Here is a 144,179-nt window from a genome sequence, read left to right on the forward strand (position 1 = left end):
AATCAGAGATGATCCCCACCCACCCTTTCCCCTAGCGCTCCAAATGTAGCATTAACACCATCCATTGGACTTCAGCACAGTGTTTATATCAGAGTCGCAAGTCACAGCATATCAACATTCATGATTAGCCTGTTTTAACCCAGTAATGGTTAAAACATAATTTACTCTGGCTCAATTTGCTTTTCAATCACTTCATGCTGACAAGGAAACCACTCTAAGTAATTCCATTTCTTTGCAAAGGAAGGAGTCTCACCATCCCCAAATTACCAGCAATAAACACTTTTTCTCCTAGTTCCCCTGGAATCAGAAACTGCTTCATTTTTATTGCAATGAAGTCAGGACTTGAACTAGTACCAGCTCTTTAAGTATTGCTTTACATAGCTACTGGAATTATGATAATAATTTTTGGCGGCCTCTGCCAATTTGGAATGACTTTGATTAAGCCTATGTTTATAGTCAAAATGTTTTGGACCAGAATGCCACTTAAAATATGCACTAGATATTGGCCTATTATGTAATTATGGGGTTGCCACCCATCCTTTTATTTTTGGCAAGATCACTTGTTTATTCGAATGGACTGCTTGTGTGTTTTTTTAATTTAAATTTGGTAATATAAAACCCTTTTTTTTCAGAAAAGAGGATTCAGCTTTCTGCTGAGTCTAACACAAACCCAGAGGCACTAACAGAGTGTAGAAGCTCCCAACTTTTACAGTTGTATAAAATAGTGATAGGCAAATTCTTACTCATTCTCACAGGCAGGCAAGAGAAGTTACAACTGTGTGGATTTAGTTAGAATCAGTTCATCCATATTCATAATTAGATCTGAATAGGGAGAAGATACAGGTTACAAGGCAACGAGGGAAAAACGGAGCTCAAAGTTTAAAGATCAAAGTAAATTTATTGTCAAAGTACAGATATGCCACCATATACAAACTTGAGATTCATTTTCTTGAGGGAGTACTCATTAAATCCATAACAGAATTAATGTAAGATTCCACCAACTGGGTGCTCAACCAGTGTGCAAAAACCAGCAAACCATGCAGATCTAAAAAGAAAGAAATAATAATAATAGAAGTATACATAATAAATATTGTGAACATGAGATCAGGAGTCCTTAAAAGTGAGCCCATACGTTGTGGGAACATTTCAGTGATGGGACAAGTGAAGTTGAGTGAAGTTATCTCCTTTGCTGTAAGAGCCTCATGACTGAGGGGTAATAATTGTTCCTAAACCTGGTGGTGACAGTCCTGAGGCTCCTGTAGATTCTTCCTGATAGCAGCAGCGAGAAGAGAACATGACCTGGGAGATGGGAGTACCCGATGTTGGATGCTGCTTTCCTGCAACAATGTTCCATGTTAATATGCTCAATAGTGATAGACTGTGCCATATCCACTATTTTTTTGTAGGATTTCCATTCAAGGGATTGGTGTTTCCATACCAGGCTGTGATACAGCCAGTCAATATACCCTCCACTACACATCTACAGATGTTTGTCAAAGTTTTAGATGTCATGCTGAATCTTCATAAACCCCTGATGAAGTAGAGGCGCTGTCGTGCTTTCTTCATAATTGCACTTAAGTGCTATGCCCAGGACAGTTTCTTCTGAGATGATAACACTAAGGAATTTAAAGTTGCTGATCCTCTAATTGGACAGTTCTTTCAGAAAGCCTGCCTTGGTATATCAGACCATATTTTCTGTGATTCATGTTTCCTGTTTATTTTGTTGCATTAATGAGCCAAGGTGGATTGTTTTGCAATCTTGTGAACCAAAAACACATTAGAAGTTAATGCAAATATGTGCAGCATTATAAGAAACATTAGATTATAGGAAACATCCCCAGTATTTGACCTACATCCTCTGGAGCCCCTGACAACATTCCTAACTGTCCACAATACCACAATTTTCCCTGTCACTGCAAACTTACTAATCATACTTCCTACTTTCACACATGTCATTAATATACAGTATTGTGCAGAAATCATAGACACATATACAGGATATAGCTGGGATGCCTAAGACTTTTGCAGAGTACTGTAGTTGTCAATGTGGAGCAGAGAGGAATTTATAAGTCTGGTGGGAGCAAATGCTGTTGAGATTGGCAAGGGTGGGGCACAGCGGAAAAGGTGACAAAGGAGTGTCATGGTTGGGGTGGCACAGGTGCAGACATACCCAACCCTGAGGTACCAGGCAAGGACATTTGATTTCAAACAATTGGTTTATTAATTATTACAGAATTACTCTCTGGTGCTTCCCACTCACTCCCCTCTCCCTTCCCTTTATCCCAACCATGATTTCCCTCTCCCGGTCCCCTTCCCATTCTCAGTCCATAAGAGAGACTCATATCAGAATCAAGTGAATCAAGTTTATCATCACCCACGTGGGTCATGAAATTGTCTTTTTTTTCTTGTCACAGTACAGTGAAATATTTGAAACTACTACAATACTGTGCAAAAGTCTTAGGCACACACACACACATATATATATATATATTGCTAGGATGCTTAAGATTTTTCTTCAATACCGTAGACCACAGACAAGTAAGGTTTGCATCACTGATCATGTAGCACCTTGCTGGTCAAAAACTTCCAATCAGAAAAGTTTCCTTCCTCTACTATCCTCTACCTCTTAGAGTCACGATAATTTTGGATCCAATTAACCAGTTCACTTTGGATCCATGTGCCTCTACCTTCTGGACCAGCCTACCATGCAGGTCCTAGTCAAATGCCTTATCAAAGTCCAAATAGACAAAGTCCATTATTCCACCTTTTTTGGTTTTCATAGATATCTTCTGAATCAAACTAGTGAGCCATTACTTCCCTTGCACAAATGCCATGCTGACTTTTTCACATCAAAACCTATCTTTATAAATATAACTTCCATCCCTTGGAAACTTCTTCAAAATCTTCTCTTTGACTCACTGTTTGGTAATTGCCTATCTTATACCTGTCACCCTTTCTTAAAGAAAGGAATGGTATTAACTATCCTCCAGTCTCTATCAGGGCCCCATCTCCTCACTTGATAGCAACCTACCAAGGTGACCAATCAAAATCTTGGATAGCGAGGGATGTTGTCAAAGATTAGAGGATATTGATCAGATGGAGACAGTTAGACAGCCACACTATAGGGAGCATATGGTGGTGCTGAAGAGGGTGTAGAGGAGATTCACTAGGATGGTGCCTTGGCTGGAGGAATTTAGTAGTTTAGAGAAACTGGACAGAGTGGGGTTTGTTTCCCTGAAGTGAAAGAGGCTATGGGGTGACATGAGAGAGTCCAGAGACCTAGGCCTAATGTTCAGTGATCGGTGTGTGCTGGGATTGATGCCATAGGAAACATGCCATTAAGCTGGAAAGAATGCAAAGTAGATTTACAAGGATATTGGCAGACTTGAGAGACTGAGTTCCGCAGGGACAAGAGTAGACTGGACCTTTTTCACTGGATCATAGAATGAGGGATGACCTTACAGTAGTGCATAAAATCATGAGGAGCATAGATAAGGTCAATGTGTACAGTATTTTCCTGTGTTTCGAGAATCAAGAACTAGAGGGTACAGCTTTAGAAGAGAGGGGTGAGATTTATCAGAAAGCTGAAGAGCAAATGTTTGGAAAGTCAGACAAGAGTAGATCATTTACAGTAAATGGTAGGGTACTAATAATCAGAGTTACCTTGGGTTTTAATTCCACAATTCCCTGAAAGCAACAACAGCATGGTGAAGCTTGCTTTTATAGGTCAGGCATGGATTATAAAATTTGGACTCTATGTTGCCTCTTTACAAGTTATGTGAAGCTCTACGGGAAGCATGTAGTTGTGCTGGAGAGGGTGCGGAGGAGATTCACCCAGATGATGGAACTGTTGAAAACTTTAGTTATGTAGTGAGACTGTATAGGGTGGGCTTCATTTCCCTCGAGTGAAGGAGGCTGAGGGGAGACCTGAGAGCAGTTTATAAAATTATGAAAGGCATAGAACACAGAACATAGAACAGTACAGCACAGAGCAGGACCATCTGCCACAATGTTGTGCCAACCTTTTAACTTACTCCAAGATCAATCTAACCCTCCTCTCCCACAAATAAAACATTTAACAGACACTTTAATAAGCAAGGCATTGAAGGATATAGTCCTAATTCAGGCAGATCGATTCAGCATATGTGAGCAAAAAGGTATACATAGACAAGGTTAGCCAAAGGATCTGTTATGTGCTGTACAATGCTGTGACTTGAATTTCCATATTAACAAAACAGGATTTCCATTCAGGCAAATCCTTATCTGGCTTTTGAAGTGGCCACCTACTAATGAAAGCACTGACAGTAAGGGCAGGAATTTGCAGATTCTCTTTCAGGAAATGGCCTTTTTTTCAAGCAGTCTTGGAGACAAAATGCCGCTGGCCCAACTCTAGAGTGAACCAGAAACATTTTTTTTGTCTGTAGTGTTAAAGTCGAACCCTGTCATGGAAGGTCCCAAGCCCATGCTGCAAAAGGAGAAGAGTTGGGAATAGGGCTAACAACCCTATCCTGTGAAAAACTAGTGCAAAAGAAACAGTAACAGAGCTCTGGAGGCTTTATCCATGGGAAAGGAGGGATCTTTGAGGATAGGCTACACCTGGGGATTATGTGAAAAACTGGACCAGGACAGAGGGCTTTGGTGAGCTGCTGTCAGCTGCCTACGCCACAGTAGGGGTGATGGACGAAGAAGAAGAAGAAGAAGAAGCATTGAGGTCAGTTACACAACCTTTGTCTGGCCTGATATACAGTATAGTAAAGTGGTAAAGATAGCTCTTTCCTACTTCTTAGTCATTAAGACAGATCAAGGGCAATGTGATGCAACTAGTCATCGATTACTATTGTAGAAGATGCAGCAAGAACCTCTATGACAAAAATAATTCAACTCTTGTCTAACGAAAGAGATTGATTTCCAAACAGGGGATATTTTGCATTCATTCAAAGAATATACAGTAGGCTTTGCAAGCTGTGTGAGCAGTTAATTGTGTGTGAGACTGCCTTCTTGAATCGCAGCAATGCTTACGGTGCTTACGGTGTGGGTATATCCACGTGCTGCTTGGGAGAGAGTTCCAGCGTTTTATGGGGAAGTACACACAGTGTCCACTTGATTAGGAACAGGAGTGGAAACCACTGTGATTTTCTGCTGCTGTAGTCCATCCACTTCAAAGTTTGTCATTTTGTGCATTCAGAGATGCTCTTTAGCACATTACTGTTGTAACATCTGGTTATTTGAGTTACTGTTGCCTTCCTGTCAGTTTGAACCAGTCTGGTCATTTTCCTCTGACCTCTCTCATCAACAAGGCATTTTTGCCCAAAGAACTGCTGCTCTCTGGATCTTTCTTGATTTTTGTATCATTCTCTGTAAACTCCAGAGACTGTTGTTCATGAAGATCCCAGGTGTCACAAGGGGGGTTGGCAGCGGACCCAAATGCAAGGCACAGACACTGAAGTAATATGGACAGGACTATGTTTATTAAGAGTACTAGGGAAGCCAAGGATCGAGCACAAAATAACAAAACGGACATAGATGTAGAATAACAAATCGGAAAACCTGGACTTGGACTTTGGACTTGAGCTTGACAGGGTACTCGGGTCATGACTCGGAACCTGGGTCTTGGCAGGGACTTGGTCCCTGGGTCTTGTCTTGGCTTGACTTAGAACTCAGGCTTAGCTTGACCAGGAACTCGGGCTTAGCTTGACCAGGAACTTGGGCTTAGTTTGACCAGGAACTCGGGCTTGACTATACCAGGAACTCCAGCTCAAGCTCAGACTCCGACTAGACTAGACTTGGACTCTTCTTGGACACGGGGCTGGGACCCTTCTTGGACACAGGGCCAGGGCCCTTCTTGGACACAGGGCTGGGACCCTTCTTGGACACGGGGCTGGGACCCTTCTTGGACACAGGGCCAGGGCCCTTCTTGGACACGGGGCTGGGACCCTTCTTGGACACGGGGCTGGGACCCTTCTTGGACACAGGGCCAGGGCCCTTCTTGGACACGGGGCTGGGACCCTTCTTGGACACAGGGCTGGGACCCTTCTTGGACACAGGGCCAGGACTCTTCTTGGACACGGGGCTGGGACCCTTCTTGGACACGGGACACAGAGCTGGGACCCTTCTTGGACACAGGGCCAGGACCCTTCTTGGACACGGGGCTGGGACCCTTCTTGGACACAGGGCCAGGACTCTTCTTGGACACGGGGCTGGGACCCTTCTTGGACACGGGACACAGGGCCAGGGCCCTTCTTGGACACAAGGCCAAGGCCCTTCTTGGACACGGGACACAGAGCTGGGACCCTTCTTGAACACAGGATACAGGGCCAGGACTCTTCTTGAACACAGGATACAGGGCCCTTCTTGGACACAGGGCCAGGGCCCTTCTTGGACACGGGACACAGAGCTGGGACCCTTCTTGAACACAGGACGCGGAGCCAGGGCCCTTCTTGGTATGGGTTTCGGATGCCGAGCTTCTCGGTGTGGGTTCTGACGGAGATTCTAACGGGAACAGTCCAGCAAAGGAATAGCTGGACCCCTGAGCTATTTATGTTGTAAGCCCGAAATGAGGATCAGCTGCCTCAACCAAGACGCCCAATGGAACAAGGGTAAAAAGGAATAAATGGAATAGGGAATTCACAGACCAGACTGTGAACTGGAATACAGACTTCACGGACCGGACCATGACACCAGGAGATCAGCAGCTTCTGAGATACTTAAACCACCCCATCTGATGCCAACAATTATTCCACAATCAGTCACTTAGATCACCATTTCTTCCCCATTCTGTTGTTTGGTCTGAACAACAGCTGAATCTCTTGACCATGCCTGCATGCTTTTACCCATTGAGTTGCTGCCACATGGTTGATTGATTAGATATTTTGCATTAACGAGCAGTTATACAGGTGCACCCGATAAAGTGGCCAGTGAGTGTATTTCCAAATTATGGTGGTGTGTAGCTTGGAGGGCAACTTCCAAGTGCCAGTTTTCCCATGCCTTTGTTGTCTTTGTCCCTCCAGCTCGTATCATGCATGGATTTGGAAGTTGCTTTCTAATCAGTCTTGGTGAATCACTACAGATGGTACAAACTGTAGCTACAGTTCATCAGCGGCAGATTGAGTGAATGGTGGGTGAGGTGCCACCTTGAGCCTCTTGTGTGTTGTTGATGCTAAACTCAACAAAGCACATGCAGAATAATCCACCACACCACTGACCTGCGTCTTGGACTGACCAGGCTGGTTACTCACTGCAGGATTTCTCACCTCTGACCTGTTCTTGTCACTATGTTATGTAAATGGATACTGTACTTCAGTTTCTTATCAATGGTTTCACTGCTACCTTGTGAATCTTATTAAATGGCAGTGCATGATCAAGAAGTAGCTTAGCACACTTATATCTTCTTTAGAACAACTTATTCAAGTGCATCTAGACCCTTTTGTTCATCGGTGCATTGGGAACGTTCGGTCCGCAATGTCCTTCGATCAAGCCTTCTCCAAAGTCTCAGGTATGGCAATGAGTAGGTCCTTCTGGTCAGCTTGGCTTCCTTGCACATAGAAGGCAAATTTGTAACATTCCCTAAAAGTGTGCAATAGAACAAAGGGACACACATAAAATGCTAGAGGTACTCAGCAGGCCAGGCAGCATCTGTGGAAAAGAGTACATTTGATGTTTCTGGTCGAGACCCTTCAGCAGGACTAGAGAGAAAAAGGGAACAAAGGGATCTGGGGAAACAGGTCCATAGTTCATTGATGGCGGTGTCACAGGTAGATTGGGTAGATAGGGTCATAAAGAAAGCTTTTGGCATATTGGCCTTCATAGCTTAAAGAACTGAGTACAGGAGTTGGGATATTACATTGAAGTTGACCAAGATGTTGGTGAGACCTAATTTGAAGTATCGTCTGCAGTTTTGGTCACATATCTACAGGAAAGGTGTAAATAAGATTGAAAGAGTAGAGAGAAAATTTACAAGGATGTTGCCGACTCTGGAGGACCAGAATTACAAGGAAAATTTGAATAGGTTCGAACTTTATTTCCTAGAATGTAGAAGATTGAGGGGAGATTTGATAGAGGTATATAAAATTATGCAAGCAGGCTTTTCCACTGAGGCTGGTGAGGCTGCAACTAGAGGTCAGGGGTTTAAGGGGGAAAAGTGAAACGTTTAGGAGAACAAAAGGGGAAATTCTTCACTCAGAGGGTGGAATGAGCTGCCAGCACAAATGGGGGATGCAGGTTTGATTTCAACAACTGTGAGAAATTTGGATAGATACATCGATGGGAGGGGTATGGAGGGCTATAGTCAGGGTGCTGGTTAAATGGGACTAGGCAGTTTAAATGGTTCAGCATGGATTTGATGGGCTGAAGAACCTGTTGCTGTGCTGTAGTTTTCTATGACTCTAAATCAAAACCTTTTTATATGGAATTTGACAATCCTTTACAACATGTATATTGCATATTTTATTATTAACTGAATGTGCCAATCACCAGCTTATTTATATCATATTGCCACTGCTGATTGGATAAACTAACACCACTGTGCTTCATACAAACTTGGCAACTTTCAAACATTCAGAGTTTAAATAATGTTCATAGCTAGTTCCTTGTGATCACTTGAAATTTGAAGCAAAAAAATGAATAGAAATTTATCTTCTTTCAGGCAGTGATAAATCTACTTGCTCCAGCAAAGGATAAAATTTTATAGGTTGTCAGGCAACACTTTGTCAGAGCAAAAAGGGGATTGGGAGAAGATTGCCAGCCAATTGGTGTTTATGAAACAGTGGAAACAGTGAATAGGTCAGGGATTGGAAAATAGAAAGTGTGAAGAGTGTTAAGCAAAGAGAAGTTAAGATTGACAAACTGTTTTATCTCCTATTTTATCCTGTATTCCCAAACTAGGACCATTTATGAAGCCCATTTATCTAGCAGTTTCTTTTGGTTAGGACGGAGGAGTTGTGACTAATGTGGGAGCTCTGTTTACACTGTGCGCCCAAGAAGTAATCTTACAGACATTTCTGACCTGTTCTATGAAAGGCTGCTGCTAGTTGACTAGTGTTCTGGTCAGGTAAGATATTTGATTTAGTTTCATAGTCCCAAAACAATATGTTCAGATTTATGAGTTCCTAAGTCCTCTGTCAAATTAACTATAAATTGTCAAATCAAGTCTAGCAATCTCTCATTCTAAGTTCTCAAAACCAAAATGTTGTGGTAAGGTGTTCCATCTGGGCAGGAGTGTTGGTTAGGGCGATGATATGTACCAGATCAACTAAAATGATGAACGTTCAGTCTTTTCATCTATTTGATTTGAAATATTTGAAAACAATTCTTAATTTAATAGTCAAACAGGCATTTTAGTTGAGCTGATGAAGTCTGGATGGGAGGAATTAATTTGCATGGCTTTAATAAATGAAGTTTAATCTGCAGAACATGGGAACCATATTGGCTACTTCATGTCTGGTGATAATGTGAACCAAAACTGGGTTGTTATAAACTCTATCCATCTTCATTTTTATTTTAGACATCTTTAGTCACCCAGTGATTCATGTGAGTGTCCCCCTGAATTGATTTGGATTGCACACATGGTCCTTATTTGTAATAGGTGCTGGGATAGAGGTCCTGCTGTATTGTTTGGGCATAATGGTAAGCCAATGCCAGACCATGTTCAAAGTGGAGGAAATGGTGGGAACTAGTCTTCTGTAGGTAATTGACCACAACCCAGAGAAGGTGCCTATTGGTTCATATCTTTAATCATAGTCATACATCTGGTGGGAGAGAACATTAACCCCAAAAAATGCCTCATATTGCAGTGTTCTAAGGATTAATTCTGTTTGTACATGATTAGAGTCACATTCAGATATGTATTCCTGGCTTACAGTACATTACAATGTGGATGCCTTGGCTCCAAAGGAGATGAGAAGATGCAACTAAAGTTATTAGACCCACTTCCCAAGGCTAGCAAGAGCTTCTAAGGTGGGGAGGAGATGAGTAGATCCAAAATCAAGGAACTGGGGATCTTTGAATATGATTTGAAATCCAGTCCCAGAGAAGATTAGGTTGGTGACCACGTGTGGAATGTTCCACATCCTCTTGACTCACCATTAGTGCTGTAAAGGCACCTTTTCAACAAAGCAAACTTAAGATTCCTTTAGCAGTCATGGAAACTTAACTGGACCAGATTAAACCATAAGATGAGTCAATTATACTGATGCCATTACATTATAATATAATAATATATATTATAATATATACTCTATTATAATACTTAAGCAGCTAATTCACCCTCCTAGGAACACCCATTTTATGTTCCATCCCCACCACCCAGCACAGCCCACATTCTTACCCCTTTTCATTGAAAGAGGATGAGTTTTGTGGGTCAGGCTTGAAATGCCTAAAACTTTAACAGTCCACCTGATGATAGCCTATCCAATTTACTGTGGACAAATTTATCTACTGTACATTAACCCATTACTCTTTCTATAAATGCTGCTGGCCCTGCTGAGTCTTTTCAGCATTTTCAGTTTTCATGACAAAAACAGGGATGTTTGCTACTGAAAAGATTCCACACTAGATCTGTCATCATGACCTCACATGCTCGAACAGCACCAGTTCCTCCAAGCTACAGTAACGACGCCATCTGGCGTCTTTGTGGAAGCAGTGGGAAATATCCTAAGTGAAGGATTCAGCCTTCAGTAAACATTTTTTCAGATTCTATATTTTTTTCTTTTGCTTCTGTCTTTTCATGCACTTGAATGAGTCCCAATAGTTTGCAATGAATGACAATATCTGTCAGATTCATTATGTATATGCCAAATAAACTTTATGGAACATTGGTTCTATAAGCAAGACATGGTCACCATGAAGACATTCTTAGCATACAAAAATGTTTAAAATTGATTTACCCATTCCCAATAAAAGCAAGGTATCAAATTTTTGACTGGATTTATGAGCCATAAAATTTGAGGATTTATTCACATATTATATTCTGCTGCACATTTTTGAATATATGCCACAGCACATGAACAAATATGACTGCCAATGCACCAGTCAGGGTGATGTCCACAGTGCTTGTAATAAATTAAATGCTAAGTTGTGATACAGGCTCCTTCATGCAAATTTTCCTTTGAGTGCTTTAGTTTTATGATTCTTAATGACACAGGACTGACTTAAAGAGCCATTTGGGGTGAGCACTCGATCTGGAGGTCAATATTATCCAATCGCATTCTATTCTTTTTGGATTGTTTAATAAAAATCCTTGGCTGTCAGACTCTGGCCGAGTTCTAGTCTGGACTACTTTTAAGCATCAAATAAAATAATGATTCACATCCACATGGGGACAGATTGTGCATGTGGCACCTATCACTCCTTCCATCTTTCCACATCATGTGTGTATCAAGAGCATGCTAAGAAATTACTTCATGGCTCAGATCACAGGGTTATTTGATTCCAGAAGATTTTCATTAGCTTTTTTTTCTCGCTTTAACTTTAGAAACTGTCACAACCTTGAGTACCATCCTCTGACGTTAACTTGATGCAGTGATTTATTTGTGTCTGCTGGTTTTCTGGCTCATTGACATTCATTTTGCTGAACTGCTGTCATTCATTTGGAACTGCGTTCATTTAATTGTATTATTAATTAGTGTTGTATATTCATTATAAATTATATTCTCGTTGCAATGAAATATATAACTGTAAAGCAGTGTGTTGGTAACAGAAAATCTCAGGTTAACAAATCTCTTTACCGAAAGTCAGAAAATATATAGTCATACTTAGTATTTGAATGTTGGAAGTCATCTAGCTATCTTTAAGGATTAAAAATTAAAGACTAGTTTTTTGGTGGTGAGGTCCAGGCCCAGAGCGCATTGAAGCTATGGGGTTCGGGTTCTAGAGTGAGGTACAACGTTTTAAATGCCAAATCAGATTGAAAAGGCAGGGTGATTTAAACACCAGGCCAGATAGAAAATGCAGGGTGACGTACCAGAGGCGAGTGTAGGAGGGGTTCAGCTCCCTCTTCCATGACGTTGTCTCGTCTCTGCACTGAACTGAGGCTGTGGCCTGATTTGGCTGCAGTGATGCCGGCACCACGTCTGTAGACCCACTTTCATTCTGCATGCGATTTGCTTATTTTTATTGTTTGCTCGATTTGCTTTTATTTTCTCTTTGCACATTGGGTGTTTGCTGGTCTTTTTATTCAATGGGTTCTTTCAGGTGTTTTTGTTTAGTGTCTGCCTGTAAGGAGATGAATCTCAAGGTTGTATAATGTATACATACTTTGATAATACATGAACTTTGAACTTTTATTGTCACATTACCTTGAAACACACAGAGAAATGCCTTATGTGTGTCAAATCCAATCAGTGAGAATTACACTGGGGACAGCCTAGAGCTGTCTCCATGTTTCTGACTCTAACATAGCATACCCACAATTTACTCACCCTCACCCCACCGCTTTAAAACGTGGGTGGAAACTGAAGTGCTTAGAGGAATCCGCAGGGAAAATGTACAAACTCCTTACAGGCCAAGGTGGGAATCGAATCCCAATTGATCACAGGCCCTATGCTACCATGCCACCCCTTTTCTTACTATCTTGCAAAGCCAAGATGCCCACAGACAGTCTTCCATCCAGGAATTGTGTTTCTGTGTCTTCTGATTTCAACCCCAGTGAGTCACTGAAAGGCATGTTGAATGCCAACAGTCAGTCTTCATCCTTTATTTCTCTCCTCTTGGTGTGATATTAACATATACAACAGCCAGAACATACAAATGCTGGGAAGTACCAGAGTCAAGGATAGCTTCTATTCCACTGTTATAAGATGGCTCCCTCATATCGGAGGTGGAGCAAAGTGATGATGGTGCTAAACAGTGACTCCTTTGCTTAAATCTTCGGAAACAGCTCTATTTCCATCTTTAATATCTTTATTTTTCCCTTTCAGGGTTCTTTTGAAGACCCTGACCTGGAGTTACTCGCTGACCTCGGTTCTTTGCAGGAATGGGACCTGCTCTCAGTGTTTCATAACTGACCGTTGTTCAGCACACCAAGGGCTCGGCCTAAGAGTTTGGCTTGGCTTTGGAGGCCTAGGATCTAGGGGCTCTGGAGATAGGCAGATCGAAGATCAGTGTCACAGCGGGAGACCCTGGTGTCGTCGGAATATCTATGGCTGTGTGCCCAGAGATTCGAGACCTTTGAGCACAGAGCTTTAAAAAAGCAACGTAACAGACTTTTAACATCGTAAACCAGCAAGTTGTTTGTCATGCCTCCCCGTTTGCTGTGAAATGGAGACGCCACTTTCTCCCTTATTAGGGAGAGAGAGAGCCCGTGGTATAGTCAAATACCGGGTGGACAAGTAGTCTTTGGGGTAACTGCAAGTCTGTGTCTTTGCTGTTGCTTGGCTCTTGCTTGAGTGCTCGGTGGTGGGTGCCAAAGCTTTCTTTCTTGCTGGTGGGGGGAGGGGGATTGTTGCTTGCTGCCGCTTACACGCAGAGGGAGGGGAGCTTGGGGGGGGGGACTTTGGGGTTCTAACAGTTAACTGTCATACATTTTTGGGCTATTCCTCTGTGTTTGTGGATGTTTGCGAAGAAAAAGCATTTCAGGATGTATATTGTATACGTTTCTCTGACACTAAATGTACCTTTGAAACCTTTAACATGATAAAATGGACTCGACCTCACAGTCTACTCCATTATGGCTTTGCACCTTATTTACGCAGTTTCGGTGTAGTTCTTGTATTGTTTCATGTAGCACCATGGTCCTGAAAAACGTTGTCTCCTTTTTACTATGTACTGGACCAGCAGTTATGGTCGAAATGACAATAAAAAGCTGGACTTTCTGTGTATCTGCAACACCTTATTTCTGCTTACTTCTGTTATTGGCTTATCTGTTACTGCCTCAACGTGCTGTTGTAATGAATTGATCTGCATGAACGGTATGCAAGACAAGCTTTTCATTGCACCGTGGTACATAGGATAATCATAAATCAATGTAGTAATTTATTACATCCAGACCCAGCTAGAACCCAAGGCCGACTAATCATGTGGTAAAACCTTCTACAAGTGAAAGGTTCTTATAGAATCAAAGGAAATTCACAAAAATGATTCCAGGATTGAAAGGCTCCTCATATGAGGAGCATTGCATGCCTCTCAGTGTGTACTCTCTGGAATTCAGATGAATGAGGGGGTGGTACCTCATTGAAACCTCTTGAATGTTGTAAGGCCTTGGAAGAATGGATATGGAGAGGATGTTTTCAAGTCAAGTCAAGTCACTTTTTATTGTCATTTCGACCATAACTGCTGGTCCAGTACACAGTCAAAATGAGACAACGTTTTTCAGGACCATGGTGCTACATGAAACAATACAAAAAGTACACTGAACTACGTAAAAACAACACAAAAACTACACTAGACTACAGACCTACCCAGGACTGCATAAAGTGCACAAAACAGTGCAGGTGTCACAATGAATAATAAACAAGACAATAGGCACAGTAAGTTGCAGTACGATGGTGTCGGTCCAGACTCTGGGTATTGCTGAACTGCTATCATTCATTTGGAACCGCATTCATTTAATTGTATTATTAAATAGTGTTGTGTATTCATTGTAAATTATATTCTTGTTACAATGAAATATCAAGTCAAGTCACTTTTTATTGTCATTTCGACCATAACTGCTGGTACAATACACAGTAAAAGGAGACAACGTTTTTCAAGACCATGGTGCTACATGAAACAATACAAGAACTACACTGAAACTACGTAAAACAACACAAAAACTACACTAGACTATAGACCTACACAGGACTGCACCAAACAGTGCAGGCAGTATAATAAATAATAGGCAGTACAATAAAGACAATAGGCACAGTAGAGGGCAGTAAGTTGGTGTCAGTCCAGACTCTGGGTATTGAATAGTCTGATGGCTTGGGGGAAGAAACTGTTACATAGTCTGGTTGTGAGACCCCAAATGCTTTGGTGCCTTTTCTCAGACAGCAGGAGGAAGAAGAGTTTGTATGAAGGGTGTGTGGGGTCCTTCATAATGCTGTTTCCTTTGTGGGTGCAGTGTGTAGTGTAAATGTCTGTGATGGCAGGAAGAAAGACCCAGATGATCTTCTCAGCTGACCTCTTTATCTGCTGCAGGGTCTTGCAATCCGAGATGGTGCAATTTCCAAACCAGGCAGAGATGCAACTGCTCAGGATGCTCTCAATACAACCCCTGTAGAATGTGATGAGGATGGGGGGTGGGAGATGGACTTTGCTCAGCCTTCACAGAAAGTAGAGACACTGCTGGGCTTCCTTTGCTATGGAGCTGGTGTTGAGGGACCAGGTGAGATTCTCCGCCAGGTGAACACCAAGAAATTTGGTGCTCTTTACGATCTCTACCAAGGAGCCGTCGATGTTCAGCGGGGAGTGGTCCGTGCCCTCCTGAAGTCAACAACCATCTCTTTTGTTTTGTTCACATTCAGAGACAGGTTCTAAGATGGAGGAGACTAAGACCGGGGATGCAGTCTCTGAATAGAGAGACATCCATTTAGAATGAAGATGAAGAGGAATATTTTTTAACCAGAGAGTGAAGAATCTGGAATTCATTGCCACAGGGAGCTGTGAAGGCTAAGTCACTGGATATATTTAAGGCAGAGGTTAATAAATTCTTATAGTCAGGACATGAAGGGATACAGGGAAAAGACAGGAGATTGGGGCTGAGAAGGAAATGGATCAGCCATGATGAGATGGTGGGGCAGACTCAAAAGGCCAAACAGCCTAATTCTACTCCTATATCTTACAGTCTTATGGGCTTATCACTCTGACAGGGAGTATGGTAGCATACTAATTATGTTATCGAACAGACAATCAATAGCAATAATTCATGGGTCATCAAAACTTAAAATACTAGTGAATTCTTGTTAATAACCTATCTAGCACACCTACCCAGATTGGCCAATATCTAAAGGTCCCTGGGAACTATAGGATTGGATTAAAAAAAACAGGGAAAAAATGCCAGTAACAAAAAATAGTAAAGTACAGCATAGAAACAGGTCCTTTGACCAGTCTAGTCCATGCTGACTCCCATCAACCTGCACTGGGGGCATGACCCTCAAAACCCTACTATCCATATACCTAGCCAAACAACTTTGAAATCTACCCTTTCAGAACCCTCTGAGTGAAGGTGCTTCCCCTCATATTTCCCTTAAACTTTTCACCTTTTGTCCTTAACCGATGGCCTCTAATTGCAGTCCCACCCAGTCTCAGTGGAAGAAGCCTGCATTTACCCTGCCTATACCCCTCATAATTTTGTATACCTCAATCAAATCTTCTCTCAATCTTCTACATGTCAAAGAAAAATATCCTGACCTATTTAATCTTTCCATATAACTCAGGTCCTCTGGACCCAGCAAAAGTTCTTGGTAGTCTTTCAACCATATTTACATCCTTCCAAAACTGCACACAATACTCTAAATTAGGTCACACCAATGTCTTTTACAACTTCAACATAACACCCCATCTCCTGTACTCAGTACTTTTATTTATGAAGGACAATATGCTGAAAGTTTTCTTTACAACCCTATCTGCCTATGATGCCACTTTCAACAAATTATGTTTCAACAAACTTTCAACAAACTATGGACCTGTCCTGATGAAGGGTCTCGGCCCGAAATGTCAACAGTGCTTCTCCCTATGGATGCTGCCTGGCCTGCTGTGTTCCACCAGCATTTTGTGTGTGTTGTTGTTTGAATTTCCAGCATCTGCAGATTTCCTCCTGTTTGACCTGTATTCCCAGATCCCTTTGCTCTACCACGCTTATCTGTGCCCTACTGTTCGCTGTGTAAGGCCTACCCTGGTGGATCCTGCCGATGTGCAACACCTCAAACTTGTCTGTATTAAATTCTATCTGCTATTTTTACCCCTATTTTTCCAGCTGGTCCATATCCAACTGCAAGCTCTGTTAAGCTTCCTTGCTGTCCACTCTACCCTAACCTTGGTGTCATCAGCAAATTTGCTGATGCAGTTAGCCACATTATCACCCAGATCATTGATATAGATGACAAACAACAATAGTCCCAGCACCAGTCCCTACGGCACGCTACTAGTCACAGGCCTCCAGTCAGAGAGGCAACCATCTACTACCACTCTCTGGCTTCTCCCACAAAGCCAAGGTCTAATATAATTTATCATCTCCTCTTGAATGCCAAGTGACTGAGCCATCTTGACTAACCTCCTATGCGGGACCTTGCTAAAGTCCATGTAGACAACATTCACTGCCTTGCCTTCATCATCTTTCCTGATAACCTCCTAGAAAACCTCTAGAAGATGGTTAGACACAACCCACCATGCACAAAATCACCTACTGTAACAACCTTATGTTTCTTGCAACAGTCTGTGATCTCTCTACGAATTAGCTCCTGTAAATCCCTCAGACTGTGTGATGGTCTGTAGTATAGCCCCATTAACGTGGTCATAACTTTCGTATTACTCCCTTCCACCCCTTTTGCCTCACTAGATGAGTTCTCCAGACTATCCTGACCAAGCACTGCCATGATATTTTCCTTGACAAGTAATGCCACCCTCCCTCCTCCATTAATCCCTCCCACTCTGTTGCATTTAAAACAAAGGATCCCTAGAATATTGGGCTGCCAGTCCTACCCCTCCTGCAACCAAAAAACTGACGCCCTCTCTCCTACACCAACTCCTTAGCACATGTTAAACTGTATAATCTTCCTAGTTCCTGCCTTACTAGCACATAGCATGGGTTGCAATCCTGAGATCACAACCCTGGAGGCCCTGCTCTTTAATTTAGCACCTAACACCCTGAAATTTCTATGCATAACCTTGTCACTCATCCTACCAATGTCATTAGTACCTACATGGATCATGACCTCTGGCTGTTCACCCTCCCACTTAAGATTGCTGAGGACTCGATCTGAGATATTCTGGATCCTGGCTCCCGGGGGGTAACATACCATCCGGGAATCCTGTTCTCATCCACAGAGCCTCCTTTCTGTCCCCTTGACTAATGGATCCCCTATCACCATTGCTCGCCTCTTCTCCGCCCTTCCATTCTGAGTACAGAGCCAGACTCAGTACTGGAAACCTGACCAGTGTGACTTTCCTCTGCTAAGTCAACGCCTCCCAACAGTATCCAAAGAGGTATACCTGTCATTGAGGGAGATGGCCACAGGGGTACTCTGAACTGGCTCCTTAACCCCTTTCTCCTTCCTGACTGTCACCCAGTGTCCTGCATCATGGGTGTAACTACCTCCCTATATGTCCTGTCTATCACCCTCCCAGCTTCCTGAATGATCCAGAGTTCATCTAGTTCCAGCTCCAACTCCTTAACTAGATTGTTAGAAGCTGCAGCCAGATTCATTTCTCACAGGTGCAGTTATTAGAGACACTGGAGGTCTCCCTGCCTTCCCACATTCCACAGGAGGAGCATTCCACTACTCTTGCCTAATGAGTTCCATGTTCAAAGTAAATTTATTTTACGTCTAAGTATAAATTAAATATGTCACCATAAACATCCATAAAATTCTTTTTCTTGTGGGGCATACTCAGTAAATCAATGAAAGTCCATACCCCACAGGACAGACAAGCAACCAGTGTGCAAAAGACAACAAACTGTGCAAATATAAAAGAAAAAAAAGAAATAATAATAATAAATACATATTGAGATGAAGACTAAGTCCATAGATTGCGGGAGTAGTTCAGTGATGGGGTAGATAAAGGATTGTTACTTTTCCTTCCCAAGTGCCCAACTCAGTAAACATGGCCGTTGAGTACTTAGCACTGAGAAATCAAGTTGTAAAATTAATTTTTAGAGGTAAAAATGAAATTGAATAGTCATAATAAAAGGATTATTAATACAGAACCACAATCACATTTTTAATAGAATCTAAAAAGAGGAATAGACCAAAAGCAATTCAATGCTTGCTGAGAAACTTAGGCTATGATCATGCCTAAGCCCAATATGTTGTGTGTGTAATTCTGTAAACTGAGACATATACAGGGCCAGATGTGAACAACAACCCTGTCTGGCTGTGGGACACTGTAACTGCAACACATAAAGCAGCTGGGATCCCGGGGTGGAGGTGCTTTAATGCATTTCATGTGGTACGATCCTGCCTGCTTGTTCAGGTGGACACCAAGGAACTCAGATATTTCAAGCTTAGGGCCTTCTCCCATGCCCTCTCCGCCAGTACTAAAACTACGCACTTCACTGCTTCATATGAAATGATTCTGGGGTTGCTATCAAACCCATAGAGTTATAAACCACTACAGAAGAGAAACAGGACCTGCAGCCCATCTAGTCTGTGCCAAACCAATAATCTACCTTGTCCCATCGACCTGCACCCAGACCAAGGCCCTCCATACCCTACCTCCATGTACCTATCCAACCTTCTGCCAAAAGTTGAAATCAAACCCGCATCCACGTCTGCTAACAGCTCGCTCCTCAATCTCTTACTGTCTGAGTGAAGAATTCCCCCTTGTGTCCCCTTAAACTTTTCACTTTTCACTCTTAACCCATAACCTCTAGTTGCAGTCTTATCCAACCCCAGTGGAAAAAGCCTGCATGCATTTACCCTATCTACACCCCCCATAATTTTGTATACCACTGTCAAATTTTTCCTCGTTGTCCTTTGTTCAAGGAAATAAGTCCTAACCTATTCAACCTTTCCCTGTAGCTCAGATCCTGGCAAAATACTTGTAAATGTATACTCACCCCTTCACTACACTGCAAGCATAAAATATATTTTCCTTAATGATTCAGAACTGACTTATAGAACCAGTTACTTGAGCAGTTCAAGTCATTTACACAGCGTTCTTCTCCCACTACTTGACTGAGCTGTTTTCAATGAAATACCTCCCATTACCAATATTATATAACGTAACTTGGCTTTTGATTTCATCCTTCTTTAAAGTTATGAAGAGAAATATTGCCGCTTCTGTGTCCCTGTGCTGGTAGATCAGCAATGCAGTAGAGTTGTGAGTTATTTGGTGCTGCCTGTTGGGTGTGCTGTAACACAACCATAGCTACTTTAGCCAGCAGAACTCGTGTATCTATTAATGAATTATAATCTGCTGAGTAAAATAGAACAAAGAAAGGCCTGGCAATAATTATTTCATTCCCATTTTGTCAGTAATCATCTTATAATATTCACGATCAGCTATGATTTATGAAGGTATCAGGCAGCAAGTTCACAAGGAAGAATTAAATATGTTTTTCATTCTTTACTTGTTTTATTTTTTTTATTGACATACTGTGTGGAAAAGGCCCTTCCGGTCCTTCGAGCCACGCCGCCAAGCAATCCCCTAATCATGGGTCAATTTACAATGACCAATTAACCTATTAGCTGGTGTGTCTTTGGACTGTGGGAGGATGGGAGGGAGAACATACAAACTCCTTACTGGCAGTGGCAAGAATTGAGCCCGTGTCGCCTGTACTGTAAAGTGTTAAGCTAACCACTGTGCTACTGTGCCACCCCAACACAGCTCATACCCAGTATTTCTTAAAGAAAAAGATTAAAGATTAGCCTTACTCATCACATATACATCAAAACATCAAATCACGTAGTAAAGTGCATCTTTTCCATCATGGAAGTACTGGAGGCAGCCCACAAGTGTTGTCATACTTCTGGCACTGACAAAGTACACCCATGACTTACAGTAAGACTAACCCACATGCCTTTGGGATATGGAGGGAAACCAGAGCATGTGGAGGAAACCCATGCGGTCACACGGAGAATGTACAAACTCCTCACAGACAACGGGCAGGAATTGAACCCCGAATACTGTTTCTATCGCTGCACACGTTATGCTATCATGTTGCCCCGGTTGTTGTTTATAACATGGATGAGAAGCATGGAATGGCTGTCTGCAGTAAATTCACTAGGCAACAGTGATTTCAAATTTTATAATTTCTGAAAGGCATCTCTCCAATTATTCTATATTAGCAATAATTTTCTGGCATTACCTAGAATTACACAGAAATTACAACGTGGAAATGGGTCATTCAGCTCAACCTGTCTAAGTCAATATTTGTATTCTGTGGATTTAACAGTACCGAAAAAATACTCAGACCTACATATTCTTAACCTTATCATGTTCTTAAATGTTAGCATGGTCCATACTTTAATCATGATGCACTTTGAAGCTCACGTTCCTGCATATGTATGGAAGCTCATCATGTTCTACATCTCTAATTTATAATCAAAAAGTGTTCATGCCCCCTACTAGAGATGAAAGCAATTTAAATCTTTTACTCAAAGTCAAGCAAATTTATAACAAAAGTACATATCTGCCTTGAGATTCATTTTCTTGCAGGTCCCTACAAAAAACATAAAGAAATGTAATAGAATTGACAAAAAAACTATTCATAAACAAAGGCTGACAAATAACCAAAGTGCATAGGGCAAACGGCAAACAAGAAATAAATTATACTGAGAAAATATATTGTAGAGTACTTGGCAGTGAGCCCGAAGGTTGTAGAATCAGTTCAGAGTTGAGGTGAGTGAAGTTAACCACAGCAGTTCAGGAGCCTGATGGTTGTAGGGTAATAACTGTTCCGGAATCTGCTGCTCTTAGATCTAAGGCTCATGTACCTCCTGCCCGGTGGAAGGGAAAAGAGCACAGCCTAGATGGTGGGGTCCTTTTGATGGCTTGTGCTTTCTTGTGGCAATGCTCCACGTAAATGTGCTCAATGGTGGGGAGGGTTTTGACTGTGAAGTCTTTTCCATTCCTGGGTACTGGTGTTTCTATACCCGGCTGTGATTCAATTCTTCATTTGCACGGAGTGTTTTCCTCACATTATGCGGTCCTGACCAACACCATCTGATCTTCGCCTCTAGCTTCCACATTCTTGAACATCACACCGAACGTAAGCAGTCTAGCAATCTGCCTTTAGCCACCCCTTCATAGTTTTCTTCCACAAAAGGTAGTTAGTGCAGGGACAAGTGGACCGTGACACATTAAAGGTTTTTATTCATCATAAATAAATATGGAGAAAGAGTCAAAAATGAAACTAAATGATATCATTAGAGCAAAAATGATATCATCTATGCTCTAATTAAATGGTGAATAAAATTCAAAAGACCAAATGCCTTCTCTTATTCCTTTGAGGATTCATGACATCAGTAGAGAATGCAAATACTTTCAGAAATGCAGGCCTACTCCACACCCTCTTCCTAATTGTAGGTGTACAATGAGCAAGTGTAGCTAAGCAAAAGCTACGTGCATTGAACAGTGCAACAGTGCACTTCAAATATTGTTCTCAAACATGAACCCAGACAGTGCATTCTCACCTCCGTATATGCTGAGTTCCCCCAGGATTTTTGAGTTGAATTTTGGTTTATTGTCATTTAGAAACCACAACTGCAGTGCAGTTAAAAAATGATTTTGTGTGTGTTACTCTGGATTTCCAACAGCTGCAGAATCTCTTGTGTTTATAGTGTGTTCTCATGTTTGGAATGGCTAGGATGGGAGAGAATGGTACCACTGAGCCTCTCTTGTGGTCTCGCTGGATCCTCATACGCTCAGTGCCTATTTTATTAGGTAGCTTCTAAAGCTAATAAAATGCCCACTGACCACGTTCATGGTCTTCGGCTGTTGTAGCCCATCTAATTCATTGTTCAATGCGTTGTACATTTAGAGATACTCTTCTGCACACCGCTGTTGTAACACAGCGTTGTCTGAGTTACCGTTGCTTTCCTGTCAGCTTGAACCAGTCTGGCCATACTCATCTGACTTCTCTCATTTTTGCCCACAGAACTGCTGCTCGCTGGAAGCTTTTTGGGTTTTTTTTTGCACCATTCTCTGTAAACTCTAGAGACCATCATGCATGAAAATCTCAGGAGATCAGCAGTTTCTGAGATACTCAAACCATCCCGTCTGACACCACCAATCATTCCACAGTCAAAATCACCTAGATCACATTTCTTCCCCATCCTGATGTTTGGTCTAAACAACAGCTGAACCTCTAGACCATGTCTGTATTGTTTCATGCATTGCATGGCTGCCTCATGATTGGCTGATTAGCTATTTGCATAAACAACCACATATACAGGTGTATCCAGTCAAATAGCCTCTGAATGTATATTCATTCAGTGTCTATGAATGAATTTCTATGCTCCGCTGGGACATCGCCTTAATTCTGTGGTACTAGAGCCAGGAGGAAATGATGTATTGGAAAATTGATTGGAGCTCAGATATCTGGATCAGTCTTTAGGAGCCAGTTATAGAATGGGCATCGAAACCAACATTTACGTCACAAGTTTGACAGCAGGGATAGAAAATCAGATATAGATATGAATCTACTTATCATGTCTGTGTAAACTTCTAAAAAAGAAAAGATATTGCTATGCCTTCTTTGTAATGCCACGTACATGCTGATATATCCACTGATACGACTATCTCCACCTCCAATCTCCTAATGGGGACGGGCCATTGGACCTCCGATTTCTTTCTCCAGTAGTCAATAGTCAGCTCTTTGGCTTTGCTTATGTTTTTTTTTGAAAACTGTTTTTTATTGTGTTTTTAAATGATTACAGAGTAAAGTATGGAAAAACAATGTATATAACCCTTCCCCCTCCCCTTAACCCCTCCCCCCTAACTTCCCTATATATAAAAAAAGAGAAAGAAAGAAAGAAAGAAAGAAAGAAAGAAAGAAAGAAAGAAAGAAAGAAAGAAAGAAAGAAAGAAAGAAAGAAAGAAAGAAAGAAAGAAAGAAAGAAAGAAAGAAAGAAAGAAAGAAAGAAAGAAAAAAAAGAAAGGAAGAGTGCCTGGTTGTTGGAAGATCTCCACATGCTCCATGGAGTTCATAATAACTTTAGTATATATATTTATTTCTTTCCCCAAGTAACCAATTGTTTCATTTTCAGAGCACCTATATATTTAGTCCTGTCTTTTGTAAATAAGGGCACCAAATTTTCAGAAATGTTTCATATTTATCTCTTAAATTATAAGTAGTTTTTTCTAATGGAATACTGCCATAAATTTCTTTCTTCCAACAATCTATACTTAAATATGTATCCGATTTCCAAGTAACTGCAATAGCCTTTTTGGCTGCTGCCAATGCAATTTTTATGAATTCTTTCTGATATTTATTTAGTTTGAGTTTCGGTTTTATCCCTTCAATATCACCTAGTAAGAGTAATATTGGATTATGAGGAAGTTGTGTTCCTATAACTTGTTCCAGTAAAAGTCTTAAATTTGTCCAAAAAGGTTGAATTTTAGAACAAAACCATGTAGAATGTAAACAAGTACCAGTTTCTTGGTTACATCGGAAACACTTATCAGATAAATTTGGATTTAATTTATTTATTTTTTGTGGTGTAATATATAATTGATGTAGAAAATTATATTGCACTAATCTTAACCGAACATTTATTGTACTTGTCATACTATCTAGACATAATCTTGACCAATTTGTTTCTTCAATTTTAATATTCAAATCACTTTCCCATTTTTGTCTTGACTTATGGACTCCTTGTTTAATTGGCTTTGCTTATGTTGAGTGAATGTGGTCGCACAGTTCTAACAGATTTTTAATGTCTCTTCTATACGCCAATCCATCACCACCTTTGATTTGGCTAATGACAGTGGTGTTGTCAGCAAACTTAAATATTAAAGTAGAGAAAGCTATAAATTGATGTGCCAAGTATTAGGAAGGATTTTGATAGTGTATAGAATGATACAGACAGACAGACAGACATACTTTATTGATCCTGAGGGAAATTGGGTTTCATCACAGCAGCACCAAGAATGATTTGTCACAAGCAAGTATCTCCTATCCTTTCCTCTCTACCCAGTCTTTCACACTGAACTCTGCAAATTTCACAATGTAGAGAAAGATGAACTGGCAGACTTCAGAATGAGAAGTGCCTACATGTAGCCAATTCACTGCTAAACCTTTCAGTCACACAGAGATAAAAAAAAATCAGATTTGTTGCCTATGTTTTGGAAGTGTTCTGAAGAAATGTTGGTAAGTGGAAACAGTTATTTCTTTACAACAGCTTAAAACAACTATCAACCTCAACCACCAAGCTCTTGAATCAAACAGGATAACTTCACTCAACTTCATTTGCCCCATCATTGAAATGTTCCCACAACCAATGGACACACTTTCAAAGACTCGTCATTTCATATTCTCGATATTTGTTGCTATTTATTTATATTTGTATTTGCAGTTTGTTGTCTTCTGCACTCTGGTTGAACATCCAAGTAGGGTGGTCTTTCATTTCTTCTGTTACAGTTACTATTCTATAGATTTGTTGACTATGTCCACAAGAAAATGAACCTCAGGGTTGTATATATTGAGATATATGTACTTTGATAATAAAATTTACTTCGAACTTTGAAGAATAATTAATTTGGTGTGATTATGACTTACTAAATATCCTTGAAAGATTTTAATGACATCTTTCCTCTAAATTTCTATATTTTTTAATCAAATTTAGGACTGAAATGAGAAGAAATGTCTTCATTCAGCAGCGAATCTTTGTCATTCCCTACCCTGTTGAGTCCCTGTGGACCCTGTTAGTTGTTCACTTCAACCAGAGATTGACAGAAGAAATTAAGGGATAAGCGAAGGAACAGGAAAACAGTGTTGAGGCAAAAACTCAGACGTGATCTTGGTGAATGACAGAGCAGGCTCCAAACACCAAGTGGTCTCCCCTTGCTCCTATTTCACATGCTCTTATGTAAACACATCTCTATAGCTCATAGAGGGCAAATGTTCCATTGGAATGGGCAGAATCATGGCCCTTCAGTCAAACAGCCTTTCTGTCTTTGTAAACCAAAACTTCTACCTTTTCCTAAAGGAATAGACTGCTCAGTGGGGAATCTATGAGGTTAGGATTCCCATCAAATTTCCTCAAGTGGCCATGGTTCATGTTCGAAGCTTGATGAATATTGTCAAAAGCTATTAGAGCAGAGGAGGAAGACAAATCAAATTCTATTTGTTTAGCATTCCAGTGAGATGCCAGACCTTCCCTTCCTAATGCTGGGATGTCAAAGGCAATTATAATGCCCCAATACTCTCTGACGTGAGACAAGTAGCTTTTCATAGACAAAGGCCCGGCTCAACTTTAGTGTTTCCTTGGACCAAAACTAAAATACATAACAAAACATTCAGTATATTACAAATACTTTTGAATGTTTATTTTATTTATCTTTATTTAGAGACAGTGGAATAGACCCTTCTGGCCCTTTGAGCTGCCCCACTGATTCAACCCTAGACTAAACATAGGACAATTTACAATGACCAATTAACCTATTAACCGGGTCTTCTTTGGACTGTGGGAAACAACCAGAATGCCTGGAGGAAACCCCTACATTCCATGGGGGGAATGTACAAACCCCTTACATAGGATGCCGGGATTGAACTCTAAACTCTGATGCCCCAAACTGTTATAGTGTCATATTAACCACTATGCTACCTTGACACCCATGGGAGATGCAAGGAGGCATTGTACAATTGCAAATCTTTCTCTCTTCTCTCCCCCATTCCCCTTTATCTCTTTCTTCTTTCCCCTTTCTGACCCTCTTACCCCTTATCTTCTCCTCACCTATCACCTGCCAGATGGTGTTCCTTCCCCACCCTCTCACCTTCTTATTCTGCCTTCTTCCCCCATCCATTCCAGTCCTAATGAAAGGTCTCAGCCCAAAATGTCACCTGCTTATTCTCTCAATGGATGCTGCCTGATTTGCTGAGTTCCTCTAGCATTTTGCGTATTTCCAGCATCTGAAGAGACTTTTGGTGTTTTATCTTTCTGTCTTCATGCTTTAACTAGCTGAACCAACAGAGCAATTTGATGAGCTGTTTGATGCCTCAAGATTTTGCCCTGATTAATACACGTCATTCCATTCCTCTTTATATGCTGACTTCATTCACAGAAACAAAGTATTTCACTAAATCCATGTCTCATCCGGTAGAGAAGTAGTTAATTCTAATTTTAAACATTTTTTGTTAGTTTACAGCAACTTTCTTTCAAGAGCTAAAAGGACAAGTCAAGGGTGAAAGTTCCATGAGCAATTTGTAAACAATATTTTGCCACACACAGCTTAGATATTTATTCTGACAGAAATGTGCTGCACTGTCTAATTTAACTGTTTTACTGTTGTTCAAAGTGCAAGCTTTAATAAGGCTTTCTTTGCCAAAGCTTAGGTTTTAGCTGAGAAGAAGACTTAACAATATGCCCAAACTGCATTAAGTCAATAAAAGGCTGGACTCGTGGGACCCTTCCTCCACGTTAGCAGCAGGGATGATGGGTTCACATCAGACAGCTTACAGCTGTGTGGAACCATGGTTGACTTTTCTTATAGAGTAAATAACTGGAGTTGTGCAGCTACATTTGACCCAGCAGCCTGAAGGCTAAATGTAGCTTGGAAAATTTAGATGCACATGAAATGGGATTATACATACTGAAAATGTTAAATAAGTGAATATAAAGGGATAAATGAAGGCTGAAAATCCACTAAATCTAGAAAATTAAAATTAAAATATGCTAGTATACATGCTACAATTATCATTACATTATAAAGGCTAAGTGGTGTCATAGATCATAGAACATAGAAGAGTACAGCACAGGAACAGGCCATTCGGCCCACAGAGATGTGCTGAACCAGGTAAAAAGCAAATCAAAACCACCCAACCACAAATCCCTCCTACCCCCATAGTGTCCATATCCCTCCATCTTCCTTACATTTATGTGCCTATCCAAACTTCTCTTAAAAGCCTCTAATGTATTTGCCTCTGCCACCATACCAGGCAGAGTATTCCAGATATCTACCACTTTCTAAGTAAAAAACTTACCCCTCACATCCCCCTTTAGCCTTCCTCCTCTCTTCTTCAATCCATTAGACATTTCAACCCTGGGAAACAGATACCCTCTGTCCGCTCTATTTATGTCTTCCATGGCCTTGTGAACCTCTATCAGATCTCCCCTCAGCCTCTGCCACTCCTGAGAAAACAACCCAAGTTATGACAACAACCACCCACCCAGTGTCAGTGAGACCAAGGAGATGATTATTGAATTCATGAGGTGGAAACTGAAAGTTCAAGTCCATGAGCTAGTCTTCATCGGAGGATCAGAAGTGGAGATGGTTAACAACTTTACATTTCACAGTGTTATTATTTCAAAGGACCTGTCCTAGTACCGGCACATCAGTGCAATTGTGAAGAAAGCACAGAAGCGCCTCTCCTTCCTTCGGCATGGTATCTAAAACTGTGACAAACTTCTGTAGATGTGTGGTGGAGAGTATATTAACTGGCTACATCACACACAGCCTGGTATGAAAAAACCAATACTCTTGAGCAAAGAATCCTACATGGTGTAGCGGATTCAGCCCTGTACATTACAGGTAAAGCCCCCTCCTAACCATTGAGCATATCTACATGAAACACTGTCGTAGGAAAGCAACATCCATCACCCCTGATCCCCACCACCCAGATCATGCTTTCTTCTCGCTGCTGCCATCAAGTAAAAGGTACAAGAGCCTCAGGGCTCTCATAAACCAGGTTCAGGAGCAATTACTACCCCTCAATCATCAGGCTCTTGAATAGAAGGGGATCAATTGTTGAAATGTTCCTATAACCAATCATCTCAGTTTAAGGACTGTTAATCCCTCTGCAACTCGATCCTAGACTTCCTGACTGGGAGCAGCATCTCCAACACAATCACACTGAGCACAGGGGCTCCCAGTGCTACGTGCTCAGCCCACTGCTGTTCACTCTGCTGACCCACGACTGTGCTGCAACACACAGCTCGAACCACATCATCAAGTTTGCTGATGACACGACCGTGGTGGGTCTCATCAGCAAGAACGACGAGTCAGCTTACAGAGAGGAGGTGCAGCGGCTAACGGACTGGTGCAGAGCCAACAACCTGTCTCTGAATGTGAACAAAACAAAATAAATTGTTGTTGACTTCAGGAGGGCACGGAGCAACCACTTTCCGCTGAACAGTGATGGCTTCTCCGTTGAGTTAGTTAAGAGCACCAAATTTCTCAGTATTCACCTGGCAGAGAATCTCACCTAGTCCCTCATCACCAGCTCCATAGCAAAGAAAGCCTAGCAGCGTCTCTACTTTCTGCGAAGGCTGAGGAAAGTCCATCTCCCACCCCCCCCACCATCCTCACCACATTCTACAGAGGATGTATCGAGAGCATCCTGAACAGCTGCATCACTGCCTGGTTCGGGAATTGCACTGTCTCGGATTGCAAGACCCTGCAGCAGATAGTGAGGTCAGCTGAGAAGATCATTGGGGTCTCTCTTGCCGCTATTACAGACATTTACATCACACTCTGCAACCGCAAAGCAAACAGTATTGTGAAGGACCCCACGTACCCCTCACACAAACTCCTCCCTCCTGCCATCTGGCAAAAGGTACCGAAGCATTCCGGCTCTCACGACCAGGCTGTGCAACAGTTTCTTCCCCCAAGCCATCAGACTCCTCAATACTCGAGAATCTAGACTGACATCTGCATCATTTATTATTATATTGTAATTTGTCCTCTACTGTGCCTATTGTCTTGTTTATTAATTATTGTACTGCCCTGCACTGTTTTATGCACTTTATGTAGTCCTGTACAGGTCTGTAGTCTAGTGCAGTTTTTATGTTGTTTTACATAGTCTAGTGTAGCCTTGAGTTGTCTCACATAGTCTAGTGTAGTTTTGTGTTTCATGTAGCACCAGGGTCCTGGAGGAACATTGTTTTGTTTTTACTGTGTACTGTACCAGCATAACATAAGAACATAAGAGATAGGAGCAGGAGTAGGCCAAACGGCCCCTCAAGCCTGCTCCGCCATTCAACAAGATCATGGCTGATCCAATCTTAACTCTAGTTATCACCGAATCCCACAAGGCAACAGTGCCAACCAACAGGGCACCATGCCGCCCATTTTATTTTATTATTCATCCCGCCCAAACCCATGTGATCACCCAGGGAAAAAAAAACGATTTGCCAATTGAGGAGAAAAGATCTGGAAAATTCCTCTCCAACCCATCCAGGCTATCGAAAACTGGCCCAGGAGATCACATGATCTAAACCTAGCCTCATGTCCACTTACCTGCTCGCTCACCGTATCCCCTAATGCCATTTTTATCCAGGAAAATGTCTATCTCCATTTTGAATTTATTGAGTGTAGTAGCTTCCACAGCTCTCTGGGGCAGTAAATTCCACAGCCCCACTACCCTCTGAGTGAAGAAATTTCTCCTCATCTCAGTCCTGGAACGGCATTCCCTTTTTTTAAGATTATGCCCCCTAGTCCTGGTTTCACCCATCATTGGGAACATTCTCCCCGCATCCACCCGATCAAGCCCCTTCACAATCTTATATGTTTCAATAAGATCACCTCTCATTCTTCGGAACTCCAATGAGTAGAGTCCCAATCTACTCAACCTCTCATCATACATCAACCCACCCATCCCCGGATTTAACCTAGTGAACCTTCTCTGCACTGCCTCGAGAGCCAGTATGTCCTTTCTTAAATATGGACACCAGAACTGCACGCAGTACTTCAGGTGTGGTCTCACCAATACCCGGTACAACTGCAGTAAGACCTCCCTGTTCTTATACTCCATCCCCCTAGCAATAAAAGCCAGCATTCCATTGGCCTTCTTGACCACCTGCTGCACTTGCATACTAACTTTTTGTGTTTCCTGCACCAGGACCCCCAGATCCCTTTGCACAGAAGCACTTCCCAGTTTCTCTCCATTTAGATAATAACTTGCTCTATTATTTTTCCTGCCAAAGTGCAAGACCTCACACTTGTCAGTATTATATTTCATCTGCCAAATGTCTGCCCAATCACTCAGCCTATCTATGTCCCTCTGCAGAGTTTCAATGTCCTCCGCACTCATTACACTCCCTCCCATCTTTGTGTCATCAGCAAACTTCGATACGTTGCACTTAGTCCCTTTCTCCAAATCATTAATATAGATTGTAAGGAGTTGGGGTCCCAACACTGACCCCTGCGGAACACCACTAGTCACCAACTGCCAGTCTGAGAATAAACCATTTATCCCAACTCTCTGTTTTCTGTTAGAAAACCAATCCTCCACCCATGCCAGAATATTATCCCCAATCCCATGACTTTTTACTTTAAGTAATAATCTTTGGTGTGGCACCTTGTCAAGTGCCTTTTGGAAGTCCAAATACACCACATCCACTGGTTCCCCTTTATCTACCCTATATGTTATGTCCTCAAAGAACTCCAACAAATTTGTCAAACATGACTTCCCTTTTGTAAAGCCATGCTGGCTTTGTCCTATTAAGCTATGTTTATCCAAATGCCCTGTTACTGTTTCCTTAATTATCGATTCCAACATTTTGCCAACCACAGATGTTAGGCTAACTGGCCTATAATTCCCAGCCTTCTGTCTATTGCCCTTTTTAAATAAAGGAGTTACATTAGCATTTTTCCAATCTGCCGGGACCATTGCCGAGTCCAGCAAGTTTTGAAAAATTATCACTAATGCATCCACAATCCCAACCGCCACTTCCCTTAAGACCCTAGGATGCAAGCCATCCGGTCCAGGGGATATATCCACCTTCAGTCCCATTAATTTATCAAGTACCATTTCCTTGGTGATTTGAATCATAGTTAGCTTCTCTCCCCCTGGAGCCCCCTGTTTATCCAGTGTTGGGATATTTTGAGTGTCCTCTACTGTAAAAACTGATACAAAATATTTGTTCAGCGTTTCCGCCATCTCCATGTCCCCTACCATTAATTTCCCAGTCTCATCTTCTAGGGGACCAACATTTACTTTAGCCACCCTTTTTCTTTTTATGTAACTATAAAAACTCTTACTATCTGCTTTTATGTTTTTCGCCAATTTACTTTCATAATCTATCTTCCCCTTCCTAATCAATCTTTTTGTTATTTGCTGCTGATCTTTAAAAGCTTCTCGATCTTCAATCTTCCCACTAGATTTAGCTACCTTATATAACTTTCTTTTTAGTCATATACTTTGCTTTATTTCTTTACTTAGCCACGGATAACTATTTTTTCTTTTACACGCTTTTTTCTTCAGTGTAATATATTTTTCTTGATAGTTGTAAAATAACTCCTTAAATATACACCACTGATCAAGTACCGATCTACCCTTTAATCTATTTTCCCAATCCATCTTAAGCAATTCCGCTCTCATACCATCATAGTCTCCTTTATTTAAGCTCAGTATGCTTGTTTGAGATCCAACCCTCTCATCCTCTAATTGAATATGGAATTCGACCATGTTATGGTCACTCATTCCAAGGGGATCCTTTACTAGGACATCTTTTATTAGTCCTGTCTCATTACACAGGACCAGATCTAAGACTGCTTGCCCCCTTGTCAGCTCAGTAATGTATTGTTCAAGGAACCCATCCCGAATACACTCAATAAACTCTTCTTCAAGGCTGCCATGTCCGACTTGATTAGTCCAGTCAATATGAAAGTTAAAACCCCCCATAATTATATCTGTTCCCTTATTACAAGCCCCAACTATTTCCTGATTTATGCTCCGACCAACTGAGTTACAGCTGTTTGGAGGCCTATAGACTACTCCCACCACTGCTTTTTTTCCCTTTACTATTTCTTATTTCTACCCAAATTGCTTCGTTATCCTGATCCTTTGAGCCAATATCATTTCGCTTTATTGCAGTGATTTCTTGCTTTATTAACATAGCCACCCCACCTCCTTTTCCTTCTTGCCTGTCTCTCCTAATTGTCGAATACCCTTGTATGTTTAATTCCCAGTCCTGGTCACCCTGCAGCCATGTTTCCGTAATTGCCACAATATCATAACCATACGTAATTATTTGTACCGTCAACTCATCAATTTTATTCCTAATACTACGTGAATTCAAATAAAGTACTTTCAAATATGTTTGACACTTATTTCCTACCTTTTCCTTTTGTACAACTTTACGCTTATCTCCGTACATTCTTTCCCCTCCTGACACACTCTGTCTTTTTATTCCTCCGCTTTTACCTACATCCATTACCTTCTCCATTGTCTTTTTAATTATTTGCTCTCTAGAATCCTCCCCCCCCCCCCAACTAGTTAGTTTAAAGACCTCTCTGCAGCCCTAGTTATATGATTCGCCAGGACACTAACCCCAGCCCGGTTCAGGTGAAGCCCGTCCCTCCGGAACAGTTCTCTCCTGTCCCAGTACTGGTGCCAGTGTCCCAACAAGCAAAACCCACTTCTCCCACACCAGTCTTTGAGCCACGCGTTTAACTCCCTAATTTTATTTAACCTAGCCAAATTTGCTCATGGCTCAGGTAATAATCCAGAGATTATTACCCTTGAGGTTCTGTTTTTTAATTTGACCCCTAGCTGCTCATATTCCTGTAACAGAACTTTCTTCCTTGTCCTATCTATGTCATTAGTACCGACGTGTACTAAGACAACTGGATCCTTGCCCTCCCACTGCAAGTTTCTCTCCAGCCCAGAAGAGATGTCCTTAACCCTGGCACCAGGCAGGCAACATTTCCTTTGGGACTCTCGCTCTCGGTTGCAGAGAACCCTATCTATCCCCCTGACGATACTGTCCCCTATTACTACAACACTTCTATTGACTCCCCCCTCTGGAATCGCCCCCCACTCCAGCAGTTTATGGTCAAAATGAAAATAAACGTCACTTGACTTGACTTGATCTCAAGTTCTCATTATTTGTTGTTGTTTATTTATATTTGCATTTGCACAATTTGTTATCTTCTGCACTCTAGTTGATCTTTCATTGATCCTGTTATAGTTACAATTCTATAGATTTGCTGAGTAGGCCCACAGGAGAATAAATCGCAGGGTTCATTTAATATCAGAGAGAGAAACAGTACGCAACCTGAAATTCTTACTCTTCACAGACATCCACGAAACAAAAGAAAACCTAAAAGAATGAATGACAGGAAAATGTTATAACCTCAAAGCCCCCTGTCCACCTTCCATGCATAAGCACCAGGGAAGCATCAACCCTCTCCTGACCTGCACCAGTGCCCAGCACCCACCAAGCAGGCAACAGGAGGCCACCAGAGATCTGCAGTCCAACAAAAAAAAAACTGGTCCATAACTCTCCCTCACTCTCTCTCTCTGTCGACAGAGAGGTGTTACCCTTTCCAGGAGAGGGGTTGTACATGGTGACATCTCAATAGTCTATTCTGTGCTGTGTCTCATAAAATAATTTTTTTTAAATATATGTACTCTGATCATAGATTTACTTTGAACTTTAATCATTAAAACATACTTAAAGGAGTTCAAACCTTTATTATGCCATGGACCAATATAAGTATGTTAATCATGCAGTGTAATTATCGTTATAGGAAGGCATATGAAAGTATTAAATAAAGTAGAAAATAATCAGCATAAAACTCAACAACAAAGAGGAAATTAAAATATAAGTACTGTATGTTAATGCACGTAGAACAAGATTCATTACTAATTATAATGGGAAACATGATCTAGTAGCATCAATACATTATGATCAGGACTGACAAGGAAGAACAACAGAAAGTGCTAGAAAAACTGCAGGTCGGGCAGCATCCGTGAAAGAAACAGTCAACGTTTCATCAGAACTTTGAAAGAAAGAGAACAAGTTAGTCTGGGTAGCAGAGAAGGTGGGGGAGGGTAGCTAGCTGCTGCAAGGGGAATTCCTGTTTTAGAATACAGAACACAGAACAGTACCGCTCAGGGAAAGGCCCTGCAGCCTGTGACATCTGTGCCTAACACAATGCTTAATTAAACTAATTCTCTTCTGTCTGCACGTAATCCATTTCTCTCTGTTTCCTGCAGGAAAAACCTCTTAAACGTACCTGGTTCCACCCTCCAATCCTGGCAACATGCTCGAGAGACATACCACTCTCTGTGATTACATATTTGTCCTACACATCACCTTTAACCTTTCCCTGCTCACCTTAAATGCATGTCCTCCAGCATTTGATATTTTCACCATGGGAAAATTATTCTGACTGTCTACTGTGTCTCTGCTGCTCACAATGTTATAATATTCTATCAAGTTGCCCTCAGCCTCTGACACTCCAGGGAAAACAACCCAATCTTGGCCAGTCTCCTCTTAAGGCTCATGCCTTCTGATCCAGACAACTTTTAGTAAACCTCCTCTGTATCCAGAGCCTTCAATATCCTTCCTATTATGCAGCAAACAGAAGTGCCCGCAATACTTCGAGTAAGGCTTAACTTCAATTTTATCCCACCACTGTCTTCAAGGAGTTTATACATTCTCACCATTACTATGCCTGTTTCCTCTGGGTGCTCTGGTTTCCTCCTACATTCTAAAGACACACAGTTTAGTAAGTTATAGGTTCGCTATGTTGGCACTGGAAACATGCTGACAATTGCAGGCTGTTCCCAACACATCCTCCGACTGTGTTGGTCATTGACGCTAAGGATGCAATTCACTGTAGGTTTCAGTGTAAATGTGACAAATAAAGCTAATCTTAAGACACAGCAGAAGAATTAGACCATTCAGCCGACTGAGTCTGCTCCACCATTATTATTATCTTCAACATTATTATCCCCTCCACCCAAATGGCCTCCCTCTTTTTGTAAGCTTTAACACCCTTACCAATCAAAAACCTATCAACTTCCTCTTTAAATGCAAAGCGGCCTCCACAGACAGCTGTGACCATGAGCTGCACAGATTCACCAGCATCTGGCTATATAAATTACTCTTTATCTCTGTTCTTAAGGACGTCCTTGTATTCTGAGGCTGTGCCCTCTGGTCCTAGACTCCTTCACTAGAGGAAACATCCTCTCCATTCTCCACTCTTTCTAAGCCTTTCAATATTTGAGAGGTTTTAATGAGCACCCACCACAGTACATACATCTATGCTTCCTCCACATGTAGCTGATGTTCTACTTGAAACAGCCCCACAAAGAATCACATTAACTGTAATTTCGGCTCCAAGTTGTTATTAGGAGCAGCACCGGGTGGAGCCCAGCTAAAGGATTGGAAATTTTCCTCTAAACACTGGGTGTGACTAAAATGCTGCAACCACTTATGATGACGACATTAACTCCTACTAATGCCCTGAAGAGAGCTTTCACCTTTGTGATCATTACTCTGTTGTGTGCTGCCAATCATATTCCCATTTTTTATCTGAATTTAATGTGCTAAGTATCATGGGAAATTAGCAATAATTGAACGTCACTGTCCCAGCAGTACAGACAAATAGGTGAACCTATAGAAATGAGGTGCAGAGGTTTTGTTGTCTGTGCACTGCGCAGAACCTATTCTCTCCTTGGCATTACGGGGGTTGCAAAGAAAAGAGCCATCAGGACCGTCACAGACACCGCTGAGCGAGCCTCCAAATGGCTATGGGTCAAGAGGTGTGACCTGTGGACCAATGTCGCCGGGACTCAAGCCAGGGCCTGATCAGTCTTGGCTGGGACACCTGGGTGAGAGTGTCTGATTTTGAAGGACCCAAAACATCAAGTGACCCCAGGGTACATCACTGACGGTGTGTCCCAGGATGTATCTCAGCATCAGGTTAGGTTTGGAGATCTGCTGCAGCAGTCATAATGAAAGTGTCCATGTTGAATTATGCATTACTTTATTCCTTTAATTAAATTCTCCATTCACATTATGAATTACTTCATGGGAGTTAGGAACATGGGAGTATAAGAAATAGGAACCAGAGTTGGACCTCTGGTCTTTAAAACTCAACTGTGAGGACCTCCAAGAGAATATTATAATGAATGACAAGAGATTCTGCAGATGCTGGAAATCCACAGTAACACAGATATAAGTATTAAATTAATTTCCTGACTCTTACCTCAATTTCCCAACAATTCAAGGCAAACATACTATGTACCTTCTTTACCTCCCTGTCCACTTGCCACTTCCAGGAAGCTAAGCACTTGGAATCCCAAGATCCCTCTGTACATCAATGCTGTTAAATGTCCTGCCATTAAGTATGTATTTTTCCCTTCCATTTTGAGTGAGATAATGTAGGCATTAAGGAGCAGTTGGGTTCCTTTGCATTGTGTTTAGCTATTAATTTTACTTTCATGGGAATGGCCATATCTTCAGTAAAGATTAAAAAAATCAAACATCTGGTACTTGTAACAGAGAAATCTATTACAAGTAATCTCCAGTGAGGCTGCTGAAATGCATAAGTTCTGAACGCGTTAAAATATCATAGTATTTTCCAATACTAAATTGAATTGAAGACCAAAGTTCAAAGTACATTTATTATCAAAGTATGTATACATTATACAACCTTGAGATTTGTCTCCTTACAGTCACAAAACAAGAAATCCAAAAGAACCCATTAAAAAAGACCAACAGACACCCAATGCACAGAGAGAGAGACAGACAGACAGACAGACAGACAGACAGACAGAGAAAGAGAGGGAGAGAGACAGACAGACAGACAGACAAAAGAAAAATGCACCAACCATGCAAACAATAAAAGCAAGCAACAACAGCAGCATTCAGAATGAAAGTGAGTACACAGGTGAAGCCCAGAGTCGCCGGAGCAGGCCCAAAGCCTCAGCCTCAGTTCAGGATATAATGGAGTAAATGTTGCAGAGCTCGCAGACACAAAGTTTCCAGGTTGGAGACTCAAGTTGATTTATCACGTGTACATCGTAAAAGACAGTGAAATGCACCATTTGCATTAACAACCAACACAACCAAGGGCCTGCAAGGTTTGCTACACATTCCGGTGTAGAGCGATGATGGAGGAAGACTGAGAAACACAATAAGGAAAGCATAGGTAAATTAGTAGGCTGAGGTGAATCACAAAAAGCATTAAAATTGAGATCATATTCCTAGATTTTTCTAGAAAGTGGTTAAAATGGGTATTAATCTTATTGGTGGAATGGTTTTAAAAGCAATTTAAGATTGCATTTCTCTAATGACTATCAGGCAGCCCCTTCCCAGGTAGAGCGAGGCCTCTGGTATCCCATCAGCATACCACAAAACACATTTCTCACAACTTCCACATGTAACCCAGAAAACAAATTTTAAGTTTCTCATATTGCACCATTTAATAATTCTCTACAAAGAATCTTAGAGTTTCCTACGATAAAGTTACCATGAAAATATAAGTTGTTCTAGTTGAACAGGCTGTGACCTCAATAAGGCTGTAGGGTGATCACATATTGAGACAGAATCAGATATTGGTTTCTGCAAAGCTGTGATGCTTTGCAGACCTCCTATATATTTTTCTTCCTGTGGTTTCCAGATATTCTTGCTGGTGCTCTAGTCAGAACTTTCCACTTCTTAATTGAAAACACAGTAATACTATTCTAAGAATAGAAACAACTCAGAATGAACTTGAGCTATAATTCTGCCACAATTTCATGATAAAAAGCATTTTTGAGACGGCTGTGGTAAAATTTTATCTGTTGGTAGCTTAGTACCGGAAGACTGGAGAGTGGCTAATGTGCCTTTATCTAAGAAGGTAAGCAACGACAAGCCAGGGAACTATAGGCTGGAGGGCCTAACCTCAGTGGTGGGGAAGTTAGTAGAGGGGATTCTGAGACACAGATCTTTTGCATTTGGAAAAGCAAAGACTATTTAGGAGTAGTCAGCATGCTTTTGTGATTGGGAATTTTGCTATTGCTTGGTGAGGGTCAGTGCTATTGCTGGAGCAAGTGGTGGGAAGGGGAGAGGGCTTTGGGGTTCTGTTGTTTCTGTCACTTATTCTTTGGGGTTTTTTTCTGTTTCACGGATGTCTGCAAAGAGGAAGAATTTCAGGTTGTATATTCTATGTATTCTCTGATATTAAATTGGAATCATTGAACTATTGCAATAACATCTCCTAAAACTAATTGAATCTCTGAAGTAGAATTGATGAGGGGGTAGTCTGTGTGGACTTCAGCAAGACCTTTGACAAAATTCCATATGGTAAACCTATCTGGGTGTGGAGGTCACTGAGAGACAGAGTGAACTAGCCAATTGCATAGAGGATTGGCTTGGTGGAAGGAGACAGAATGTGGTAGGAGTGGATTGCTTTTTAACTTGGAGACCTGTGACAAGTAATGCACCACAATGATCAGTACTAGATCTTCTATTGTTTGTCATACATATTAACAATTTGAATGAGAATGTAGGTGGCATAATTAGTAAGTTTGCAGAAGATATAAAAACTGGTGGCATAATGGACACTGAAGAAGGTTGTCTAAGGTTACAGCAGATCCAGATCAACTAGGAAAGTAAGCAAAGCGATGACAGATGGAATTTATCTCAGACAAGGGCAAGGTGATGTGCTTTGGGAAGTTAAACCAAGGAAGGGCTTACACAGACCCCTGGAGAGTGTTGTAGAACAGAGAGACCCAAGGATACAAGTACATAGTTCACTGAGAGTAGTGACACATATAGACAGGATAGTGAAAAAAAAATTGTTTAGCATGCATTGCCAGGATGATGAGTACAAAAGCTATGACATAATTTTAGAGTGTATAGGACATTCTTGACATCTAGAATATCGTTGGCACTTCTGGTCGCATACTGTAGGAGAAATATGATCAAGCTAGCAAGAGTGCAGAAACATTTTAACAAGAATGTTACCAGGACTGGACAATTTGAATTATGAGGAGAGATAGAGTAGGCTGGGACTGTTTTCTCTTGACCGATAGAGGTGCATAAAATCATGAGGGATATAGAAAAGGATGTTTTTTTCACAGTCTTTTCCCCAGGGCAAACAAATCTAAGACTTAATGGCATGGGTTCAAGATGAAAGGGGAATGATTTAAAAAGAACCTGAGAGTCAGCTGTTCACACAGAAAATGGCATGTATATGGGACAAGCTGCCAGAGGAAGACATAGAGGAGAATACAATTACAAGAAATTGGGATTTTCAGAGATAGAAAATGTTTAAAGATATATGTGTCAAATGCAGGCAAATGGAATAGAGGGACCCTAAGTTAGCATGGATGATTTGGACATAAAGGCCTATTCCAATGCTGAGTAGTTCTTTGATTCTATACATACCAATATGGCAGATAATTTAATGTGAACTGAACTATTAAAATGGCAAATATCTTAAAAGAAGTATTGTGGCATTCAAGTGTTAATGATAATTCACTCTTGGAATGTCAACATGACCAGAAGGGCAAATATTAATTTCCCACACAGCTTGTTCTGAGAAATAATGGTGGTCAGCTGTGGTTCATACAACTGAATAGTTGGCTGGGCAATCACAGGGGCAGAAATGTTAGTCATGTATAGCAGAAGAATATAAGCTAAACTGGTTAAGAACGATGGTTTGCTACTTTGGAGAATATTGCTGAATCCTTTGGATCTTCACGGTCATTTTTATTGATAACCAGCTTTAAACTTTCAATATTTTTATAAGAATATAAAAATAGAAAATCCTAGAAATGCACGGAAGACAAGTTGTAAACCATGGAAAGATATAATCATAATTGGTATTTTAGTAGGCAAACTGAAATAATTTCATAGATTTGCAAGGTTGTTTTAATGGATGCATTAGGCTTTTTATGGAGTGTTGGAGAGTCTTTGATGTGTAAGATATTAACGATCAGGAACAGCAAATTGATAGGCATTAAATGGGAAAGTTGTCAGAAGCTTCAGACAGAGAAGACAAAACAGAATGGCTCCTCTTAAAGAAAGGAGCCAACAGATATCATGCTCTGACCCACACAGCAAGAATATATTAAAATGCAGAGGAAAACATTGGCAAAAGGCCAGAAAAAAGAGAGATAAGACATCTGACTATGAAGTTCAGAGGGATGGTAGTTATAGTATGTTTATCTCTCAGAAATGAAGATAAAACCCACAAGAAAACAAGTTGCTTATCTTTAACTAGAATTGTGCACATTGAAGAGTGTAAGGATGATAAAGAAGAACAGAATTTTGGACATTACTTCTGCAGGGCAAATATAAATTTTTCAGTTTTGTTGGTGACCCTATAACTCTCCGACCTTTATTACATTGTTGTCACCAAGAGAGTCATAGATGTCTTTGAGCAATCTATCAATAGGCTGACTGTGCTTTTTCTCTGAGTGTGGAGGTGCCCCTCAGTACCTGCCTCCAGAACACTATTGCCTGGCGAATTCCAAAAATGCTACACTGTGACAAGGATGGGAGAAGTTAACTTGCCCATTATGTTCTGTTGAACAGATCATTCAAAAAAAAAGGAAAGACAATGATGAAGATGATGTGGGATGTGAGTGAACCAACAATGTACAGGATTATAGGGTCACTTCAGATGTTGAAAGTTTGAGTCACACAGGATGCAGTTATATAAAAAAAATTCTCCTGCCATTCTACACAAAACAAACCATTAGTCCCGAATGTGCCCGTTTCACATTCACCAGTAGTGTCTGTCATGTATTCACGTTCTTTGTGAAACAACTGCCGCTGTCTGAAAGGAGCTTGTACATTCTCCCTGGGACCGCTTGGGGTTCCCCCAGGTGCTCCAGTCTCCTCCTATAGTCCAAAGACATACCAATTGGTAGGGTAATCAGTCATTGTAAATTGTCCCATGAGTAAGCGAGGGTTAATTCAGGGGTGGCTGAGCAACGTGGCTCCAAGGTCAGGAAAGGCCTATTCTGCACGACATCTCAATAAATAAAAATATATAAACTGAAAGAGCCCTTCTTGTATTAACAGGAAGGCCTTATTGGATTCATATTCATTCATAGGATGTGCACATTGCAGGCGTTATTCATCCATGCCCAGTTGCCCCTGAACCAGCCCAGACAGACTGGAAAGCCCCAGTGTGGAGGTGGGTGTCCGGCTGATTTCACTCACTCACCCACAATGTTCATTCCACTCTCCGATGGCTGTTGTCTCTGCGAGTTTCACGGCGTTTTTGCCCCCACTAGTATGATTTTGCACCCCCCTTTCTCTGCGCAGTGGTTATGGTCTTTCTTTTTTAAAATTTGGTTCTTCGATCTTCTTGTCTTATGACTGCCTGTAAGCAGACAAATCTCAGGTTGTTTAATTTATACATACTTTGATATTGCTGTTGATGTTTGATGTTAAACTGAGGGCAGAATACACTCAACCACACTGGTGAGCTTAGGGTCACCTACAGGCAAGACCAGGGGAAGATAATGCATTTCCTTCCCAAGGATATCAGTGAACAAGATGGGATTTTACAAATGGGCATTACATTTTCAATAGTTAAGCTTAGAGCAGATGTCTTTATATAGGCCTATACATACCTCATACTTGCCGCCTTTAAAAGCATTGACCCGAAATCTGCCTTTCTCTTTATCATTCTTCCGTTCTTCAGTGTGTGCAGTTCCAAATAAAGATAGACAACTTGTTTTCTTGTGTGTTCTGTAACATGTCAGCATTAAAAAAAAGGAGGATGTACTAAATGGCCTAATAGCCTTAAAGTTGGATGTATTCCCAGGGCCTGATGAGATGGATCCCAGGAGAGATTACTAGGGCCCTGACAGAGATTTTTAAATCTCTTCAAGCCACGGGCAAGGTAGCAGATTAATAGAAAGTAGCGAACAGCAAACGTCTTTATTCAAGAAGTGTGGCAACTATAAGATGGGTAATTTTAGGCCTTTGAGACTAATGTCAGTGTAGGGAAGTTATTAGGAAAAAATTCTGAGGGACAAGATTAATCTATATTTAGAAAAGTAGAGATTAATCAAAGATATATCGTGGGTTTTTAGGTCTTGTCAGGCCAGTTTGATTGAATTTTTTCAAAGAGTTAACAAAGTGATTCGATGCAGGCAGGGCAGTTAATGAGAAGGAACTAGATAGAAATTGGTCAGAAAATTAGAGCCCTTGGGATCCAGAGCAAGTTGTCAAATTAGATCCAAAACAGGCCTGGTAATGGGAGGCAGATGGAGATGGTGGAGGGCTGTTATTGTAATTGGAAACCTGTAATCAGAGCGTTATCACAGGGATCAGCGCTGGAAGCTTTACCGTTTGTTATGAATATTAATGATCTGGATATGAATGTATGATTAGTAAGTTTGTAGATGACACAAAAATTACTTACTTATGCCCATCATCCCCTCTGGAGCAGAGACTGCCGACGGCAGCTTCCCAGAGTCCTCTGTCCTGGGACAGTCTTTCAAGTTTTCCCCAGGTGTAGCCTATCACCAAAGACCCTTCCTCTCCCAGGGGTGAGGTCTTTGGAGCTCCTTCTGGTGTTTCTGTAGCTCTGAGCTTTCACAAGATAGGGTTCCTAGCCCTATGACCAACCCTTCCCTTTTTACAGCTGGGCTTGGGGCGACGCATGGCAGAGCTGACACAAAAATTGCTTATGTTAAGACTTAAGTTACAGGATGATATTAATCAATATTGTGTTCCATTCTGGTCTCCTCATTATAGGAAGGATGTGGAAGCTTTAGAGAGGGTGCAGAGGAGATTGATCAGGTTCCTGTCTCGACTAGAGAGCATGTCTTATGAAGATGGGTTGAGCGAGCTGGGGGTTTTCATTTGGAGCAAGGGAGGATGAGAGGTGATTTGATAGAGGCATACAGGATGATAAGAAGCATTGATCGAGTGGACTGCCAGAAACTTTTTCCCATGGTGGAAATTGCAACACAAGGGGACATAATCTTAATTTTGTGGAAAGTATAGGGGATGTCAGAGGCAAGCTCTTTACACAGAGAGTAGTGGGTGCGTAGAATACCCTGCCAGGGGTGGTGGTGGAGGCATTTAAGAGATTCTTAGACAGGAACACAGATGATAGAAAAATGCAGGACGATGTAGGAGGGAAGGGTTAAGTCGATCTTGGAGTAGGTTAAAAGGTCACCACATCAACGAGGGGCTTGTACTGTGCCGTAGTGTTTTATGCTCTGTGTTCTAATTTATGAGATGGCAGATAGAATTTAAACAGGATAAGTGAAAGCTGATGCAGTTTGGGGGCAGGGGTGGTATTATTAAGGGTAGGACATACTCAATAAATGGTAGGGCCTTAGGGAGTATCAAGGAATAGAGAGATTTTAATCTACATGTCCATTGATGCTTTGACGGTGCTGGCACGGGTAGATAAGACGGGGAATAAAGCGTACAAGATACTTGCCTTTGTTAGCCAGGGCACTTCATACAAAAACATGGTGATTATGATTCAACTTTACTTAACTATTAGTGAGGCTACAGCTGTGTTCACACCTGGACACCAAACTATAAGAACAATGTGATTATATTGGAGAGGACGCAGAGAAGATTTACAGGGAAGGACTGGATAGGCTCTACCTTCCTTGAGGCAGAGAAGGCTGAAGGGAAGCATGATCAAGGTACACAGGACTATGAAGGGCATAGCTAGTGTAAGTAATAGGGAAACTTCTCCACATAGGAGTTGTCAAATACAGAGTAACATAGACTCAGAGTAAGGGGAACGGAAGATTGGAGGAGATCTGAAGCGATTGTTTACCCACAGGGCTCATCAAATCTAGAACACACTCTCTGAAGGAACGCTGAGGGTGATTATCTCACAACATTTAAGAAATATCTAAATAAGGACTTAAATTGTAGTCATTGAAGACTGTGGGCCAAGTGCTGCTAAATAAGATTAGTATATCAAGAACTCAGGGAGTGTGCACATCAACTCACTGCTGTCTTCACGGGTGTCTTCAATGCTTCATTTATCCAGGACGCTGGTCCCACATGCTTCAAATCAGCCACCAACATCCCTGTACCAGGGATCTCGACACCTTCAGAACTGAACGCCCAGTGACACTGACAGCAATCACCTTGTGCTTTGAAGGGCTGGTAATGGCACATACCAAAACTTCCATTCCTGCCACACTGGACACTTACCAATATGCTTACCTACAGAACCAGTGTATATCTGATGCCATATAATCTGTCATTCACCCAGCCCTGACACACCTAGAAAACAAGAAGATGTATGTTAGAATAGTTTTTCTGGATTCAGTTCAACTATGAGAATAGGTTGAGCGAACTTGGCCTTTTCTCCTTGGAGCGACGGAGGATGAGAGGTGACCTGATAGAGGCGTATAAGATAATGAGAGGCATTGGTCGTGTGGATAGTCAGAGGCTTTTTCCCAGGGCTGAAATGGCTAACGTGAGGGTGTGTAGTTTTAAGGTGCTTGGAAGTAGGTGCAGAGGGGATGTCAGAGGCAAGTTTTTCACATGAGAATGGTGTGTGTGTGGAATGCACTGCCAGTGACGTTGGTAGAGGCGGATACAATAGGGTTTTTAAGAGACTCTTGGATAGGTACATAGAGCTTAGAAAAATTGAGAGCTATGCAGTAGGGTAATTCTAGGCAGCTTCTAGAGTAGGTTACACGGTTAGCACAACATTGTGGGCCAAAGGGCCTGTGATGTGCTGTAGATCTTCTACATTCTATATTCTAGATAGATACTTCATGGTTGTACTGGATACATTGAACCAAATGGCCTATTTCTGTGCTGTTTGACTCTATGACATCATGACAATCCCGAAGTCTAGACATGACCACTGAAAAGAGGCAGGAATAGCAGGGATACCACCACTTGCTATTCCCTCTCAAAGTCACATATGGTCCTCATTAAGAAGCAGGTCACTAATACTTCATCATCACCAGAGCAAAATGCTAGAATTCCCTTCATCTTACTAACAGCATTGTGAATGGCAACACCAGTTCCCAGCCAATGCTGGTTAAAGACAGCAGTGCACCAGTATCATCTCAATTTCAACTGAGGATGGGAAATAAATGTTGGCCTTTCCAGCAAACCATGTACAAATCAAAAATCAGAAACAGAATCAGGTGTATTGTCAATGATATATGTTGTGAAATTTGCTGTGGAATCTTTCCATTGGTGGAAGTCCTACTTGGGCTTGCTGTTGAAGAGAAGCTTGCTGCCTACATGAGAAGTATTATTACCTCTCAGATAATGTCGTACAACTTTTGTGAAAAGCTGGTATTTCTGGCACAACCATGATCACAACACTGGACTCCTTTGACAGTTGACAAGAAGCACCTGCAGCTACCTTGCACTCCCCTGTAATGCTGCACATTATATTTTGAATCTGCTCAACAGGAAAATTTACATTACAGATCCATCAGCACCTGACTAGCATTCTCCTCAGGGCTTAAGCAATATTGGTGAACTGAACACTTCTTAGATATTATTCTCCCCTTTGATGTTGCAAGCTTGACAATTAGCTTGCAGACATTTCATCACTAGTCAAGGTGGCATACTCAGTGCACAGTTGTTGGTTTTCTATCTGGGAGTGCTCGCATTTATGTAGCCCCCCCCCCCACCCGCCCATTCTGCTTGCCTCAGTCCTGATTGGCTTCCTCTTCTGTTGACCTTTGAATTCTATTGGCAATTTCTTCTCAAAGTCACATATGGTCCTCATTAAGATGCAGATCACGAATAATTCATCATCACCAAATCAAAATGCTAGAATTCCCTTCATCTTACTAACAGTATTGTGAATGCTACATCAGTTCCCAGCCTGTGGTGGTTAAAGGTGGTCAAAGGTCAACTGAAGGAGCAGACAATCAGTCAATAGAGTTCATTGTAAGGGAAGGAATGCTTAACACCTCCTTTGGTAGAGACATACCTCCATCCTGCCACCCCTTGAAGACAGTATAAACAGAAAAATCAGTTTGTTGTAACAAACTTGATGATCAGCATACTCACTGAGGGAATAAATGCATTAAAGATACTTTTAATTTTGTCATTGGACATCTGTGCATCCTCAATTGCAGCATTTCCAATTATCAGGGATGCAGAGGTGCCATTTATCTCCATGGATGTTCTCTGCATCTGTCAGCTGTGGGGTTTGTGATGGGCAAAGTCCATCATTCACTTCCTATAATGAATAGATCCATCAATATACTATTAAGTGTAGTCATAATGATTGACACCAAACTTTTCACAATGGAAACAGGGCATTTGGTAAGTGCATTTGGAAAGTGCATTTGGAGAGGGACTCTGATTTCTCTAACTTCCAGTTATTTCTACCACCTCCTCACTCTTTTGTTATTCCCCATCATGATTCTTTCAGTACTTTTTTCTCCAACGCCTTCTATCTTCTTCAATTCCCCACTCTGGATCCCACTTACCTCTTTTCCTCATCTGCCCATCACCTTATTCTCTAACCCTCCTCCTTTCCTATCTCCCATGATCCACTCTCCTCTCCTATCAGATTCCTTCTTCTTCAGCTCTTTACCTCTTCAACCAATTGCCTCCTAACTTCTTACTTCATTTGCACCCCCCCCCCATCGCCACTCACCCACCTTCCCCCTCACCTGGTTTCACCTATCAGTTGCCAGCTTGAACTCCTTCCACTCCCCTCACCTTCTTTTTCTGGCTTCTTCCCCCTTCCTTTCCTGTTTCAATGAAGGGTCTCAGCCTGAAACATCAACTGTTTACTCCCCTCCATTGATGCTGCCCGCCTTCCTGAGTTCCTTCAGCATTTTGAGTGTATTGTTCCAATGTCTGCAGGATCTCTTGTCTTTATAATGAAGATAAGTATTCGATACACTTTCTTTACCATTTCCTTTACCATTTTCACATCCATCATTAATAACCCCCATTACACTGTTCTCACTGTTACCATCAGGAAGGAGGTACAAAAGCCTGAAGGCACAAACTCAGCGATTCAGGAACAGCTCTTCCCTCTGCCATCTGATTTTGGAATGGACATTGAACCCAAGAACACCACCTCACTATTCTTTTGTTTCTATTTTTACACTACTTTTTTTAATTTAACATTTTACTGTAATTCAGTTTTTTTCTATTATTATGTATTGCATTGTACTGCTGCTGTAAAGACAACATATGCCGGTGATCGTAAACCTGATTCTGATTCTAATTCTCTTCCTGTGCTACACATTCAAGAAACTTTGAACTTGAACAACAACGTTTCTCTGTTCTCCACTACTCCATAAGACCATAAGACATAGGAGCAGAATTAGGCCATCTGGCCCATTGAGTCCGCTCTGCTACTCAATCATGGCTGATCCTTTTTTTCTCTTCTTCAACTCCAGTTCCCGGCCTTCTCCCCATAACCTTTGATGCCATGTCCAATCAAGAACCTATCAATCGCTGCCTTAAATACGCCCAATGACCTGGACTTCACAGCTACATGCGGCAACAAATTCCACAAATTCACCACCCTCTGGCTAAAGAAATTTCTTCGCATCTCTGTTTTGAAAGGACGCCCCAGGATACTGAGGCTGTGCCCTCTTGTCCTAGACTCTCCCTTTCCAAATCTGTTCTGTCTAGGCATTTCAACATTCAAAAGGTTTCAATGAGGTCCCCCCTCATTCTTCTGAATTCCAGTGAGTACAGACCCAGAGCCATCATATGATAACCATTTCATTTCTGGACTCATCCTCGTGAATCTCCTTTGGACCCTCTCCCTGAGATCTTGTCACTTATTGTGTATGTCCTATCTTTATTATTCCTCTCAAAGTCCATCAGCTTGCAGTCATCTGCCATTTCCCTATCTGCCATTTCTCTGTCCATTTTCCCAAACAATCAATATTATTCAGTAGCCTGTGACTATCCTCCTCATTGTTACAACACTGCTGAATTCTGTTTCACCTGCAAACTTACAAATCATACCTCCTCCTTTTGAAACATTAGCAGGCTTTGAGGAATTATATAAAATAGAACTCTAGGGAGTGAAAGAACTGAGATGTGTTGTGCATTGTAGGATTTATCTGAAGCAGTAACTATAAACTGCAGACACAAGAGATTCTGCAGATGCTGAAAATGCAGAGCAACACACACAAAATACTGGTGGAACTCATCGTAGGATATATCTGAAGAAGAAACAGATATGAAGACATAATGACCGATCCTAATACACTAATATACATGTATAATATACACTAATACACTAATAATATACATGTATATGAACATGCTGAACATTGCTATATTATTATACAGGATACTTTTGTTCATATGCAGCACTGACAGCAGTAACAGACATCAAATCAGTTTTCAAAATATGAAAATATGTATATATGCAAAAATGTGGTTGAAGCGTGGCAAGGTGAAATCAGGGCGTCATAGAGGTATGTGCAAGGAGAGGTTGGGGCGAAGTCTAGGCATATTCGAGGTGATGTCAGAGTGAGCAGAGCAAAGTCAGACAGGAGGAGAGTCGGATTCAGCGCCCGTGCACCTAAACGGAGAGCGAAGTTTGATCAGTTTAAGTGACAGGCCAATTTGGAAAGGTCAGGCAAGGACTGAAACGTTGCAACAGGGTCCGGGTCCAGGCCCAGAGTGCACCAATGCAACGGGGCCTGGGTCTTGGAGCAAGGAATGACCCAATGATTGGACAATTTAAACGTCGGGTTAGATGGATTGAAATGGCAGGGTGTCAGGACCGGAGGCAAGGGTCCATTAGACCATAAGACTTAGGAGCAGAATTAGGCCATTCAGCCCATCGAGTCTGCTCCATCATTCCATTATGACTGATCTTGCATCCCACACTTGCCTTCTCACCATATCCTTCAATGCCCTAAACAATCAGTAAACTATCAACTTCTGCCTTAAATATACCCACGGACTTGGCCTCCACCACAGTCTATGGCAGAGCATTCCACAGATTCACTACCCTCCAGTTAAAAAACATCCTCCTTACCTCTGTTCTGAAATGTCGTCCCTCAATTTTGAGGCTGTGCCCTCTAGTTCTGGTTCAGGCTGGTTCTGCTCACTGCTCAGCAGCTTTTACTTCGCTCTGTTTGGCACTGAGGCTGAGGTTGTGCGCCTGTTCCAGCTACTTCGTGTCTGCCAGCTCTGCGATGTGTACTCCCACTGTGTGCTGAACTGAGGCCCAGGCTGAGGCCTGCTCCGGCTGCTTTTGGCTCCATGTCTGAGGACTCACTTGCGTCCCAAATGCTATGTGCTTACTTTTGTTGTCTGCACGATTAGTTTTTCTTCTGCACATTGGGTGCTTGTCGGTCTTCTCTTTTTTTAGTGAGTTATTTTGTGTTAATTGTTATGTGGCGAATCTCAAGGTTGTATAATGTACACGTACTTTGATAATAAATGTACTTGGAATTTTGAATTTACGTTATCTGCATAAATAACATTTCTAATCTAGTAACAATTCTAATAATAAATCTAGTCTAGTCAGATCATTAAAAACTTCCTCATATTATCTCAGTGAATAGGAAATCAAACTTCTGTTGCTGACTCCCCAGTCAACCATGGGTTTGTAGTGAGAATATTATGGGAGAAAACAATCTCCACCATGATCCTGTCCAGTTACTCAGTGTTTGTTAAATCCTTGTCCAATCCTTGCCAGTTCTAACAAATTTTATTTGCTTTTAAATAAAGGAATTTGGATTGTCACATGATTATGTCCATTGTGTTAATGTGAAGTCATAAAAGCAGAAAGTGAATGATAACTAGACAGCCTTCTGAAGTTGTACCCGACAGTTTTATTGGGCATCCTTTGGGGTAGATGCCAAAGGTGCAGAGTGCAATAAAGTGAAATCATCTCAGGGACTAAAGAGAAAACAGAAGTTGAAACTGCTCTCCTTCAAAAGGTAGGAATTTTGGGCAATTTAATGGATTAATTCAAAACTTGAGGTGTTTTGGGCCACACACCTGAGAAGCAAGCCTCGGCTCTGGACACCAACAGTGAACCACATCGAGTATTGTGGGCATTTTTTGAGCCCTATGTCTCGGAAGGGATGTGCTGGCATTGGAGAGGGCCCAGAGGAGGTTTATGAGAATGATCCCAGAAAGGGTTCATGTATGACATCTTAAGCCCATACACATGGAGCAGAATTATGCCATTCAGCCCATCAAGTCTGCTCCACAATTCTATCATGGCTGATCCCAGATCCCACTCAACCCCATACACGTGCCTTCTCACTATATCCTTTGATGCCCTGATCGATCAGGAAACTATCAACTTCCATTTTAAATATAACCATGGACTTGGCCTCCACTATAGTCCGTGGCAGAGTATTCCACAGATTTACTACTCCCTGGCTAAAAAAATTCATCCTTTCCTCTGTTCTAAAGGGTCACCCCTCAATTTTGAGGCTGTGCCCTCTAGTTCTGGATACACCCACCATAGAAAACATCCTCTCTACTTCTACCCTATCTAGTCCTTTCAACATTCAGTAGTTTTTCAATGAGATTCCCCCTTATTGTTCTAAATTTCAGTGAGTACAGGCCCCCAAAGCTGCCAAACGCTACTTATATGTTAACCCCTTCATTCCTGGAATCATCCTTGTGAACCTCTTCTGGACTCTCTCCAATGACAACACATCCTTTCTGAGGCATGGTGCCCAAAACTGTTGGCAATATTCTAAGTGCAACCTGACTAGTGTCTTATAGAGGCTCAGCATTATCTCCTTGCTTATATAATCTATTCCCTTCTTTACCACAGACTCAACCTGTAAATTAAACTTCTGGGAGACTTGCAAGAGGGCTTCTAAATCCCTTTGCACTCCTGATGTTTGAAACTTCTCCCCATTTAGATAATACTCTGCACTGCTGATCCTTTTACCAAAATGTACTATCATATATTTCCCAACACTATATTCCATCAGCCAAGTTTTTGCCCATTCTTCCAATTTGTCTAAGTCCTGCTGCAATCACGTTGCTTCTTCAGCAGTACCTCCCCCTCCACCTATCTTTGTACCATCCACAAACTTTGCCACAAAGCCATCAATTCCAATATCTAAGTCATTGACAAACAATGTGAAAAGCAGCAGTCCCAATACTGACCCCTGAGGAACACCACTAGTCACTGGTAGCCAACCAGAAAGGGCCCTGTATATTCCTACTTACTGCCTCTGCCTGTCAGTCATTCCTGTATCCATGCCAGGATCTTTCCTGTAGCACCATAGGATTTATCTTGTTATGCAGCCTCATGTGTGGCTTCCTTGAAGAACTCTTAAATGATTTGTCAGGCAAGATTTCCCTTTACAAAAATCATGCTGACTTTGACTTATTTTATCATTAGTCTCCAGGTACCTCAAAACCTTATCCTTTATAATAGACTCCAAGGGACATTTGATAGCTCTTGGCCTGTACTCTCTGGAGTTTAGATCAATGAAGGGGATTCTCATTGAAACTTACTGAATATTAAGGCCTAGACAGAGAAAGGATGAGAGTCTAGGACCAGTGGGCACAGCCTCAGAATACAAGGACATCGCTTTAGAAAAGAGATTATGAGGAATGTCTTTAGCCAAAGGATGGTGAATCTGTGGAATTTATTGCCACAGACAGCTGTGGAGGCTAAGTCATTGGGTTTATTTAAAGCAGAGATTGGTAGGTTCTTGATTAGTAAGGACATCAAAAGTTTTGGGGATAAAGCAAGAGAATTAAGTTGAAAGGAAAATAAATCTGTCATGATCACATGACAGAGTAGACTCAATGGGCAGAATGGCCTAATTCTACTCCTGCCTCTTATGGTGTAAAATATTTGCACTATTGTGTGTATTGATAAATAACAAATGAGTAAGAGATGTTTATTTTTATAAAGTTCGCTGCTATCACCTGGAAGTAAATTTAATTCAAACCTTCAAAGGGATATCAGATAAGTTTTCAAAGTGAAAAAAATCACAGCAGTAGGATTAATATATTGTTTTTCTAAAGACAGAATGGAATATGGTCCAAAATTTCTTGTTTTTCTTAGGGTATCTTGAAAAAATATTGTAGCGCCTCTATTTCCTTAGGACTTTGAAGAGATTTGACATGACATCTAAAATTTTGACAAACTTCTATAGATGTGTAGTGGAGAGTATATTTACCGGCTGCATCAGTGCCCGGGATGGAAACACCAATAGCCTTGAACAGAAAATCCTACAGAAAGTAATGGATATGGCCTAGTCCATCACGGGTAAAACCATCCCCACAATCGAGCTCATCTACCTGAAACGCTGTCACAGGAAAGGAGCATCCATCATCCGAGCAACCAAACCCTCAACCCCACCCACCACCCAGGACATGCTCTCGTCTCACTGCTGCCATCAGGAAGAAGGTACAGGAGCCTTAGGACTCACAGCACCAGGTTCAGGAACAGTAATTATCCCTCAGCCATCAGGCTGCTGAACCAATGGTGATAACTTCATTCAGCTTCATTTGCCCCATCACCAAAATTTTCACACAACCTATAGACTCACTTTCAAGGACTCTTCACCTTACATTTTTGATATCTATTGCTTATTTATTTATAAGTATGATTTCTTTCTTTCTTGTATTTTGTATAGTTTGTTGTCCCTGTACACCAGTGGTTCCTAACGTGGGGCGTACACCCCACAGGAGGGCAATTTGATTTTTAAGGGGGGGGCAATTCAAGAATGAGTTATTAACAGTTAATTTTTTCTAGTAAGCCTGTGTGAGTATGAGTGTGTGTGCGAGTTAATACATATGTGTATATACAGTATGCATACATAAAAATACTTGTGTGTATGTACATGTGTAATTGCGTATGTACTGTATATATAGCGTATCACCATCATTACAACCATCAAATGGCTTTCATAATTAAATTAATGAATTGACTGATGTAGGAAGGAACGAATGAACAAGTCCAAACGTGTAAGAAACTCATACGAGGTCACACCAATGCTGCTTTTTGCAGTAGCTTTCGATTCTTGGTGGTGTGAAGGTGTTCATCTATCTGTCTTTGTATGCTGTAGAAATGAATCGGCATTGTTTTATTTATTTTTTATTATTATTATTTTAATATCACTTAATGTTCTTTTTTTTACAATTTCTTAGTAATTTCTTCCTCAGAACTTTAACAGTCCTTTGGTTCTTTTATTTTTCTCTTTCATGAATTCCATGTTCTTTGGAAGCTTGTTTAAACCAAGTTAATGGTCTTTTAGGCTTCCTCCATGTGAATAGGAGTTCACTTTTTGAATAATAAGAATTATATATCACCACAGGGGGCATCAGGATTTTAGAGGTGATTAGGTGGGGCATGGCCAAAAAAAGGTTGGGAACCACTGCTGTACACTGTTTGAATGCCCAAATTGGCTGGTCTTTCATTAATTCTGTTATGGTTATTATCCTATATATTTATTGAGTATCCTGACAAGAAAATGAATCTTTATATGTACTTTAATAATAAATTTATTTAGAACTTTTTAAAACACAATGAATTTTAAATATGGATTCAATTTTTCATATTTTGATAAAAACAATATTAATTAAACATTGACTATAAAACAATATGATTAATATCAATATCAAAGCTCAAAATCGATTAATTTTAATTTTCATAGGCAATTTTTTTTTCCCAATAACACACTTGAAAGGTGTTTTTACTGTACAAATGCAGTGCAAAAAGTACAGTTACTGCACTCTAATTCAGAATCAGGTCTAATATCACTGGCAGATGATGTGAACTTTGTTTTACGCCAGCAGAATGTCGCAATAATAACACAATAAACTATAAATTACAATAATTATATATATATTAAATAAGAAGTGCAAAAAGATAGAAAAAGTAATAGCGAGGCAGTATTAACGGCTTCGTTGTCCATTTAAAAATCTGATGGCGGAGGGGAAGAAGCTGTTCGTGAAATGTTGAGTGTGTATCTTCAGGCTCCTGTCCCTCCTCCTTGACGGTAGCAACGAGAAGAGAGAACGTCTTGAGTGACGAGAGTCCTCATTGATGAGTGTCGCCTTTAGACGGTGATCTCGGTATACAAATACTTGAACATAATTTTATACAAATCAGAAAAAAAAACTCATCTTTCATGATGAAACGGAGCATAGGATCCTGTGTAATCCTTAACACAGTCGATAACGCCCTGAGTCAGGAGGTGGTGGCTACAGCGACCCGAAGACGATTCCTGAGAAAGTGTATTTTCGTAAAGGTGTTCTTTCAGAGGGCTTGCTTGGGTTCTTAATTGTAAAATTTTCCGAAATATTTCTAAAGATCAGGGGAGCACAAGTCTCTCAGATTCGTAGTTAATGAAACATTGACCGCATGTGTGCTTTCGATGTCAAGATAGAAAAGTTTTCGTGGATATCATTCATAAAGAAAAACACTGCATCGTCACGTGACTCGCTTGCGGTTGCTATAACATCAGGAAATAAACCACTTGGCAAGTTAACCTTGTTTGGTGATGTTTTTTTTTTAACTCCGCCTACTTCCGACGTTGTCCAATGAAGAGAAACTTACGAATAAGCGAAGTTGTGGGAATTGATGTAAAAGGCGAGGCTCCGATAGCGCTTCTATAGATTGCTTAAGAGTGTGACCTCAGTAACTGTACTGGTGATTCAGAGTGAATTTCCACGGGAGAATTTATACTCGCCTGCGATTGGCACGCTTCTTTCACCCTCGGATCTATTAAACACACCGGGTTTTGAGTTTTAAGCAACGGCTCGTGGACTGTGAGATATAACAATTAAGACCCAAAAGTTACAGTAAGTACCGCATTATGCATTTAGATGGCGACCTTCTGGATTGGCCGGAGTGTCCCAATGAGATATGTGGTCTGATTGATCTCTTTTGTTTGGGAATCGCCTCGGCTTTACAATACAACAGAATTGTTTGCGATTCGCATGTCACTTATTGGTGCCCACGTTCGCATTTCAATATCCCTACTTGACACAAACTCGATATCTTCGAATTGGGGTGGTGGGGGGGGGGGATGTCGCTGTGTTTATCATACAGCGAGTGATTAAGTGATATCTTAAAGCTTTTTGAGAAAGAGGGATTTCAATCAACCGACAGGAAAACTCCGAAACGCGCCGCATGGGTTTGATACAGTGGCTTTTTCAGCTGTGTGATTGAAGTCGCTGTGGTTTAAACGCTCATCTCCGTTCAGCAGAGGTGGTTTTCAGAATGCAACTATATTAAAAATGCAAACTTGCAAAGACTATTCTCCTCCGGAGTGCGCCCGAAGCATCATCTCTTTTTGCGGCCGTCTCGCTCAGTTGGAGTTAACGTCTCCTTCCATTGTGAACTCGATTTGTTAAATTTGCATCTGGTTTCACCTTAATGAAGATTAATTATCAGTACTTGGTGCACAAAACGTAATGTATATATGGACCACTGTATTTCACATGGACTTGGTGTCAGTTTTATATGGGTGTTTAATGTTACTTACAGTTTCCTAGAAAATATTACTAAATGGTTGCTGCAAATCCTTTGCAGTAGATCCTACCTGACGTGAATATAATAGCACTTAAAACACAAAGGTGAAACAAATGCTGTATAATGAAAACAAGAACTAGTGTGGGGGGGGGGGGGAAGAGATGGTTCGGTATTCACTAAGATTATGGCTGATCTGACTGTTGGCCTCATCTCCAACTTCCTGGCTGATCACCTGTAATCTTTCTACAAAAGTTTGTGCCAGTCATGAATATATGTAATGGAATTGCATCCATAACTCTCTGGAGTCGAACATCGAAAAGATTCCCAACCCTCTTTGTTGTATAGTTACAAAGAAAAGAAAATCTGCAGATGCTGGAAATTGAAGTATGTGTGTGTAGGTACACACACACACACACACACACACACCATTTTGTGTGTGTTGCTTGTTATATAGCTGATGTTCTATCCTGAAATGATGTCTCCCTGTTTGCAGGAGAGAGATCCTCATGGTATCCACTTTGTCAAGCCACTTGCAAATTATGCATGCTTTAATAATATTGCCTTTCATTCTTAATTACAAAGAGCATAGTCCTGATTTATTACTTTTTTCTCATCAAATATTCCCTTGAATCTACAAATCTATTTATTAGGAAGTAGGTACTTGGGACTCACACCATCAGGGACAAGAACAGTTACTACCCCTCAACCTTCAGGCTCTTGAACCAAAGTGGATAACTTCATTCAGCTTCACTTGCACCACCACTGAGATGTTCCCACAATCTATGGAATCACTTTCAAGGACTCTTCATCTCATATTCTTGATATCGATCTCTTTTTTTATATCTTTGTATTTGCACAGTTTGTTGTCTTCTGCACACTGATACTATGCCCATTTGGTGTGGTCTTGCATTGATTCTGTTATGGTTATTTGATTTATTTGGTATGCATGCAAAAGATGATTCTCAGGGTTGTATATGATGACATGTATGTACTTTGATAATACATTGGCTTTGAACACTCACTCCAAGCATATCTCAAAGGCAAGCTCATCCATCTTTGAGTGTGCAGTAAAGGCAGGGTTGTACCCAAAGTTTAGCTGCTTTTTGCTTTTTTTTTATTACACATCATTCAACAGTACATAAGTCGTGCAAGGAAAGTATGCATTAGTCACCTTGAATTACTTGATCCATAGTTGCATTTTGAAGCAAAGAATTTGGATTTATGGTGCCCATTTTATGATCTTAACGTTGTCACATGCTTTCAGGCCTCTGAATTGCTGTCATTGTTGGAAATATAATAAAGGCTCGCAGCCAAATTGTGCACAGCAAGGTTCCCTAGACTGTCATAAGGTCATTGGCTAGGTAACATTTCACCATTTTTGTTTGCCATTGGTCAGATCACAAAATGCAACTACCTCCCTCCTTTTTCAGAGTTAACATGAATCTCTTCCCACAGATCATCCATATTCGCAGTTTAACATCTCAGTTGGTCTGGACACTGTAGCACTTACACAATAGTGGGATATTCAGGTCTTGACATGAGCAAAATTTAAAATGCAATAATCTGAAAAAGCAAAGATGGCTACCACTGAGTCAAGATTGGCAGAGAAGTGTAGTGTTGTCATTGCTTCCCTGATCGTTTCCAAATCAAGCAGGCTCTCTAATCAGATTCCTCATTTTTTTTATCATCTTGTTTCCAGATTCTCTTTTGGCCATTAAGACTAAACAAGTAAGTGGACTCTTGATGTACAATTGAGGAACAAAGTTGTTGATATGTGGTCTGTCTGGAGAGGTTATTTCCCATGTTATCATAAAACATTAGAGCAAACAATACTAAACACTCCCTCCAGCATCACTGATAGACTACCCAGGGAACAGCTAACCTCATTTAGCTTTCCTCTGAAGGTTTACTTACGATTTCCAGATAAAGTCTTCAAAGGAAACAGGGTGGAGTCTCTTAAAGAATAATCTTTACAGAACCTACTTACAGTAACAATCTTAAAGTAGACTTCATTCATCTAAAATGTTCCTGCCTTTTGTAATAGTCTGGTAGATTAAATATTAATCAGAGTACTATTTTGATAAAGGTTACCTTGACCAGGTGCTTGAGATGTGGGCGTATTTAATTACACTGAAATTAACTTGTGATCATCTGACGAATGATGTATGAGCCACACAAAGCTAATCTCTAATATGATTTAACTTCAGTGATGTATTTGCCCTGAGCAATGTGTGCAAAGTAGAAGTTTAAACTGAATATATTGTCTGAGAGCCGCAGGATTAGGAAGATGAGCTGGCTTGAGAAATGATGGCATACACTCTCTGCAATTATTGCATTTAAAGTTGAAAATATTCATGTAACCTACTTCATTGAGTTTACAAACTACTGACTTGACACATAAATAGAATATGCTAAATACATTCTCTTCCCCGAAATGTGCACTCTCATGTGAGACACCAGCTTGCATTTGAAAAGCCTATGCATTTCCACCCACACAGAACACGGTAATCAGTAAAATCTGCCCCATGTATGTGACTGAAGCTGATCTCTCGTTTGCCTCTGTTTATGCATTTGCCTGTATGGAGCCATTATTCATTACTGCTGTTTTACAAAATAGTCACTTTGCCAGAGTAAGCGTGTATTCAAAGGGAATTGGGGATGCATTTAAAAGGAAGGTTTTAAAGTGCTGTCGTGGAAGACGTGAAGTGGGCCAGTTGAAAATCTCTTTCTGACAGGGTCCATTGTGAGACAATTCTGTTATGGGAGTTTATGAAATTCAACAAACAAATTCCTTTTGGCTCCAGAAAGTTATATCTGATTAAAATCTGTCCAAGTCAAATTAAAATGAACTAGCTCAAGATATTCCATCTGAATAATCTTATCCACAATGAAAATGTAAGTTCAGTCATCTTTTTTAAAAGTTTTATTGAGGTTATTTGAATATTGGTTATGTAAAATATTGTTTTGACCCCAGACAGGACAAACTTACCTAGTACATGATCTAACCTGGAGCAGACCTTAGGGTTGTGGCTTCTGAGTTCCAGCCAACATACACAGGCATATCTGCAATCCGGAGCCATCTCTGACTCATAACTGCCTTGTGTGCTCATCAGGTGTAAATGGAATAAAGTGTTATATTGTCTGGTACTGTCCACGCTTGTCAGGATCAAGGCCAAATCAAAAAAAACACATTTGACAGATTTGATTCTGATGAAATATTGACTTTGGCAGACATGAAAAGAGTCAGTTGACAAAAATGCTTTACATTGAACAAGCTTTCACTAAACTTGACCTGACTTTATGTATTCTAAACTAAAGTGATCTCATTTCAGTTTTGGCTGTCAAGAAACTGGAGTCAACAGGCAAAGCTGCTTTACTCTACACGAAGTAATTTTAAATTCAAACTGCCAGCAAAAATGTAGCTCATTCCCAGAAATGGAATTGTTTATGCTAATTTAATCGTTTCCCTTTTGACCTCCACAGATCAAAATGTGTGACTTCATGAGAGATCAGGAAGCCCCTGTAGTTTTGGAATCCCGAGGCATACTTAAGGTAAGGTTTAATTAGACAATACTGAACTTGTACTACATCACACTTTAAGAGTGTAAGCCTTTCACACTTTAGAGAATGTCTTGCAGCCTGTGTAGCTTATGTTATTGAGCCAGGTATGTCTAATTGAAAACAATTATAAAAAGTGGGGCTATGGTATGTATGTAATCTATAATGCAGAGGGGAATATATTGAGACCAAGCTTACTTTTGCAGAAAATCATGCAGATTTCTGATATGTGTTTATTTTGTAAGCTAATAGATCACCCTTAAGCTATTTGAGCTGATTTCATACCAGGCCTTTTTTTGGAGGTGCTGTAAGGATCTGAAAAAATGTTGACTTAAGTGCTAACGTTACCTGCAAAGTGAGTGTATTGCTTAGGCTTTCATCTTAGTTTTAGGGGAATCCATTCTGCCCTTCTGCATGAGTAAAATTATTCCATTTCTGTATACTACCAGTGGTGAAAAATTCCCTTTTTCTCATATCATTAATGTTATATTTTCTAATATTGTCACCCTGGTTAATCAAAGCAACATGAATGAATATTTTTCTCATTTTAGATTGGTATTTCTTTGGGTAGGTTCCTGTTAAAACAATGATTTGGACAAATTTTCAGTTTGTAATCTTAGACAAGTAAACTACCTAGAGGTTTGCTAAACTATACATAGGAAAGCACGCGATCCAATTAGTCACATGCCCTAATTTTTTCCGGCATACAATTTGTGTAACTTGCGCCTAAGAGTTAAAACTGAATCTACTTCCACTGACTTCTCAGATAGAACTTTCTAAATCAGCATAATTTCTGGCATGTAGTGTGTAATATTTTGTGATGTCTAGGTGTGGAGGCTAATGCATTAGTGTAATCAGAAACAGGGGTACAAAATGTTCCTTGGTTATAATCAATACGCTACTGGATGAGTAATTCTATGAATGTTTAACTCATACCATACATGACTTTCTAGTTTACTCAATGTGTGGGTGTGCTCTTGATTAAATAGTCTGGTGAACCTGTAGGTAATTCAAATAGCGAGATAATCGCTGGGAAAAATAAGCTCCTATTCAGCTTATCATAAATACGAGATTTTATAGATGTGGAAATCAAGTGAAGCTCTGCCAGAACTCAGCAGCTCGGGCACCTTCTATGGAAATGAATCAACAGTCAATATTTCAGGCTGAGACAGAGTCCAGTCCTATTCACTCTAACAGTACAAAGTGTAGATTCCTGTGCAGTTGTTTACTTGTTTTATTACTGTTTAGTCCTGGTCAAAGTTTATAGACCAAGGATAACATTTGAAAAACTGTTCTTTTCCCTTGGTACTTCCAATTTAAATTATTTCTCTTATTAAATTTTTCCAGAACAAGATTATATTTGCTATTCATTTCTAAATGCCTGGAGTTATACCTTGTTAGATATTTTTCCCATTACAGCAACTGCTAAACCTTTGATCCAGAAACATTAAAGATAGAGTGAGCCCCTATATGAGGATGACTTAGAAAACAGCTTGCATAGCATCGTGCTCTTGCTGTTTAAATAGTGTCTGATGTTCAGAATCAGAATCAGGTTTATTATCACCAGCATGTGTCGTGAAGTTTGTTAACTTAGCAGCAGCAGCTCAATGCCATACACAATATAGAAGAAGGGAAACAAATAATAATAAATAAGGAAATCAATTACAATATACATATATTGAATAGTTTAAAAATCATGCAAAAAACCCAGAAATAATATATATTAAAAAAGTGAGGTGGTGTTCACGGGTTCAATGTCCATTTAGGAATTGGATGGCAGAGGGGAAGAAGCTGTTCCTGAATCGCTGAGTCTGTGCCTTCAGGCTTCTGTATCTCCTACCTGATGGTAACAGTGAGAAAAGGGCATGCCCTGGGTGCTGGAGGTCCTTAATAATGAACGCTGCCTTTCTGAGACACCGCTCCTTGAAGATATCCTGTGTGCTTTGCAGGCTAGTGCCCAAGATGGAGCCTCTGCAGCTTCTTTGTCCTGTGCAGTGTAGCTGCAACATCCCCCCCCCCCCACCCTACTAACATACCAGACAGTGATACAGCCTGTCAGAATGCTCTCCATGGTGCATCTTTAGAAGTTTTTGAGTGTACTTGTTGACATACCAAATCTCTTCAAGCTCCACAATCAGCTCTTTCATCTTATTGACCTTGAGTGCCAGGTTGTTGCTGCAACACCATTCCTGTAGTTGGCACATCTCATTTCTGTATGCCTTCTCATCTCTATTTGAGATTCTACCAACAATGGTTCTATCATCAGCAAATTTACAGATGTCATTTTGAGCTATGCATCGCCACACAATCATGGGTTTAGAGAGAGTAGAGCAGTGGGCTAAGCACACACCCCTGAGGTGCACCAGTGTTAATCATCAGCAAGGAGGAGATGTTATCACCAATTCGCATGTGGTTCCCCTTACTACTGAAAATTCACTACAGATTCTGATCTAGAAACCGTCTCCACCAGGCCTCTTCACATGTATAGAACAGTTGCTGATATTAGTGCCAAAATTATGAATGAGTCAATTTTCCCTCTAGCATGAGGAGGCTATGCCCACCTATTTGCATGGATTCCACTTCTACATTTAAGTGAATCTTGGATAGGTACATGGATGGGGAGGGGTTTGGTCCAGGTGCAGATAGATGGGGCTTGTTTGGCACAGACTAGATGGGCTGAAGGGCCTGTTTCTGAGCTGAAGTGCTTTATGCTTCTAATTAGTAGCTATGTTAACAACACATCAAACAGTAAAGCCCCATTCCTTACTCAGAAACTGTTAATCTCAAATGTAATACCAGATCTGAATTAATTTTACTTATGAATCTCATCTGGTAACAAGGATAAATTGTTTGTAAAGAAAATTAATGTAGTTACTGCTTCCTTTTCAGCGTCAATCAGCATTTGACATGCACGAACCATTTGATGGGTTCTTATCACATTTCGATGAAGAGCAAAGTGTGCAGGAGGTTCCAACTGGCATGTCTGCCTTACTAAATGGTAAAATATGTCAATAACTTGGAAACATTAGTTACTGTTAATAGAACAATGCATGTATCTGCAGTTTTTGTGTCCATGTTGATGTTGTTAGTGCAGATTTTAATAAATAAACACATCAGCAGGGCTGGCATTGGTCACTTTGTCCCACAATCCCTTGTCTCTATGTCCGATTTGATATTCTTCCAGCTCAGGAGCTAGAATATTATTTGACTTTGGCCCTCTGTTCAATAGAAGATGTGGGATGGTGAAATGAATTCTGCTATTGATCATTCTTTGATGACCCTTGTGAGAAGAATGGGTTTTTATTAACTGGAACTTTAGTTTGAGCATAGTTAGTTTTTTTTGGCATCTTCACCATCAACCCATGACAACTTGGGTAAGGAATCAAAGAGCAAGATTGGAACTGTATCCCAGTCTGGGGCATTGCTTCATGAAAGCAAGGACAAGGCAGTTTTGTTTCTAACAGTGTCTTTGATTTCTATTTTAGGGAACAATCTGATGGTTTAAAATACAAATGTTTTCTAAACTAAACTTTCATTTCCCCTATGGCTCCGCACTGTATGTGCCCATTGATGCACTAAAATATCAGATTCACCATCCATCAGTACCCTAGAGAAACAAAACTGGAATCTGAAACAAAAATGAAATGCTGACAAAACATGGCTAGTCATACAGCTTCTGCATCTGCGGAAGGAGAAACCAGTCAGTGGTTTGGGCTTTTCCTTGGTTCAAGGAAATAGATTAACAAAATTCCCACTGCTATTTCAAAAGGAAGTGCCTCTGACCCGAAGCATTGTTTGGCTTCTCCTTCCACAGATGCTGTTTGACCACTGAGTTCTACCAGCAATTATTTTTGGTCTATCATTGTTCCCTACTGTTAGCCAGAATAAATAAATGCAAGGTATTGGCAAATTTAATAATCCAGCACTTGAGAAACGATAGGGCCCCATTTTGGCTTTGAACTTCCTACTCCATTATGCTTGTGACATCGCCCACATTCAAATCTAAGATTTCCATTTTTTCAAAGACAAAACCAATGCACTAATCTCAACCAAGTAGCTTAAACCACTAATTAGAGGATTAAGTAAGTTATCCCTGGTGTCCAGATCTAGTCATGGTGCCAAACACTGGTCATTACAACTTCGTAGCTGCTTTCTGTGTTACAAGTGGGATACATTACAACAGAGACTACACTTCCAAGGTACGTCATTGGCTTGAAGGGCTTTAAGACATTGTAAAAGACATATCTATATAATTCGGGTCTCCATTTGAAAGTAATTAAAGTATCATGCCTTTACAATAAAAGGCTTATGAGTCCCAATTCTCACTCAGTGGCCACTTTATTAGGCAGCTCCTGTACCTAATAATGTGGCCATTGAGTATATGTTCATGGTCTTCTGCTGCTGTAGCCCATTAACTTCAAACTCTGATCTGTTGTGCTTTCAGAGATCCTCTTCTGAACACTACTATTGTAACAACTAGTTATTTGAGTTACTGTCGCCTTCCTGTCAGCTTGGACCAATCTGGCCACTCTCCTCTGACTTCTCTCATTAACAAGGCGTTTTCACTCACAGATTTTATTTGTTTTTCACACCATTCTCTCTCAGCTTCTGAAACTGTTCCTGAAAATCCCAGGAGATCAGCAGTTTCTGTGATACACAAACCACCCCATCTGATACCAGCAATCATTCCATGGTCAAAGTCACTCAGGTCACATTTCTTCCCCATTCTGATGTTTGGTCTGGACAACAACTGAACCTCTTGACCATGACAACATGCTCTATGCATTGAGTTGCTGCCACATGATTGGCTGATTTAGATATTTGCCTTATTGAGCAGGTGTACCTAATAAAGTGGCCACTGAGTGCAAGTTTCCTGGGACAATAAATTAGCAATACTTCATACCATTCCAAAATCTGTTGATACTGATATCATTAAAGTACAGCTTGGATTTTTAAATTCAAGTGGAATGGTCAAACATCCTGCTACTTTGTCTTATCTTAAAACTTGATGTACTTAGTGGGTCAGAACGTGTTCAGCACATCAACAAAACATTGAAGGGGAATGCTTTTTTTATGAAATGCCGCTTTCGGGATGAAGGTGTTATTTCTTGGCTTTTTGTCTCTCATTGCAGATGTTGGAACCAATGAAGTTCCACTCCTAACACCTGTCAGCAAGGCGGTCATGAGCCAGGCTCTCAAAGAGAGCTTCAGTGGTTTCGTCAAAGAGAGCCAGCGCCTCGGCATTCCTAAAGGTGACCATTTGGATAGGAGATGCTGTATTTAACTCGTAGTTGAGTGAAGTTCTTGCAAGTGACCACAGACTTTTAGAATGATATGTGAGCACAGTTTGTCGCTGGGTCAAAATACTGGAACTGGTTGCCCTATAGCATAGCATCACCACAGTGTCTGGACTGGCATCAAAAGGAGGCTTACTAGCACGCACCTGAAGTTGACTAGGAATGGAAAATAAGTATTGGTTGACCAGTATCGCATCCCGTGTGTACATAAATGTTTATTGGTTAGAAAGGGAGCTCCACAGAATAGCAAATCCAAATACAATTGCATCAAACCACCAAAGACACCCATTGGAATATGATCTTTAAAACTGATAGATTCATAGCAACTCAGCTAGTAGAGCCACTGTCTCACAGTGTCAGGGACCTAATTTAATCCACATCTCGGGTCCTGATGGTCTGAAATGCGTACATTCTTCCTGTGACCCCATGGGTGTCCTCTAGGTAATCTGGTTTTTCCCTAAACTCGAAGTCATTTGGTCTGTAGGGCTATTGGCCAGTTTGAATTGTCCCAAGTGTGTAGGAGAGTGGAAATCTAAGGAAATTGATGATCATATGGGAAGAATAAAAATAAGGACTCAATGTGGAATGTGGTTGATGGGTCAGCAGAGGCAAAGTGTGCTGAAGGGTCTGATTCTGTACTATATCTGTGACTAAGATGTGACTCAGCTAATTGCAATTCCTGCCAATCAAAGGCTGGTTAAACAGAAAGAGGATAAGTTTGATTCATAAGTGTAAAATGATTTTGTTTTCCAAGCTGAAGACTGGGTGCATTTAGGGAAGTGGAGATGTACTGTGGGTGCTTGGTTTGAATTGTTGCTTAGTAACACTTTCTGAGAAGTGTGCGAGTATGTGGTTATGAATGGTGCACACTACCTGAGGGGATCTCCAGCCTTTGACCATACAGCAGGATCAGTCACAGCCTTCAGCAGAATAAACTTGAATGAAGTTGATGACATTTTACTTTTAGAGATGACACAGTCACTTCCCGTTTTTAAAATGCATTCAGATTAATGCAGTATACACGTCTTAATCCTGTCAGTGCCACCATATGGAAAAACTTGAACGAATCTAAACAAAAGAATTCAGCTTTGGAGAAACTGCATGGTTAGTTTGTCTTACACACACAGTAGATTTTTTTTTCCCATAACACAAGAAATTCTGCAGATGCCGGAAATCCAGAGTAACACCCACACAATACTGGAGGCACCCAACAGGTCAGGCAATGATCTCAGCCAGAAACGTCAATTTTTTAATTCTTTTCCATAAATGTTGCCTGACCTGCTGAGCTCCTCCAGCATTTTATGATTTTTTCCTTCTTTTCCAAGCTTTACAATAACTTGACACTTTCCTCTTCTTCCCAGACCCTCATGTTTGGACTGAGCAGCAAGTTAGTCAGTGGCTGCACTGGGCTGTCAATGAGTTCAGTCTGCAGAACGTCAACTTCCAAAAATTCTACAAGACTGGTCGAGTTCTCTGTGACCTTGGGAAAGAACATTTTCTGGAGCTGGCTCCTGACTTCATTGGAGATATTCTCTGGGAACACTTGGAACAGCTAATGAAAGGTAGAGCAGTGTCCTGATACACTTCCCATTTTAAAAAGTGTGGAAAAAATGACTCAATTATAAGCATTTCTAAATCAGGAGAAACTGTTCTGCATTATTTTCAAATGTTTACTGATGGATATAAAGTCTTTTAACTTTTATCTTCCCCCTTATCTTTTACTTCTCTCTAATAGTCTTGTCTGTTCTCCCATATTTTGGTAGCCTGTGCATGAAACCTGATTGTAAATAATGTGACCATTCAATTACAAACAGCATCACATTTCCTACCCACAAGAATGCAAGTACTTTGTTCCTCAAGCAATGATAACAGCCTAAGTTTCCCTTCTTTGATAAGAGACAAACTGAATCTTTTCCCGGGTTGGAAATGGCCAATACAAGGGGACATACTTTTTTTTTCCAATCACCTTAAAATTATAAGGATGAATTTTTTTATATATATACACACACACACACAGAGTGGGTGTGTGGAATGCACTACCAGGGTGGTGGTAGAGCCAGATACATTAGGGACATTTAAGGAACTCTTAGGTAAGCACATGGATGATAGAAAAATGGATAGCTAGGTAGGAGGGAAGGACTCAATTAATCTTGGAGTAGTTTAAAAGGTCAGCACAACATTATGGGCTGAAGGGAATGTACTGTGCTGTAATGTTCTATGTTTTAACCCAGAGACCAATTCTAGAACTGCTTGGAGAGCAGCAAACACCAATGCTCTAACTTTTCAGATTTCTATGTTTCAGTTATTCACTGGATAAGATAACTTGTCCTAGAGCACTACAGCATAGAAACAGGCTCTTCAACACATTTAATTGATGCTGAACTATTAATCTGCCTACTCCCGTCGACATGCACCTGGACCATAGCCCTCCATGCCCCTCCCATCCATATACCTTTCCAAGTTTATCTTGAATGTTGAAATTGAACCTGACTCCACCACTTCTGCTGGCAGCTCATTCCAGACTCTTAAGTGAAGGCGTCCTCCCTTAAACATCTCACCTTCCACCTTTTTAAATAATGACTACTAGTTCTAGTCTCACCCAACCTCAGTGGAAAAAGCCTGCTTGCATTTACCCTTCATTTACCCTCTATTAAATCTATACCCTTCATATACCCCTATCAAGTCTCCCCTCAATCTCTTACGTTGTAGGGAAGAAAAGTTCAAAATCAATCAACTTCATCATATAACAGTAAGCTTTAAGCCCAAGTTGTATATTAACACATTTTGTTTTGTTATAATGGTTAGGTGTGTTACATTCCTAATTCAGTTTGGCATATGTCAGATGTAAAGCTCCTCTCTCAAAGTTGCTCCAACAAAATCCTTTCGCAGTTGGTTAGTGTGTCCTGCTCTCTATTTGACCACAAAGCCACTGTTGAGATCAAATATGGGATGAGATTGCAGAAATCTGTTTCATTACAGACTGAATCACTCTCTGTATTGAAGATGCCATGAGGCTTCACCAGCTGGTTTGATTGGGAAAATGATTTGGTGAATAAGATTGGATTTAATCCCTTCAGACTCTCCCAGATTTTAACTACATATTAAGGGACATGATGAGCTATTTTAGAATATGATCCAAGGCATTGAATTGACATTTTGGAGTCCAGTCAGTCCTCATGTAATATCATAAGTATTCTTTGTAATTTTTGCAATCTTATTTTTGCCACCTTTAGTAATTTGTTTCTTTCATATTATTCTAGATTGCCAGGAAGCATTGCAGCAGAACCATCTGGAGAACTCTGCTCTTACCAGTGGAAGTTCAAGCTGGGTGGAAAATGATTCGATAGGTACGTCCTTTTCAAATCCACTAGAAAGTATATCCTGAAAATGACCTGCTAGCCCAGGGGTGGCAAACCTGTGAAATGCGTGCCTAAGATGGCACGTGCAAAATTGTTGTTGGCACAAGGCATGCAGTGCTGCTCCTCGGTTCTTTAAACACCCCACCCATAATAAAGGGGTGCCTCATGATTATCTCTACTGCCAAGTGAAACAGCAAATTATTTTTTACAACTCAAGAGCAGTGGAATGTTTTTCATGGGAAATGTCTCGTGCCTGCTGGGTGCCATTTGCAAGAACTAGTGACGTTGGGTGATGCATTTTGAAATCCTTACAGACCTAGTGTACACATCAGTATTTTGATAGTAACTGGTTAAAATATAATTTTTAAAAGAAAATGTCAACTATTGACTCTTTTCCATAGATGCTGCCTGGACCAGAGTGTGTGTGTGTGTGTGTGTGTGGCCAATTTGAGCACAAGATCTTAAGGCATAGCCTTAAAGAAACCCACAAAATTGCAGGCTTTCAATTCTATAAGTGATTCTATTTATAGCACTGTGGTGTAAAACATGCCAGATACTATTAAAACATTTTTTAACATGGACAGATTGGATTTGTTGATCTTGGTTCAGAGAAAACTCAGAGATGAATACCAATGTAACCAATTTGACCTAAAGTTTGTTTCCTTGATTTTTTTTTTTCTCTCTGAAGCAATATAATTTGACCTCTTTAAAAATAAAGCAGGCAAGTTTTATTTTCACTTTGAGAAAATTGTGGACTTTTGGCTCAGTCTTTGACTGCAAGTTTAAGCATGAATTCAGAGCATGAGAGTTGATCCAACTTTCCATGCGGTGGTCAGTTCAATTAGCTCAACTGTGTCATGGTTTGGAGAAAGAAAGAAACTGGGGGAGTATACTTGTTGGATGAAACGTGAGTTACCGCATAGGAGCCAAGTGGTGGTAGCCACCAAAGAAGATCAAATAGCTCCAGACAATATTGGAAGTAATAACTGGTAACAATTTTTTTGCAGTGAAGTTTGTTGGCTGTATCCCAGTCAAAGGAAACTGTAAAGGTAGTTTGTATATCATTCTTAACGAAGTGCTTTTTTACATTTTTAGAATTCAATTCGAATCCGCTTCAGTGTGGGAACCTGTTTTCTGACTTTACTGGAAGCTTCCTCTCTGAGTTGCATCAGATTTCATCGCGTTCAAACAACCAGGATTTTCTTGGCTTGAACCACAGTTTTGGAATCCTTGCTAATCCTCAAATGGATAAAGTTGAGATGGACTACTACTCCATGCGGCAAAAGAAAATAACTGACAGCAACTTGCACGTGGGAGTCATTGGCCCTGGTGAGTATGTGTGGTGAAGCTACGTACGGAGATGGAGTGTAAAATGTCTGACCTAGTGGTAGCAACGAGCTCAGAAGAGGAAACTTTTGGTGGTTATGAAATGTTGGTTGCTGGTGGTAGCCACTGCCTCAAGTAGAAAATTTTATACAGTGGAACAGGGTGGCCTCAAAGGAAATTGAATAATATCTGGGCTTCGAGGCGTGCGTGCCTTAATGTCCCCGAGAGCTGTGTTGGCTGGAGTCAACACATTACGCTTTGGCTCTTGGTAGGGTCTCACATGCCAAATAGGTCAAAGGGTAGAGCTCAGACTAACAGTGGTCCACCATTCCTCCAGATTCATGGACTCAGCACAGGGCTAACAAAATTGTTACAGAAACAGCAATGAAGAACCCTTCTACATCAGAGTACAATGGTATTCCTGAGTCTCCGCCTGGGACTTGCGTTACTGACGGCAGTAAAAACCAAGAGGAAGCTCTGACATGATCGAAGTCCTGTACACCACCAGAGGTGGAAGACCTTGATTACTGCCCTAACTGCCAGTGGCATAACAGGCAGTAAGTAAGGTCATGATAGGATATTTGTTCACAATGATGAGAGTGTCTCGGAGTATATAGACACAAGATGAAGGGAGGGTCACTTAAAACTAAGGTAAGTATATAAATAAATTTTTGCAGAGAACGTTGATTATATGGAAGTCCCATTACAAAGGATTGTGGAGGTTTGAGCCCTTGGTGCTTGGAGAATACAGGCAATATTTGTTTGGAAAGAACCTGAAATTGGGGGTTAAATGGAACAGGTAGAAATGGGTTGAGGCCTGGGGCAGATTATAGGGTAGGTCTGATCTTGTCTGTGGTTGAAGAATGAATTTTACTTGTCCTCTTTTACAGTTGAGAGCAGAACCCAGAGTTCCTTTGAAAGTGCAGACAGTTTTGATGGCACAGACCCCCTGTTGAAATCTTGGAACAGCCAGTCATCTTTATGTGATGTGCAGCGTGTCCCTTCACAGGACAGTTTTGAAGATGATTGTACCCACTCCCTGTGTCCAAACAAACCCAATATCTCATTCAAAGACTACATCGAAGAGAGGAAAGAGTCACTGGAACAAGGGAAACCAGTCATCCCTGCTGCAGTCCTTGCTGGACTCACAGGTAAGAGATCTTTGTTCCAATGCTTTTCTGTAGACCATAAGATAAAGAAGCAGAATTAGGCCATTTGGCTCATCGAGTATGTTGTGCCATTTCATCTTGGCTGATTCAATTCCCCTCTTCCCTCCCTCCCCAACCCCAAACTGCTGCCTTCTCCCCGTATCCCTTCATGACCTGACTAATCAAGAATCTATCAACCTCTGCTCTAAATATACCCAATGAATTGGCCTCCATAGCCACCTGTGGCAAAGAATTCCACAGATTCACCACTCTGTTGCTAAAGAAATCCCTCATCTCTATTCTAAAAGGAGATCCCTCTATTCTGAGGCTGTTCTCTGGTCTTTGTCTCCCCCACCTTTGGAAACCTCCTGTCCGCATTCTCTCTATTGTGGCTTTTTTACATTCGATGGGCTTCAATGATGTCACCCGTCATTCTTCTGAATTACAGTGAGTAGTGGCCCAAAGCCATCAGATGTTCCTTCTATGACAAGCCTTTCAAGCCCGGAATCATTTTCTAAATCGCAAACAAAAGAAAGCGGTGTCCCACTGCTATTCTGCTGGAAACCAACAAATTCAAAAGGGGGGGAAAAAAAGTTTAGTTTTGGAAAGAGATTGCTATCCACGAAGAGTAGAGAGGAGATAAATGTTCAGCCCTTTGTAGATCTATCACTTCTCTCTAGCCTAGTGATGAGTCACTTTACTTCTATTTTACACTGCGCTATGATGAGGAGGCAAGTGACTGTAACGGTGCAAGCTAAGTAATTTTTCCTAAATGAGAGACCACTCACTTCCTGTTCACACACAAATCATTTGAGTACCAGAATTTTTGTTTTCTGCCACACATGGTGTAAATTGAAAACCTTTTTGTCAAGTTTGTTTCCAAAATACTGATTCAAGTATTTAAAAATAACATTTTAAAACTTGTTTCCTCTTTTAATTCCGCAGGAAGTGGGCCCATTCAACTATGGCAATTTCTCTTGGAATTACTGACAGATAAATCCTGCCAGACATTTATCAGCTGGACGGGGGATGGATGGGAGTTTAAACTGACTGACCCTGATGAAGTAAGAATCTCTCTCACATTTGTGCATGTGAAAACTGTACTGTGCTGTAGTCATACCAGTAGCATTTAACAGAGTAAAATAGATCATTAGTTCATTATTATCACGTGTACTGAGGTGCTGTGGCAAAACATTTTGAATGCCATCGATACTGATCGTTTCATCACATTGGTATGTCCATCGAGGTAGAACAAGTTAAAGACAACCAACAGAATGCCTGATTATTATGTTACAGTTAGTGAAAGTAGCATGCAGTCAAGGGTCAAGGCTGTGACGAGGTAGATTTTGAGGTGAAGAATCTGTCTTGTATAAGATGATGGTCCAAAAGTGTTAAAACAGAGCAGCTCAGGCTTTTGTAACTTCTGACCAATTGGGCTGGTGGCAGAAAGAAGAGGGAATCGGGGTCTCTCATGGTGGCTGCTTTGCTGGGGCAGTGAGAATTATAGACATAGTCCAGAAAGAGGATGGTTTCCAAGGTGTGCCAAGCTGTATTCACAACCCTCTGCAGGTTGTGGTTTTGGGCAGAACAATTTCCTTACCAAGCCATGATACAAGCAGATAAGATGCTTTCCTTGAAGCACCAAAAAATTTACTGAGGGTCAGCAGGGACATGCCTCAGATTCTGAAAGCTTGTTTCAGTCTCCAACTAAGTTTGATGTTCATTCATTTGTGTACTGATTTTAGTATAAGAACTAGAGGTGAAATTGTTCGGTTGTGCATGTAATAGTTATTCATATTTAGCATGTCTAGATACAATTTTACACAGTTACACAAACTAATTTGAAGAATAAATACCACAACTTGAAAAGCTGTAATATTGTCAAATGCTGAATTCTTAGGAGAGAGCATTTGAATAAGAGGCATCAAGTGTCTTCTGATTTAAACAGGGCGTTTCAGGGTTTTGCTGTTTGACTCTTAGTTTTTCTTTCAAACTTCAATTGTAATGTAACTAAAAGGAAGGTGATGTTTAGTGAATAGATTTCATGTTGTCCTTGCTCAAGAGTTGGGAGATGGAACTTTCCATTCCGTCATCTGAGGTGACAGCCTACTCTTTAGTGAAAATGATGGATACAGCTCAGACCATCATGGTCCCACCAGAGAGCATTGCCTCAGGAAAGCAACATCTATCATCAAGGTTCCCACCATCCAGGCCGAGCTCTCTTCTCGCTACTACCATCGGGCAGGAGGTACAGGAGCCTTGGGTCCCACATCACTTGGATTAGGGATAGTTATTACCCTGCAGACATCCGGTTCCTGAACCAGCAAGGATAACTGAACAGGCCCTCTTTTGGGATTTGTGTTCCCAATAGTTTCATTTGCACCATTTGTCTTCTGCATGTTGGTTATTTGCCAGTCTTTTGTATAGTTTTTCATTGATTCTGCTGTTTTTATTTATTTTCAAGAAAATTAATCACAGGGTTGTAGTAGATAGTGACATGTGTACTTTGATAATAAACTCACCTTCAAGTTTGATACCCAGTGCCAAGGGGACCTCGAGGAGGGCTAGGTTGAAGTTAAGGCACTCCTCTAGAAAAGAGGCAGGGCTTGGATCAAAGCAACACTCATAAGTCTGATTACAAAAAAAAATTACAAACTGTTCAGTTGCTTGTACAGGATGAAGCAAAAATTGAGTAGAGATGTGAGAGGTGTATAGGATGTGAGAAAACAATTGTAGTCACACTCCAATGACAATTTACACGTGTTGGCTGACCATTACTGACCTCTGCCACACACTGATCTATTTTCTTCAATTTCTAAATTGACTAAATGCTCATTTCTGGTTGCCACACAGGTTGCTCGTCGATGGGGCAAGCGCAAGAACAAACCCAAGATGAATTATGAAAAGCTGAGCCGTGGGCTGCGTTATTACTATGATAAGAACATCATTCATAAGACGTCGGGCAAGAGATACGTCTACCGCTTTGTCTGTGACCTGCACAACTGGCTGGGTTACACAGCGGAGGAGCTTCATGCACAGCTGGGCGTGCAGCCAGACACAGAGGATTGAAGTGTTTAGTGCGTCTGTGTGGCTGAAGTTGCTAGCAGTGTGAATGTGACGGGCGCTAGTCAAATTTCACTCTGAACTGGTCTGATGTGGTGAGCGATGCAGCCAGTGGTTGCATAATGAGGAGTGGTACCACAGAGGCGTCTTGCTTTGCCAAAGATAGAACTGGTGACAAACATTTTCCTGTACTCTTATCTAGTAGAGTTGTGCGGTATTAACAAGTTGTATCATCAGTTTAGTTTAGCAATGTGGTTTTATCCTTCTGATTGTGAATTGCCAAATTCTAAAACAAGCTTTATTCTTAATTGGATGAGCTCTATTACAAGCCATCCAGTGTCAATGAGAACTGGTTTAACGTGGCATGGGTAAGGCTGATTTTTCTAAAGATTCAAACCAAAGAAATTGCCATAAAGTTGGAGGCTTTTGCTTGTATGTGCAGCTCACTCCCACTCCCAGGTGCACAGTGCCTGCCCTTTCACCTTTCACCTGTAGCCAATCAAAATTTCTGTCACATGAAACTGATCAAGATTTCTGTGTTACAGATCAGCTTAGCATAGATACAGTTTGCTAGACTTGTATAAGATATTTAGGCCCACAAAAATGTTGATCGATCGCAGACGATGCTACATTCTCCTGTATGTTCATTACTTCACTATATGAAGTAGTTGCTCAAGGTCAGTTTCTGCTAAACAAAATGGAAGTATTAAACTGTGGCCTAGCAATTATCAGGAAATATTTTCAAAACATAAGATTCACCCAGGTTTCTTGATCTATTCCAATAACAGCTTGTAAACCCAGCAAGATTGCCTATCTTGGTTGTTTTTTTATATGCCTATTGTTTAAAATGGGAGTGCTTCTCTAAAATAACAATTTTATTAGATACGTGATAGGTATCATTTTTTAAAAAAAATTCAAAGATTATATATTGCAACACAACAATAAGTGTCTGGCAGATGTTTCCTATCACACAACTTATCGGTCTTCGCTGCCAAGGTTAGGGCATTGTTCAAGGCTGCTGCAAAGTTTCAAGTCTTTGAAGTTTACACAATTGCAGGATTTCAGGAAGTAGTGAGAAGGCAGTAGCATTCATAAGATATCATAAAAAAAAATTTCATCTTGTGGATTCTAAAGCTTCTGTAAATATTTCATAACAATAGCTTGCTAATAGGGATGCAGCAAATATTTTTGATACCTCTCAGCACTTTGAGCATTTTCCCTTTAATTCTATTGGTTATTCAATGGAAAATATAATCAACTTGTGTATGACTGGGTCATGAAGTTCAAGTTGGTTCGAGGACATAGATACTCATTCAATGGAACTGGTCTTTAATTAACAAAAAAATGATTTAAAACAAATGTAAAGTCTTTTTTGTATGCTTTCCCCTGTAACACCTCAAACCTCTTGCATATTTGCAAAGAAAAAGCACCTATCCAACCTGAAGATGTCAATTAGCCACTGAATTGCTTTAATTCAAAACAATTCCTGCATGCCAGTTTACTTTGAGACAGGATAAAAGGGGATTAATTTTTTTTAACATAAATTATAACCCTCCTTGGGGCTAATGTTGCAGCTGGTCATCTGCATTGAATTTCAGATTTGTTTTAAATTGAATGAGTTAGGAAAGTATTTTAATACCATTAGGGCTTTCTGAATGCAGAACAATGTACAGTTTTTGTATAGCAACATGAATTTGTATCGTTTATTTGTATAAATGGTTGTGGTTTTGATATATTTTTGAAATAAATCAATTTTCTGAAGTACCTTGCACTTTTTTGAAACACTAACTGCTTTTAAAAAAAAAATTAAACGAAGTTTCTGTCCGTTAGAGATCTATATAGATCCCAGGAGAAATCTGTACATCATAATCAGAAGTACTTTTACATTCCCTTTACAATAAAGGCCAGAGCCTACTGGAAAATAAGCTTAAAAGGAGCAGGCTGTACAAGACACGACACATTCGCAGACAACACAGCTCTGTTTGCAGGTATCACAGTTTGGGTGCTTTGTACGGCTTCCTCTACCCCTCCCCCTTTCCTTTCCACTCATTGTGAAGGGTTCGGCCTGAAATATTGATTGTTTATTCCCCTCCACAGATGCTGCCTGACCTCCTGACCTCCAGCACTGTGCGCGAGTGTGTGTGGTGGGGGCTGGGGAGACCGTGTGTGTGGCTCTGGATTTCCAGAATCTCGTCTGTTTGTTTTTCATTGCATAGCTGTAATTTGCTTTATATTCCAGTAAGTAAAGAGAATAGGCAGATTGTCTTAAAGAAGAAGCTGGAGAGGCCAGAGTCATGCCCATTGGCGATAAAACAATTTTGAATTGTTCTTGTGTCATTTCCAGTACACAATTGTAAAAGAGAAAAAAATAATCATTACTCCAGATCCAATGCACCACAAAAAAAACAAAGATAAGGAACAATTTAAAAAGAAAACACAATAAATACATAAGAAGACAGCTTATAGACATTGTTTGTGTGGCCATGAAGTGACGCGAGGCACAGGAGTATCTGTAGATAAGGTGACTCCAAAAGGAAATGATCAAGTAGTGGTGGGGTATGAATGAAGTGTATAAGGTTCAGAGTGTTCCTAACAATATAGATGTGGAATAGGTATTCCTGCTTGTGAGCTGGCTCTCAGTTATTAATGCAAATTTAATGGACAATCAGGGACTAATGGTCACAATTTTTTTAAAAAAACATTATCATCCCTTTAAGATTGAGGTTTTTATTATGTCTGAGTCAGGAATCTTTAGACATCTTCCTCCTGATGGTGGAAAGCCTTTGAGTATTTATGGCTGAAGCAGATAAATTCTTGATAATCGAAAGTGGGAGAGTTCTACTACAGGTTGAAGGGAGTGAGGACACCAGCCATGATCCAACGGCAGAGCAGGCCAAGTGAGCTACTACTGTTCCCAATTGGTATGCTTGTGAGTACAAACACTGACCATTTAAAATAAATCCTGGTGCCAACCCAGGATCTTGACCAAAGTGGCAACCATTCCATGGATGCTACCTGCTGCCTGACGAGTTGACTTCCTTCAGCAGTCTGCTTTTTGCTCCAGATTACAGCATCTCATTTCCAATCTTTTGTGTCTCTAAATGGAAGATTGGCACAAAGGTCCTTGATTCCATTTGATTGCCACTTAGTTCAAGTTCAAGGTTGCTGTCATTTGACCATATCAATCCATACCGCCAAACGGAACAACATTCATCTGGAACAAGGTGCACAACATGGCACACGTAATCCACAAAGTAATATTACCACCACAAATAAATTAACAAATAATAAAATATATTTCAGAAGGAATCTGAGGATCTGGAATGTGAAGGTCAGATCTGCATCACCAGAGATATATGAAGGATTTGTAGTTTAAAAAAATGTTACTTTATTTTAAATTCTTGGAATGTTAACATTTCCAAGAATTATTATCCAAGGTGCCCTGAGAATCAAACGGGCCTTTGTGAAATTCCGCAGTTGTGTAGTAAATGTTATGGTTTGGTAGGAAACACCCATGATTAGACAGAAATCAGAACCTGTGAATTAAACTCAGGATGATGTGCAACTTAGAAGGAATGTGGACATGATCATGTTTTCCATGTACCGTATCTACTGGCCTTTCTCCACGGTGTTGGTTTGGCAGAGCAGGTGAAGAAACTTCAACAAGTTGCTCCTTTGCATCAGGTAAACGGTAAAGAAAGTTGAAAGACACTGAGCAAATTGAGTTCGAAAGCTGACATGCTGATTGAACAGACTGCTTTTACCAGGATGTCATTATTCAAGATTTCAAGTTATTTCTCCCATGTACAGTGAAATGCGTCGTTTCCATTAACAACCATCACACACCCAAGGGTGTGCTGGGGGCATCCTGAAAGTATTGCCACACATTCCAGTGTCAACATAGCATGCCCACAATGTTTGGCAGAACAACGCAAAACACAACAAACAGCAAAAGAAGCCCCATTCCTTCCTCCCACCCATGAACGCAAACACTCCTCCAACCACAGAACAGGCCATCGTCAGCCACCAGCCTCATTCAGATTCAGGCTCACAGACACTATGCTTTAACTGCCCCAGTGATTTCGCCAGCTCAGGGCTCACCTTCGAGCCTTGACATACGATCGACTATCGGCCCTCAATCTTTGGCATTGACAATAGGACCTGCCAATTGCCAAACACTTAACCTTGAACTCCAGACTCTCCAAAGAAAGGGACCCTGAACATTCGGCTTTGAACTCTAATGTCACTGACTCATGTACCCAGAGGACCATCGGGCCTCACATTTCCAGCCCACACAGAACTCCATGTTACGTTTCTTCAGTGTTCAAATCAGTGATTCAATCACTCTAGGCAAGTAGAGCGTATTCCAACACGTACCTCCATGAGTTCCTCCAGTGTTTTGTGTGTGTTAAGTGTGTTATTTCTCATCAAGAGTGACCAAAATATCTCATTGAATTTATATAGTGTCTTAGTCTTTTATGTGTCACAGTCCTTCATAAGAGTATTATTAAATACAAATAAAAATCCAAAGCTGATAATAGGGCCTTGTTCATAAAAACAACAATGGATGTTTATACAGCATAGGACCGTTACTAGGAATAGAAACTTTGCCAAACTCCTATAGAAGCACAGTGGAGAGAATCCTGACTGGTTGAGTTCTCTCCCATCCAGGCCATGCTCTCTGCTCGCTGCAGCCATCAGGGAGGAGATACTTGGGTCCTTTATCATGAGGTTCAGGTAGAGTTATTACCCTTCAACCACCAGTCTCCTAAATCAGCATTGATAACTTCACTAACCTCAACTCTGAACTGATTCCACAGCTTATGGACTCACTTTCCAGGATTCTATAACTCACGTTTGCAATATTATTTACTTATTTGTTTGTTTGTTTGTTTACTATTATTGTATTCCCACAGATTGTCTTCCTTTGCACATTGGTTGTTTATCAAGTTTTTCGTTATTTCTTAACAAGGTATGAATTTTACCATCAGCCCAAGCACTTAGCACAGTTAGTTATAAATGTTGTGCCTTTTGTGACAATCAGACATTTGATATTCACATTTACTAATACTAGTTTATTTTAAGTTGAATTCAAATCCAGAATTGAACTTAAATTTTCTGGAATATTGGCACAGTCTTTTGATTATTATTCAACTACAAATCATGGCCAATGCCAGAAAAGTAAAATTTGCAATGGAATCACTTCTCTTTCAGTATTTCTCACTTAGAAGTTCTGGTCCACTGCCTAACCAGATTTTTATGTCGGCACCAGAGGCACTTGTGAACTGCCCCCAGCACAATTCTCAGGCTGTGTTTGTCATTGACTCAAATATCGTGTTTTGATGAACATGTGCCAAATAAATCTGATCTTTAAGTCTTCATTTTTTTTCACCTTGGGATCCAACAATGAGGTAGGGATTTGCTAATATTTCCCAGCACGTATATCAGGAACCAGTCATCAGATCTTTCAGCTGGTTTCAATAGCAAATCAGTTTATTACAATGGAGCTCTCATGGCTGAGTGGAAAAACAGGTCCGGCAGGTAACATATTTTCCAAACTGTTATTCATCAATAATCAGCATGCCATGATGAGACAGCACTGCATCACTGGGTGGAAAAACATATTGTTCCTACATCACTGGTGCACACACCCAAACCATGTCTGACTATGTAACATGAAGTCAGAGAAAACACATCAGTGCCAAAATGAATGTTGTCTAATACTATCATCAGTCTTAGAATCGGGTGAGCGAACTGGAAATCATAAGAGTACCAAGAAAAATAAAACGCATGCTGGAAATCTGATGCAAAAACAGGAATGACAGAAATGCTCAGCAAGTTCGACAACGTCCACTGTATCCCTAAAGAAATGGATTTCATTTCAGAATAATGGTCCATCATCACAAATAGGCAACGCTGAAAATCAAGCGTGTTTTAAGATGCGGTAGGTTGGAGGGATAGAAACTAGGAAGAGAAGGTCCATGATATGGTGAAAACCAAGAAACATTAAATGGCTAAAACGGTGTTGGTGCTGGCCAAGAGAAGGAGATGATGTTCAAAGTTCAAAGTAAATATATTATCAAAATGAGTATAAGTCACCACATGCTACTCTGAGATTCATTGTCTGTGGGCTCTCACAGTAGATACAAAGAAACACAATAGAAAAACTACATACAAAGACAAACCACCAATACGCAAAAGATGGCAAACTGCAAACACATAAATAAGTTGGTAAATAAATAAATTGGCAGGTAAATAAATTAATAGATAAATCAGAATCAGGTTTATTATCACCGGCATGTGTCGTGAAATTTGTTAACTTAGCAGCAGCAGTTCAACGCAATACATAATCTTGCAGAGAGCAGATAGATGGATTGATGAATGAACGAATGATATTGAGAACGTGAGTTAAAAAATCCTTGAAAGTGAGTGCATAAGTTGTGAAATCAGATCATTGTTGAGATGTGTGAAGTTATCCACTCTGGCTCCAGTGCCTAATGGCTGTAGGATAACAGCTAATTTGTGAAGGCTTGAGAAATATCACCTGCCACTAAATAAATGTATGTGTTGCAGCTATGGGAAGCCATCCAAGTTATGGCTGTCTCTTTTTGGAATACGTGTAATTATCCTCGTTTCAGTTCGACTCAAGCCTCGTCACTCATTTCTTCTTCCAGTATATTCTTGACTGTATTGGTGCTATTTCCTGTCCTTGTATAGAATTCAAAAGTTCATAACCTTTACTTATAATTCTCATCTAGCTCTTGCTTTTACATGTCACCTGAAACCTTCTTTCCTTTTCTCATCTATCTACATCTCCCAAGGGATAGGATTTCAAATAATATTCATGCGAGTGCAAAGACTCCGACAGAAATCTACACCGTGCTCCCACCCAATTACTGTAAGGAATTGGAATCAGGTTTATTATTATTGACAAATGTCTTGAAATATGTTCTTTCATGGCAGCAGTACAGTGCAATACATAACAAAACTATAGTAAGTCACAAAAAGAAATATATAAAAATGAATACTGAAAAAAAAGAGCAAAATAGTGAGGTAGTGCTCGCGGCAGAAAAGAAGCTCCATTCTCCCAATTTGTCCTGCTCCATTGAATCTGTTCTGATTCCAGACCAGTTCTTCTTAGATATATTACTTATCCCTTAATTGTTGCCTCTTCTTGAGGCTCTCATTTACTGTTGTTTAATTTCTACTCACACATCTGCTCTCACCCCACCACCCACTCCCATCCAGAGAAACAACAGAGTTCCCCTTACCCTCAACTTTCCCCCAACATTCAACAGATCATCTTTACAATTTCCTCCAACCTCAACCCAATGCCACCGCCAGACACCGGAAATAACAATCCCACCCCTCCGCATTCAATAGCTCAGAGGTCCACTCCATGATTCTGTCTTCACTAACAATCGCCCACTTCTCACATCACTCTATTGAGAGACACAACACTTGCCCTTATCTTCCTCAGTGACCTAAACTCCTCTTCTGAGTGAAGTGTCAATTCGCACTGTTGAAATTGGTTGCTTGCAAACGAAGATGGTGACCATTTGCAGTATGTTTTCATTCAGCCCACAGAAGATACATTGACCTTCCAGTGGCTTGCCACCTTATTTCTCTTTCCTCCTCCCGCTGTGCTCTTTTTGTCCTTGGCCTGTAGTGCAAGTAGTGCAAACTTGGAAGTATTGAAGTAGTATTAGTGTGTTCAATGTCTATTCATAAACTGGAAGGCAGAAGCCAAGTAGCTGTTCCTGAATCACTGAGCCTTCTGGCCCTTGTACCTCCTTTCTGATGGTAGCAATGAGAACAGGTTATTTTTAAGTGAAACTGAATTTAAGTTTAAGAAACAGTATCTCGTTTTCTGACTGTGGACTTAAAGACCTCAGGATTCTGCATTGAATTCAACCTTCCCAGTTTAATTCGGAACTGCCCTGCTCTGAAACTTCACTTCCATTTCTCCGTGGATGCAAATGATCTGCTTAGAACTTACCGTATGAAATAATTTTGTTTTCATTTTGGAATTCCAGTAACTGCAGTGTTTCGTACCTCAGTTTCAGCATAGCAGTTGGCATAATGTTTTACAGCACCTGTAATCAAGGTTCAATTCCCATCTCCATCTGTAAGGAGTTTGTACATTCCCCAAGCAACACACACAAAATGCTGGAGGAACTCAACAGGCCAGGCAGCATCTGTGGTAAAGAGTACAGTCGACGCTTCAGGCTGACACCCTTCACGGCAAGACCCTTCAGCAGGACTGGGGGTAAAAAAGCTGAGGAGTAGATTTTAGAAGTGGGGGGAGAGGACAAAGAAACAGCAGGTGCTAGGTGAAACCTGAAGGGGGAGGGATGAACTAATGAGCTGGGAAGTTGACTGGTGAAAGAGACACAGGGCTGGAGAAGGAGGAGTCTGATAGAAGAGGACAGAAGGCCATGGAAGAAAGAAAAGGAGGGAGGTGATGGGCAGGCAAGGAGATAAAGTGAGAGAGGGAAAAGGGGATGGGGAATGGTGAAGGAGAAGTGGGGGGGGGGCATTACCAAATGTTCATCTGCCTTTTCTTCCTGATAGTCTCACTAATCACTACATTGACTTGTTTACCAACTGCCCCATTTTCAGCCCTATCACTTTGGTTCCCATCCCCATAACAAATTAGTTTAAACCGTCCCTAACAGCTCTAGCAAACCTGCCTGCAAGGATATTAATCCCCCTCAGTTTCAGGTGTAACCTGTCCCTTTTGTAGAGGTCATACCTTACCCCCGATAACCCAGAAATCCGAAACCTTGTCCACCAGGACTAATTCTTCAGTCATGTATTCATCTGCCTAATTATCCTATAGTTACTCTCACTGGCGCATGAAGTAGGCAACCATTCAGAGATTACTACCCCGGAGGTCCCGCTTTTCAGCTTTCTATCTAACTCCCATATTGTCTCTTCACGGCCTCCTCCCGATGTTGTCGCTACCAATATATACCAAGACTGCCAGCTGTTCACACTCCCCATTTAGAATGCTGTGGACAAAATCTGAGATATCCCTGACTCTGACAGCTGGGAGGCAATGTACCATCATGTCCACTGAATCTACCCCTTTCACAACCACAGAATCTGCTGTCTGCTCCTCTAATTATGGAATTCTCTACCAACACTACTCTCCTCCTCCCGCTCTTTCACTTCTGAGCCACAGAGACAGACAAAATGGCAGAAATCAGGTTGCTGTGGCTTGTCCCTGGTAGTTCATTTCCACCACCCCCCACCCCCACCACAGCATCCAAAGCAGTATACTTATTATTGAGGGGAACGGCCACAGGGGTGCTCTGTATTGGTTGCCTATTCCCTTCCCTCTGCTGACAGTAAACCAGGCACCTGCCTCCTACAACTTAGTGGTGGCTGCCTCCCTGTAGCTCTTATCTATCATTTCCTCATTTTCCTGTATCAGCTGGACGTCGTCCAGCTGCAACTCCAGTTGCTTAACATGGTTTCTGAGGAGCTGCAGCTCAGTGCAGATGTCATTACCAGGGAGAGCGGAGGTGTCCCAGAGTTACCACATCTCACCCGAGGAACATACCACCTGCACTGGACCCACTCTCAGCACACTATGTATTATCAGAAATAAAAGTACTAGAAACTTACTTAGAACATCCACTTGTTCTTGCCCAAGTCTATTGAGTCAAAGCCTGACCACTCTGACACTGACCACTCAAACACTGGCCGCTCCACTTACACCTCACTTCTTTTTATTGGCCCCTACTGAATGCCTAATAGATCATAATGATTGCAATCTGCTGAAAAATGTCGAAAGCACCTGAGCCGCCAACAACCGACCTCTCACAACGACGCCAAAAGGTCCCGAAAGGGCCCAAGTTCTTTTTAAACCTCACGCTGCCTCACCAATAAATGACCTCACACACTGATTGCAGCCTGCAGAAAAGGCCTCTTGAGTTGCTCCTGACAGATGCAAAAGCAGATCACATTTTTGGGAACTTTGTCATGAGGACAGACTTGTAGAGTCAGGGTGAATTGGAAAAGGACCTTTATTTCAAGAATGCTTCTAGGAGGTCTGTTGTTCTATGTAATTCAACAAATGATTCAATGAAGACTTGGAATTCAGCCATGAATGTGAACTATGTGAGCCTGGGTGGCCTCTCCAAAGCAGCAATGAGGAAAAACGTTAGGAGATTAGACGTAGAATGACTAAATGGCTAGAAAGCTGAGAACCACCATCATCTTCTGGTTAAGAAAGCACTACTGAACACATGTGACAGCTCACTGGTAGTTAAAAAGTTAAGAAATCCAACTCAATAAACCTCTCTGGAGGTAAATTATGATAAATTATAGCTGCAAACAGTGCAGGAGCAAGCAAAGGTGAGGCGAGTTTGGGGAATAAGCAGAGATGGTGTGTTGCAGTATCAATGTAGATGGAGTTATGATGCCTATGCAACTGGCCCAGGTGCGAGATTGGATTACTTTGGGTACCAAGAGGAGAAGTCGGGGCTTGGGCAGAGGAGATTCGATGCCTGTACAACTGGCCCAGGAACAAAGTTGGATCGCTCTGGGCACTAAACTCATTTGAAGAGATTGAGTGGCTTCAGACTAGGTGGTGAAGTCTGAGCCCAGAGCGAGTTGCTGGTCTAGGCCCCAAGTCCTTTGCAGTAGCCAGTTCCTAGTGTGAGGTGCAATCAGCTGTTTAGACAATTTAAATGCTGGCCCAGATAGACCGAAAAGACACGGTGCCAGAATCTGAGGTGAGAGCCGATTTTGCTCATTCTCTATGATAATCACTCCTCTCTCCATGGCACTGAAGCTATGAAGACTGCCCTTGGCTGCTGTGCTCCATGGCCACTAATTTGGTGAATTATCACTAATATGGTAAACACACTTTAGGCCTGCTCCAGGCTGCTCCAGGGTTGGGACCTGATGACTCAATTTGGTTTGGAGTGTCATTGTTCACTTCAATTGTTCGCATGATTTTGTGTTCTCTATTTTTCTCCTGCACACCAGGTGTTGGTCTTTCATTTTTATCTTTTTTTCTTTAATTGGGTTCTTTTGGGGTTTTTGCTTTGTGGCTTCCTGTGAGCAAACAAATCTCAAAGTTGTACAATTTATACATTGTTTGATAATAAATACATGTTGAATCTTTGAATCTTAACTTCCTTGAAGAGAGCAGTTCAAGCATGAAATCACGGCTGGACATTCCCTGTTAATATTTCATATGTCTGTGATTTAACATTTCAGAAGGCTACAGATATTTTGTTCATAGATGGGTTGTGGTAGCTCTGAAGACTCTGGGAACTAGCTGTTCACAGATGTCCTTGTCTCTTACCTTAGGATTTCCATCCCTCTCAAAATGGATTGTTACATCTATCTTGAAGCTTCCAGTCATGAGTTGCTGCCAGCAGTGAGACAGACATTAAAAAATCAGTTTAACAGTCAAATGAGGGGGGAATGAAATAGTCCTTGTTCCACACTCTGTGGACTTTGGAAGGTGCCTGAAGGTTTTCAGTCAGTGCGAGGGAGTGCATCAGCAAGGCATCAATTTAAACAGTGAGAAAAGCAAGCACATATCGCAATACACTCTTAGTTATCCTGACACTGTTCCACACCTGTTGCTTTGTGACACTTCTAGCTCCAGTTAGTTTTGGTATGGGCTGAAACAGCTAGTATGCAACTAATGGGATTATGAGACAAGTGCCTGACAACGGCTCCTGTGTCTCCAATGTGCATTACCTATGGAAATACACAGTCCAGTTTTGCTATTGGCATAATTTCATTGAAGATGTAATCACTAAGAAAATAAACAGGAGTATGACTCTAACAAAAAAAATACTCTAGCAGATTTTACTGATGTACTGACAGGTTGCATCACTGTCTAGTATGGAGGCTCCAATGAGAAGGATCAGAAAAAGCTGTAGAAGGTTGTAAATTCAGCCAGCTCCATCACGGGCACTAGCATCCCCACCATTGAGAACACCTTCAAAAGATGATGCATCAAAAAGATAGTATCCATCATTAAGTGCCTCCACCATCCAGAGCATGCCCTCCTCTTGTTACGACCATCAGGGAGGAGGTACAGGAGCCTGAAGGCACACACGCAGTGTCTTAGGGAACAGCTTTTTCCCTTCTGCGATGAGATTCTGAATGGTCCATGAACCCATACCATAAACACTATCTCACTTCCTTTCTCTCTTTTTGCACTATGATAGCATAGCAGTTAGTGCAACACCATTACAGCTCAGGGCTTTCCAGAGCTCAGAGTTTGGTTCCAGTGCCAATCTGTAAGGAGTCTCTGTCTGTCTTCACTGTGGAATGCGTGGCTTTTCCCCAGATCCTTCAGCTTCCTCCCACAGTCCAAAGACGTACCGGATAAGTTAATTGCTCATTGTAAATCGTCCCATGACTAGCTTAGGGTTAATCAGGGTTGCTGGGGCAGCATGGCTCGAAGGGCCAGAAGGGCCTACTCCACGCTGTATCACTAAATAAAATAGAACTAAAACTACTTATTGTAGCTCATAGCATTTTTATGTATTGCACTGTACTGCTGCCGGAAGACAACAAGTTTCACGACATGATAATAAACCTGAATCTGACACTGAATCTCGTTGGTGGGAGAGTTGCATATTCAAGTCAGGAAGTCATGATGCAGCTGAACAAAGCTCTGGTTCGGCGGCAGTGGGAATTTCAGGACTGGGTGTGGAGTCTTTGGAGACGAGGCAGAAGAGGTTCATCAGGACTAGAGAGTACCAGCAGTGAGGGGTGTTTGGACAAACATGGATTGTTTTCTCTGCAGGGTTGGAGAATGAGAGGAAACCTGAGAGAAGTGTATAAAAAAAATTCTGTCTTTTTTTCCCAGGGTGTAATATTATACAAGGGGGATTAACTTTAAAATGAGTGGGGCAAATTTGAAGGAGATATGAAGGGCAATTTTTTCTAAATAGAATATGGTGGGTGCCTTGAACATGTTGCTGGGGGATTGGTGAAAGCAGTGATGTTTAAGAGGCATTTAGACAATCAAGATAAGGATATGGATCATGTGCAGGCAGATGGGATTAGTTAGATAGATCGCATCATGGTCACTACTGAAATTGCCAACCAAATAGGCTATTTCTGTACTGTACTGTTCTACATTCTATAAGTTTTGGGCTTTTTATCTTAAAAAAGGATGTTCTGGCATTACAGAGGGTCCAGAGGAGATACATATGAATGATCCAGGAAATGAAATGGAAAATGCTTGAGGAGCATTTGATGGTTCTGGGCATTTAGGCCTTGTGGTTTAGAAGGATGAGGAGGGATATTATTGAAACCTATCACATATTGAAAGGCCTGGATAGAGTGAATGTGTTTTCTATCACAAAGGAGAAAATCTGCAGGTGTTGGAAATCCAAGCAACGCACACAAAGTGCTGGAGAAAGTCAGCAGCCAGGCAGTAGCTATGGAAAAGGGTACAGTTGACATTTCGGGCTGAGACCCTTCATCAGGATGTTTCCTATAGTGGGTGAGTCTATGACCAGAGGGCACAACCTCTGAATACATAGACATCCCTTCAGAACAGAGGAAGAATTTCTTTCGCCAGGCAGTGGCAAATCTGTGGAATTCACTGCCATTGAAGGTCATGGAGGCCAAGTCATTCAGTATATTTAAAAGGGGAGGCTGATAGGTTCTTGATTAGTAAGAGCATCAAAGGTTATGAGGAAAAGGCAGGAGTATGGGGATGAGAGGATGGTAAATCAGTCATAATGAAATGATGATGGGCAAGAGACCTAGTTCTGCTCCTATGTCTTACAATCTATGCCTGACCGCAAACAGCAGAGCACAGTATCGTGCCTTTCTCTCACAAATGACTTCATGGATCTCTAGAGATGAAGTGGGGTCTTGGTTGGAGGACATGAGGCTTTCAACGGCTCCTCCCTCAGGTTCCCATGAACATTTCCAACACTCTAGGTCACTCAGCACACTCGCTGGGAGCATCCAAGTACTCAGTAGCCATAAGACTTTCTAAAGTGCTGAACTGGAACAGGCATTACCCAAATCGTTGTATCTAACAGAAACAGGTTTCAGAATGAATGGCTATGGTGCACAAAGTATTGCAGCAAACTGCATGAAAATGTTATTATTTTCTGTACACAGATCCTGAACAACATTGACGAAGTGAGGGGCTTTAGGGTCCAAATCCATAGTTTCCTGGAATTATGTATCTGCACAGGTTAACAGGTGATAAAGGTGGCATAGGGCATGTTTGGATTTATTGGTTGAGGGATTGTTTTCAGGAGTCATGAAGTTACCTTGCAGCTTTATAAAACTCTGGATGGGCATCTAGAGTACATCATTCAATTCCAGTCACCCATTATAAGAAGGATGTGAAGAGTGGAGAGGGTGCAGAAGCTTGCCTGGATTAGAGGGTATGTGTCATAAAGAGAGGTTGGTCAAGCTAAGGTTATTTTCTTTGGAGCAGTAGAAGCTGAGGGTAGATCTGATAGATGTTTATAAGATTATGTGATGCATAGATGAAGTAGACACCGGTATCCTTTTCCCAGGTTCAAAATGTCTCATTCCAGAGGACATGAATTTGAAGTGAGAGGGAGGTAAATTCACAGGAGATAGGAGGGCAATATTTTTTTGCAAAGAGGATGGGGAAGTACATGGAATGCATAACACAGGTGATAGTGATCAGATAGAGTAGAGGTTTTTAAGAGGCTCTTATAGATACCCTTAAACCATCAGGATCCTGATAGCAGTGGATAAGGCTCATCCCATCATAGGTAAAGTCCTCCCCACCATTGAGCACATCTACACGAAATATTGTCACAGGAATTCTCCATCCATCATCAGGGACTCCCACCACTACATGCTGTCTTCTCGCTACTGCCATCAGGAAAAAGGTATAAGAACCTCAGGACTCACACCACCAGGTTCAGGAACAGTCTATGTTATCAGGTTCTTGAACCGGAAGGAGTAACTTCACTCAATTTCACCTGCCCTGTCATAGAAGTGTTCTTACAACCTACAGACTCACCTTTAAGGACTCTTCATCTCATGTTCTTGATATTTATTGCATAGTTATTTATTGTTATTATTTCTTTCTTTTTGTATTTGAACAATTTGTGTCTTTTGCTCGTTGTCTGAACACCCAATTTGGTGCTGTCTTTCATTAATTCTGTTATGGTTATTATTCTATTATGGATTTATGCCGGCAAGAAAATGAATCTCAGGGTCATATATGGTGACACATAGATAGATAGATACTTTATTCATCCCCAAGGGGAAATTCAACATTCAACATTTTTCCAGCGTCCCATACACTTATTGTAGCAAAACTAATTACATACAGTATTTAACTCAGTATAAATATGATATGCATCTAAAATCACCCTCCCAAAAAGCATTAATAAATAGCTTTTAAAAAGTTCTTAAATAGTTTACTGAAGTGCATTGAGTGGTAACTTAAGCTCAGTCCTAACCCCGGCACTTTAACATGTCTTGCCCCTGGTGGTTGAATTGTAGAGCCGAATGGCGTTGGGGAGTAATGATCTCTTCATCTTGTCTGAGGAGCATTGCATTGACATGTGTACTATGATAATAAATTTACTTCGAAACAAATTAAACGGATATCTTCACTCACCTCTATGTTGAACTAACTCCATGATCTGTCGACTCACTTTTAATGACTCTACAACTGAAGTTGCAGTATTATTTATTTACTTTTTTAAAATTATTGCACAATTTGTCTTCTTTTGCACATTGGTTGTTAGTCTTTGATATGTATAGTTTTTCCATAAATTCTACTATATTGTAACTTCGACATGTATGTGCAGGGAATGGAGGGATATGGACTTGGTGTAGGCTGCAGTGATTAAGTAGGCACGTAATCACTAGTTTAATTACTTTGGTACCAAGTTGTGGGTCAAAGAACATGTTACCCTGTGCTGTACTGCTCTATAGTCTATACCATTGGACATCATTTTTTTTCAGAAGTGTTGCTTCCTCGGAATTTTCTTTTGTCTATGATAAGCCACTTGAAGCTGAACGCAGATATAATTTCAGACTATTGTATCATGTAAGAATTCGGAGAAACAAGAAATTAACTTTTATTGAATACAATATATTTAATTGCATAACAGTACTAACACTTTGCAATAATTCAACTAAGCTAAAATGTTTTACTGATGATTTTCATTTGTACTCAGTATCTGAGGCTTCTTGCTTAAGTGTCCAACAATAATCAGCCAGGGTTGATGGACTCTAGTGGCACTGATACCGTTTCTCCATGACAGCAATATCCTGGTGAAACCCTTCACGTGCTCATCACTGACAGCGCCAAGAAGAAGTCTAAATGGGAATGTAGAAAATTAATCTTTAGTGACATGATGCGCTTCATGGTTTTGTACGCCTGAAGCATGTTGTCAACCAGCTGCATGAGGTTTGGAGCTCTATGCAATTGCCAAGAAAATTTTCAACAACATCTTTGAATGCCTTACAAGCAATTTTTTCTGGTCCCGCTAGAAGTTCTTCAAACTGTCTGTCATTGAAGACCTATTTGATATGTGGACCAACAAAATGCCTACCTTAATCCTGGTGTCAGTTATTTTGCAATAACATCTATCTTATCATTTTAATTGTCTTGAATTATGAAATGAAATAACAAATATAGGCAATTTCAAAAGAAAGATGCGTGGTGGGAAAATTCCATGGTGATTTTCATGATTGGCAGCCCAAAATCGATAAGAAACACCAAAAGCATTCTGGAAGCAAAATCTTTGTTGGCCAGAGTAATCTAAAATATGAACGACTCTGTCAGAGCAAGTGGAGGTATGAAAACATTATTGTACTCTCTTTCTTAGGCAGATGCACTTTAGAACACTGCATAATTTCCACTGACAATACCTTGAAATGGCATCGTATGAGTAATGATATCATTACGTTGCATACAAGCAGGTCACCCACAGAAGTGCAATTCACAACAAAAAAAGTTGTTAAATTTCCAGTGACATAAAATAGCCTACAATTATTGTTGGCACATTTTATTCCTGGAAACAAAGATTTATATTTATGTGGTCCTAAAACAAAAGCACTAGACAACCAAGTATCCAGACCAGAATCTTTAGGAGATAAATACAATAAGATGTTGTAGATGGTAAAGGTATTATTTCAGAGTCAGAATAAAAATCAGGTTTAATTTCACTGACACATGTTTTGCAATTTGTTGCTTTATGGCAGAAATACAGTGCAATTCATAAAATATACTATAAATTATAATACGAAATACAGTATATATAAAAAGGTTAAATAACGTTTAAAAAAAGTATAAAAATAGTGATGTAGAATTCATGGGCTCATTGTGTGTTCAGAAATCTAATGGTGGAGGGGAAGAAAGCTGTTCCTAAAACGCTGAGTATGTGTCTCTCAAGTATGCTCAATTAATTAGATCCGACTGGTCTGCATCTCAGCTCATCTCGCTTGAAAACCTTCCCCAAAGATTGTGTAATAACCTTAATTTAAGTTGATGCAACACCTATGCTCTTTTAAGGAGCAAATGCTGAATTCTCAATATGACTTAAGCAAAATGTGCTTTCAGATTTTGCTTATAAAGTTGTCTTTTTAAGATTGTTCACGATCTCTGATTGTTCAAGTTTCCCATTTCAGAAAAACGTTTCTTTTCTCTAGCCATCCTAAGAAATCTATTCAATATTTAGAAAGCCTTAATTACATCACCCCTCATTATCAAAAAGAGTGAATGAGCATTATCTTTCTCCCAGGGAAAAGGAATCAAAAAAGTAGAGGCCAAAGGTTCAAGATGGAGGAGGGAAAGATGAAGGTGACCGCAGGTGGAATAAGCTGCCAGAGGAAGTGGTTGAGCCAGGTACAATAACAACATTTAAAAGAAAGTTGGACAGGTACACGGACAGGAAAAGTTCAGAGCAATATGTGTCCCAATAGATTCAGAGAGACATGGGCCAAACACACACAAATCGGAACAGTACAATGGACATCTTGTTCAGCATGACTGAGTTGAGTTATGGGGCCTGTTTCTGTGCTGTATTATTCTACAACCCTTCTGAGTTCAAGCAGACACAAATCAAACTTCTCTGTCTTATTTGATAACCACTTTAACCGCAAGGCACTGGTATAAATTGCTGCAATCTCCATCTACCCCTTCCAGCAGCAATTTACCAGAGCAAACCTTAGTGTCAGCGCCCATGCCCAAAACTGAATGCAGTATTCTGGAGAAATTCTGACAAAATCTCAGCACTAAAACTAAAGTGAATACTTACTCCTGTATAAGCAGCCATTTCCTTGAGGGGATGGACCTCTCTGACCTAGCAAGTAAATCTTACATGTGAGAAAAGTCTGCATATGCTGGGAATTCAAAGCAACACACACAAAATGCTGGAAGAATTCAGCAAGTCAGGCAGCATCCATGGAAATGAATTATCAGCTGACATTTCGGGGTAAAACCCTTCTTCAGGGTGAATAAATCTTACAGTTGTTTAAGTCAAAGATGAGCCATTAGAGATCTGATGAGCTAAAAGCATGACACAGAAACAGGCTTCAAGGGAAAGCAGGAAATTAATTTCATTTCCTCGAAAGCCTACTGATGCACCATCAATAACTCTGAGGCGTGAGTTAAGGTAGGCTTTTATTGGCTGGAAGAAAGCACAAGCAGCAAGTGACCATCATACAACATCCTGGAGACTGAGGGCGGGGCTGTGCCTCCAATCGCCTTTATACCTGGGGTCTGTGGGAGGAGCCACAGGAGCGGTCAGCGGGGGGGCGTGTCCAGACAGGTATATGTAGTTCACCACACCTACAGGCCTTTCTTACCTTTTACCTACCCCTGCAAAGAGAAATACAGTAGCACAGTGGTTTGTGTAATGCCTTACAGTGCTGACAATTGGTATTCAATTCGCAGTGCAGTCTGTGAGCAGTTTGCACATTCTTTGCATAACCACATGGGCTTCCCCCAGGTAGGTTGCAGGCATGCGATGTTGATGACAAAAGCAGATTGACATTAGTGGGCTGCCCCAGCACATCCTCGGCCACTTGTTGGTCATTGATGTAAACGTTTTTCACTGTATACTTCAATGTTTCAGTGTACGTGCGATACAAATAAAGCTAATCTATCATCTTTAATTTTTGTATGGAAAGTAGAAGATCCCCTCAAGGCCTGTGGAAGACCAATATCAGTGCACAACTCAAATGTACTTATTTGTTGAGTAGTGTGGAATCTTTGAGCTGCATCACCCAGCAATCCCTGATGTAACGCTTACATAATCACGGAACAATAACTGATCAACCTGTACGTCTTTGGACAAAGGAAGGAAACCAGAGCACCTGGAGGAAACCCACTCACTCACGGGGAGAACACACAAATTTCTTTCAGAGAACAGCAGGACCATTATGCGAGTATGCGTTCCCAATACTCTGTAACTTGGTGACCGCTTCAGAGGTTTACCCGAATTTGCCCTTGGGCACCAGGCTAGACGTTGCCTGAGGCTGGCTCCTTGCTAAAACAATCCACAAAACATTTTGCAATCTCATCTCGCAATAAAGGGCATTATTCCAATAATTCTTTGATTATTTTTCAAACCTATATATTTGACTTCAGTAACTCGTGTGCATGAACATTTAAATCCCTTAGCAGTTCCTCAACTTATTGACTCACACCATAGAGAAAATATTTCAACTTATCTTTCTTGGTTCAAAATTGATTACTTTGAACTTTCCCTCACTGAAATCCAACATCTGTTATTTATACAACTTTCTTCTTCCATCTATATCTTTTTGCAGCTTCCTACTTCTAACCGACTTTTAATGCTCAAAGATCAGAGTAAAATTATTATCAAAGTACATATATGTCACCATGCACAACTCAGAGCTTTGTTTTCTTGTGGACGTACTCAATAAATCAAAGAACCATAATAGAATCATTGAAAGACTATACACAGCAGGACAGTCAACAATCAACATGCAAGCACAAAAGAAAAAATAATAAATAAATATCCAGAACACGACGTGAAAAGAGTGATTCCATAAGTGACAGGACAAATGAAGCTGAGTGAAGTTATCCCCACTGGTTCAAAAGCCTGATGGTTGAGGGGTAGTAACTGTTCCTGCACCTGGTGTTGTGAGTCCTGACACTCCTGTACCTTCGTCCGTGTTAAAGAGCTGGAACTTGGCTTGATGACCTTTGCCTTGTTAGGAAAAGTGAAGAGATGAAAGGCAGGAGCTGCAATGAAGTAGTCACCCCAAGGCTAAAGGAGACAGATAAGTAGGTGACAGTCAGCAGAGGGAAGAGCAAATGTCAGATAATGGAGAGCACCCCTATGCCTGTCCCCCTCAACAATAAGTACTCCATTTTGAGTACTGTTGTGGGGGACAACCAACCTGGGGAAGCAACAGTGGCCATCCATCTGGCATCTGGCCTTTGTGGCTCAGAAGGGCAGAACACTAAAGAGGATGGCAGCAGTAGTAGGGAACTCTGTAATTAGGTAGGCAACACTGTGGACGCAAAAAAGAAAGACGGATGGTAGTTTGTCTCCCAGTGTCAGAGTCCACGATGTTTCTGACTGCGTCCACAAGGGAGGGTGAGCAAACAGAAGTCATGGTACGTATTGGGACCAACGACATAGGTTGAAACAGGGAGGAGGTCCCCAGAAAAGAATATAGGGAGTTAGGGAGGAAGCTGAGAAGCAGGACATCAAGGGTGGTAATCTTGGGATTGCTGCCTGTGCCACATGACAGTGAAGATAGGAATAGAATTTGAATGGGGGCAGGGAATCAGATCTCTCAATCATCGGTACCTCTTTGTGGGGCAGGTATGACTTGTACAAAAGGGATGTGTGGCACTTGAATCCAATGGGGACCAATATTCGTGCGGACAGGTTTGCTAGAGCTTTTGGGAGTGGTTTGAACTCATATGGCAAGGGGATGGGAACCAGGATGATAGAGCTGAGGATGAGCCAGCAGCTTTGCAACCACCTGATGTAATATGTAATATGAAATAAGGAAGGACAAGCCAATGATTGAGTGCAACTGCAGACAGAGCAAAGAGGCAAAATTCAAAAGGGTAAAGAATGCAGGACAAAAGGTGCTGTATTTAAATGCACATAGCATTTGGAATAATATGGACAAGCTCATGGCGCAATTAGAGATTTGTCAGTATGATCTTGTGGCATCATAGAAGCATAGAAAATAGGTGCAGGAGTAGGCCATTCAGCCCTTCGAGCCTGCACCACCATTCAGTATGATCATGGCTGATCATCCAACTCAGAACCCTGTACCTGCCTTCTCTCCATACCCCCGATCCCTTTAGCCACAAGGGCTATATCTAACTCCCTCTTAAATATAGCCAATGAACCGGCCTCAACTGTTTCCTGTGGCAGAGAATTCCACAGATTCTCTATGTGAAGAAGTTTTTCCTCATCTCAGTCCTAAAAGGCTTCCCCTTTATCCTTAAACTGTGACCCCTCGTTCTGGACTTCCCCAACATCAGAAACAATCTTCTTGCATCTAGCCTGTCCAATCCCTTTAGAATTTTATACATTTCAATAAGATCCCCCCTCTATCTTCTAAATTCCAGAGAGTATAAGCCTAGTTGATCCAGTCTTTCTTCATATGAAAGCCCTGCCATCCCAGGAATCAATCTGATGAACCTTCTTTGTACTCCCTCTATGGCAAGAATGTCTTTCCTCAGATTAGGGGACCAAAACTGCACACAATACTCCAGGTGTGGTCTCACCAAGGCCTTGTACGACTGCAGTAGAACCTCCCTGCTCCTGTACTTGAATCCTCTTGCTATGAATGCCAACATACCATAAACTTTTTTCACCGCCTGCTGTACCTGCATGCCCACTTTCAATGACTGGTGTACAATGACACCCAGGTCTCGTTGCATCTCCCCTTTTCCTAATCGGCCACCATTTAGATAATAATCTGTTTTCCTGTTCTTGCCACCAAAGTGAATAACCTCACATTTATCCACATTAAATTGCATCTGCCATGAATTTGCCCACTCACCAAACCTATCCAAGTCACCCTGCATTCTCTTAGCATCCTCCTCACAGCTAACACTGCCGCCCAGCTTCATGTCATCCACAAACTTGGGGATGCTGCATTTAATTCCTTCGTCTAAATCATTAATATATATTGTAAACAACTGAGGTCCCAGCACTGAGCCTGGCGGTACCCCACTAGTCACCGCCTGCCAATCTAAAAAAGTCCCAATTATTCCCACTCTTTGCTTCCTGTTTGCCAACCAATTCTCTATCCACATCAATACCACACCTCCAATACCATGTGTTTTAAGTTTGCATACTAATCTCCTGTGTGGGACCTTGTCAAAATCCTTTTGAAAATCCAAATATACCACATCCACTGGTTCTCCCCTATCCACTCTAGTAGTTACATCCTCAAAAAATTCTATAAGATTCATCAGACATGATTTTCCTTTCACAAATCCATGCTGACTTTGTCCAACGATTTCACTGTTTTCCAAATGTGCTGTTATCACATCTTTGATAACCGACTGTAGCATTTTCCCCACCATCAATGTCAGGCTAGCCGGTCCATAATTCCCCGGTTTCTCTCTTCCTCCTTTTTTAAAAAGTGGGGTTACATTAGCCACCCTCTAATCCTCAGGAACTAATCCAGAATCTAAGGAGTTTTGAAAAATTATCACTAATGCATCCACTATTTCTTGGGCTACTTCCTTAAGCACTCTGGGATGCAGACCATTGGGCCCTGCGGATTTATCTGCCTTTAATGCCTTCAATTTACCTAACACCACTTCCCTACTAACATGTATTTCCCTCAGTTCCTCCATCTCACTAGACCCTCGGTCCCTTACTATTTCCGGAAGATTATTTATGTCCTCCTTAGTGAAGACAGAACCAAAGTAGTTATTCAATTGGTCTGCCATGTCCTTGTTCCCCATGATCAATTCACCTGTTTCTGACTGTAAGGGACATACATTTGTCTTAACCAATCTTTTTCTTTTCACGTATTTATAAAAGCTTTTACAGTCAGTTTTTTTGTTCCCTGCCAGCTTTCTCTCATAATCTTTTTTCCCTTTCCTAATTAAGCCCTTTGTCCTCCTCTGCTGGACTCTGAATTTCTCCTAGTCCTCAGGTGTGCTGCTTTTTCTAGCTAATTTATATGTTTCTTCCTTGGACTTGATACTATCCCTAATTTCCCTTGTCAGCCATGGGTGCACTACTGTCCCTGGTTTATTCTTTTGCCAAACTGGGATGAACAATTGTTGTAGTTCATCCATGCATCACTGAGTTGTGGCTGAAAGAAGGGCTTCTTTGGGAGTTTAACATCAAAGGATATACTTTGTATCGAAAGGACAGGCAGGAAGGCAGAGGCGGTGGTGTGGCTCTGTTGGTAAGAGATGGAATTACATCTTTAGAAAGAGGTGACATAGGGTCAGATAATGTTGAGTCTTTGTGGGTGGAGTTAAGACACTGCAAGGGTAAAAAAGAAACACATTATGGGAATCATATATAGTCATCCAAATAGAATCCAAGATGTAGGGTTGAGATTGCAAAGGGAGCTGGAAAGGGCATGTAATAAAGGTAATGACACAATTGTAATATGAGACTTTAATGTACAAGGGGATTGGGAAAATCAGGTTGGTGTTGTATTTCCTGAAAGCCTGTGAGATGGGTTTTTAGAGCAGCTTGAGCTCGAGCCTATTTGGGGAAAGGCTATCTTTGACTGTGTGTTGTGTAATAACCCAGATTTTATTAGTCAGCTTAAAGTAAAAGAACCTTTATGAGGCAGTGATCATAATATGATTGAATTCATACTGCAGTTTGAGAGGGAGAATCATAAGTCAGATGTATCAGTATCACGATTGAATAAAGGGAATGACAGAGGCGTGAGAGAGGAGCTTGCCCAGGTGGATTGGAGGAGGATTCTGGCTGGTGTGATGGCAGAGCAGAGGTGGCTGAAGTTTCTGGGAATAGTTCACTAGGCGCAGGATAGATATGTCCCACAGAAGAAGTCCTCAAATGGCAGGAGTAGGCAACCGTGGCTGAGAAGAGAAGGACAACATAAAAACCAAGGGAAGGATATATAAGGTAGCAAAAGTGAGTGGGAAGTTGGATGATTGAGATGTTTTTTAAATCCAACAAAAAACAACTAAAAAGCTATAACAAGGGAAAAAATGAAATATGAGGACAAACTGGCTGATAATATTTAGCAGGATACTAAATGTTATATAAAGAGTAAAAGGTAGGTGATTGTTATTATTGGACCACTGGAAAGTGATGCTAGTGAGGTAGTAATGGGGGTCAAAGAAATGGCAGATGAACTTACTGGGAAGTATTTTGTTTCAGTCTTTACTGTGAAAGACCCTAACTGTATGCCAGGGGTCCATGAGTGTCAGTGAGCAGGTGTGAGGGCTATTTCTATTACAAAGAAAAAAGTGCTAGACAGACTCAAAGGACTTAAGGTGGATAAGTCACTTGGGCCAGATGGACTACATCCCAGAGTCTGAGAGAGGTTGCTGAAGAGAAACTGATGCATTGGTCATGATCTTTCAAGAATCACTTGATTCTGACGTGGTCCTGCAGGACTGGAAAATTGCAAATGTCATTCCACTCTATAAGAAGGGAGGAAGACAAAAGAAGAAATTGTAACCTTAGTGGTTGGGAAAGTGTTGGAGTTCATTATTAAGGATGAGGATTTGAGCTACCTGGACACTAATGATAAAATAAGTCAAAGTCAGCATGGTTTCTGTGAAGGGAAATCTTGCCTGACAAATCTGTTTGAGTTCAAGGAAGTAACAAGCAGGGTGGACAAAGGAGAGGCAGTGGATATCAGTTAGAGGAATGGCTGACGGGCAGGAGGCAGTGAGTGAGAATAATGGGGGCCTTTTCTGGTTGGCTGTCAGTGACTACTGGTGTTCTTCAGGGGTCAGTATTGAGGCGACTACTTTTCACATTGTTTGTCAATGATTTAGATAGTGGAATTCATGGCTTTGTGGTAAAGTTTGCGGATGATACGAAGGTTGGTGGAGGGCTTGATATCGCTGAGGAAGCAATGCGATTGCAGCAGGAATTAGACTATGTAATTGGAAGAATGGGCAAAAAAGTGGTAGATGATATACACTGCTGGGAAATGTATGTTAATATATTTTGGTAAATGGAACAATAGTGTGGACTATATCTAAATGAGGAGAAGATTCAAACATCAGACATGCAGAGGGATGTAGGAGTCCTCGTGCAAGACTCCCAGAAGGTTAATTTACAGGTTGAGTCTGTGGTAAAGAAGGCAAATGCAATGTTGGCAGTTATCTCAAGGGGAATAGAATATAAAAGCAAAGGAATAACGCTGAGTCTTTATAAGACACTTGTCAGGCTGCGCTTGGAGTATTGTCAAAAGTCTTGGGCCCCTTATCTCAGAAAGTATGTATTGTCATTGGAGAGAGTCCAGAGCAGATTCACGAGGATGATTCTGGGAATGAAGGGGTTAATATATAAGGAGCTTTGGGCTTGTACTCACTGGAATTTAGAAGAATGTGGAGGGATCTCATTGAAACCTACTGAATGTTCAAAGGACTAGGTGTGGAGAGGATGTGTCCTCTGGTGGGGGTTTCCAGAACTAGAGGCTCAGCCACAAAATTGTGATGGAACAAAAGTAAGGACAAAATTTTTTAGCTGAAAAGTGATGAATCTGTGGAATGCTCTGCCATGGGCTATGGTGGAGGCCAAGTCTGTGAGTATATTTAAAGTGTAAGTTAATAGATTTCTGATTGGTCAGGGCATGTAGGGATATGGTAAGAGGGCGGGTGTATGGGGTTGAATGGGATCTGCAATCACTCATAATGGAATGCCAGAGCAGACTTGATGGGCTGAATGGCCTAATTCTGCTCCTATGTCTCATGGTCTTGCTGATGACAGTAGCATGAAGAAAGCATAACCTGGGTAGTGGAGAACTTGATGATGTACGCTGCTTTCCTATGGCAGGTTTCATGTGGATATGCTCAATGGTTGGGAGGGAGGGCTTTACCCATGATGGAATGGGCAGCATCCATTATTTTTTATAGGATTTTCTTTTCAAGAGCATTGGTGTTCCCAAACCAGTCAATATGCTCTCCACCACACATTTATGGCTGTTTGGCAGAATTTTAGGTGTGGTGCCAAACCTTCTCAAATTTCTAAGGAAGTAGAGGTGCTGCCGAGCTCCAGTTTCCTCTTCCCAAAGTCTATAATCAGCTCCTTGGTCTTGCTGACATTGAGTGAAAGGCTGTTGTTGTGGCTCCACTCAGCCAGATCTTCAACCACACAATTAACGTAGTCTCATAAATGGCCCATTTTGAAAATGGACGTACTATGAATATCCATGGTTAAAGATTAAAAGCTGCCAAAAATTCCCTGAGAAATACCTTCATCACGTCCTAACAGGTGGAGGATGATGCCTTCATACACAGTGTCTACTCACTACTTTTCAATCAATATATACTCAGTGCCCTTTTTATTAGCTATCGTCTCCAGGCCATTGTTATAACACATGGTTAATTGTGTCGGTGTCGCCTTCCCTTAATCTTCAACCAGTTGGACCATCCTCCTCTGACTAACAAGACATTTTCATCCACAGAATTACTGCTCACGAGATGTTTTTCACATTGTTCTCTGCATTAAAATCCCAGGAGATCAGTTGTTTCTGAGATACTCAAACCTCTCCATCTGGCACCAACAATTATTCCACAGTCAGGAACACTTAAATCACATTTCTTCCCCATTATGAAATTTTGTCTAAACAGCAGCTAAACTCCTTGACCATGTCTGCATGTTCTTATGCATTGAGTTGCTGCCACATGATAGGCTGATTAGATATTTGCATTAATGAGTAGGTGTACAAGTGTACCTAATAAAGTGGTCACTGACTGTATAAAGCTATTTCACCCTGAGGATGCTCATATCTGTTTGACTTCAGTCCCAGAAAAAAAAAACCCTGCTGTATTTTTCAGCCTTGGGGTCAGTCACTGTCGAGTTGAAGCCTGTCTACTCTCTGCTTACTGGAATGCAGTTGGCAGTGTCTTTATAGATTGAAGATAATCTGTGCCTGTACTTGCTCTAAGGCTGTGAAAGAGAAACAACACAGCAGCATGCTTCGACAAGATACAAGTCTTATTTATTTTGGCAATTTTACATCATTGCAAACTGTAAAAGAATTAGAAATGGCAGCCAAAGCTAAGAAATCGTGTCAAAGATAATTGAGTTGTTTTTACTTGCCTCACCAACTTTGTTTTAAAAGAAGTGCTGACTTAAAATGCAGATGCTACCACTCGATATTTTAGGACAGGGGTCAGAAATTGTCCAAAGCTCCTGATGCAAATAGGAGAGGCATTTTTTAATGTATGGTAATTAGGGTCTTTTAAGCCAATGTTGTCATCAGTACTACCAGACTTACTACTATCATAGAAACATAGAAAACCTACAGCACAATACAAGCCCACAAAGTTGTGCTGAACATGTCCCTACCTTAGAAATTACTAGGCTTACCTATAGCCCTCTATTTTACTAGGCTTCGTGTACCTATCCAAAAGTCTCTTAAAAGACCCTATCGATCCGCCACCACCACCTTTGCCGGCAGCCCATTCCACGCACTCACCACTCTGAGTAAAAAACTTAACCCTGACTTCTCCTCTGTATCTACTCTCCAGCACCTTAAACCTATGTCCTCTTGCGGCAACCATTTCAGCCCTGGAAAAAGCCTCTGACTATCCACATGATCAATGCCTCTCATCATCTTGAACACCTCTATCAGGTCACCTCTCATCCTCTGTCGCTCCAAGGAGAAAAGGCCGAGTTCACTCAGCCTATTCTCATAAGACATGCTCCCCATTCCAGACAACATCCTTATAAATTTTGACCACAGTATCTGCAGTGCACTTTGTGTTTATTATCCTTGTATATCTCCTGTGCACCCTTTCTATAGCTTCCACATCCTTCCTGTAGTGAGGCGACCAGAACTGAGCACGGTACTCCAAGTGGGGTCTGACCGGGGTCCTTAATAGCTGCAGCATTACCTCGGCTCCTAAATTCAATTCCACAATTGATGAAGGCCAATACACCATATGCCTTCTTAACCACTGAATCAATCTGTGCAGCTGCTTTGAGCATCTTATGGACTCAGATCCCAAGGTCCCTCTGGTCCTCCACACTGCCAAGAGTTTTACCATCATTACTATATACTGCCATCATATTTGACCTACCAAAATGAACCACTTCACACTTATCTGGTTTGAACTCCACCTGCCAATTCTCAGCCCAGTTTTGTATCCTATCAATGTCCCACTCTCCACACTATCCACAACACCTCCGACCTTTGTGTCATCAATGAACTTACTAACCCATCCCTCCACTTCCTCATCCAGGTCATTTATAAAAATCACAAAGAGCAGGGGTCCCAGAACAGATCCCTGAGGCACTCCACTGGTGGCTGACCTCCTCACAGTATATGACCACAAATCACTTTGAAAACAAGGACAGTATGTAGGAGGAGCAAGACCTCGTATTCCATGTGGATAGCCTCCAACCTGATGGCATGAGCATTCATTATATAATTTCTGGTAGTTTCCAACCATTCTCAACCTATTCCCTTCCGGTCTTTTCCATTCCCCACTCTTATACCTGCCCATCACCTCTCTCTGGTCCCCCTCCTCCCATTGTTCACTATCCTCTCCCATTAGATTCCTACTTCTTCTTCAGCCCTTTATCTTTTCTACCTATCATCTCCCAGCTTCTCACTTCATCTCCCTTCCCCCATCCATCCTCCTTCACTCTCACCTGGCTTCATTTATCACTTGCTAGCTTGAACTCCATCCCCTCCCCAACCTTCTTATTCTGGCTTCTTCCCCCTTCCTGAAGAAGAGCCTCAGCCTAAAATTTCAACTGCTTTTTCATTTCCATAGATGTTGCCTGATTTGTTAAGTTCTTTATGTGGTCCTTAAATGAATAAGCCTGAATTCTTTTGATTCTGTGTTTTATATTCTATGGTCTTCGCTTTTTTAATTTTGTTGCTGCTTGCACAATTAGGGTTTTTGTTTGCACATGGAGGGGGAGTTCATTTTTTTTCTTTGAATGAGTTCCAAATTTTTTTATTTTTTTCGTCACTGTCTGTGGGAAAGATAAATCTCAGGGTTGTATCTTGCATACATGCTTTGACAATAAATGTAATTTGAATCTTTGAATCTTTGTATCTTCCTTTCCAGTCTGATGTAGGATCTCGTCCTGGAACATCAACTGTTTATCCACCTCCATAGATGCTGCCTAACCTGCTGAGTTCCTCCTGCATTTTATGAATTGCTCTGGATTTCCAGCATATGCAAAATATCTTGTGCTTATGTCCAACCATTTCTTAGCTGGAGTCAGATGAATCCATCAAAATGTTGTGAAGGTTTGGAGGTGATTGACCTCAGAAAGATGGAAACAGTTTACAACCTCAACGTTTTGATCATCAGAACTTCAGATTCCATTGCTTCTACACCATACAAACTACCCTCATTCACCTCCTTGGCTTTTACTCCAGCTCTTTGGTAGCATTTCTTTACCCTTTCAGATTATTTTCAATGCTTCTACCTGTCTTTAATACTTTAAAGATAAATGTAGTAGCTGCTGAGTGTGCAGAATGTTAACATGAATTTCAAGGCTAGACTTTGGTTGCAGGAAAACATTTGAAGGCTGAAAGGACTGAGACAAACATTGTTTATCATTGTTAACAGGGGAGCAAAGATACATTAAAATAAATGCTCTTCAATAAGCAACCCACAGTTCTACCTGCATGAAACATTGGATTTTGCAGCTTAGGAAGTAAATCTTACATTTATACATCAGCTTTAAGTCAAAATGGAGACAATTTTATTGAATGGCAGAAGCGATTTGATGTGCTTAATAGCTCCTAAAGAAACAAATTACATAGCAAAATTTTCTGAGGAAATTACTTTCACCCATACAAAAGCCCACAAGAATCTCTCACATTTTACCTATGCCTTTGATCCTACAAGGTACACAACCTTTATGTTCAGCATGGAAAGTGCAAAACAGAACTCATTCAAGGCCTGGAAAATCTCTAACTCATTGTTATATGGGACTAAGATAGCTTGACGGGAGACCCACAACTGGTTATTCTCATTTGCCTTTGTGCAATGGGGTCGGCTTTGCTTGAGGCTCTTCACTGAGGAAATTCAAAATAAATTCAACAGTCCCTAATGCATCTCATAGCACAGTATTATAAGACCATAATACAGAGGAACAGGCTTAGGCCATTCAGCCCATCAAGTTTGTTCCGCCATTCCATCATTTATTATCCCTCTCAACCCCATTCTACTGCCCCAAATATTTATTATTATTTTCCCTTACAGTTATAATAACACCTGCTTCAGATGGTCCTGAAGCAGAATTTACAGGAGTCTGCTATCATGACAGGACATTATTTGTTTGTGGAGGAAACAAGATAGCCTGGAGGTAATCCTCCTGGTTATGGAATGTGCAAACTTCACAAACACCACAATCATACCACTGGATTAAAATTCAGGTCATTATTATGCCTTTCTCCTATTTTTAGTGTGCTGATTACCACGGTGGTGGAGTTCCCGACCCCCGGTCTCATCATCAAGGATTTGATACCTCAGCGGAAACCAGCAACAGTCTTCCTGTTTACAGAGTCTTATATTGTTCTGGACAGCCTGTTCTTTGAAAAATGTGAATTACTATTCCCCACACTAGATTCTAAAAGGAAACCAGAGATGAGCTGCTTTTTTACAGGACTTCCCCAATTTCTAAACTTATCAGTTCCACAGAACTGGTGGTAGAAAATAACTCAAGGAACACAATACCAGGAAGCCTATAATTGCTTGCATGTGATGGGTCCACTATTCAAAGGAAGACTTTATGCATGACTATTCTCTCCCATCTGGGACAGAGGTAGGAATAATCAGCATGACTCCTATGTCTGATTATTATCTAAGCAGTGGTGTGCGCACATACACACACACACGCACACACACGCACGCACACGCACACATACACACACGCACGCACACGCACATGCACACACACACACGCACACACACACACGCACACACACACACACACACACTTTGCATAGCCTTTCTCATTTTCGTGTTGCACCTCACTGTAATAAGATGGAGCAAAGCAAAACTAATCCATGGGACTAAACTAATGAAAAACTGTTCAACCTTCATTGCCTACAGGCCAGAACCAAGATCACCCAAACCCCAGAAGTAAGCTGCAATATACAAAGATAAGACCATAAGACATAGGAACAGAATTAGTCCATTCAACCCATTGAGTTTGCTCTGCCAATCCATCATGGCTCTCCCCGTAACCTTTGACACCCTTACTAATCAAGAACCTATCAACCTCCACTTTACATCTATTCAATGACTTGGCCTCTACGTCTGTCTTAGCAATAAATTCCATAGATTTATCAACTGGTGGTTGAAGAAATTCCTCTTCTTATGATATACAAGATGTATATAATAAGAATGAAGGCCAAGGTCAAAGTTGTTGTCAATTTGTTCTCTGAAGCATACAAGAGAATGGGTATTACATTTAATACTTGTGAAACAAACTTCTCCACCAAAATCTCCTTAGTGTACAGCAGTAGTCCCAGGCGTTAAGTGTCCATGACATGATTCACACAGATATTGATGCTATTCATCATGATCTCTACTCAATCAGTACAACCTTTAGCAGTCTGTGGAAAAGAGTGTTTGAGATAAGCCTTACACAAATCTCCTTGGGCAGAAGTGAGCAGAAGCAATCACTGTATTTCTGGATGCTTAGTCATAAAATCATAGAGAACTATAGCACAGAAACCTGACCTTCAGCCCATCTAGTCCATGTCAAACTGTTATCCTACCTAGTCCTGTCCACCTGCTTCTGAGACATGGACTACATGCAGCCAGCATCTGGAGAAATATCACCAACATTGATTCTACAAAATCATCAGATTCCAAAGAGAAAAGAAGCAAATCAAGGATCCACGATATGCAAACCACCATCATCCAATCCAGATGAAAGGTCTCAATCCAAAACTTGGACTCTCCATTTCCCTCCATTGATGCTGCCTGACCTGCTAAGCTTCTCCAAAGTTTTGTGTGTTGCTCCAGATCCCAGGATCTACAATTTCTTGTGTCTCCATTAGCATCTTCTCCAAGGCCAACATCTCCTGCATCAAGGGCTCCATTGCAATCAGTTGACACCCTTAAGTTGCTTGCATGCCCATTGCCAGATTGTCAACACAGGCAATTTCATGTCAAGTTAGAGACACAATCACACGCTCGTAAGCTGTGGAAGGGTGTGTGTGCCGTTACTGCCTACAGGCAAAAGAACAGCATGATTGGCAAAGATGCTTCACTCCTCAATGAGGTCAACAGTATTTATGCATGCTATGAAAGTGAGGTGAACACTACACAAGTGCGAAGACCCACAGCATCTGGTGACCCTGTAATCTATCTCTGAGGCCAACATCAGAATATTCTGCAAGAACATGTATGTTCACAAGGCGTCAAGCGCCAGTGGTGTACCAGGCAGGGTACTGAAAATCTGTGCAAACCATCTGGCAAGAAGGTTCAAGGACATCTTCAACATCTCACTGCTGAAGTCAGAGGATTCCACCTGCTTCATAAGGGCATCGATCATACAGGGGCCCAAGGAGAGCAGAGTGAGCTGCCTCAACGAACGACTGTCACCCAGTAGCACTCACATGAAGGGCTTCGAGAGGTAGTTTATACTGTAGCTAGAATTAATTTTTTCCTAAGCAAGGATCTGCACCTGCTGCAATTTGCCTACTGCCATAATTGGACTATAGCAGATGGTTCTCCATTTGGACAACAGTTAAATCTCTATCAGGCTCCTGTTTATTGATCCCCACACAGTGTTCAAAACCATCATCCTCAGTATTCAACACCACAATCAACAAGGTTTGAAAACCTGAGCCTCAGTACCTCCCTCTGCAACTGGGTTCTTGACTTTCACATCAGTAGATCTTCCAGTCAAGATGGTGTCTGCATACAAATCTCCCTCGGTCGATGTCTTCCAGATAGCAAATGAACATAGCTTTTTTACTTCTTTCACACCTGTTTTTACTTTAAATTTGTTTCTGGAACTGTTAGAGCCTGCAGTTTTCAGCTTGGAGATCATTTGAGTTATCCAATGCTCTGCTGGCAATGAGAAGATTCCAGGAAGTGAGCATTTACTCGGATGGCCTCGATGCAAAGAAACTTCGAGATGGGGTGCAAGCTGATGCTGGACTCCATTTCGCCTTTTAAAGCATCCATTAATCACCAATAAAGCATTGAGGAAGACAGAAAGATCAAAACAGGTGAGGGTTTCAGTGCCAACTGCCAGCCTTTTGATCACTGCCAGAAAAGGAGTCTGTAAGTGCAGTACTACTGTGTGGCTTGCTGTGGCAGGTGAGTAGGCATCTCTGCCTCATGTGGTGGTTCCTCTCTTTCAATGAATGTTGGTGATATCCCAGGATGATATTGTCATTTTGCATTTATGGATTGGACTATTGGACTGTGGACTTTTTCAGACTTATGGTTTTTATATTCTGTGTTTTTTTTAAAAGACCTGTTCCTTTTCTGTTTTGGATATGCGTGGGGAAGATGATTGGGGATTGATGTTCTGGTAGATTTTTGTGCAGGGGATGTGTTGTTTTTTAGGAGTCAGTTTTCCTTTTCCATTTTGTGCAGGGAAGGGTTTTATTGGGGGGGGTTTATTGTGGGCACTATTCGTCTTTTGTATGGGGGTGAGTTTGATGTTTCTCTCTGAATGACTTTCATGTTCTTTCTTTGTTTCGTGGCTATCTGGAGAAGACAAGTTTCAGAGTTATGGATACATGCTTTGATAATAAATGAACCTTTGAACCTTTGAATGTCTCCTCCTCATTGGCAATCAACACAGGCACACCTCAAGAATGCATGCTTAGCCCACTGCTCTACTCTCTCTACACTCATAACTGTGTGGCTAGGCAGTGCACAATTACAGCATTGTTGTTGGCAAAATCTCAATCGATGATTATTGGTGTACAAACGTGAAATAGAACATAAAACGTAGACCAGTGCAGCTCAATACAGTCTCTGTGGCTGACAATTAACTTTTAACCTAATCGACAATCAATATGACACTTCCTCCGACAAAGCCCACCGCTTTTCTTTCATACATGTGCCTGTCTCATTGTTTCATAAGTATCCCTAATGTATCTATCATATAGATAGAAATACTATAGATCAACTGGTCAAGTGTTGACACAATAATGACTTTGCTCTCAACATCCAACAAGACCAAAGAATGTATTGTAGACTTCAAGAAGGGAAAGTCAGGAGAGCATAGACAGCAGTGGAAAGGGTGAGCATTTTCAAGTTCTTGGACATCAACATCTCAAAGCCTGGGACCAATATACTAATATAATCACAATGAAGGCATGCCAGTAGTTATAACTCAATAAGAGTTTAAGTAGATTTGGTTTATCACCAGAGACTTCAGAAAATTTCCACAGACATACTGTGAAGAGCATTCAGACTAATTGCATCACCATCCAGTACAGAGGCACCAATGCACAGGATTGGAAGAAGCTTCAGAAGACTGTAAACTTAGCCATCTCCATCATGGACACAAGTGAAGGGCATCATCAAAAGGCGGTACCGCAGAAAGGCCACATCTATCATCAAGGACTCTCACTGTCCAGGATGTATTCTCTTCTCATTACTACCTTCAGAGAAGAACTTCAGGAGCTTGAAGTCCACACTCAACAATTCAGTTACAGCTTCTTCCCCTCTACCATCTTTTTTTTAAATGCTCCAAGAATCCATAAACACTATTTTGCTATTCTTCTTAATTATTTATATTAGTAGTAAGTTATGGTATCAATTTGTTATGCCCACTGCCACATAACAAATTTCATGACTTATGTCAATGACAATAAACCTGATTCTGATCCTAATTTGGTCACTGTGAGAGATTACCAAAAAAACATTGTAGCATAGATGCTATCAAGAAATGCAGTAACTCATTGGAGATATTTGCTAAAGTGGAGAAGAAACATTTATGATAGCAGAGAAAATCCTATGATCTGCGTATTCAAAGCACATGGCAAAATAAGTTTACCATCTCCCAATCTTGCCACCTATCCTCCCCTCTATTCACTTCCTGCTCTGCAGATCCATATCAGCATCATCGGTCATCTCAAGAACCTATAAAGAAGAGGATTGTTCAGATTGACATGTACATTTCTTTGTCATTTAGAAAAGCAGATAAGTGGGAAGTGAAGGACCCAAAGCAAGCAGGAGGGATATCACAAAGATGGAAATGTTGACTTTCACCATTTCAAACAACCTTAACCTCTCTTCACATTTTTGTTCCCTTTCCCCTAACCCTGTTGCATTCTCTTCCCTTCCTCACTCCATTTTCCTATAATCTACAGACTTCACCCACCACATTCAACTCCTTCTGTCTTATTGGCTCATATTATCACCTTCCTGACGTAGCCTTTGTGTCCCTGATTTTCAGCCTCCAGCCTCTCTCTCCATCTCTCAGCTGTCTCCATCTGCCCTTTATTTACTTTGCTTCCACCTATCATTCACTTGCTTCCTTCTCCCTACTCCACCTGTGCCCTAGCTGGATCCTACTGCCCATCATCCCTCAGCCCTCCTCAATCCACCCATCATTGTTGGGCCCATGAATCTCACCTCATTACCACCACCCCCCTTATTGGTTGCCTTCCCTTTCCACTGTCAGCTCTGATAAGACCGCAAGAAATTGGAGCTTAATTGAGCTTTTCAGCCCATCAAGTATGCTCCATAAATCTCTTCCCTGATGCAGGTTCTTAACCAGACACAGTGACAATTCCTTTCCCCAAAAGGTGCTATTCAGCCCATTGAATCCCTCCAATAGTTTGTTGGTTGGATGGAATAAAAAAAATCTACTTACGTTTCACAAAATCAAAAGCCACCATGGGCATTTTGGAGCACTCTAAAATGGGATCTGAATTTGAAAATATTTATCCACTTCTATTTCATTAAATGGAGGAGCTAATATAACTTCTCGACTAGCAACAAATTGCTTCCTAGAACCACAGGACTGATTTTTGGACCTTAATTTTTCCATCGCTAGCTTAAGCTCCCTCTTTCTTGCAGCTTCTACAGCTTCAAATTCTCTCTTTTTATTTGATTCTCGTTCTTCAAATTCCCGTTGTTTATTTTCAGCTTCTAACTGACTTCGTTCCAAATCCGCTTTACTGTGTTCTAATTTCATTTGTTCGATTTGCAACTGCATCTCTAGATTACTTATAAGAAACATATCTAAAACCGCTTCATCAAAATCACCCGACTCTACATAATGTGATGTGTTTTTTCTCTGAATTCCAGGCTTTGTTGTAGCCTTCGAAATACCTTTAAGTTCCAACCTGCTAGTAATCTCAGATACATCACTCTTTTTTGCCTTCGCTAATAACTCCACGTCTGGGGATGCCAGAAAGTCGTCAATATTTATTGGTGCCAAATATCACCCAAAAACCAATCAAACAAAAAAGTCGGGTATTTCCCTGTTCCAAAACAGACTGATAATTAAACAAGCATTTAAGCACAAAAATGGATTCTGATCCCGGGTGAGCCCCCAATTGTTATAATACGGCAACAGTGAATATAGAATTGAGTTCAGTTATATAAACAAATAAACATTTATTAAACTCTGCTCAATAAAAATGAGAAGAAAGCAAATGAGTAAATTAACCGAAAGTTAACTGCTATGCTGCAACTCAGTTCTTAAAATGATAAATGCGAACACAGTTTTTAAAGTGATAAATGCGAAAGTCCAAATGATTTATACAGTCAATTAGGAGAGACTTCCCTGAAGTAACGAATCCCTTGACGACGTGATGTTACTGCTGAACCTAGCCAAAATATGCCTTGCCTGAAGGAATTACAATGAAGGAAATAAAAACGGCTTAAAGGAACTGACGTTTTCCTTGGTGAATAACACTGCCCCAACGCTTTCTGCTCTTACAGCAGGGATTATCTCTGATGCAGGTTACTATCTCCTTGAATGAAGATCCAATAAGGTCAATCCTGTAGTAATCCGCCGACGACACCAACTTGATCCTTCGGGTTCCTGTACTTCAATAAATTCTTCACTCTCCGACTGAATTGCAAAGATAGAAACCAAACCACAACTGGCAGTGTTTGGCGAAACTGCCGGCAATAAACTTTAAGACCTAAGACAGAAAGTAAAACTCCATTTGAAAACAAAACTGCGTCATGAGATGAATACACAGCATAACGGAGTAACTGACAAATTAAACAATGAACTAATCTGCATCACAGCAAGTCTTTCCTGTTTTATACCTGTTGGAACAGCCCATGACCTACCACTGGCAGGAAAATTAAATCATGTGACCTCACACTGGTGGAAAAATACATCACCGCACCATCACAAGACCATTACATCATGCTCACCAGATACTCAATTACATCATGGTCATAAGACAGTCACAACATACCCACGGGGTATATAAGATTCTGGATATTATCAGACCATGCAAAATACTTCAGACTTGCTCATTTTACCACACTTTATTTACGGCAGGAGATAAGAGTTAAATGATTTTGTGTTACGGTGCTTCAACATAGTAGGGAGGTGGAGGAATTTACAAGCCAAATTTCCACACAACTTATTCATGATTATACATGGAGTGTAATGCTCTTAGTTGCAAGAAAAATAAACAGAAGATTTAGAAATGTAATTAGGAGAGCTCCACTAGTGTTTTGAAGGTCCTCAGCGTGTAGCTAAGGCTTTAATCCCAGTAAGATCCGACATGTGCTCAGTTGGCTTAACAATGACAGGATATGCTTATTTGTTCCATAGACCCTGGGCTATGAAAGGAAGTTAAACATGTACTTCCGCATTTGTTTTTTCTTATTTAGAGATACAGCACAGAACAGGCCTTTCCTGAAAACCACCCATTTAACACTAGCCTAATCACAGGACAATTTACAATGACCAATTAACCTTCCCACTAGTACGTCATTGGACTGTGGGAGGAAACTGAAGCACGCGGAGGAAACCCACACGGCTCACAGGGATAATGTACAAACTCCTTACAGACAGTGCCAGAATTGAACTCAGAACTCCAGAGCACCCCTAACTGTAATAGTATGGCACTAACCACAATCCTTTTAGGGTGGACATCCTTTCTCTTGCTGCACTATTATTCATATCTAACCCCCTTAACCATTAAAGTTGACACAAAGACCAATCTTGTCATCAATATATAACTAAATATAGCAGTAAATGATTACCAACCAACAGGAAATAAACCTCTTCTTGATCCCTGATATGTTGCAGTAGTTTATAATCCACCCAAATGATTCACAATTCTGAAGGATTTATTAATAATCCATTTTATAGTGCACACTTATCAGAGGGAGATTGAAAATTTAGTTGAGCAGTGCTGGAACAATGAGCTCACATGCAATGGCAGCAAAATGAAAAGCAAGTTTATTGACGACAGGAGGGAAAAGCCCAAAATCCTTCAGCCAATCCTCACTGGGGGTTTGGAGGTGGAGATTTAACATTATCATATCATAAGATCTGTCCTGGGACTAGCATGTAAGTGACAACACATAGAAGGCATGACAGCACCCCTGCTTTCTTAAAAGCTTTTGTAGACTTGGCATGTCACTAAAAACTTTGACAAACTCCTAGAGATGTACAGTGGGTAGTATACCAGCTGGTTGCATTGTGGCCTGATATAGAAACACTAATGCTTAGGAATGGAAAAGTTGACAGAAGGTAATCAATACAGCCCAGTCCATCACAGGAAATGCCCTCCCCACCCCTCAGTACATATACAACAATATCGCCACACGAAAGCAGCATCTACTCTTCAGGCCATGCCTTCTTCTCACTACTACCATCAGGCAGGAGGTACAGAAGGCTTCAGATCCCACACCACCTGGTGCAGAAGCAGATATTATCCTACAATCAGCATGGATAACTTCAATCATCACCACTGTGAACTGATTCTATGAGCCACAGACTCACTTTCAAGGACTCATCACAATTCATTTTTTCCGTATTATTTTTTATTTGTATTGTTTGTCTTGTTTTGCACATTGGCTTTTCATGTCAATCTAAGTCCACTTCTGTATTTTGTAAATCTTCCTGTATTTATTTTGTCCTTGTCAATGCCTGCAGAAAAAATAGACCTCAAGGTAATATATAATAACCTATATGCAACACGCTAATAAATTTACTTCTAACTTTGAATTTCCAGTAAATATTAGTTTTATAAAGTATATGATTTTTGTATTTTTATTGCCCAGATAAAGTAGTTTGCAGGTAAATTATCTATATATAAAATATGCTTATAAAATCAATTACTTTATTGCTTTCAAATAATTGTAAAGCTAAAGGCATCTGAGTTGGAGATAATCAAGCTAATTCATCTATCAATCTACCTGATTAACCACAAAGATGTAAATGACTGAGATAGACACAATCTCGTAATGAGCTTCACTATTTACCATTCCATTGCATTTTTCTGGGGAAATTATCCTGCCTTTATCTACAGGATTCAACGGTTCCATTTAATAACAGAGAACGTATAGAGTATATGACCTGAAATCCTTACTCTTTGCAGAAATCCACGAAACAGTGAGAAAAAAACCCAAAGAACAAATGATAGAAAAACTTTAGAATGCCAGGTCCCCTCTCCCATGCACAAGCAGCAGCAAAGCATCAACACTCCTCCACATGCTTCAGCAAAAATATCAGCCGCCACCACCATACAAGCAATTGCAAATCTACAGAGAAAGTGATCTAGAGTCTATCAAAATCTACTATCTATCCGAACACTTCAACAGCTCAACAGGCTCTCTCTCGCTCTCTCACTAAGAAGGGAAAGAGAGATCACAGTGAGGGGGGAGGCCAACAGCTCGCTGTTTCAAAGTTACAGTCTACTGCGTCACTTTCTTAAGATCATGACTCAAGAGTCAACAGAATCTCTCTCACCATCAAGTGAGAGAGAGATACGCATATGTTCTAAGTTTTAACTATTTACTTATTTATTGTTCTTGGTATTATCTGTTTTTTATTATATTATTACTGTTTGCTATTTTGTATTTGCACATTTTGTCTTCTAAAGCACACTGATTGTCAGACTTTGTGTGTTGTTCTTCATTGATTTTATTGTATTTCTTTGTTCAACTGTGAATACTTTCAAGGAAATGAATCTCAGGGTAGGATTCAAATCAAGATTATTATCTACCCTTAAATGGCCCTTGAACTGAGCAACTGGCTAGACTACGTCAATGTATAGCTATGATCCAATAATGTTGGAAGTTCAGGAGTCACATACTGATCAAACCAGTGTAAAGTTGTCAGACTTTTTTCTGAAAGATTTTTAGTGTAGATTATTACCCTACAACCATCAGGCTCCTGAATCATCATGGATCACTTCACTTACCATAAGTCTGAACTGATTTCACAACCTGCAGAATCACTTTCAAGGATTCCCCAACTCAATGTGTTATTTATCATTTATTTGCACAATTTGCCTTCTTTTGCAGATTGATTGTCAATCTTAGTTTGTGTGCAGTTTTTCATTGGTTCTATTGTATTTCCCTGTTCTGAAAGAAAATGAATCTCTGAATAGTATATGGTGGCATACATAGATAACTTGATAATATTTGCTTTGAACTTTGAAGCAATTATTTGCTGCAATTTCTATTCCCTCCAAGCTTTCAGAGAAGCTTGCTTTGTTTTGCTTTACAAAATATTGTACAGTGCAAGTCAGATACCAACCTCGCTTCCAAGTCATTGTCTGACAATGTTGTCAATAAATATTCTGACCTTTATTTAATAAAGCTTAAGTACCAGCTGATACATCTCTGATTATAGAAACAAATCTTTCTTAAGCAATACAAAATACAGATTAAAATCTTTATAGTTTACAAGAGAGAGACAATCGTCTTATGTAGTGTCTCTTCTCCTGAGTCCTTTGTCTAGGATGTAGCTTAATAAGTTCCTGGAATGCAATGGGTGTGTTAGGTTTCAGCCAAAACCACAAGGTTACTTTAACTAAATTATGCTCTTCAGCTCGTAAAAAATATCTCTCTTGTGGTCCATTCCAACAGACAGCCTATAAAACACAGAATCCTCTGCTATGCAAACTGATAGGTATAAACTGAGACAAATATGAACACCTTTTTTATTTACCAGTAAATGAAAGACAAATCTGCAATGTTTGCCTTCATGTTATCTTTCCTACTTCTGAGGCAAATGGTGAAGTTTATCCTCTTCTCCAAAGAGTAGATGAGACTGAAACTCCTCTCTTAATAAATTCTGGGCTGAAGTTTGTAGGGTATAGATTCCGGCCCCAGTCCCTCAGGATATGCAGCCACGCCGTGAGATTAAGCAAGAATGTTTATAGCCACGTAAGGAATCTTCACATTAAAACCAGTCTGACAGTTAATCACCCTATAAATCCTTCCACTATTTCACACTATGCTCCAAGGGAGCTTGCAATGCAATGTAAGCAATGTCATGGGATATCTGTTGGTATGTTTAAACCTGAGCCACAGTACTTGCAAAAAGGATAGTTCATCAGAAAGATGTATCATCAGATCTGTCAAGTTCATTCTCTTCAAGGTGCAATTCAAAGTTTGGGCCCAATGCCAAATTGTTTAAACTAAAGCGTGGGTGTTGTTCAGAAGAAACAATTCATGGTTATGAGCCAAAGTACATTCAGTCGCACAAAGAACTTTGGTCTTTAACCATAACATGTGACTTTTAGCAACACTCCTTGTGTTCAAGTAAATATATAACACCTGAAAAAGAAGTAACCTTATACTTTCTGATCTGAAGCATAATTTTTCAGAATAAAAATTGGCTGTTAGGTCACATTCAACAATGAATCATGAGTAACTCACTGTCTCTGAATGTGAGAAAGGAACTGCGTTCTTTCTTTACAAGTGAGCAGATGGCTTTTCACAGAAATAATATAAATCGCAGAAATGTATTAAAAAAAGCAAGAGGAAGACATTTGGGCTATCACAGCAATGCTAGGGTTTTAAAAGAATTCTTGATTTAGACTCACAATCCATCTTTTTAAACCTATAATCTTGGAAGAGGGTTGGCAAGGAGCAGATATGTCTCTATCAAAGGAGGTGTAAGGTGTTCCTTCCCTCCACTGGCCTGCAGGTCACACTTGAGCAATGTGTAGCACCTGCTTAGCAACCCCCGCCCCTACCCTGACCAGGGTCATGTGAAGCCATTGGAGCATGGCAGATGATGGTTGAGCAGCTGGTGCAGATCACATCCTGGTTTTGCAACCACTGACACCAGGCAGACAATCTCTGAAGTGCACTGATAATGGCTGGGGTCATCCATCTTGTAAAGACTCTGCCCAGAAGAAAGCAATGGCAAGCTACTTCCGTAGGAAAATTTGCCAAGAACAACCATGGTCATGGAAAAACCATGACTGCCGAAGTAATACGACAATGCACAAATTAATGAAAGAATGAATCTTGAAAGTACTATTCTAGCATTAAGGAAGTGAAAATACTGAATACCCTCCCATTTAAAATGTGAGTAAAGAGGAACAGAGATTATTGGGTGGGGGGAATTAGTATAAATATAGTTTCCTATTGTAACTTATAACATTTTATGTATTGTGCTGCATTGCTGCCACAAAACAATGAATGTCATAAGATACATTCAGTTGATGCCAAAACCTAGTGAAATAGAAATATTAATTCAAAAAGGAAAAATTAAAAAAATTACATCTTGTATGTACAATTTGATTCAAGAATAGACAATTGAATCTGGAATTCATAAATCAAGACAAAAATGGGAATCTGATTTGAATGTTAAAATTGATGGAAAAAGTTGGTCAAGATTATGTTCTGATAATATGATAAATACAATAAATGTTCGACTTAGATTAATACAATATAATTTTTACATCAATTATATATAACACCACAGAAAATAAATAGATTAAATTCAAATATGTCTGACCAATGTTTTCGATGTAATCAAGAAATTGGTACTTTTTTACATTCTACTTGGTCTCGTTTTAAAATTCAACCATTTTGGATAAATTTAAGACTTGGCACAAATTACTGGAGTACAACTCCCACATAGTCCAATGTTATTTTTATTAGGAGATATTGAAGGGACAATACCGAAACTTAAATTGAGTAAGTATCAGAAAAAATTTATAAAAATTGCATTGGCAGTAGCTAAAAAAGTTATCGCAGTTACTTGGAAATTTGATTTATATTTAACTATGGATCATTGGAATAATGAAATATATAGCTGTATTCCACTTGAAAAAATTACATATAATCTAAGAAATGAATATGATATATTTTTGAAAATTTGGCTCCCATACATACAAAAGATGGGATTAAATATATAGGTCCTTTGAAGATAAAATTATAAAGTAATTGGGGAAAGTAAAATTAAATATTACAATTATTTTGAACTCCATGGAGCATGTGGGGATCCTTCGATATCCAGGCACTCTTTTTTCTTCTTTCTTTCTTTCTTTCTTTCTTTCTTTCTTTCTTTCTTTCTTTCTTTCTTTCTTTCTTTCTTTCTTTCTTTCTATTTTTTTCTTTCTTTAGATAAGGGTTAAGGGGGGAGGGTTAAGGGGAGGGGGAGGATCAATATTATTTTTCTTTTTTTTCATTACATTTATTCTTTGTAATTTTCTAAAAATTTAATAAATACATACATACATACATACATACATAAATAAATAAATAAATAAATAGATATATAGATAGATAGATAGATCATTAAATAAAAAGAAACAAAAGATACATTCAGTGACCACTTTATTAGGTACACCTGCCTGTTAATGCAAATATCTAATCAGCCAATCACCTGCAGCAACTCATGCACAAAAGCATGCAGACATGGTCAAGAGATTCAGTTGTTGTTCAGGCCAAGCACCCCAAAGTGTAGGAAATGAAATCAGTGATGTTGAGCATGGAATGATTGTTGGTGCCAGATGGGGTGGTTTGAGTATCAGAAACTGCTGATTCCCTGGGATTTTCACACTCAATTGTTTCTAGAGTTTACAGAGAATGATTCAAGAAACAAAAAAACATCCAGTGAGTGATACAGTGGCATGCAAAAGTTTGGGCACCCCTGGTCAAAATTTCTGTTACTGTGAATAGTTAAGTGAGTAGAAGATGAACTGATCTCCAAAAGTCATAAAGTTAAAAATGAAACATTCTTTTCAACATTTTAAGCAAGATTAGTGTATTATTTTTGTTTTGTATAATTTTAGAGTGGGGAAAAATGGAAAGGAGCACCATGCAAAAGATTGGGCACCGCAAGAGATTTGAGCTCTCAGATAACTTTTACCAAGGTCTCAGACCTTAATTAGCTTGTTAGGGCTATGGCTTGTTCACAGTCATCTTTAGAAAAGGCCAGGTGATGCAAATTTCAAAGGTTTATAAATACCCTGACTCCTCAAACCTTGTCCCAACAATCAGCAGCCATGGGCTCCTCTAAGCAGCTGCCTAGCACTCTGAAAATTAAAAAAAAATGATGCCCACAAAGCAGGAGAAGGCTATAAGAAGACAGCAAAGTGTCTTCAGGTAGCCGATTCCTCAGTTCGTAATGTAATTAAGAAATGGCAGTTAACAAGAATGGTGGAGGTCAAGTTAAGGTCTGGAAGACCAAGAAAACTTTCCAAGAGAACTGCTCATGGGATTGCTAGAAAGGCAAATCAAAACCCCCATTTGACTGCAAAAGACCTTCAGGAAGATTTAGCAGACTCTGGAGTGGTGGTGCACTGTTCTACCGGGCAGTGACGCCTGCACAAATATGACCTTCATAGAAGAGTCATCAGAAGAAAACCTTTCCTGTGTCCTCACCACAAAATTCAGCATCAGAAGTTTGCAAAGGAACATCTAAACAAGCCTGATGCATTTTGGAAACAAGTCCTGTGGACTGATGAAGTTAAAATAGAATTTTTTAGCTGCAATGAGCAAAGGTATGTTTGGAGAAAAAAGGGTGCAGAATTTCATGAAAAGAACCCCTCTCCAACTGTTAAACACGGGGGTGGATCAATCATGCTTTAGGCTTGTGATGCAGCCAGTGGCACGGGGAACATTTCATTGGTAGAGGGAAGAATGAATTCAATTAAATACCAGCAAATTCTAGAAGCAAACATCACACATTCTGTAAAAAAGCTGAAGATGAAAGAGGATGGTTTCTACAACAGGATAACGATCCTAAACACACCTTAAAATCCACAATGGACTACCTCAAGAGGGTCAAATTGAAGGTTTTGCCATGGCCCTCACAGTCCCCCAACTTAAACATCATCAAAAATCTGTGGATAGACTTCAAAACAGCAGTGCATGCAAGACGGCCCAAGAACCTTACAGAACTAGAAGCCTTTTGCAAGGAAGAATGGGCAAAAATCCGTCAAGCAAGAATTGAAAGACTTTTAGCTGGCTACAGAAAGTGTTCACAAGCTGTGATACTTGCCAAAGGGGGTGTTATTAACTACTGACCATGCAGGGTGCCCAAAAATTTGCGTCAGGCCCTTTTCCTTTTTTGTTATTTTGAAACTGTAAAAGATGGAAATAAAAAAGTAATCTTGCTTTAAATATTAAAGAAGTGTGTCATCTTTAACTTTATGCCTTTTGGAAATCAGGTAATCTTTTACTCGCTTAACTAGTCACAGAAACAGAAATTTTGACCAGGGATGCCCCAACTTTTGCAAGCCACAGTAGTTCTGTGGGCAAAAATGCTTTGTTAATGTGAGAGGCCAGAGGAGAGTGGCCAGACTGGTTCAAGGTGGCAGGAAGATGACGGTAACTCAAAGAACCACATGTTATAACAGTGATGTGCAAAGTAGCATGTCTGAATGCACTTCAAGCCTTGATGGGCTACTGCAGCAGAAGACCATGAATATACACCCAGTGGCCACTTTAATTAGGTGCAGGAGGTACTGAGTGTGTGTGATCATAAAACCAATTCTGATTCTGATTTGAAATTATAACACAAAGAATTTGTTGAGTTAAGTATGGTGGGGCTGGGAAGGAGGAAAGGTTACAATTGTCATTGCAGAAGGCAGAAACCATTTTACAATTTTTACTCAGCACTTATGGCAGCCTCATCTGAAGGGGCAGGTCATCAATTTAAACATTTTCATCATTAAAATACAACAATATATTTAACTAGCATTCAATTTTTTGATAAAATGGACCAGTATTTTCATTTATGTTGATATTATATTCATTAGAGAAGGTCTTGTTCTCTATAAATTCAAACATATGCATTGACTAAAGTTTGACTTTTTTTGTTAATTGTAAATAAATATTTTAATTTGCTCTGTTAATCTTTCTGTAGATTAAGTTGAGCAACAAAATCAATAATAATACCCAAGACTACATTATGCTAGAGAGTGTGTAGAAAAGATCCACAGGTTTGTTACCCAGATTGGAGAATTAAGGTGATTAGGAGGAAAGGCTGAATTTTTTCCTTCTTGGAACAAAGGAATCTGAGGTGCGATGTAACAAGTATATGAAATTATTAAAGCAGTAGACAACGTTTCCTACAGAAAGATGTACAATTAAATGAGGGATGACTTTTCAAGCTCAAAGTTCAAACTTCAAAGTAAATTTATCATTAAAGTATGTACAGTACTGTGCAAAAGTCTTCAGCACATATTTAGCTAGGGTGTGGAGAGCGAGTGCCTACAGCTGGCAGGTGCAAAGGATGTTGGGAATGGTGAAGGTGGAATACTGCGGGAGGAGTGTGGTACAGGTAGCATAGAAGGAGTGCCCAGAGCAGGGGGTGACATTGGTGCTGATATTCCCAGCCTCCAGACACCAGGTAAAGTCATTTGATTCCAAACGATTGGTTTATTGATCATTACCGATTGTCTCTCTGGTGCTTCCCACTTCCTCTCCTTTCCGTTCCCCTTTTCCCAACCAGCATTTTCCTCTCCCTGCCCCCCTTCCCACTCTCAGTCCTCAACAGAGACTCACATCAGAACCAGGTTTATCATCACTCACGTCATGAAATTTGTTTTTTTTTGCGGCAGCAGTTCAGTGCAACACATAAAATTACTACAGAGCTATCCAAAGTCCTGAGTACCTTAGCTATATATATGTGGCTAACACTTCTGCACAGTACTGTATGCCATATATACCCTCGGAATTTGTTTCCTTGTAGGCACTCACAAGAAAATAAAAGAAAAACAATAGAGTCCATACGTAACAAAGATGCCAAACATCCCGCAAATAATGAAAAAGTACTAAAAATAATAAAGAGAACATGAGCTGCAGAGTCCCTGAAAATGAGTCTACAGGCTGTGGAGTCAGTTTCAGTGCTGAGGTGAGTGAAGCCAGTCATGCCAGTCCAAGAGCATGATGGTCTGTGCAAACAACCTGGTGGTGTGGGATCTTAAGGGTCATTTCTTTCACACAAAGAGCGGTTGAATGGTCATCTAAACTGAGCTGCCAGAGGATATATTGCAATATAGTGTGGGACAGGGCTTTCTGGCCCTTTGAGCAATCCCTTGATTGAATCCTAGACCAATCACAGGGCAATTTACAAGCCCAATTAACCTACCAATCAGAAAGACTTTGGACTGAGAGTCGAGAGTACCCAAAGGAAACCTACACAGCCATGATGGAAACGTGCAAGCTCTTTACAGACAGCAGTGAGAATTGAACCCGGGTCACTGGTACTGTAAAGGATTGTGTTAACCATTACACTACTAAGCCGCTCCAGTATGATGGTGGCAAGAGCGGTAACAACATTTAAGAAACATCTTGGCAGGTGCTTGAATGAGCAAGGTGTAAGGCAGGAGCTCTCATCCACGGAACTCTCGCATAACGGTATCGGTCCATGGCGTAAGAAAGGTTGTGATTCCCTGGCGTAGAGGGATATGGAATTACTCAACAAACAACCTGCCAGAGGAGTTCAGCAGATCAAGCAGTGTGTAGGGTAAGGAAAAAATTGTTGATGTTTCTGTTTGAAACCCCGCAGCATATTAAATTAATACAGACAGGTGGAATTAGCAGATATGCATAACGATTGGCATAGACCTAGTTGGCTGAAGGGCCTGTTTCTATGTTGTACATCTCTGTGACTCTGTGACAACAATGTTACACTAATTGTTACTCCTATGTACACCCCTCTGCAGAGCACACTATTTGTAAGATACAGATTACTGCAACCATAAATCCACTCCTATCTATAATTGCAATCGTCTAGGAAAACCTAAGCACTTGTAACAACAGAGGAAAGAGTCTGAACAAGCTTCCTATGGGAAATGTATTCTTCACATGTTAGTGGGTATCCTAAATATCTTATCGTACTCCAGCTCCAGAATCTTAGTAAATCTAGAAGTAATTAAATATTGTTGTTTAATACATGATTTTTTTTATATTTTTCCTTTCATTTCTCCTTTTTTTACTGTGGCTGGATTCCATTAGAGTGCTTCATTCAAGCACTCAATTTGCACAGACATTTCTGGGTCCTAGCTGATTCTACCTCCCACAGCAGAAACACACAGTGTTTTAAGAACACTTCCTCCCCTCCTCCATCAGGTATCTGAGCGATCCCTGAACCCACTTACACTACATCGTTATTCATCTTTTGCACAATTTATTTACTATTGTAACGTAGCCCCTATTCCCATTCTGACATGTCAGTTCACGGCTCCTCTTGTGCCAAAACGAGGCCACCCTCAGGGTGGAGGAGCAACACCTTATATTCCATCTGGGTACCCTCCAGCCTGATAGCATGAATTTTGATTTTTTTCTTCCAGTAAACAAATTCCACCCCCCTTTTCTATTCCTCACTCTGACCTTTAATCTCTTCTCACCTGCCTATTACTTTCCCCGGGTCCCCTTCTCCTTCCTTTTCTCCTATGGTCCACTCTCCTGTCCTATCAGATTCCATCCCCTCTAGCCCTTAATCTTTCCCACCCACCTGGCTTCACCTATCACCTTCCAGCACCTTTCATCCGCCTCCCCCTTCTCCCTACTTCAATTCCCCACTCTAAGCTCTTTCCTTGTATCCTCACCTGTCTATCACCTTCCCCTGGTCCAGTCTCCTCCCTTATCAGATTTACATTTTCTACCTATCAGCTTCCAGCTTCTTACTTCAAGCCCTCTCCCCCAAAAACCTGACTTCACCTATCATCTTCTAACTTGTCCTTCTTCCCCTCCCATTACCTTCTTCTTCTGGCATCTTCCCCCTTTCTTTCCCAAAACTGATGAAGGCTCTCGATCCGAAACATTGATTGTTTCTTCATTTCCATAGTTGCCGCCTGAACTGCTGAGTTCCTCCAGCACTTTGTGTGCTTTGCCCAGAATCCCAAAGGATTCAATTGCTATTTTCAGAGCAAAACAATAGCAAGAGACAAAATTGGCCCCCTTGAAAATCAGCATTGACATTTTTACATGAAGCTAAAAAAGATGGGGAAGATTTCAAATGGTATTTATTTTGCATCTTTATTTACTCTTGAGAGTAAAGCTGCAGAAATCAAGTAGACGTCATGGAGCAGAAGAAGAGGTGCTTGCTGTCTTGAGGCAAATTAGGGTGGATGAACACATAGGGCCTGATGAGGTGCCCCTTCAGACCCCGTGGGAGGTTAGTGCAGAAATTGCAGCGGCCCTGGCAGACATATTTAACATGCCCTCAGCCATGACAAAGGTGCGGAGGACTGGAGTATTGCTGATATTTTTTTTCCCATTTAATAAAGACTCTCAGAATAAACCAGGAGATTATAGGCTGGTGAGTGTGATGTTAGCAGTGGGTAAATTACTGGAAAGTATTTTAGGGCCAGGGCCTGAATAAGGAAGTTATCAGGCAAGTTGATGAAGGATGCACTGGAAATTATCTACATGGGCTTTAGCAAGGCCTTGACAAAACCTAAACGGGAGACTGGTCCAGTAAGTTAAGTCACTTGGCATTCAGGATGAAATATTTGATTGGATTCAACATGAACCTAGCGGGAAAAGGCAGAGGGTGGTAGTAAATAATCAGCATTCTGATCAGAGGCCCATGATTTGTGGAGTGCTCCAGATATCAGAGCTGGATCTGTTGTTCTTCACCATCTACAGAATACTAATGTTTTAGGTGATAACATGGTAAACAGGATCAGCAAATTTGCAGATGGCACCAAGACTGGGGACGTAATAGATAGTGAAGAAGGCTAACAAAGTTTGCTAAGTGATTTGGACCAGCTGGGGGAAATGGGCTGAGAAATGGCAGAGGGAACTTGATGCAGATGAACGTGAGGTATTGTAAACCTCATAAACCAGCATAAGACTTACACAGTGAATGGTCGAGTACTGAGGTATGCAGTAGAACAAAGATCCTGGGGTATACAGATCTATAATTCCTTGCAGGTAGAACCAGGGGCAGTTAGGGTCATAAGGAAGGCTTTTATCTTTCTGAAGCTATTGAATATTGAAAGACTACACAGATAGACTGGATATGGAAAGGATGTTTCCTGTAGTTGGTGAGTCTAGCACCAGAGGACACGGCCTCAGAATACATGGATGTCCCTTCCGAGCAGAGATGTGGAGAAATTCCTTTTAGCCAGAGGGTGGTGAATGTGTGGAATTCATTGCCACAAATGGTTGCGAAGGCCATGTCATATTTAAAACGGAGGTTGATAGGTTCTTGATTAGTAATGGCATCAAAGATTACGGGGAGAAGACAGAAGAATGGAATTGAAGGGGATAATAAATCAGCCATGATGGAATGGTTGAGCAGACTCAATGGGCTGAATGGCCTAATTTGAATCCTATGCATGGCAGGCCACTGTCCAGGCTCAGGTAGATGAACTAGGTGGAATACCAACCTGAGCAGACTAGTCGGGCAGAAGGGCCTGTTTCTTTGTGCAGTGCTCTTTGACTCTGTGACTCCATTACAATAGGAGATAGGGCTAGGTGTATGAGGCAGTATGAATCCATCTGAAAGAGATGGGTGAGGAGAGAGGAAATGTATCCTCTGCCTCCTCCTGCACTGAATGAATCTCAATAGTAGCTTGAGGAACATTAGATTTAGTGCCTCAGTTATCTAGGTTAGCATTCTGTATATTCAAGTATTTAAAATTATAACCAGGGTCTTCCTTGCACCCAGGTGACCAACATGCCTTTTACATTTTATCCCTCCTGTCATCAACTCAATCGTGTCATCTGGCCATTTCCCCTTCTCCTCACCTTGTTCCCTGCCTCTGTTCTTGCTTGGAAGCTACTGCATCTCTAAACTTTTCCACTTCTAATAAAACATCATCAAACTTAACTAAACCAGTAATCCACTGACCTCTCTCACTTTATCTCCAGCCTGCCCATCTCCTCCCTCTGATGCTCCCGCCACCCCTTTCCTTTCTTCCCTGGCCTTCTGTCCTCTCCTATCGCTTCCCCCCCCCCCCCACCCTTACTTCTCCAGCCATTTATCTCTTTCACCAATCAACTTCCCAACTCTTTACTTCATCCGCTTTCCCCACCTCCTGGTTTCACCTATCACCTTGTCTTTTTCTCTCCCCTCCCCCCACTTTTTAAATCTACTCACAAAGTGCTGGAGGAACTCAGCAGGCCAGGCAGCATCTATGCTCTCTGGCCTGCTGAGTTCCTCCAGCATTTTGTATGTGTTGCAGAAATAACACTCATTGCGCAATACAGTCTGAGGACAGACAGACATGCCTGCCAGTTCTTGTTGGCTTTTGTTTACAGAAGAAACTATAATTAACATTGTGACGTGAATTGAAAATGCTATCATAACATGCAACTTATACATGAAAGAGATTGATATAGCAGCACAAAAATGTATTGTGTCAATTCTATAAAGTGCTAATCTGTCAGTCAAGAGCACAATAGTATATTGTAATTGTCACTTCAGAGCGTTCCAAACTAAAACTAAGATAGGCCAGGGTTACTTTTGTGAGGGTTTGTAACATCCTTAATGTAAGGTATGATTATCCTTACTGACTGTACTTCATTGATTTGCTACAAATGAGTCACCAAAACAGTCATTGGAAGGGACTAAACAAGGAGGTGAGAAAGTTAAACAACTAAACTCAGTTCTTTCTCTTAAAGGGACCCTCTTTATTCATAATCATCTACCTGCATTCCTCCATTAGTGATTAGAGATTAGCTTTCTTTGTCACACATCTATCGAAGCATACAGTGAAATGCATCATTTGCACCAATGGCCAACAAAACCCGAGTGGGCACTGGGGACAGCCCACATGTTGCCATCTTTCCTAACATAGCATGCCCTCAACTTATTAACCCTGACCTGTATGTCTTTGGAATGTGAGAGGAAATTGGATCACCTAAAATGGTCGTGATCATGGTCGTGACTTATGGCGGGGGCTCCATCGCAGACTTCAAAGCCAAACGTTGTAGTGCCGCCAATATCGAGGCCTCTCTCCCAGATGAGCTCGATCGCTTTTACGCTAGGTACAATGTCGCTAACTCTGAGCCTCCGAGGAAAGGCACCGCTACAACCTGCAACCTGGTCATCTCTGAGGCTGAGGTACACAGATGTTTCCAACAATCGCAAGGCTGCAGGACCGGATGGCATCCCAGGGTGAGTACTTAGGATGTGGGCAACACAACTGGCAGGTGTGTTTACAGACATTTTTAATCTCTCCCTCTCCTGCTTCAAATTATCCACCATTGTCCCAGTACCAAAACAGAATAAGGTAACATGCTTGAACAACTCAGCTCAATAATAAGCAAATGCTTTGAGAAGCTGGTCAAGAATTAAATCTGCAGCTTGCTACCACCCAATGTGGACCCTCTACAATTCACCTTCCAATACAACCGATTGACAGACAACACAATTGCCACAGCTCTACATACTGTCCTTAGATATCTGGAGAAGAAGGATGCTTATGTGAGAATGCTGTTCTTGGACTACAGTTCAGCATTCAACACCATAGTTCCATCCAGGCTCGACAAGAAGCTCAGAGACCTCAGCCTTGACCCTGTCTTGTGCAGGTGGATCCTGGACTTCCTATCAGATCGCCAGCAGGTTGTAAGAGTGGGCTCCCTCACCTCCAACCCTCTGACTCTCAATACAGGAGCTTCTCAGGGCTGCATACTGAGTCCCCTCCTTTACTCCCTGTATACCAATGATTGAACCACCACCCACAGCTCCAAGCTGCTAATTAAATTTGCCGATGACACTACATTGATTGGCCTAATCTCAAACAATAAAAAGGTGGCCTACAGGGAAGAAGTCATCTCTCTGACACAGCGGTATCAGGAAAACAACCTCTCCCTCAATGTTGCAAAAACAAAGGAGCTGGTTGTGGACTACAGGAGGAATGGAGACGGGCTAACCCCTATTGACATCAGTGTATCTGTGGTTGAGAGGGTAAACAGCTTCAAGTTCCTCGGCATCCACATCACTGAGGACATCACGTGGTCTGTACACACCAGCTGTGTGGTGAAAAAGGCACAACAGAGCCTCTTTCACCTCAGACGGTTGAGGAAGTTTGGTATGGGCCCCCAAATCCTAAGAACTTTCTACAGGGGCACAATTGAGAGCATCCTGACTGGCTGTATCACTGCCTGCTATGGGGACTGTACCTCCCTTAATCGTAGGAGTCTGCAGGGAGTGGTGTGGACAGTCCAGCGCATCTGTAGTTGTGAACTTCCCATGATTCAGGACATCTACTAGGACGGGTATGTAAAAACGGCCCGTAGAATCATTGAGGACCCAAGACATCCCAACTACAATTTATTCAAACTGGTACCATCCAGGAAACGGAACCCCAGCATAAAGCCAGGACCAACAGGATCCGGGACAGCTTCTTTCACTAGGCCAACACACTGATGAACTCACACTGATTTGAGTGTACTCTATATTACATTGACTGGTCTATTTACTATAAATTATTATAAATTACTATGATTGCACATTGCACATTTGGATGGAAACATAATATAAAGATTTTTACTCCTCATGTATGTGAAGGACATAAGAAATAAAGTCAATTCAATTCAATGGGGAAAACATACAGACTCCATATAGGCAGGAGCGGAATTGAACCCAGGTCACTGGTGTTTAATAGTGTTACACTCAGAAGGGTATTCTAAGTGCATCAGGTACCATCCATAAAATGCTCCTCCGAAACTCCAATTCTCACTCTTCCGTTGGAACGGTCAAAAGCAGCAGGTGTGTAAGACTGCTATCACCTCTAAGCTACTCTTCAACCTGACTTGGAACCATGTTGTTTCTCCTTCATCGTGGCTAGGTCGGAATATGCTAGAATGTCCTACACAACAGTACTGTAGCAGCACTGAAGTCATTCAAAATGATGGCTCATTTAAAGGCCAATAAGGGATGGATGATAAATATTGTCCTTGTCAGCAATGACTAATTCCTGTAAAATTAATATGAAATAATAAAAAAAAACGCACACACAATTTAGGAAACATCCAAGTTCATAACTTACACAGAACATGCACAGATGTTTCTTGCTCAATCTGTCATTTCCCCTTGCTGCGTTACTGTCAAATAATTTTCAGTGAAGACAGGTTGTTTCTAAACATTATCTGTCCTCTCTCATTAGAGTATGAGTCAAAACATTACTGCATTAGTCTGTCAGATACTCACTCCCACTACTACTAACATGATGAGAAAGTATGCCAGTGCCTTGACTGTCACACAAAGGCAAGTAGTCATCCAAGGCCAGCTCAGCTAATTTCATGAGGAGGAAACCGAAGGTCCATAAGCCAATCCTCATCAGGGGGATCGGAGGTTGAGGGGGTCAGCAACTTTAAATTCCTTGGTGCTATCATCTCAGAGGACTGGTCCTGCACCCAAAACTGAGGTACAATTACGAAGAAAGCACGTCAGCGCCTCCACTTCCTCAGAAGTCTGTGAAGATTCAGCATGGCATCTAAACGACGCCATTGAAATAGACTCTGCAGCCCATCCTGTCTGTACTGAACCATTTAAACGGCCTCATCATATCGACCTGCACCTGCTCCATAGCCCTCCATACCACTCCCATTATTGTACCTCTCCAAACTTCTCTTAAACGTTGACGTCGAAATAGTATCCACCACTTCCACCGCCAGCTCACTCCACATGCTCACTACCTTCTGAGTGAGCAAGTTTCTCCTCATATTCCCCTTAAACATTTCAATTCTAATTGTAGTCTCACCCAATCCCATTGGAAAAAGCCTGTTTGTATTTACTCTCTCTAAACCCCTGATAATTTTGTATATACCTAGCAAATCTCCCATCAGGGAATAAAGTTCTAAACTATTCAATCTTTCCTTATAACCCAGATCTTCCAGTCCCAATAACATCCTTGTAATTTTTTCCGTACTCTTTCATTCTTTATTTACATCTTTCCTGTAGGTAGGTGACCAAAACTGCACACTGTATTCCAAATTAGGCCTCACTAACATCTTATACAACTTCAACATAACATCCCAAACTTGGAGAAACTTTTGTAGATGTGTAATGAAGAGAATATTGACTGGCTATAACCCCCTTGATTGGAAAATCCTGCCAAAAAATTGTGAATACAGCTCAGTCCATCACAGGGGGAAAACCTCCCCACCATTTAACTCATCTACATGGAGTATTGTCGCAGGAAAGCAGCATCCATCATCAGATGCCCGACCACCCAGGTCATGCTTTCTTCTCACTGTTACCATCGAGAAGAAGGTACAGGAGCCATAGGACTCACCCCATCAGATTCAGACGCAGTTATTAACACCTAACAATCTGGCTCTTGAACTAGAGGGGGTAACTTCACTCAACTTCACTTGAAGCATCAAGAAATTGTTTCCGCAGCCAGTGGACTCTTCATCTCGTGTTCTCAATATTTATTGCTTATTTATTTATTGTTTTTATTTTTATTTTTCCTCCCGTCAAGCTAAAACCTGAGGTATGGGCATAGCCAAGCACACTCATTTCTCAATTGCTAGGAACTTTCGGACTATTCTAGTGGTGTTTAGAATTGTAACTTTCTGAAGATTTACAATGTAGGTATAATTATTTAATGCCATTATGTAATGACTTTGGGATGATATCAGTTGCAGATATTACTATTGAGACAATGTATACCCTGTTTTTGTTCCATAATCTTTCAATTTCCTTTTTTAATTCAGCATATTTCTGATTATTATCACTTATTAATTTCTATATTTTGTTGTGTTAGGACTGGATATATCCATTAAGTAAATTGGTCTTGCTTGTTTATACTGTAATATTATATCTGGACAGTTATTATGTAGTCTGTCCTATCTGTAATAATGGATTAGTCATAATATAATTTGTGAGACCCTGACTCTAAAACTGGATCAGGCTTGTATTTTTAATAAGGATTCAAAGCAAGATTTTGGTGAATGATGTTTGCTACTCAATTATGCCTGTGTAAGTAATCATGTTGAGCTAAACTCCTCCGGGATCCTGTAATGTGTTGGATTGTTTCTGGTTTTTCTTGGCATATTCTGCATTTATTGACTCAAATTTATTGGTCTTTTATTATGCATTTTAATCACTTTTTAACCACCTGATCCTGGATTGCCACTGGAACCCTTCCATTCCTTGGAAGAGGTCTCCAACTCTGAGCTGGTTCAACTCTGAGCTCGACACTTCCTTGTCAACATCTAGTCTGTTCAAATCATGGGGATGTCTTCCATGGAGGGTCATGCTCATCCATTGGTTAACCTTACTTTTATAGTGACAATTTCTTCATTTTTCTGTGTTGTTCTATCATTTAAATCTAATGGCATGTACTTCTTATCAGAATTGATAATGCTCACGTGGAGTGCTGAATCCTGTTTTTGTTGATGATAAATGTTTCCTTATAAGTTTTATCTGACTATTGTGTAAACGTTTTATGTCTGTTATTCTTCTTCCTCCTTCTGTCCTAGGTAGTGTTAATCTATGTGTGTTCCATTGTACATAGTGTTTTCTTGGATTTGTCATTTCAGCTCTTACTTTTCTTTGTAAATTTTCCAGATCAGTTTCAGACCAGGATATCATGCCAAAAGGATACATTAATATGGGTATAGCAAAAGTGTATATTATTAGTATTTCAGTTTTCCTTTTTTATATTTGTGCAATTTGTTGTCTTTTGCACACTGGTTGGCTGCCCTGTGGTGTGGTCTTTCATTTATTCTAATATGGTTATTGGATTTATTCAGTATGCCCACAAGAAAATGAGTCTCAGAGTTGTATACGCTGACATACATGTACTCTGGCAATAAATTTACTTTGGCTTTGATAGAAATGATAATTAGTAATTCCAGCGCTGAAATGAAATCTTCACCTTTGCAGGGTTCAGCCAGACTCCCTAAGGTTAAATGAAGGACACAGATAAAATCTGCCAGATTTTCAGTGCTTTTGGCTTTGGTTCAGTGAGAACACATATATCTAACTAAAATTACCATGTCTAAAGCAAATGTATTAGGTGCCAAAAATTAAAGAATAAGAAGTTTATTTTTAATCATCCATCCCAGATTTTGTGGATGCTCATAATCAACCAGAAATCATTGTGCAAGTATATTATGTTTTCAAATTGAGATCAAGTTTCAAAGGATAGCTGTATCAGGATCTTTGGAAAATGATAGACAAGATATTACGACTTCCTTTAAAATGGAATATTTAAAACTAAATTACTGTAACTCCCTATCCCAGACAGGGGCTTTCCAACCAGTTGCTTGTTCCCAGGAAATATGTATGCAAGAAGGCCAATCTGCTAGAGTGAGGCTCCATTTCCCTGCCTAGCTTTAGTGTTAATACTGCTGACAACAGTGCTTAGATATGAAATCCTTGTACAAATCACCTCAAAACTACCCTCAGGACTCTGGCCCAGATATTTCAAAGCACAAATCACCTTAGTGCTCTTTATGACAATCAAAGAAGCAGCAGATATTGTGAATATGAAACAAATTTTGAAGGCACAGTGGCGTAATGATTAGTGCAATGCTTTACAGTGCTAGCTGTAAGGTCAGGGTTCAATTCCCACCTCTGTCTGTAAGGAGTTTGCATGTTCTTTCTGTGACCACGTGAGTTTCCTCTGGGTGCTCCAGTTTCTCCACATTCCAAAAGTCCAATGGGTTAGGATTAGTAGGTTCTGGAAATGCCACGTTGGTGCCAGATGCATGGTGATGCTTGCAGGCTGCCCACAGCACGTCTTCAGATTGTGTTGATATTGAGGCAAAACAACATATTTCACCGTATGTTTCAATGTTTCCATGTACACCTGACAAATACGTCATGTACATCTGCGGCAGTGCAGAGGAAGTTCACCAGGTTGATTCCAGAGATGAAAGGGTTAACCTGTGAGGAGAGATTGAGTCGCCTGGGACTATACTCTCTGGGGTTCAGAAGAATGAGAGAAGATCTTATAGAAACATACAAAATTTTGAAAGGGATAGATAAGATAGAAGTAGAACAGTTGTTTCCATTGGTAGGTGAGACTAGAACTAGGGGACATTGCCTCAAGATTCAGGGAAGAAGACTTAGGACAGAGATGAGGAGATGTTTTTCCCAGAGAGAGGTGAATCTGTGGAATTCTCTACCCAGGGAAGCAGTTGAGGCTTTTTCACTAAATATATTTATGATACAGTTAGATAGATTTTTACATAGTAGGGGAATTATTATGGGGAAAAGGCAGGTAGATGGAGATGAGTTTACGGACAGATCAGCCAAGATCTTATTGAATGGCGGGGCAGGCTCGATGGGCCAGATGGTCTACTCCTGCTCCTATATCTCATGTTCTTATAAAGCAAATCTAATCTAAATTCAGAACATTCTGGAAGCACTCAGAAGGTGTTTGTGGCCAGAGTCTATGTCTCAAGACCTGACATTCGTCTGAAGCACTTACTCAGTCTCTCTTTTCTAACATGTGGTCTGACTTGCTGTATGTTTCCAGACTTTCTTGCTAGGAGTCTTGACACCTCCACGCATCTTTTGATGCCATTAGTTGCAGATCACATGTTTCTTTCCTTGCCAACATAAATTTGAAATTTTGCACAATTATGACCTTCACAGTACACCCACAAGTACAGTACTCTGATGCATTTGTGCTGACTTAAATTGTCACTCTTCTAATAACAGGAACCCTACATGGACTAACAGGAAGTCTTTCCCTTTTCTCACCATTTAGTTAGAACATAGAATACAAGTCCTTTTACCCACGATGGTGTGCAGACCTTTTGACCTATTCTAAGATCAATCTAACCTTTCCTCCTACATAGCCCTCCATTTTGTGCCTAGTAAGAGTTTCTTAAATGACTCTAATGTATCTGCCTCCACCATCACTACTGGCAAACATTCCACGCATGCCGTTCTGTGTAAGAAACTTTCCCTTGACACCCCTCCTATAATTTCCTCCATTCACATTAAAATTATGCCCCCTCATATTAGCCATTTCCACCCTGGGAAAAAGTCTAGCTATCAACTCTGTGTGCCTCATATATCTTGTACAGCTCTGTCAAGCCACCTTTCATCCCTCTTCATTCCAAAGATTAAAGCTTCATCTCACTCAACCTTTCCTCATAAGGTGTGCTCTCTAATCCAGGCAGCATCCTGGCAGATCTCCTTTGCACCTTCTCTAAAACGTCCACATCTTTCCTATAACAAGGCAAGCAGAACTGAACACAATATTCCAGGATTTTACAGAGCAGCAACATTTCCTCACAGCTCTTGAACTCAGTCTTCTCACTAATGAAGGCCAATGCACCGTACGCCTTCTTAACAACCCTGTTAACTGGCACGGCAACTTTGAGGGAACAGCTGAGATGTTCATTAAATGCCTGTCTTAATGGTGACACTGATGGTGGCAGCCCATGATGGGTTGGGGCAAGGTTTGTGGCAGTCTCACCCTGGCTGCTATGAGGCTGTGTGGCTGCACCTATATACTTGAACTTGAAGATCCAGGAGAGACCATTGACCTAAGCAGGATGGAGCCGTCTGGGATTGTTGGCTGTGAGGTGTATTGTAAACGTAGCGACTGCGAAACCATAGCTGAAAAGCATGGTGGTCTCAAGGGGGTGGATAGGGGAGCACAAATGCGGTGAATCAGCAGACGAAGATACTGTGTAAATAATGATAGAATAATCTGTGGGGATTCAGACCATTGTTTCAACCTCGAAACCTGGAGGTGACATGAGTGATAAAACCCAAGCCTCAATGGACAAAGTGGATGTAGAGAGGATGTTTCCATCAGTGGCAAAGGCTAGAATCTGAGGACACAGCCTCAGGATAAAGGGGTGCCTATTTAGAACTGAGATGAGGAAGAATTTCTTCAGGTGGCAGATCTGTGGAATTCATTGTCAGACAGGGCTGTGGAGGCCAAGTCACTGGGTGTATTTAAAAAAAGAGGTTGGTAGATTCTTGATTGGTAATGAAGTCAAGGGTTAACGGATTCTGTATTGAGAAGGGGCCTGTACTGATCTATAATGTTCTATGTTATGGAAAGAAGGCAAGAAAATGGGTTTGAGAAAAAAGTGTCAGCCATGGTTGAATGCAGAGAAAATTTGATGGGCTTAATGCCTTTCACATTCTGCTCCTATATCAAACACTCTGTATTGTTATTCTTCAAGTTAGGTCTCCACAGAATATGAGCAGGACTCTGCTCATGATGAAGAGTTGTGGGCTTTGAGGACACACCTCTTCTCCTGAAGAAGAAAAATGAGCTCCTACAAGTCACAGCTCTGCTCCTGTGGGAAGCAATCTGCTAGCAGTCTCCATTCATGGAAAACAGCCATCTACTGATGTACATCATCACTTAGCTCCCAGACAGCAAGAACCATAAATAAGCTACATCGCTGTTTCCTTGAGCACAATTTGCTCATGAATGGGATCTTGATGCACGATATGTCAAAAGCCCGGGAGTGACGTCTCTCTGTTTATTAACGATACACAGCCTCTTCTCTGGTATTACTGTTCATCAATAGCTTCAAGCTGATCTCATCTGGTAGAGACTATACCTCCAATTGTATCATTGTGAGGCGGCTTACAGGCTCCAATGAAGTGGCTCATAAATGAACTGTTTCTCTATTCGCTGCTGGTGTTTGACGTTCAGAGATTTTCCAGCACTACTTGTTTACATTTGTATGACACTCATCCGTACTTCCACGGCAGTTGTTCCTTGAAACAGCAGACACAGTTTTATTTGATTGTCAACAAGCCCTTACAAAGTGTGTATTGTTGTTAAGTACAAAAGAAGTGTACATAACAACAATACACACAACAGAACATACGTCAGATGTCTGGACCCTGTCTAACTATATATTTAATTGTGTATCCACATGAATCAGAGGTTTTTTATCACTGAGCTACGATGTTAAATTTATTGGCTTGTGGCAGCATACAGGGCAAAGACATACAAATCTATAAATTGCAAGGATAGATGAACAGTACAGAAAAGGAATAACGAGGTAGTATTTATAGGTCCATGGACCATTCAGAAATCAGATGGCAGAGAGGAAGAAGCTGTTCATAAAACATTGAGTATGGGTCTCCACGCTCCTGTGTGTTTTCCCCAATGGTAGTGTAATGCCCTGGTTAAGACTTCCACTGCTATGCCGTGAGGTAGATTTTACTTTTCTGTAAAAGTCATGCTGTTAAGTGTGTTTTGGCTTTGGAAAAGATAAGGACCCATGTTGTCCAGCTTAGGAATATAAGTCAGCCAACCAGGATTGTGGGATGTAAGAGAAGGTTCTAGACAGCTGTGGGGAAGAGTTTTCTGAAGGACAGTAATCTGGTTTGGTGTCTTTTGGCGGGAGCTGCGGAGTGGGGCACAAGGGAAGATGCTGCAGAATGCTGCTCGAAGGAGAGTCCCCATTGCAAGAAGTGTTTTCTGCAGATGAATGGCTCCAAGGAGAAAGGACAAATCTCCTGAGAGAACCAATCCATTTGAGGTGGTCTTTGAGGGGAACTCAGAATGTGGTGGGTGCTTTCACGCAAACCATGGGTCCAGCATGTGAGTAAAGAGATACAATCCCCTATCTCTTCAGTATGAGCTCCAACGTTATGTGTACATTGGACTGGTGTAACAGTAATGGGCCCTTTGATTTTTTTTCTTCCTTTTTCTGTAACTGTTAAAGTTAAAAATTTGGTAAATATCCTTTTGTTATCATTTTATGCTGGTGTGCAATCTGTCATTTCTGGGCTACCAATAACTGTGTATGGGCAGTATTTACACAGCGTTCACTCAAATCGATGTTTCTTTAATCAGAACGTCATGACATTCCTGCCACAGGGCTGTTAGCAGAGTTAGCTATTGAGCCGAGTCTGTGTACAAGTCCCCGTGAGCGGGTTATAGCAGTGATGAAAAGAAGGCATGTCCTGGATGCTGAGTATTTTGAAGGATGGCTTCCTTCTGGAGGCACCATCTTAGGAAGATGTCCTCGATTGTGGGGAGGATTGTGCCCTTGATGAAGTTGGTTGAGTCCATAACCATCTACTGCCTATTGCAATCTGTGCAATGGAGGTCAATATGAAGAAAGTCAGTGTCACAATGTCAATATCATTCCATGCCAAGAATGTATCACAATCCAAGTCCCTGAAGCAACATGGATCCTGGCAGATTGTCACACTAGATCTCCTATGGCTACCTCCAGCCATCTCCAGATTTCAAACCAGAAGTGCTAGTGGTATATCTGTTTTCACACACATCATCCTAACCTAATCTGCTTCTCCTTCATGGTGGCACAGTGCCAGTGCAAGGGACTATAAAAGTATGACTATAATACTGAGACTTTATAAGACATTAGCCAGAACTCATTTGGAATATTGTGAGCAATTCTGGGTCCCGTATCTGTGGAAGGACATGCAGGTGTTGCAGAGTGTCTAGATGAGGTTCACAAGAATGATGCCAGTAATAAAAGACTTAATATATGAGCAGCATTTGATGTCTCTGGGCCTGCACTTGAAGGAGTTCAGAAAGATGTGTTTGGGGGGGGGGGGGGATCTCATTGAAATATCACAGATACTAAACAATCTGGATAGAGTGGACATGGAGAGGAGGATGTTTCCATTTGCTGGAAAGTCTAGGATTTCAGATCACAGACTCAGAACGAAGGTGTTTCTCTTTAAAACTGAGATGAGGAGGAATATCTTCAGCTAGGGGATAGTGAATTTGTGGAACTTAATGCCACAGAGCCCTGTGGACACCAAGTCATTGTGTACTTAAGCTAGAGATTGAGGTTCTTGAGTGTTAAAATGGTTAAATGTTACAGAGACAATGGAACTGAAAAAAAATCAGCCGCAATAAGAGGCAGAGCAAACTTGATGAACCAAACAGCCTAAATCTGTGCCTATGTATTAAAATTCATTGTCAATATTTATATATTTGCTTCTCAGGATCTCCTCATGTCATCTTGATAGGTTTCCTGGTCCCTCGGGCACAAAGACTTCCCCCCCCCCCCCCCCCGCCCTTGTGCAGGCTGCCCACCCCCCTCAAAATCAGGTATTAACATATGGTTCTGCTGTCTGACTACAATACGCAGTGTGTATGGGAGGCCTGACATCCATCTGTGCTTGCTGCATCGCACAAGGGTTGCAGCTGCAGCAAGTTGCCTTAAGCTCTGCAGGAAGCAGTGTGGGTTCTGGGTGTAAACCATGCCATCCCAAATGTCTTTTTGACCCACTTAGCAATTTCTAGCAGAGAAACCAAATGTACATTAGCATTATAGTCAGTGCCAGCTTAGCACAGAGAGAGAGAAAAAACACAGGGAACTATGTCTCTCTGAGGTTTACTTCTCCTGAAGAATCCATGTTTGCACCAGCTGAAATAATAAATTCATGCGATCCACCTTTATAATATTTCAAAAATGCCTCCATTCCTGGCTTTTGACTCATGAAACCATGGTAACTGTGTACTTCCAGCTGGGTGAATTGATTGAAAGAATATGATCTCATCTCCAGCAGAATAAACACAGTTCATCACAATTCTATCAAAACCAACAATACAGAAGAAACGGGGACCCAGGGGACTGCAGATGCTGGAGTATGGAGCAGAAAGCAAACTGCTGGAGAAACACAGCTGATCAGGCAGCTTCTGCAGAGGGATGTGGACAGTTGGCTATTCATTTCCTTCCACAGATACTGCTTGACCCATTGAGCTCCTCCAGCAGCTTGTCATTTTGAAGATGGAAGAGATTATTCCAAAGGATGAAAATGCTCCTTATTAATTGTTAATATGAGACTATAAGGGATTATCTCACTTGCTGATAATTTTATTAGCAGTAACATTACACTAATGTTTGCCACAATAATCCTGGAGATATGTCAACACAATTATGCAACGTGTTTTTTATTGCCAAGAAAGCAAACAACCTTGTTCAAGATTCAGGGCACCAATAAAATTGAGAGACACAATACTGAAGGTGCTGGAACCTGGAGCAACGGGAGGGTGCGATCTGTTTGTGAACTTGGAGTTGAACAGCATCTGCAGTGCGAGGGAGAAGAGAAATTGTCAATGCGAGAGGATTATTGACGTCTGCCTTTTTTTTATGTTTTATGTTTTATGAAAATACCTGAGGAAGGTTGCCTGCAGTCTCAATTAAGACATGCACCCACTGTTCTATCCCTAGGACAAACGAGCAGGCAAACAACAACCACAATTTGGAACTAATGTGATTGGATAGAATAAATACAACTCCTTCATAATCACAACTTGTGAACATTAGGAAGTCCCTATAATAACTTCATTTTAAGAGGAGGTTTTTTTTTAAATGTGTTGAACTCTGTTATAAACCATCTAGTACTTGTTTTATTTTTCTATGCGTCTAACAAGCCTACCAATATTCCCGGATGTTTGGCACCATTCTCGGCCATATTGGGCAACTGATAATGCGACACTTCCACACTGAGTGCTGTTGGAATATTTCCTGGAAATGACTTATTTTCAAAAGTAAACAAATTAAACTTGTTAATTGGATCCATCAGATTGCAAAAAGGTATAGTTTAGAATTCAGCCGAAGAGCACCCTAACAAAAGATTTAGCTAAGTAACTACCAGTACATTGCTACAAGGTTCTACAAATTAGTTCAAAGTAAATTATTGCATTGTCAAAATTGTCAGAGGACAGGTGATGTTATCAAAATTCAAAGTGCATTTATTATCAAAGTATGTAAACATTATACAGCCTTGAGATTTGTCTTCTTACAGACAGCCACAAAACAAAGAAATCTAGGAGAAAACCATCAAACACAGAGGGGCGAAAGCAAATAGCATTCAGAATTGAAGTTTTATGAAGAAACGAAGCCAGGCACCACTGCAGCCAAAGCAGGCCATAACCTCAGTTCAGCGCAGAGCCATAAACATTGTGGAACTGGACAGAACCGGCCTGACCCTTGCCTCCTGTCCCAACACCCTGTGAGACTCAAATTCACTTATTTATCACATGTACATTGTAGCATACAGTGAAATGCGTAGTTTGCATTAAAAAGCAATGCAACCAAACAATGTGCTGGGGGCAGCCTGCAATTGTCACCACACATACCAGCACCAACAGAGCATGCCTGTCATGCTAGACAGAACAACTTAGATCACAAACAGAACACATTAAACAACAAAACAAGTCCCATTCCACCCATACACCTTCTCACAGACAAAGGTAGATATTGACGATGGGATTTACTATTGCCTTCAATATAATCAGCTGAGCCCTTTCAAAAGAAGTTTAATTAAGAATCAAGATCTTGACCTGGAATGAAACCTGTGGCAGCATGTGATCTAAGTGTCTTTGACAGTGGAATGATTGTCGGTGCCAGATGGGGTGGTTTGAGTATCTCAGAAAATCCTGATCTCCTGGGATTGTCACACACAACATTCTCTAGAGTTTACAAAGAACAGTAAAAAAACAGAAAAAGAACACCCAGGGAGCTGCAGTTCTGTTGATGAAAATGCCTTGTCAATAAGAGAGGTTGGAGGAGAATGGCCAGACTAATTCAAGCTGATAGGAAGGTGACAGTAACTCAAATAACCATGTGTTACAACTGAGTGCACACTATTTTGAACCTTGAAGTGGATGGGCTGCAGCAGTAGAGGACCATGGCCTGTTTATTAGGTGCAGGAGGTATGTGATAAAGAGGACACTGACTGTGTATCAAAGTCGATGTCAATGTTGAGTTTATTGTCACGTACACAAATACACTATAAACACAGATACAATGAAAAGCCCACTAGCAGCAGCATCACAGGCACATAGCATGATTTCAAAATGGAATTTATTATCAGAATACTTACATTTCACCACATACAACCCTGAGATTCTTTTACTGTGGGAGTGCCTAGCAAATCCATAGAACAGTAACTGTAAACAGAATCTGTAAACTGTAAACAAACTGTGAAAATAAACAGCAATAAGCAGTGTTAACAAGAAGAAAAACATAGATTACACATAAATTATACATATTTTTTGCAAGAAACAAAGATGAAGAAAAAAAATTCATCAATGCTCTCTCCAAGTTCCCTTGAAGGGTGTGAACCAATGTCAGTGTATGCCCACACTGGCCTCATTAGCTGCCACTAAACCACCAAGAACAAAGTGGAAGTCAATCAATCATCTTCAATCCCGAGGGTCTGCCGATACTATTTCTCTGTGGAAGAAATTCCTTGCTCTTAGATTTAGGACAAAAGCTATTGCTTGTGTGCTGTATTAAAAGTATAACTGAGTTCCAGTATCCAAACTGCATATTTGAATCTGTTCAATTAGTGTTTAGGTGCTTTGGAAGCAAAAGAAAAGGTTACTAAAATCATTACAGAGGGGAAAAAAATGGATAAAATATTGGCATTCTGCCTCTAAGAACAACATTCTTATTTCATGGACAGTGAAAAAACAGAAAAGAGAGAATACAGCCCCTATGGGATTATCGTTCAACTGCAGACAAACTTAGTGTATATTATGTCAATCCCACAAGTCAGATGAAATGAAAATGGATTCAATTCCAGGTAGTTGCTCTTCAAAGTGGAATAGCAACAACTGTTCTCAAAGTGTAGTAGTCAGATTTTAAAGGTAAATTAAAGTGAGAATAACAATGCAAGTTCTGCAATTTATGAACAAGCAAACAGTACAAGCACGAACACAAAAGAGGCTTGTACCACGTGACGTCATCTTGATAGGAAATTAAAATGGTGGCTCAAGCGTAAGCAGACCATATTCATTTATTTTTTGAGATTCAGCACAGAATAGGCCCTCTGGCCCTTCCAGCTGCACCGCCCAGCAATCCCCAGATTTAATCCCAGTCCAATCATGGGAGAAGTTACAATGCCCAATTAACCTACCAACCAGTAGGTCTTTGGACTGTGAGAAGAAACCAGAGCACCCGGCGGAAACCCACACGATCACGGGGAGAACGCACAAACTCCTTACAGGCAGTGGTGCGAATCAAATCCGGGTCACTGGAACTGTAGAGAGTTGTGCTAACCACCATGCCTCAAATCACACAAGACAAATGAATCATTCAAGTTCAATGTACGGAGGATGAACAACTATTCGTGAAAGTCATAGAGTCTGAGCGCAATTTCAGCACAGGCTCAGGCCCTTTGACCCAACCAGTCCATGCCGACCATGGAGCCCCAATTTCCTGTGTTCAGTCCACGTTCCTGTAAGCTCTGCCCTCCATGTACCTATTCAATGTTCGAAGTACATTTGTTATCAAAGTATGAATACATGATACAACTTTGAGTTTTATCTCCTGACAGGCAGCCACAAAACAAAGGAACCCAAAAGAACCACTAAAAAAACAGAACATCAAACACCCTGTTACAAGAATCACCCCTTGTAATAATGATCAGTGAGGCACAGTGTAGTTACTAACAAGTAACTTTTATTGTTTCAACTAAAAGAACGTGGGTTCACAAACTGGCTCTGTGCACACCCTGCTAAAATTCCCTGACAGTCCATGAACAGTCAATGAATAGAAAAGGATATTACCCAGGAAAGGAGTCTACACCGGCCAGGAGGTCCTCATGGCCACGATCTCCACGTGTCCATGGGCCCTCCTTATCCACGATGGTTGGTCTCTGGCTGCTGGAGAGTTATCGTCCCTGTGTATTTGGAGCTCCTGAGTCTTATACTGTTCCTCATTAATTGAACCATTGGATCTCCATCCCATTGGCTCAAGGTGACCTGACCGACCTGGGTCACCTTCTTACTGGTCATTGTACAGGGCTACAGCCAACATTGTTTCATGGCTCTGCCCACCCCAGCCTTGTGTCTTTACACTCTGACTGGTCCAAACCAGTTAAATGAGGCAATCCAGACAGAGTCTTATGAGATGACCAATTGCAGATCTGGTATTTTACATAACAAGTAGCTACTCCTCTTAGAATGGTCCCAGGTATGTTACTCTGATTAGATTGTCCCAGAGCAAGGATCAGATCAGAGTCCATTCCCTTCAGATAACAAATGGCTACTTGTTTGAGAATGGACTCAGGTTTAGCGGATCATTACCTGAAGCTTCCTGTGTCCACATTTAGTTGCTCTGATTAGATGATCCAAGAGCAAGAAATTGTTCAGAGTCCACAAAATGGGGGACACAAAGTAACATGTCTGCTTCCCCTGTCCTTGATCAGACTGCAGGTTCTTCTGGCCAACATCTCCCTCCTCTTGATCTAAAGATATTTATCTTAGGATCATTATCTTCTTCTCTTTCAGCTGACTGCCTATAGAACTGCCATGGAACCCAGCAGGTGAGCAACATTTACATTCTATAAAAATATTAACATTTTCTAACTAAATTCACAATTATCTCTGCTGTTTCATGAAAGCATTGTCCTCGATTTTTCATATTATTTCACCATCCATCTTCTCAGTTGATATATGTTGAGCAATATAATTATCAGGGTTCATAAAATTAGTACTATAGCAGCATGTGATACTATTCTTACCCATTTGAACATCTGTCCCCCAATTCTAAAATTTACTCCTAAAGCCTCAATAATTTACTTAATAGTTCATTTGCCTCATTTGTTTCAATTAGTTTAGTGTGTTTAGTTCATTGATGGATTATCTCCCTTGCTTCCTCCACAACACGTGTCCAGTCTGCGGTCAACTGAGAAATTGATGGCAATTTAATAACAACATAGTCCTGCAGATACTCATCTGTATCAGTGTGTTGGATCTTGAAGTTCTCCTTCATTACTGTGTATAATACAAATTTGAGTCCTCCATTTCTCCTTTGTTAGACCGTATTAATCCTTTGAGATGATTTTTTTTTTTGTTCGCTGAGTGTTTTCCAAGCATCAACACCACTGTTGACACATTTGTCCACTGAACTGGCTCTGTAACAAGACTGACCATGACCTCAGTCATGGTTAATGCCATCGCAACAAAATTCAATATTTTCTTCATGTTGAATTAAACCTGTAACACACAAGAGTAATATCTGCTCTTTTTCCAGTTTAAGTTTTAAATTATTTTAAGTCCATATTTTGTTTTTCTAACCCATCCAATCTAGGCTCCCAATTGTCTTTGGACTCAAGCCGTCAGTATTTCCTCACCCAGTTTCATTTCAAAATGGGAAGAGCATGCACTGGCTTATCTTCCTTTTCCATTGATTTTTTGACAGAGCTTTCCTGGGTCTCAGGATGCAAGGACTGAAAATCATCCCCTTGATAGGGTTTGTTCCCATCTTCTTGGAACAGTTATTCCATCCTCAGTTCTCCTAAATCAGGGCCATCATGTACATCGATTGTTATGTGCCGATGGTGATAACATTTTTGTTTCTCCCCCACCAATTTCAGCTGGTTCGTATGGTACCACCCACTTTTATCAGGAGAAGTCAGCAGTTTGTACTCTGAAGGACTCGCTTTGTCTATAATTTCACAGGGCCCTCCAAACCCTGGATTTAAAAATGTAAACATGAGCGAATCTGCAGATGCTGGAAATTCAAGCAACATACACAAAGTGCTGGTGGAACACAGCAGGCCAGGCAGTATCTATAGGAAGAAGCACTGTTGATGTTTCGGGCCAAGACCCTTCATTTGTCTTAGCCGGGAAATCTTCCACTCACTTCGTAAAGGTGTCTAATACTACCAGAATATATTTGTACCCTCCAGAGGTGGGCAGTAAGGGACCAACGTAATCTATCTGTAAATTAGTCCAAGGCCCTTCTAGTGGTTTGTGTCGAAGGGCTCCTTTCTTTACATTTCTGCCAGGATTTAACTGTGCGCAAATCAAGCAATTTTTGACATAATGCTCCGCATCATCCTTCATCTTAGGCCACCAGCCCACTACCTTGATCTTTTCCAGGGTGCTTTCACACCCTGGTGTCCCCACGGATCATGGTGCCAATGGATCATCTGGTTTCTTCCTCCCTCTGGAACCACAAACTTTCCTTCATGAAAGACAACCCCATCTTTGACAAACACTCCCCTGTTCTCTTTGTATATTTCAGACCCTGCGCCTTCTATCAATTTTTTAAATTCTTTATCTTTCTTCTGCTCCTCTGTTAAATCCATAACCTTAATCTGTTGTTCTTTCTGCCTCCCAATCTCCCCAAT

At 40.9% G+C, this 144,179-nt stretch overlaps 1 protein-coding gene and 1 long non-coding RNA gene across 2 annotated transcripts; one reads left to right on the forward strand and one right to left on the reverse strand.

Moving 5' to 3' along the window:
- Positions 1 to 12,033: 12,033 nt before the first annotated feature.
- LOC132392398 (uncharacterized) lies at positions 12,034 to 42,222 on the reverse strand. The gene is made up of 3 exons (XR_009511519.1): positions 42,104 to 42,222; positions 41,692 to 41,850; positions 12,034 to 12,207 (listed from the first exon to the last, which is right to left on the reverse strand). It is a non-coding gene; the product is annotated as an uncharacterized LOC132392398 (long non-coding RNA).
- A 12,771-nt stretch (positions 42,223 to 54,993) lies between these two features.
- ets2 (v-ets avian erythroblastosis virus E26 oncogene homolog 2) lies at positions 54,994 to 75,411 on the forward strand. The gene is made up of 10 exons (XM_059968821.1): positions 54,994 to 55,226; positions 59,383 to 59,451; positions 62,347 to 62,455; positions 64,590 to 64,709; positions 66,116 to 66,316; positions 68,015 to 68,101; positions 69,209 to 69,442; positions 70,330 to 70,590; positions 71,533 to 71,651; positions 73,441 to 75,411. The coding sequence occupies exons 2-10, from the start codon at positions 59,389 to 59,391 to the stop codon at positions 73,654 to 73,656; spliced, it is 1,410 nt and encodes a 469-aa protein (XP_059824804.1). The 5' UTR covers positions 54,994 to 55,226; positions 59,383 to 59,388; the 3' UTR covers positions 73,657 to 75,411.
- Positions 75,412 to 144,179: the final 68,768 nt, after the last annotated feature.

Source organism: Hypanus sabinus, chromosome 4 (genome assembly GCF_030144855.1).
Source record: "Hypanus sabinus isolate sHypSab1 chromosome 4, sHypSab1.hap1, whole genome shotgun sequence".
Taxonomy (NCBI): Eukaryota; Metazoa; Chordata; class Chondrichthyes; order Myliobatiformes; family Dasyatidae; genus Hypanus; species Hypanus sabinus.

Excerpts from the sequence above, each read along its gene's own strand:
- ets2 (XM_059968821.1), top strand. The coding sequence starts at position 59,389 with ATGTGTGACTTCATGAGAGATCAGGAAGCCCCTGTAGTTTTGGAATCC. Across the intron at positions 68,102-69,208 it reads GGTGGAAAATGATTCGATAG|AATTCAATTCGAATCCGCTT; the intron begins GTACGTCCTTTT and ends TTACATTTTTAG. Across the intron at positions 71,652-73,440 it reads AACTGACTGACCCTGATGAA|GTTGCTCGTCGATGGGGCAA; the intron begins GTAAGAATCTCT and ends GTTGCCACACAG.